The sequence below is a fragment of the Bufo bufo genome, chromosome 2 (genome assembly GCF_905171765.1).
Source record: "Bufo bufo chromosome 2, aBufBuf1.1, whole genome shotgun sequence".
NCBI lineage: Eukaryota > Metazoa > Chordata > Amphibia > Anura > Bufonidae > Bufo > Bufo bufo.
In genome coordinates, this window is record NC_053390.1 from 421,100,644 (window position 1) to 421,244,822 (window position 144,179).

The 144,179-nt window shown below is 44.6% G+C and overlaps 1 protein-coding gene across 2 annotated transcripts; it reads right to left on the reverse strand.

The window, feature by feature from the left end:
- Positions 1 to 2,026: 2,026 nt before the first annotated feature.
- MELK (maternal embryonic leucine zipper kinase) lies at positions 2,027 to 81,797 on the reverse strand. 2 transcript variants are annotated; one of them, XM_040420353.1, is made up of 18 exons: positions 81,720 to 81,797; positions 75,601 to 75,693; positions 75,198 to 75,283; positions 59,743 to 59,859; positions 56,182 to 56,325; positions 56,034 to 56,102; positions 55,082 to 55,174; positions 52,977 to 53,075; positions 52,828 to 52,896; positions 52,597 to 52,695; positions 51,865 to 51,951; positions 31,628 to 31,756; positions 31,212 to 31,349; positions 30,445 to 30,658; positions 22,538 to 22,625; positions 21,595 to 21,763; positions 21,359 to 21,462; positions 2,027 to 2,375 (listed from the first exon to the last, which is right to left on the reverse strand). In XM_040420353.1, exons 2-18 carry the CDS (start codon positions 75,662 to 75,664, stop codon positions 2,189 to 2,191), a joined length of 1,956 nt encoding a protein of 651 aa, XP_040276287.1. In that variant the 5' UTR covers positions 75,665 to 75,693; positions 81,720 to 81,797; the 3' UTR covers positions 2,027 to 2,188. The 2 variants fall into 2 exon arrangements, with proteins under 2 accessions (XP_040276287.1, XP_040276288.1); XM_040420354.1 differs by lacking the exons at positions 59,743 to 59,859; positions 75,198 to 75,283; positions 75,601 to 75,693; positions 81,720 to 81,797 and adding an exon at positions 65,103 to 65,107 and having other exon boundaries at positions 56,182 to 56,341.
- Positions 81,798 to 144,179: the final 62,382 nt, after the last annotated feature.

Consider the following 144,179-nt stretch of genomic DNA (forward strand, 5'->3'; position numbering starts at 1 on the left):
GTTATGTACTGCTGACATTACAATCGTAGTTTATGATAGTCAGATTGTGGGGCTATTGTACTGTACTCACATCACCATGTACTACTACTATCATATTGCATTTTTGCTGGATCCATCATGGGTCAGCAAAAACGCATCCGTTATGAACAGATCCGGTTGTATTATCTCTAAAATAGCAATCACGGATCAGTCTCCAAAACCATTGTAAGTCAATGGGGAACAGTTTTCTTTTGTGTCTGAGAAAGCGGATCCGTCACTATTGACTTACATTGTGTTTCATGCCGGAGCTGTCTTGCTCCACATTCCATGACTCACACTAAAACACTGCTTGAGTGTGAGTCATGGGAACGCAAAACATTCAATTCAGTTTTCAGAGAGCTCTTGTAGGAGTCTGGCCACACACCTCAGGCCATATTCTCATGTCCATATTCCAGACATGTGTACCAGCCCAACTGCTCATTTACTGAACAGAACTCACAGAATCATAGGGTTATTGAACCGGTGGTTGGGCTGGGAAACCTGTCCAGAATATGGACCCTGAACACATTAATCCGGGCTAAGTAGCCAAAGCTGAATGTGGTAGATTTATTAAAAACTAGTATAAAAGGAAAACTGGCTTAGTTGTCCATATCAACCAATCCGACTCCATCTTAGGAAAATGACCTGGACAGTTGGTATTGGAAAGGAGCACCAATGACTAGGCAATGTGCTTCATTTCTTCAGCCAGAGCAGATTCCGGGCCATATCTACAATTGCAGTGGGGTGGGACTACCCCTTTAAAAGTTAAAAGTGTAATCCTAGTATTCCTAAGGAATAACGGCAGTGGGGTAGATATACTGCTGCAAATGAGCCAGAATTATGGTGAACATGCCTATATCAAATTTATTAAGGGTATGGCTTCATAGCAATTTCGGGCGCGACACATGTTTGCTGCCACCACTGCTGGAATTTTCCAGGTTTGAGTGTCGCGCTGTGACCCCCATTCATTCCTATGGCAGCCCTACTACACTGCAATACTTTGAGCGCAACATGATCAGAATTACCGTGTAGCCATACCCCGAGTGTTTTAGACACTTTTCATCCATGTCCATCAAGAAGACGCTGTTTAGGAGAAAGCGGCCATGGCTTAAGATGACATAACGTGCGCAAGATTGCCCAAAGAAAGCCATCTAATAGGTGGTTTAAACTCAGACTAGACAAAGTAAAGGACCACCAGATTTACCGTCCAGCATCAGCTGCTGTGATAAGTCTAGAGCATTTCTAGACTGTCTCAGCTAATCTTAGGGTGCGGCTACACAGTCAGGATTTTGAAGCCAAAAGATAAAATAAAAAAATCAGGCGTGGATCATGAAAGAAAATATTGAGGACAGGTATGAATTTGTTTTTTCACTCCTGATTATTGCCTTCAAAAAAAACCTGAACATGTAGCCGAACCCTCAGACAGTATTAGAAAATCTGCTTGCGTGCTCGTCTCCATTTGTATTTTATGAGAGAAAAAAAAATAATAAAAAAAAAAAAATGAAAAAATAATTTAAACCCAAACAATGCATCATTGCTACTACAAGGATCCTAATGTAAAGGCTTTGATGACCTTTCAAAAGGGATTAGCAAGACACATTCACAGTTCTGATCATTACCAGTTGGTCTTATACCAAAGAAATGAATTTACATTTCATTACAAAGCATTCAGCTTCATAGTTGGAAGCCTGGCATTTTGTTGACTAAAGAATACATTTATTGGAGTCAATCCTATTTTACTCCTCATATTGAGCATACAGTTTGACTCTAGTAACCCCAGCTGTGACTTAATTAACAACCTCAATAAATCCTACTTAAAAACCACAGACAGCAAAAGAATTATGCAAATTTTTCCAAACACCCATGTCTTAGTAAACATTCTATGTTCAGAGGAGAGATTTCTGCCGTTACCCTCTAGAATAGTGGATGAAACAATAATACTCAAAAGTATATAGTGTTAAAATTATTTTATTTTAAATGTAACAAAAAACATTTTAAAAAGGTCACAATTAAAAAGACAATTGACTTTACATTTATTCACATACTTACGCATGACTTAACCCAATAGCTAGCTAATATCTCTGACATTTATATTACAAGACTATTATACAGAACAGGAATATTAATGTTGGTATTCTATGTACACTAAAAACACAATTCTCAGAAGTAACTAGACCACTGTGATCTTGCAGCTTGAAAGAATGTCTTCTACTAGTCGCTTGTACACCCAGGCATCACCTTTAAGCCGCTGTCTTCTGATCCCTACTACATCAGGCTTGTTGAGTTGGCACACCTCTAGTTCGAACTGCATTGTCACCTTCCCAAAGTCAGACTGTGTTTTGCATTTTAAAGTATACCTGAAAATCATAAAATTCCAAGAGTTTATAAAAAATACATTAAAAAAAAGCCACTAATCATTCTCCCAAAACCTGCAAGGCTGTAAGGTGCTACCATTTTCAATCATGTAATGGATCCAGCACAGAGTTGTGGCTCGCTCTATCTATCTATATATATATATATCTCTATATCTATAAAAACAGACTCTCACAGCACGAGTGTAGCTAGTACGAGAAATACTTTAGCATCTAGAGAATATACAAGAAATTATACAAGAAAGGTGGGTACAGAAGCAGGCAGGACACAATGGGGGGAGTTGATCATTCCCCTTACTCCACTTTCACCGCCATCCTCGCTACTTTCCTGAATACCAAGTGGGGCAGCAGGCATAGCACATTTATCTCCTTTCATGCCAGTTTTCTGGTGTACAAGCGCTGGCATAGATTTTAGTCTTTGAGATGAGCCCAATTTATGGCCTGGCTGGAATGAAACCCTTAGGCCCCTTTCACATGAGCGAGTATTCCGCATGGGTGCAATGCGCGATGCGAACGCATAGCACCCGAACTGAATCCTGACCCATTCATTTCAGTAAGGTCCATTGCGGGTCTATATTACACAGAAAAAAAAAAAAAAAAAAAAAACACACCGCACCCATCCACAACAATCAAACATTTTAGACCAGAGCTTCACCACATAAAATTCTACTTAGGCTACTTTCACACCTGCGCTAGGTGCGGATCCGTCTGGTATCTGCACAGACTGATCAGCACCTATAAATGCAAACAATGGTATCCGTCTGCATAACACCTGTCACTGCATAAGACCTGTCACTTACCAGTAGGAGGAGCGCCGGCCGGCCACAGACAGCGCATGTAAGTATTATCTAAGTAACCATGGCAGCCAGGACTGCAGTAGCGTCCTGGCTGCCATGCTAACCGATCGGAGCCCCAGCGATTAAACTGGGACTCCGATCGGAAACGCCGCTCCGCTGCCACCAATGATGGGGTTAATTGTGCGGATCACAGCCCCCTGTAAGATCGGGTGCTGCCAGGCAGCAGAGGGCAGTTATGTACACAGTTCTTAGTATATTCTAACTTGAAGCGTCCCCCATCACTATGGGAACGCCTCTGTGTAAGAATATACTGTCGGATCTGAGTTTTCACGATCTAACTCAAATCAGATGGTATATTCTAACAGAGGCGTTCCCATGGTGATGGAGACACTTCAAGTTAAAATATACCATCGGATTGGAGAAAACTCCGATCCGATGGTATATTAATAGGGACTCCTGACTTTACATTGAAAGTCAATGGGGGACGGATCCGTTTACAATTGCACCAATATTGTGTCAATGTAAACGGATCAGTCCCCATTGACTTACATTGTAAGTCAGGACGGATCCGTTCGGCTCCGCACCGCCAGGCGGACACCAAAACGCTGCAAGCAGCGTTTTGGTGTCCACCTCCAGAGCGGAATGGAGGCTGAATGGAGACAAACTGATGCATTCTGAACGGATCCGCATCCATTCAGAATGCATTGGGGCTAAACTGATCTGTTTGGGGCCGCTTGAGAGAGCCTTGAAACGGATCTCACAGGCGGACCCTGAAACGCCAGTGTGAAAGTAGCCTTATAAAGGCAGCGGCACTCACAGGAGTGCCGATGCAGTCTCAAAAATGCTGATTGGCGGGTGTTGGACCCCCACAGATTAGATATTGATGACCTAACCTGAAGATATATAAGAATCTCGTAAAACCGTTTTAAAAATTTCCATCAAAGTAGCCATAGAAGGGTCTTTGTGGGACAAGTTGCATTTTCACTGTCTTTTTATAGAGCAGAATAAATAACAGACCAACAGAATAAAAAGCAAGAAATATGTATAAGCATTCTATGTTATACTACTAATAATGGCACATATATATATATATATATATATATATATATATATATATATATATATATATATATATAAAAAAGTATTTAGTTTGTCACCTCAAACCAAGAGGCATAACTTATTTTCCCCATCATTGTGGCCGTATGTGGCATTGTTCTTTTGTAGGAAGGGTTATATCTTTAAAAAAATAAAGTCTATATAAACCATTAACTTTTTTGGGGAAAAAAAACTAACAAAACTGCTCTACTGCAATCTTGTAAATACTTTAAACATTTTTCTTCTAGTCCCATTAAAGAGGACCTTTCACCGATTCTTACCCTATGAACTAACTATACAGACATGTGGAGCGGCGCCCGGGGATCTCACTGCACTTATTATCCCTGGGCGCCGCTCCGTTCTCCTGCTATGCCCTCCGGTATCTCCGTTCCCTAAGTTATGGTAGGCGGAGTCTGCCCTTGTTCTTCTGTAGCGCTGGCCAATCGCATTGCAGAGCTCACAGCCTGGGAGAAAATAACCTCCCAGGCTGTGAGCTCTGCGCTGCGATTGGCCAGCGCTAGAGCAGAACAAGGGCAGACTCCGCCTACCATAACTTAGGGACTGGAATCTCCGCCTACTATAACTTAGTGAGCGGAGATACCGGAGGACATAGCGGGAGAACGGAGCGGCGCCCGGGGATAATAGTAAGTGCAGTGAGATCCCCGGGTGCCGCTCCACATGTCTGTATAGTTAGTTCATAGGGTAAGAATCGGTGAAAGGTCCTCTTTAAGCAAGTTCACATTCTAACCACTTAGTATACCACAGCATTGTTGCCGATGTATTAGGTTGTCCCTTTAGCACAGTTTAAGGGATTATGCACACAAACTTATTTTAACCCCTTAAGGACTCGGCCCTATTTCACCTTAAGGACTTGGCCATTTTTTGCAAATCTGACCAGTGTCACTTTAAGTGCTTATAAAACTTTAAAACGCTTTGACTTATCCAGGCCATTCTGAGATTGTTTTTTCGTCACATATTGTACTTCATGACACTGGTAAAAGGAAGTAAAAAAAAATTCATTTTTATTTATAAAAAAAATACCAAATTTACCAAAAATATGTAAAAAATTGCAAATTTCCAAGTTTCAATTTCTCTACTTCTATAACACATAGTAATACCTCCAAAAATAGTTATTACTCATCATTCCCAAAATGTTTCAAACATGAAGTACACATATGGGGAATGTAATTTTTATTTTACATAATTTTATTTTTAGGGGATGTTACAAGGCTTAGAAGTTTAGAAGCAAAACTTGAAATTTTTCAGAAATTTTCAAAAACCCAATTTTTAGGGACCAGTTCTGGTCTGAAGTCACCTTGCGAGGCTTACATAATAGAAACCACCCAAAAATGACCCCATTCTATAAACTACACCCCTCAAGGTATTCAAAACTGATTTTACAAACTTTGTTAACCCTTTAGGTGTTCCACAAGAGTTAATTGCAAATGGTGTTAAAATTTCAGAATTTAGATTTTCGGGCAAATTTTTGGGCAAAACTTTAATCCATTTTTTCCAGTAACAAAGCAAGGGTTAACAGCCAAACAAAATGCTATATTTATTGCCCCGATTCTGTAGTTTGCAGAAACACCCCATATGTGGCCGTAAACTACTGTATGGGCACACAGTAGGGCGTAGAGGGAAAAGTGTGGTTTTTAGAAGGCAGATTTTCCTGGACTGTTTTTTTTTACACCATGTCCCATTTGAAGCCCCCTGATGCACCCCTAGAGTAAAAACTCCATAAAGTGACCCCATCTAAGAAACTACACCCCTCAAGGTATTCAAAACTGATTTTACAAACTTTGTTAACCCTTTAGGTGTTGCACAAGAATTAATGGAAAATAGAGATAAAATTTAAAAATTTCACTTTTTTGGCAGATTTTCCATTTTAATATATTTTTTTCCAGTTACAAAGCAAGGGTTAAAAGCCAAACAAAACTCATTTATGGCCCCGATTCTGTAGTTTACAGAAACACCCCCTATGTGGTCGTAAACTGCTGTACGGGCACACGGCAGGGCGCAGAAGGAAAGGAATGCCATACGGTTTTTGGAAGGCAGATTTTGCTGGACAGTTTTTTTGACACCATGTCCCATTTGAAGGCCCCCTGATGCACCCCTAGGAGTAGAAACTCCAAAAAAGTTACCATTTTAGAAACTACGGGATAGGGTGGCAGTTTTGTTGGTACTAGTTTAGAGTACATATGATTTTTGGTTGCTCTATATTACACTTTGTGAGGCAAGATAACAAGAAATAGCTTTTTTGGCACAGGTTTTTTTTTTTTTTTTGTTATTTATAACATTCATCTGACCGGTTAGATCATGTGGTATTCTTATAGAGCAGGTTGTCACGGACGTGGCGATACCTAATATGTATACAATTTTTTTAAATTTATGCAAGGCCTCTTTCACACTTGCGTTGTCCGGATCCGTCATGCACTCCATTTGCCGGAGGTGCACGCCGGATCCGTAACACCGCAAGTGAACTGAAAGCATTTGAAGACGGATCCGTCTTCAAAATGCGTTCAGTGTTACTATGGCACCCAGGAGGCTATTAAAGTCCTGGCTGCCATAGTAGTAGTGGGGAGCGGGGGAGCAGTATACTTACCATCCGTGCGGCTCCCGGGGCGCTCCAGAATGAAGTCAGGGCGCCCCATGCGCATGGATGACGTGATCCATGCGGTCACGTCATCCATGCGCGTGGGGCGCCCTGACGTCACTCTGAAGCGCCCCGGGAGCCGCACGGACGGCAAGTATACTGCTCCCCCGCTCTCCACTACACTTTACCATGGCAAACAGGACTTTAGTGTCCTGGCAGCCATGGTAACCATTCAGAAAAAGCTAAACGTCGGATCCGGTAATGCGCCGAAACAACGTTTAGCTTAAGGCCGGATCCGGATTAATGCCTTTCAATGCGGATCCGGCCTTGCGGCAAGTGTTCAGGATTTTTGACCGGAGCAAAAAGCGCAGCATGTTGCAGTATTTTCTCCGGCCAAAAAACGTTCCGGTCCTGAACTGAAGACATCCTGAAAGGATTTCTCTCAATTCAGAATGCATTGGGATAATCCTGATCAGGATTCTTCCGGCATAGAGCCCCGACGACGGAACTCTATGCCGGAAAAGAACAACGCAAGTGTGAAAGAGCCCTAAGTTTTACACAATGATTTCATTTTTGAAACAAAAAAAAAAATCATGTTTTAGTGTTTCCATAGTCTAAGCCATAGTTTTTTCAGTTTTTGGGCGATTATCTTGGGTAGAGTATGATTTTTGCGGGATGAGATGACGGTTTGATTGGTACTATTTTGGCGTACATTTTTTGATCACTTTTATTACCTTTTTTGGGAAGTAAGGTGGGCAAAATTTCTATTTTCTCATAGTTTTTATTTTTTTTATTTTTATTGCGTTCACCGTGCGGGGAAAAGTAACATGACCGTTTTATAGATCAGGTCGTTGCGGACACGGCGATACCTAATATGTGTTGTGTATTTTTTATTTTTTTTTTGTTCAGTGATAAGTGTTTTTTTTATCTTTACTTTTTTCACTATTTTTTTTACATTTTTTTGACCCAGACCCCCTTGGTTCTTGAAGATCCAGTGGGTCTGATGTCTGTATAATACAGTACACTATATAGTGTATTGTACTGTATTTTACTTACACTTTGTCTGAACAGATCTATGCCTTTAGCACAGATCTGTTCAGCACCATGGACAGCAGGATGCCTGAGAAGGCGTCCTGTTGCCATGGGAACCTTTCCCTTCTGCTCAGTTGTGGCCACAACTTCGCAGACGGGGAAGGGTAAGGAGGGGGGGCTCCCTCTCTCTGTGGCCCCATCCTGTCTGGGGGCTGCAAAGGCACACTGGACGCAAATGAATATTCAAGAGGAGGCGGGCGGGGGATCGCGATCCCGCCTGCCGCACCGCCCGCGGGGATCAGAAACTGCAGAAAGCGCAGCAAACCGCAGGTCTGAGATCGCCGATACCAGGGGGTCACATACCACCCCCCCCCCAGCGTTGTGACAGGATGCCGGCTGAATGATTTCAGCCGGTATTCTGTTCGGATTAACCCCCGCAGCTCTGCAATCTCGATTTAAACTTAGGATGTACCGGTAAGCCCCGAGTCCTTAAGGATTTGGGAAATAGGGCGTACTGGTACGCCCCAAGTCCTTAAGGGGTTAATTTGCATCCAATACACATTTTTTGCGGGTCAGATGCAGACCCATTTACTTCAATGGGGCCGCAAAAGATGCGGACAGTACACTGTATGCTGGCCCCATCCGTAAGTCCATTCCGTGGCATCCGCAAAAATATAGAACATGTCCTATTCTTGTCCACATTATGGACAAGGAGAGGAATGTTCTATTATGGGCTAGACTTTCATTAAACAAAATGTGGAATGCACACTGCCAGTATCCATGTTTTGCGGATCCATGTGGACCGCAAAACAGGCTACGGTCGTATGCATAAGACTTAAGGGCCTTGAGTCCCCCTCTCTCTGTTTTACCTCTTAGATGTTGCAGTTAGAGTTTACCTTTTTTTATTAGTCTAAGCCAGCGGTTCTCAACCTAGGGGTCGCGACCCCTTTGGGTGTGATCGGCCCTTTCCGGGGGGGGTCGCCGGGGGCTTCCTATTGTGGGTCCAGGCCCGTCGCTAACAGACAGGCAAAACAAGCAATTGCTTGGGGCCCCGAGCTGGCCCGGGGCCAAGCAGAGCCGGTGCTTGTTTTGCGGCTGAGTAACTCAGAAGATCCGATGGTATATTCTAACCCCCAGGCGTTCCCATGGTGACGGGGACGCTTGCCTGGGGGTTAGAATATACCATCGGATCTGAGTTTTACGAGCTCAGTGAGATCGTAAAAACTCAAATCCAATGGTATATTCTAACCCCCAGGCGTTTCCATGGTGACAGGGACGCTTGCCTGGGGGTTAGAATATACAGGGCCACGCCGCTCACAGCAGTAGGTTTATAACCTAATCAGTAACTACTTTACTTTAACTTTAATCATTGCTCATTGCTGAGCTCTTTACTTGGATTATAATTTATTTGGATATGGGATATCTTACTTTGTCTTAGCTCCGGTAATAGCAGGCAGTGCGGGGGGGGGGGGGGGCGGCGCTCAATCACTGACGTCACGCGCCTGCTCCTCCCACTAGGCGGCGCAGGCGCGTGACGTCAGTGAGTGAGCGCCGCCCCCCGCACTGCCTGCTATTACCGGAGCCAAGACAAAGTAAGATATCCCATATCCAAATAAATTATAATCCAAGTAAAGAGCTCAGCAATGAGCAATGATTAAAGTTAAAGTAAAGTAGTTACTGATTCGTTCATAAATAAACTGCTGTGAGCGTCAGGGAGGGAGATCTGTAGATGGCACTGTAGGGGGATCTGTAGATGGCACTGTAGGGGGATCTGTAGATGGCAGTGCCATCCACAGATTCCCCCCCCCCCTCCCCTAAACAGTGCCATCCACAGATCCCCCCCCTAAACAGTGCCATCCACAGATCCCCCCTAAACAGTGCCATCCACAGATCCCCCCCCTAAACAGTGCCATCCACAGATCCCCCCCCTAAACAGTGCCATCCACAGATCCCCCCCCCCCTAAACAGTGCCATCCACAGATCCCCCCCCCCTAAACAGTGCCATCCACAGATCCCCCCCCTAAACAGTGCCATCCACAGATCCCCCCCCTAAACAGTGCCATCCACAGATCCCCCCCCTAAACAGTGCCATCCACAGATCCCCCCCCTAAACAGTGCCATCCACAGATCCCCCCCTAAACAGTGCCATCCACAGATCCCCCCCCCCCCTAAACAGTGCCATCCACAGATCCCCCCCTAAACAGTGCCATGGATCTGTGGATGGCACTGTTTAGGGGGGAGATCTGTGGATGGCACTATTTAGGGGGGGGGGGGGGAGATCTGTGGATGGCACTATTTAGGGGAGGGGGGATCTGTGGATGGCACTGTTTAGGGGGGGGGGGGAGATCTGTGGATTTCTTTGTGATTAATTACTCTGATTTAATTCTGTTTAATTTGTAGCAATAAAAATACATCCTGCATATTAGATATTTACATTACAATTCATAACAGTAGCAAAATTAGTTATGACGTAGCAAGGAAAAAAAAATTATGGTTGGGGGTCACCACAACATGAGGAACTGTATTAAGGGGTCACGGCTTTAGAAAGGTTGAGAACCACTGGTCTAAGGAAAGAGGGTCGACGTAATCTTTTATTTTTTCTTTATATTTTTTAACACTTTTTTTAGCCCCCCAGGAGGCTAAAATATTCAGTAGTCAGATTTATTTTAGCCCCTTTTTTTAGTTCCCTAGAACTAGAATAAAACCTGAATTTACTGTTATCGTATGTTGACCTGCCACCTGCAGGACAACATAGGAACTGCAGCTCTAATACACTGGTCTCTTCAGAAAGACTCAGGGTATTAAAAAGGAAGGACTGGCTTCCCTGAACGCCGCACGGGGGAGCCGGGTCTTAACTAAGAAGCGCCAACTTTAGGGTTTTTGCCATTTAGATGCAGTGGTCGCGCTTGACCACAGTATCTAAAGAGTTAAATGCCTGTAATCGATATTGTCAGTCGCATACATGAGCTGTGGGATTCTGCTGTTTGAAACCATAAGCGCCATATTTACCGTATTTTTTCGCTTTCACCTGATAAGACGCACCTAGGTTTTTGAGGAGGAACATAAGAAATTTTTTTTTTTAACTTTTGGTGGGTTTTGTACTAATGGTGGTGTGTGGATGACACACTGTTATGGGGACGATCTGTGGATGACCCACTGTTATGGGGACGATCTGTGGATCACCCATATATAGCATCTTATGCTATATATGTGTCATCCACAGATCTCCCCCCCCACAAGTGTCCCTGTGTAAATAGTGACCCCAATACACCAGGCTTGCGCACAGCAATGTTCATATGTAAAGTGTAGTCGTGTAATCCTAATTGAAGTAGAGCAGGGATGCTCAACCTGCGGCCCTCCAGCTGTTGTAAAACCACAACTCCCATCATGCCCTGCTGTAGGCTGTCTGGAAATGCTGGGAGTTGTAGTTTCACAACAGCTGGAGGGCCGCAGGTTGAGCATCCCTGAAGTAGAGCAATCCTCTGCAGTAGTACTTACTATCAAAACAATTCCAAATGGGGTAGAATTGGGGAGAGAAAAAAATATATATAAGATTCCGCTACAAGTTTTACGTTTTTTTTATTTTTTATTTACAACATGCGATAAAACTGACAAGTTACTTTCATTCTACACGTCACTACAAATCCAGCAATAAATTGTATATATATCGTTTTTATTGCGTTTTGATACTGAAAGCTCTGGCTCCTCTGATCGGCTCCGGATGGGAAGAGCCGGCTTCTACAGGGAGTGCAGAATTATTAGGCAAGTTGTATTTTTGAGGATTAATTTTATTATTGAACAACCACCATGTTCTCAATGAACCCAAAGAACTCATTAATATCAAAGCTGAATATTTTTAGAAGTAGTTTTTAGTTTTAGCTATTTTAGGGGGGATATCTGTGTGTGCAGGTGACTATTACTGTGCATAATTATTAGGCAACTTAACAAAAAACAAATATATACCCATTTCAATTATTTATTTTTACCAGTGAAACCAATATAACATCTCAACATTCACAAATATACATTTCTGACATTCAAAATCAAAACAAAAACAAATCAGTGACCAATATAGCCACCTTTCTTTGCAAATACACTCAAAAGCCTGCCATCCATGGATTCTGTCAGTGTTTTGATCTGTTCACCATCAACATTGCGTGCAGCAGCAACCACAGCCTCCCAGACACTGTTCAGAGAGGTGTACTGTTTTCCCTCCTTGTAAATCTCACATTTGATGATGGACCACAGGTTCTCAATGGGGTTCAGATCAGGTGAACAAGGAGGCCATGTCATTAGATTTTCTTCTTTTATACCCTTTCTTGCCAGCCACGCTGTGGAGTACTTGGACGCGTGTGATGGAGCATTGTTCTGCATGAAAATCATGTTTTTCTTGAAGGATGCAGACTTCTTCCTGTACCACTGCTTGAAGAAGGTGTCTTCCAGAAACTGGCAGTAGGACTGGGAGTTGAGCTTGACTCCATCCTCAACCCGAAAAGGCCCCACAAGCTCATCTTTGATGATACCAGCCCAAACCAGTACTCCACCTCCACCTTGCTGGCGTCTGAGTCGGACTGGAGCTCTCTGCCCTTTACCAATCCAGCCACGGGCCCATCCATCTGGCCCATAAGGGACTCACTCTCATTTCATCAGTCCATAAAACCTTAGAAAAATCAGTCTTGAGATATTTCTTGGCCCAGTCTTGACGTTTCAGCTTGTGTGTCTTGTTCAGTGGTGGTCGTCTTTCAGCCTTTCTTACCTTGGCCATGTCTGTGAGTATTGCACACCTTGTGCTTTTGGGCACTCCAGTGATGTTGCAGCTCTGAAATATGGCCAAACTGGTGGCAAGTGGCATCTTGGCAGCTGCACGCTTGACTTTTCTCAGTTCATGGGTAGTTATTTTGCGCCTTGGTTTTTCCACACGCTTCTTGCGACCCTGTTGACTATTTTGAATGAAACGCTTGATTGTTCAATGATCACGCTTCAGAAGCTTTGCAATTTTAAGAGTGCTGCATCCCTCTGCAAGATATCTCACTATTTTTGACTTTTCTGAGCCTGTCAAGTCCTTCTTTTGACCCATTTTGCCAAAGGAAAGGAAGTTGCCTAATAATTATGCACACCTAATATAGGGTGTTGATGTCATTAGACCACACCCCTTCTCATTACAGAGATGCACATCACCTAATATGCTTAATTGGTAGTAGGCTTTCGAGCCTATACAGCTTGGAGTAAGACAACATGCATAAAGAGGATGATGTGGTCAAAATACTAATTTGCCTAATAATTCTGCACTCCCTGTATGTTTCAACAGGCTAAGATGTCATGGTCAGGATTGACCACGGCATCGGAAGTGTTAAATGAGGACTTGAGCCGCGGGTGTCTGCTGTATGAAACTGCAGGTACCCCGCAGCTATGGCGCCTGCTCTGCTCAGTACCAGGTGCCATCTTTAAAGACCCAGACAATGTTTAAAGCATTGACATCCACAGTACATGTGAGCGATATTGCCAAGGAGTTAAAGCTTGGTTTTTTGGAGGGTAACACTACAATTTTACCTGTGGACACATTTTCAGCATGTGTCATAAGTGGTGCCCCATTTGTACCTGGAGCATAGCGCAAAAGACTAAACATAGTAGACTCAAAAACCAATTGAATTCTGAAATGTACAGTATTTAAAACAAGTTTTGTAACTCTGGATAGGCTTTCAGTATCTGGTCATTGGGGGTCTGACACCCGGGACCTGTGCCGATTAACTGATTGAGAAGGCACTGGTGCTCGCAATAGTCCCGCTGCCTTCTCGCAGCTTTGCCTAGGTCATGTGACGTCACGTTCATTGGTCAAATGGCCTAGGTGCAGCTCAGCCTTACTGAAGTGTATAGGACTGCGATACAAAGCACAGCTGTTATACAAAGTACACTGATGTGACTGGTAAGCTGTAAGGGTCCATTCACACATCTGCAATTTAGTTCCGCATTTGGGGGAACGGAATTGTGGACCCATTCATTTCTATGCCCGGATCCGGAATTGCGGACCCGCACTTCCGGGTCTGCAATTCCGTTCCCGAAAAAAAAAATAGAACATGTCCTATTATTGTCCGTAATTGCGGACAAGATTAGACATTTTCTTTTAAGTGCCGGCGATGTGCGGTCTGCAAAATGCTCATCGCCGATGGCAGCGTTTTGCGGATATGCAAAACACACACGGACCCGAAGAAGGCAGTGGTGCTCACATGACCAGCAGTGCCTTCAACAACAGATCGGGACGGTCCCAGGTGTTGGACTCCCACCGATCAGATACTGATGACCGATCAGCTGGATAGGTCATCAGCATGAAAGTCTCAGAAACGCCATTTAACCGTTTATGCAAATTGAAATCTAAACTAGTTTTAGTGACACAATGAGAAAACCATAATTAGACTTATCAGTAATTCTGTCTCCTTGAATCCAGCATGACTGCTACACATGAGATTAACCCCTTGAGCTGCCTGCACCGGAAAACCGGATCAGTTTTGCCAGAACACTTGGTGCCGGATCCGGCATTAATGCACTTCAATGGAAAATGCCGTATCCAGCATTACGGCAACTGTTCCGGAATTTTAGACAGAAAATACTGCAGCATGCTGGGGTATTTTCTACAGCCAAATACCGTAAGAGTAACTGAACTAAAGACATCCTGATGCATACTGAATGGATTTCTCTCCATTCAGAATGCATTAGGATAAAACTGATCAGTTTTTTTCCAGTATTGAGACCCTAGGATGGAACTCAATACCGGAAAAGAATAACGCTAGTGTGAAAGTACCCTTACTCATACTCCATATTTGAACAATTAAGGGAGGGAATATACAAGCCGTAATAGTGGAATCAAGTCCAATTAAGGTTTTCCTTTTCATCCACCATGACGGCTACACATGAGAACTAACAGATTAAGGGTCCATTCACACATCTGCAATTCAGTTCCGCATTTTGCGGAACGGAATTGTGGACCCATTCATTTCTATGGGGCCGCACAATGTGCTGCCAGGACCCGGAAATGCGGACCCGCACTTCAATTTTTTTCGGGAACGGAACATGTCCTATTCTTGTCCGCAATTGCGGACAAGATTAGGCATATTATGCCTGCAATGTGCGGTCCGCAAAATGCGGAACGTACATTGCCTGTGTCAGTGTTTGGCAGATCCGCAAAACACACACGGATGTGTGAATGGACCCTAAATGGTAGGGCGGGGGAGGGGGGGGGGGGGGGTAACGGCTTACAGAACTTTATGGCCAAAAGGTCAGATCTGTAGAAGCAGAGACATTTAGAAGATAATGCTTTATGAACGTACTTATACTTGACCAAGTAGCGGCCCTACAAATCTTGTTTTTATCCAACGAACTATAGAAGCTTTGGAAACCTCCTTCCCTTTATTGTGACCTGCAAACTGAATCAGAAGATTGTCATCCTTCCTAAATTCCTTAGTCGCTGCTAGGTACTGTAAAATTGTCTCCCTTACATCTAGGAGATGGAACTGTTCTTCTGTTGGGTTTTGTGGGTCTGTACAAAATGAAGTTAAGATGATTTCCTGGTCCTTATGGAAGTCTGAGACCACCTTTGGAAGGAAACCAGGATCTAATCTTAGCACTATCCTGTCAGGAAATCTTGAAAGATAGAGGGCCTGAATTTCCCCCAGGCGTCTAGCTGATGTTATAGCTATTAGGAACGCTGTTTTAAATGAGAGGCGTTTTATTGAAATGTCCGATATAGGGGTAAAAGGAGATATTATTAATCCTCTTAGAACCAAGTTTAAATCCCATTGAGAAACTTTAGGACTTAAGGATGGTCTCAGTCTGGATGTGGCTCTTATGAATCTTTTTATCCATCTATGATCGGCTACATTTATATCATAGAACGCCCCCACAGCGGAGATCTGGACTTTTAGTGTACTTGGTCTAAGACCAAGATCTAACCCCCTCTGAAGGAAATCTAAGATTTTCAGGATACATGGGGATGACCTATCCGGGGAAACTTCCCCCAACCAACTACAGTACCTTCTCCAGTTTTTTTTTTTTAATAGTTTGGACTTTTTGGACGTGGCAATATACGATATAAAATATATCAATAAATAAGTAAAATTGGGAAAGGGGGTGATTTATACTTAAGAAAATAAAAAATATTCAATTTTTATTTAATAACCATTTCCCCCCTTAGGGGCTTGAACCTGGGATCTTTTAATCCCTTGCCCTATTCCCCCTAATAGAGCTCTATTAGGATGAATAGGACTTAACATTCTCCATGCTGCCCTGTGCATGGTACACACAACAGCAGTGAGATTACCATGGCAGTCAGGGCTTCAGTAGCGTCCTGGCTGCCATGGTAACCAATCGGAGCCCCAGGATTACACTACTGGGGCTCCAATCAGAAGCTGCCACTAATAAGGAGGGGAGGGGACCCTATGGCCACTGCCACCAATCATTTTAATACTGGGGGGGGGGGGGCGGGCCCATGGGCGTACTGCACCACCAATGATAATTAACCTCTAATACAGGAGGTGGGTGCCAGCAGCAGAATCACATAGCTGGGAGCTGCGATCAGCGGCAGTTAAACCCTTAGGTGCTGCACCCGAGGGGTTGACTGCCACTGATCACAGCTTCAGTTGCAAGAAAAAGTATATGTGAACCCTTTGGAATGATCTGGATTTCTGCACAAATTGGTCATAAAATGTGATCTGATCTTCATCTAAGTCACAACAATAGACAATCACAGTCTGCTTAAAGAGGACCTTTCACCAGAGGAAAGCCTCTAAACTAACTATACAGAAGTGTAGAGCGGCGCCCAGGGATCCCGCTGCACTTACTGTTATCCCCGGGCGCCGCTCCGTTCGCCCGGTATAGCCTCCGGTATGTAAGTAGTTAGGCTCCACCCAGTTGAGCCTGCCGCGGTCTCCTTCTCCTATGCTGTAGCGCTGGCCAATCGCAGCGCTCAGCTCATAGCCTGGCTATGAGCTGAGCGCTGCCATTGGCCAGCGCTACAGCATAGGAGAAGACGACGCCGGCAGGATCAAGTGGGTGGAGCCTAACTACTTACATACCGGAGGCTATACCGGGCGAACGGAGCGGCGCCCAGGGATAACAGTAAGTGCAGCGGGATCCCTGGGCGCCGCTCTACACTTCTGTATAGTTAGTTTAGAGGCTTTCCTCTGGTAAAAGGTCCTCTTTAAACTAATAACACAAAGAAATAAATGTTACCATGTTTTTATTGAACACACCATGCAAACATTCACAGTGCAGATGGAAAAAGTATGTGAACCCCTAGACTAATGACATCTCCAAGAGCCAATCGGAGTGAGGCGTCAGCCAACTGGAGTCCAATCAATGAGATGAGATTGGAGGTGTTAGTTACAGCTGCCCTGCCCTATAAAAAAAACCACACACCAGTTCTGGGTTTGCTTTTCACAAGAAGCATTGCCTGATGTGAATGATGCCTCGCACAAAAGAGCTCTCAGAAGACCTACGATTAAGAATTGTTGACTTGCATAAAGCTGGAAAGGGTTATAAAAGGATCTCCAAAAGCCTTGCTGTTCATCAGTCCACAGTAAGACAAATTGTCTATAAATGGAGAAAGTTCAGCACTGCTGCTACTCTCCTTAGGAGTGGCCGTCCTGTAAAGATGACTGCAAGAGCACAGCGCAGACTGCTCAATGAGGTGAAGAAGAATCCTAGAGTGTCAGCTAAAGGCTTGCAAAAGTTTCTGGTATATGCCAACATCCCTGTTAGCGAAACTACACTACGTAAAACACTAAACAAGAATCTATTTCATGGGAGGATACCACAGAGGAAGCCACTGCTGTCCAAAAAAAACATTGCTGCACGTTTACAGTTTGCACGAGAGCACCTGGATGTTCCACAGCAGTACTGGCAAAATATTCTCTGGACAAATTAAACCAAAGTTGAGTTGTTTGGAAGAAACACACAACACTATGTGTGGAGAAAAAGAGGCACAGCACACCAACATCAAAACCTTATCCCAACTGTGAAGTATGGTGGTGGGGGAATCATGGTTTGGGGCTGCTTTGCTGCGTCAGGGCCTGGACGGATTGCTATCATCGAAGGAAAAATGAATTCCCAAGTTTATCAAGACATTTTGCAGGAGAACTTAAGGCCATCTGTCCACCAGCTGAAGCTCAACAGAAGATGGGTATTGCAACAGGACAACGACCCAAAGCATAGAAGTAAATCAACAGAATGGCTTAAAACAGAAGAAAATACGCCTTCTGGAGTGGCCCAGTCAGAGTCCTGACCTCAACCCGATTGAGATGCTGTGACATGACCTCAAGAAAGCGATTCACACCAGACATCCCAAGAGTATTGCTGAACTGAAACAGTTCTGTAAAGAGGAATGGTCAAGAATTACTCCTGACCGTTGTGCACGTCTGATCTGCAACTACAGGAAACGTTTGGTTGAAGTTATTGCTGCCAAAGGAGGTTCAACCAGTTATTAAATCCAAGGGTTCACATACTTTTTCCACCTGCACTGTGAATGTTTACATGGTGTGTTCAATAAAAACAGAATTAAAATGTTACCTTGTGTGTTATTAGTTTAAGCAGACTGTCTATTGTTGCGACTTAGATGAAGATCAGATCACATTTTATGCCCAATTTGTGCAGAAATCCATATCATTCCAAAAGGGTTCACATACTTTTTCTTGCAACTGTATGCGATTCTGCTGCCGGCACCTGTATTTGTATTAAACGTTGACTTTCATTGGTGGCGCAGCCCGCCCTTCCTCCGCCCCTCTCTTCTTACACAGGGGAGAGGGAGAGAGTGACTCCTTCTCCACTTACACGGTAAGGGATGCTTCTCTTCTTGTCTAGGGAGGATTGCTTTTTGTTCCATTTCCCTAGAATCCAGGATTGTGTTACGCTGGTGTGAGCGTGACACCATGCTACTGCTGTAATGCATGATGTCTGTCCCAGGATGCTCATGGCTCCTCTGATAGAGCACTGTTTCTGAGATTGGAAGTTCTTTATTTTCTCCCTGAAAGACTCCATCTTTTCCTGTGGGAGGATTAGGATAGTGAATCTAGCATTACCCCTAAGAACTTCTTTTTGATGATGGGATTAGGCAAGATTTATTTACATTTATCAACCAGCCCAATTCTGAGACTTTTTGTAGCACATATTCGGTCTGTCTGGTCGTGTCCAATTTTGAGTTCCCTACTATAAGGAAATAGTCTAAGTAAGGAAAAATTTGTAGCCCTTCTAGTCTGAGGGGAGATATCTCTACTACCAGCTTTGTGAAGACCCTTGGGGCTGATGAAATAACGAATGGGAGAGCGATGAATTGAAAATGATTGATTATGCCAGCTTCGTTTTTTAGTGCAAATCTGAGATATTTTTGCAACTTTGCGTGGATGGGAACGTGGTAGTAGGCATCTTTTAGATCAACAGATGTAATAGTCTCCCTTCTTGATTAGGGGGATGATTGACGAAATTGACTCCATTTTTAATTTTCTGTAAGATATTGATTTGTTTAGACCTTTTAGGATTATAATAGTACAGAAAGAGCCTTTGGGTTTTTGGACTAGGAATAATTTTGAATAGAAGCCCTTTCCTATTTCGGATTCGGGTACTTCTCTTCGATCACTACTCCCGATTTTTTAAAATCCAGAACCCCTTACCAAATTTTTTTCATAAAACGTTCCGAAAGGGATTTGAAATCTTCTTGGAGGGGTTGAGGGAAATTCTATCAAGTAACCATTTTTCACGATGTCTAAAGCACAGGGATTTTAAGTTACTGCTTCCCACTGGGCCAGAAATTTCCTCAACCTTCCTCCTACCCTGGCATCATTGTTTTTCATTTTGTTGGTTTTGGGGATTAAAGGAGAAACCCTCTATCTTTGCCCCCTTTCTGATAGCTCCAACGTCCCATTTTGCCCTTTCCCCTGTAGGATTTAGACTGAACTGAAGGGAAAAAAAAAGTTTATTCTTATTCTCCTCTGGGAATCCTTTCTTCTTGTCAGCCGCCTTCTCTAAAAGATTGCATCTAGTACGGGGCCAAATACATATTCTCCTGAAAAGGCAATTGAGCACAATTTTGCCTTGGAGGTCCTGTCACCTCCCCAGGATTTCATCCATAGTGCTCATCTGGCCGAAGTTGACAGAGCAGTATCTTAAGCAACTTTTGCCACCTGAATATCAATTTAAAATTTCAGACGGGTGGAATAACAGCCCATGTTTAAACTCCTTGGAGACTCCCAACCTTCTTTCTGGATCTGTCCATTCATGAAGTATCATGTCCTTAATGTTTTCGTTAATAGGGAATACTTTAGATTTCTTTTCGCACGTAGTCCCCCAAACATCTCGTCCTGTACTGACTGGGGTTTTTGGATAACTTCAATACGCATGGTAGCCCTTACTAATGCCTCCATTTCCTTAGAGGAAAAGTAGCATTTCTTTTCGTATTTAATCATTTCCCCCTCTGACAATACATCATCTTCAATATGTCTAGAGGTGGAAGCCTCCTAGTCCATGTCCTCTGTGTCAGAGGAGGATGTAACTGATAACCTAGATTTTTTTTTTGTCCGGAGGCGTAGGAGGAACTGGTGTAAGGGAAGCCAGGGAGGATTTAATTTCATTTTGAATCATAGATTTAACCTCCATAAGGATAGATGGTTGCTCTTCCTTTAAAAGCTCACTAATGCAAGATTTGCAAAGTTTCTTTTTATAATTTTCAGGGAGTTTTTTTTGCACAAGTTGCTCATCTCGCATACTTGGATTTAACTTTACATTCTTTCACTCCCTATAAAAAGAAGAGCAACCAGGTATCAGAATTCGCACACCAGCAAAGCATGAAGACCAATGCAGATTTTTTTCCCCACAGAGAAACTCAACAGGAGCGGCCGAAGGTGGGTCTGCACTTTCCATGTGGCTTCAGGAGCTGACATGCTGTAGCTTTTCCAGGAGCAGGAATCCGTGGAGACAGCAATGGACCGAATCGCCTGCTCTTTTACTCCAAGAGCGGTGTCTGACGTCACCAGCGCGCACCCGCGCTCCCCACATGCCAGGAACTGGGCGCAGACTGCGGCTCACACCTCCCAATCGGCGTGCAGCGTCCCGCACTCTCTCGTCTGCTTCCTCACTAAAGGGAAGGAAGACCATGCGGCAAGGAGTGAAAGCAGGTCCCCGCTCTCAGGGACGAGAATCAATTCCTGTATTTTCCTCTGCCCAGCTTTAGCAGCAGCCGCAGGAGGGCAGAGGGGAAAGAAGGAAGTAAGACAACCCCCATTCCTTAAAGGTACCTGAAAAATAAAAAACTCTTCACCTCCCATAGGGACAGGAAACACTGATGGGTGAGAGTGGGTGGGGGCTTTTAAACTGTGTTTCTGCTTCTACAGATGTCAACGGGTCAATCTCATGTGTATCCGTCATGGTGGATGAAATGGAAAACCTAAATCTAGTAATCCAAATGCACTCACCCCTTCTGTACATAGTCGACATTCTTCGCTGGCAGCACTCTGACTATTTCATTTAGTAGCTGGTCAGGAGTCAGTAGATTTATCATGGTTACATTGTAATGAGCCTAAAAAAAAAAAAAAAAAAAAAAAAAAAAAAAATTGCAGTATACACAATTATAGTCCTTTCTTATAAACACAAAATGATATACATCAGGAACACGTGTCCTGATCCACAAATATGCTTCAAGAAGTCTTACCCTGAGCTTTCTGGGTCCATCTCTTGTGCATCCTTTTCGTTTGCTTGGCGTTAACATTGTTATTACTTTATCAAGTCCTCTTTCCAGACTCCCAAATACCTTTGCTCCTTTTTTCTTTTGAGCACTATCCAGGTGTGCTTGATTCAAGTCCAAATCCACAGAGCGACAACTAAAAAAAAAAAGAGAATAGCTTTAACTATGTTTTAAAGCCCTGTGACACCACCTAGTGGACAAACTGTTAATTGCATACCACAAAAGTCCACATTCTCATTTAAATTTGAGATCACATACAGGATTTTAAATCTAAATGTACATATGTAGCTTAAACTGTGAAGCAGGTAACACTTGAAAATCTAGGAATGCACAAGTTATAGCCATTACCTGCAGCAAAACAGCAAGCACTTTGGAAAAAGATGAAACAGTTTCTATTTGTTAATGTTGATAGCTGTATGGTAGGCTCTTACTGAGGGTAATGGGAAAGGTTTTCTTTTTTTCTAAACAGAGCAATCTATTGTTTCATGTGCACCTTCAACTCTATTAAACAGCTTGTATAGAATGTATTAATAGTGGTTATTTGCGCAAGCAGGACGGGTGCACAAAATGGGCTTATGGGGTGAAGTCTCACCTGAGCCATGGTCCCTGTGGGGAAGATGTGTAAGAACATTACGATAAATGGCACTTATACTTGCAGACAATGATGCAGAATGCTCTTATTACGCTTTCAGTGCCAACAGTGAATTGAGAGAGTTAGTGATGCGGAAAGGGGGAGGGGCGGCTAATAAGAGGAATCATATTTCTCTTATAATATATTACAACATTACTTCTATTTGCTTGTATTATTCATTTATTGGAAATATATAAAAAATGAAACAGCATTTACTCACTTTAGTTTTCTAAACCTAAGTGCGTCCTACAGTCAGAAAAACGTTTTGTGATCACTTACCGCCTTTCAGGACTGATTACACCAGTCATCTCACTGTCGGGCTGGGCAGCTTTCTTCATAGGAGTCTCTTTGGTGGTAGAATTTATTTCTGCAATAAAAGAAAATTTACAATAAAAATTTCAGTTTCTCAAAAAGCAGCACTAATGTAGAGAGGACCCATCACTTTTTTATTTTTAACCCAATACCTTTACTTGTTCACCCTAAGCAGATGCCAACACTTTTTCCTTCTCCCTCAATCGGTCCCTCTGTGTCACCACATTGCGACCCAAGGCCTGTTTCCGGCAGAGGATCTCAAAACCAGGCCAAAACGGATCAGTCTTGTCCCCATTCATTATCAATAGGGACAAAACTGATCAGGAGCGATGGGCAAACATGGCGCCCACTCGCACGTGCAGCGGACGTCACGGCCGGTGGGTCTCTGCTGTTTCAAACAGCAGAGACCCGCAGCCATAAAAATTGAAAATATAAGTTTAAATCACCCCTCTTTCCGTATATAAAAAAAAATAAAAAAATAATATGATAAAAAAAAATGATCAAAAAAGCCACACGCCAAAATGGTATCAATAAAAACTACAGATTGTCGTGGGAACAAAACCTGTAAAACTGGAAGAATTTTTTCCCACCCAATTCAGAATTTGTTTCCCGCTTTCTACTACATTGTATGCCATAATAAATGGTGGCATTAGAAAGTACAACTTGTCCCGCAAAAAATAAGCCCTCATATGACTGAATGAAAAAATGAAAAGTTACGGTTAAGCAACATAGGGAAGAAAAATGAAAAACGCAAAAACAAAAATATCTCCGGTATCCTAAGGGTTAATGGAAGACGACTGAGGAGTAAACCACTGTTGAAGACTAAATAAAAAAACTGGATTTTGCCAAAATGCATATTGACAAGCCACAAAGCTTCTGGAAAAATGTCCTTTAACCGCCTCACGTCCGCCCATAGACTATAAACGTCATATGGGTGGACGTCTATTTCTGACAGCACGTTTTAAAACGTCCTGTCAGAAATAGCAGCTGCACGCTAATCGTGCAGCTGCTGATCGGGTTGCCCGCTGTCAGTGACAGCAGGGCAACCCTAAGACAAGGCAGGGACAGTGCCCAGGTGTCCCTGCCTTCACGATCGCTGCAGACACAGCGCTCACCGAGTTGCTTCCTGTTCCGGCCCGGCGGTCATGTGACCGCCGTGACCGGAGTGTGCAGGAGCTGTGTGAGGTCTCTCAGAGACCTCGATCAGCCCTGCACTGAGGCTGTACAGCGCTGGATTGCTGCTGTACAGCCTCTATAGGGGTGCATTTGTCCTGTAACTGGGGCTACTATGTCAGCCCCAGTTACAGGAGAAATCAACTGTGAAAAAAAAAAGAAAAAAAGTGAAGCAAATGTCCCCCAGAGGTCTTGTATGACCTTATGGGGGACGAAAAGTGTAAAAAAATAAAAATAAAGGGTTGAAAAAAAAAAAATAAATAAAATAAAGTTTCACATGTAAAAAAAAAAAAAGTTCCCAAGTTAGGAATAAAAAAAAAAAAAAAAAATTAAAATAGAAAAAATAAAATAGACATATTTGGTATTGCCGCGTCCGTAAAAACCAGCTCTATAAAAATATCACATGACCTAACCCCTCGGGTGAACACCGTAAAAAAAAAAAAAAAAGTCAAAACAAGCAATTTTTGTCACCTTGCATCACAAAAGGTGCAACACCAAGTGATCAAAAATGCGTATGTCCCACAAAATAGTACCAATAAAACCGTCACCTCATCCCGCAAAAAATGAGCCCCTACATAAGAAAATCTCTCAAAAAATAAAAAAACTATAGCTCTCAGAACATGGACACATTAAAACATAATTTTTTTGTTTCAAAAATGCTATTATTGTGTAAAACTTTAATAAATGAGAAAAAGTATACATATTAGGTATCGCCACGTCCGTAACAATCTGCTCTATAAAAATGTCACTTGACTGAACCCCTCAGGTGAACGCTGTAAAAATAAATAAATAGAAACTGTGCTAAAACAACCAATTTTTTGGTCACCTTGCCCCATAAAGTGTTATAATGAATGATCAAAAAATCATATGTACCCAAAAATAGTACTAATAAAACTGGCACCTTATCCCCTAGTTTCCAAAATGGGGTCACTTCTTGGGAGTTTCTACTGTAAGGGTGCATCAGGGGGCTTCAAATGGGACATGGCATCTAAAAACCATGTGGAGTTCCTTTTCTTCTGCGCCCTGCCGTGTGCCCATACAGCAGTTTATGACCACATGTGGGGTGTTTCTGTAAACCGCAGAATCTGGGTAATAAATATTGAGTTTTGTTTGGCTGTTAACCATCGATGTGTTAAAGAAAAAAATTTATTAAAATGGAAAATCTGCCAAAAAAGTGAAATTTAAAAATTTGATCTCCATTTTCCTTTAATTCTTGTGGAACGCCTAAAGGGTTAACAAAGTTTGTAAAATCGGTTTTGAATACCTTGAGGGGTGTAGTTTCTACAATGGGGTCATTTATGGGGGTATCCACTATGTAGGCCCCACAAAGTGACTTCAGACCTGAACTGGTCCTTATAAAGTGGGTTTTGGCAATTTTCTTATAAATTTGAAGAATTGCTTATAAACTTCTAAGCCTTCTAACGTCCTAAAAAAATAAAATGACATTTCCAAAATGATGCCAACATAAAGTCGACATATGGGGGATGTTAAATAATAAATATTTTATGAGGTATCACTTTCTGTTTTAGAAGCAGAGAAATTGAAATTTAGAAAATTGCGAATTTTTCAAATTTTTGTGTAAATTTGGGATTTTTTCATAAATAAAGGTGAAATATTTTGACTCAAATTTATGACCATCATGAAGTACAATGTGTTACGAGAAAACAATCTCTGAATGACTTGGATAAAGGCGTTCCAAAGTTATTACCACATAAAGTGAGATATGTCAGTTTTGCAAAATTTGGCCTGGTCAGGAAGGGGGCAAATGGCCCAGATGGGAAGTGGTTAAACAGATGTGAGAAGACTGGAGCTTTTTGGAAAGTCACATCAGCTCTATGTTCACTCAGAAATGAAGCATACAAGGAAAAGAACACTTCTGTGAAACATGGAGGAGGTTCGGTTATGTTTTGGGGCTGCTATGCTGCATCTGGCACAGGGCGCCTTAAAGGGAACCTGTCATCAACTTTATGCTGCCCATACTAACAGCAGAATAAAGTAGAGACAGGCGAGTTGATTTCAGCGGTCTGTCATTAAAAAGTTAAAGAGGACCTTTCACTAGATTAAAAAATCTAAACTAACTATACAGACATGTAGAGCGGCACCCAGGGATCCCCCTGCACTTACAATTATCCATGGGCGCCGCTCAGTTCTCCCGGTATAGGCTCCGGTATCTTCATATGTTAGGCTCCACCCAGTGGAACCTGCCGACGTCTCCTTCTCCTATGCTGTAGCGCTGGCCAATCGCAGCGCTCAGCTCATAGCCTGAGAGGTTTTTTTTCTCTCTCAGGCTATGACCTGAGCGCAGCGATTGGCCAGCGCTACAGCATGGGAGAAAGAGACGCCGGCAGGTTCCACTGGGTGGAGCCTAACATATGAAGACATTGAAGGCTATACCGGGAGAACGGAGCGGCGCCCAGGGATAATAGTAAGTGCAGGGGGATCCCTGGGCGCCGCTCTCCATGTCTGTATACTTAGTTTAGATTTTTTTTATCTAGTGAAAGGTCCTCTTTAAGAGTTAGTGGTTGCCGAGAACCAACATCACAATCATTGCAGACTGGGCCTGGAAAAGAGTCATGGCCACCTGAGAAGAGTCATTGTTATTCACGAATTTCTGCTCTTCCTGCCCACCTGCTGATGACTGACAGTCTTCTACCTAGTTTTCTCCCTATCTGCCAATCATCAGCAGATGGGGAGCAGGAGATTAGGAATAACCAGGACTCTTCTCAGGTAGATTTAACTCTTCTCAAGGCCTGGGCTGCAATGATTATGATGCTGGTTCTCAGAAACCACTGACTTTTAGCTCATGAGTGACACACCGCTGAAATCAGCATTTCTGTCACCAATTTATACTGCCCTCAGTGAGGTCAGCAGAAAGTTGATGACAGGCTCCCTTTAAAGAGGACCTTTCACCGGATTTTATTAAATGAAATAAGTACCTGTACTTGCGGGGCACTGCCCGCTGATGCTGCCACCCTGCCTGTTTTGTTAAAATAGCGCTTCTATACCGCGCTGTGCCCCCGGTATTTTCCCCGGGGGGCGCCGCACAGCGTAGGTGCGCCATTTTAACAAAACAGGTACCCATTTTAAAATTAAAAAAATCTGGTGAAAGGTCCTCTTTAAATCTGTGCAGGGTACAATGAAATATCAGGACTATTAGGGCATTCTAGAGGGAAATGTGCTGCCCAGTGTCAGAAAGCTTGGTAGGGGTCGCAGGCCATGGGTCCTGCAACTGGATAATGAGCCAAAACACACAACTAAACACAACCAAGGATGGCTAAGAGCAAAGCATTGGACTATTCTGATGTGGCCTTCTATGAGCTCGGATCTAACTCCTAGTGAACATCTGTGGAAGGAGCAGAAACATGCAGTCTGGAGAAGGCACCCTTCAAACCTGAGACAGCTGAAGCAGTTTACTCACAAGGAGAGGGACAAAATACCTGTGGACCGGTGCAGAAGTCTCATTGAGAGTTACAGAAATCGCTGAATTGCCTCAAAAGCATGTGCAACAAATTATTAAGTCAAGGGTACCATCCTTTTTGTCCAGGCCAGTTTCAATTCAAAAGCAATGTCTAATGTTCAGTAAATTTTTTTATTTATTACTTTTGCCAGTTTCAAGTTAATTTGAGTGACCATTGTGGGTTCGCTTTCTTTAATGGAAGAGTACTAACAATTTTGTCCACATGTGTAGATGCTTGCTAAATCAAGACTAAGTGAATATGGCCACTAGAGGGCACACATTCTTCATGTAAGCCAGTTCAATTATCATCTTTACGCTGCAAGAGCATGAAGTCAAGAGGGGCCTAGTGCCAGCACAGCTAGGACTACACTTTGGATTCGCAAAAAATATGGATGATATCCGTGTGCATTCCGTATTTTGCGAACAATAATAGGACATGTTCTATCTTTTTGCGGAACGGAAATACAGAAATGGAATGCACATGGAGTACCTTGTTTTTTTTGCAGACCCTTTGAAATGAATGATTCCGTATACGGTCCACAAAAAAAAAAAACACGGAACGGACACTGGATGGAAATACGTTCGTGTGGAAGTAGGGTTGGGCGATATACCGGTATCACGATATACCGCGGTATTAAAAAAACGGCGATATGGCGATATCGCCCTTTCCTAAATACCGCGGTATGTCGTGACGTCATAGAAGCGGTCATGTGCGCTGACCGCTTCTAAATCTGCGGCCGCCCGCCCCAGCATGAACCGATACGGGACATTTGCAGAGTACTTGTACTCGTGCAAATGTCCCCGTTACCTGCTGGCCGCTTGCGGCGGCGCTCTTAGCAGTTCGGCCGGCGTGGGGGAGGGAAGGAATTCTGTCACTCGCATTTCCTGCACCCGACCTCTGAGAGGACGCTGTGATCAGCGCAATTAACCCCTCAGGTGATCACAGCGTCCTCTCAGAGGTCGGGTGCCGGGAATGTTCTTAAGTCCCTGCATTATAGCATTAGCAATGCGCCGCACAGACAGAAGATGGAGCGCCCGGCGGCCACGACTTACGTGAGTATAATGCTGCTCACTAACATACCATGGCAGCCAGGGCTTCAGTAGCGTCCTGGCTACCATGGTAACCGATCGGAGCCCCAGCATTACACTGCTGGGACTCCGATCGGAACTGCAAACTGCCACCAATGATGGGGGGGAGGGGGACCCTGTGGCCTCCAATGATTAATACTGGGGAGGGAGGGAGGAGGGGGGCCCACTGCCACCAATGATGGGGGGTCGACCCTGTGGCCTCCAATGATTAATACTGGGGAGGGAGGGAGGAGGGGGGCCCACTGCCAACAATGATGGGGGGAGGACCCTGTGGCCTCTAATGATTAATACTGGGGAAGGAGGGGGGGCCCACTGCCACCAATGATGGGGGGAGGACCCTGTGGCCTCTAATGATTAATACTGGGGAAGGAGGGGGGGGCCCACTGCCACCAATGATGGGGGGATGACCCTGTGGCCTCCAATGATTAATACTGGGGAGGGGGGGCCCACTGCCACCAATGATGGGAGGGGGACCCTGTGGCCACTGCCACCAATGATTAATACTAGGGGGTGGGGGTGGAGTTACCAGAGGGGGCTGATAAGAGGGAGAGGCTGGGAGGCACATGAGGGGCTGATCAGAGGCTGGGGGCTGTTTTTTGGACTTTTGGTCAGTGGTCACAAAATGTGTTATTTATTTAATTGTTATAATTGGTATCAGTGAGTACTTAAATAAGAGTATCGGTACTCGGTCTAAAAAAAAAATTGTATCGGGACATCCCTACTATAAACCACTCGTTCTGGTACAGAATTAACCCTGTAATGTTTTGTTACTAGAAGTCAATTGACTAGTTACAGATACCCGAAATGGTGAAAAATGACATATAAAAGTATAACAATTAACGTCTCCTTGTGGCTGCCCCCATACAGTATACGGCAACGTCTCCTTGTGGCTGCCCGACTGCCCCCATACAGTGTAACGTCTCCTTGTGGCTGCCCGGCTGCCCCCATACAGTATAACGGCTCCTTGTGGCTGCCCCATACAGTATAACGGCTCCTTGTGGCCCCAAGTGTTTTTTTCTTCTAAATGGGCATTTATCGCGATATATATCGTTATCGCGATAAATTTCTTAATATCGTTATCGTGGGAATATTTTTGATATCGTCCAACCCTATGTGGAAGAGGCCTAAGTGCTGCATACAGTAGTAAACTGCAGCAATCTCAGTGTCAGATTGAAAGCTGGTTCACATATCAGTGATTTCCAGCAGTGATTGTGAGCCAAAACAGTTCTGGGTCAAAAACACAAAACAGGTGCAAAATTTTTTATATTTATCTCAGTGTTGGCTCTAGTCCTGGTTTGGGCTCACAGGCAGGAGGCTCTGTCTCCTAATACATAGCTTTGAGCAGCCCACAGCTCAGAATGTGGCTGGTCCGTGAAGCTACTTAAAAGCAGAATCTGTTGTGCAATGTATTTAAAAAAACTATTAGGGTAGGGCTAGACATCGACCTTGGTCTAGCTATAGAAAGGAATGGGATCACAGCACTCCTGGAACATTTGCAGTGACCGCAAAAAAAAAAAAAAAAAAAACACACAACTCACTTTTTGTTTTCTGCGATCCTGGGGTTGCGGTTAACACGCAAGTCACGCTGCGACCCATTCATTTCTATGGCTCCCCTGCTACATGTGATATTTGGGGTGTGATGGCTGATGCATAACCCAGATTGTCATGTAGTCCTACCATTCCACAGCACACTCCTACCCAATCGTTTTTTCCACACGATTGATGGCACACTTCAAAGGGGTAGTGCCAAGTTTAAGTCATTTCCTATCCACAGGACAAGGAATGATTGGTGGAGGTCTACATGATAGGATCCTCAAGAATTTGGGTTCTGGCCCAATGCCTTGGTGTAGAGGCAATCTGCACTTGTCCTGCCGCTCTATTCATTCTCTATGGGACCGTCCGAGAGAATGAATGGGGGAGCAGGACCCCCCATTCACAGGATCGGTTATTGGTCCAAACTGGACCCCCACGATCAGTAAGTTAATGTAAGTTATTACCCTACGGTTAAGTGATCACTTGAAAACATGGAACAACAACTTTTAAAAACTACTATTCTACAGTAACTAGATTTAAAAGGTTAAAAAAATAAAATAAAAACACAAAACACACACACAAACTGTGGTCAAAGATATATGCAAAAAAACAAAAAAACTACCTTTCCCAGGCAGCAGAATATTGTTGTTGGGGGTGGTCAGTATGCCTTTCTTCTTAGTAATAGGAGTCCAAGGTGCTGGATGCAAGAACGGACCTTCGTTCTTGGATAGCTTTGAGTCAGAGTTTTCTTTATCTTCTTTTACTCGAGTCTTTTGCTTCATTGGTGTTGAAGGCTCAGAATCAACACTGCCCAATTCAGCACGAAACTTAGTGCGCTACACGAACAACACAAAGAAGTCAGCCCAAATTTAAAGGGATATTTTAGTAATTTTAATAGGATAAGGGACAAATATTAGATTGGTGTAGGTCCTGACACAGGGCCCCACTTCTCCCCACCATGAACCAATGGAGCAGCAGGTTGAGCATGTGCACTGCTGCTCAGAATGGTTGGGGTCCCATCGTTGGGTTAATGCGACATCAGAATACCCCTCTAAGGCTACCTGCACACAGTTGCGGGAATGCTTGCAGAAATTCCACGTCAATTTCTGCACGAAATCTGCATGTTTTGCTTGGACTTGACCTGGATATGATGCGATTTTGCAACTGATCTCATCCTTCTATTGAAAAAGGGTGAAATCCACCCCAAAAATGACAAACAGTTGACATGCTGTGGATTTCTAAAACTAAATCTTTACTGGTAGTGTACTACGCACAGTTTTTACCCACACGAGAATCCATGTGGAAAAACTGCACACAATCTGCAACACGTACAAGTAGTCTAAGATTACTGTTCAACCCACACGTCCAATTCGGACGACTGCTATATACCTCTTTAATGGTAATCGGTTCTATGCCACTACATGTGCAGTCTTCAAAAAACAGCTCATCATCTGAGAACTCCATGGATCCAAACACGTACGGGAGTTCATTATTATCCGCCTCGTCAAAACTCAACTTATTCCGTGCCTGTTAAAAGTACATTTAAAAAAAATTAATCATAAGATGTGCCATGTACAAAACTAAAATAACTGACATTATGAAATATATTGTTGAATAAAAGTATAAGCCAAATTGGAGTTCTTACTTTTATTAGCCAACTGTAGATGCAGGTATTCTATAATACTGTAAAAATTCACTTCTACTGGCCAGATTCAATTAAAATCTACCACCAAAATACCGCTGATATACAGTGCATATAAGGAGGATTAATTAGAGAATTACTTCTATTTAGACAAATCACATACCCTAAGCTCCTTAAATCTTGAACCACAGGGCTCCACAGCAGCTGAAGAGCGTACCAAACGAACAGGCTTCCCACGGTTTTTCTTAGTTTGAAGCAGTAGATAAGTGGCTGTTGTGTGATCATAATTCCACTAGAATTGAATAATACGCAAATCAAAATGGTTCAAGGCCAAAAAATAAATAATTTTTTTCATCACAGCACAATATTAGCGCAAAGGAACTCTCACACATTGCAAAAATTGGATTTTGCTGACTGTGGTAAAATTGGGCAGTTATTGTGGCATTGTACTTAGGGAAAAGTTTTGATATATCAGGTGTATCAAAAGATTTGATCAATAGGGGTCTAAGCGCAGAGAACCCTGGCGATCGCTAGTATGAGGAGAGAGAAGCTCTCATCTAGCGCACTCACTGCAGGAGATCGACTCAACAGAGTCTACGGACCTGTCTCCATTCCATATTCCATCTCCTGCAGAAGGGAGGGTGGGCTAACTTGAAATTATCAGAATACCCCATAACCTAAAAAAAGTTTCCTCAAAGAATAGTGCCACTTTAGGCTACTTTCACACTTGCGGTCGGTGCGGATCCGTCTGGTATCTGCACAGACGGATCCGCACCTATAATGCAAACGCTTGCATCCGTTCAGAACGGATCCGTCTGCATAACAGCTTTTTCAGATCTGAGTTTTCACATCGTGAAAACTCAGATCCGACAGTATATTCTAACAGAGGCGTTCCCATGGTGATGGGGACGCTTCAAGTTAAAATATACCATTGGATTGGAGAAAACTCAGATCCGATGGTATATTAATAGGGACTCCTGACTTTACATTGAAAGTCAATGGGGGACAGATCCGTTTGCAATTGCACCATATTGCGTCAACGTCAAACGGATCCGTCCCCATTGACTTGCATTGTAAGTCAGGACGGATTCGTTTGGCTCCGCACGGCCAGGCGGACACCAAAACGACATTTTTTTCATGTCCGTGGATCCTCCAAAAATCAAGGAAGACCCACGGACGAAAAAACGGCCACGGAACAACGGAAATCCGTTTGGGGACCGCAAAAAAAAACCGTCGTGTGCATGAGGCCTAACTGTCAATAAAATGTTTAAAAACAAAATACACAAAACAAGGACACCACAAGAAGATGCAAAACCCCTACATGCTGGTATGAAACTATACCAAACACACAGATGGCATGTTAAAAGGAGGTGGTCTTCACACATAATAAATGGGATTATTTCTGTATATCATGTACAACACAGAACACACACCAATAAAACATTTAATGGTGTGGTCTGTACTGTACATAATCTTTAGATACAATAAAATTTGATTTTTTTCTATAAGGCCTCCTGCACACGAACATTGTTTGTTCCGTTTACGCTACGACCGCGGTATGGAAAGGGTTAAACAGCTGACAGACCGCGGTATGGAAAGGGTTAAACAGCTGACGGACTGCGGTATGGAAAGGGTTAAACAGCTGACATCGCATCACAGATATCAGCCGTTTATACCAGGGTGTCAGCAATGTGCTGACACCCTGGTATACCACCCCCCCTGCACCTCCCACCAGGATAAAATCATTCAGGGGTGCAGGGGGGGGGTGAAACATATGTATTTTAGAAATACAAAAGTTTCTGATCCCCGCTGGATCAGAAACTGCAGAAAGCGCAACAAACCGCAGGTCTGAATTGACCTGCGGTTTGTTGCGATCGCCGACATGGGGGGGCGGGGTTCACGGGAGACTCCCCCCCCCCCCGCGCATTTAGCAGAGGTGCCTGCTCAATGATTTGAGCAGGCACCTTGTTCTGATCACAGCCGGCCTGGCGGCAGTGATCGGAACAACACATGGCGTAGCGGTACGTCATGTGTCCTTAAGGACTCGGGAAACATGCCGTACCGATAAGTCATGTGTCCTTAAGGGGTTAAAAGGGAACTTGTCACCTGGATTTAGGGTATAGAGCTGAGGACATGGGCTGCTAGATCGCCGCTAGCGCATCCGCAATACCCAGTCCCCATAGCTCTCTGTGCTTTTATGGTGTCAAAAAAACAAAAACAATTTTATAGATATGTAAATGAAGCTTAGATGAGTCCTGTCTCCACCATGCTTGAGAGAGGAGTCCAGCGTTCTCTGACAGAGCACAGCCAAGCCTACTGTGAAGGAGCCCGGCACTGCCCCTCATCCTCCGAATCTCCTCCTTGCTCCCCACGTCACAAAGCTAGAGCGCCGTATGTGAGCTAGCGCATGCACAGTTCGTTCCCTGAGGCTGATGCCAGCACAGGGAAGGAACACTATGCCGACACTGCACATGCGCTAGCTCGAGCATCGCAAAATTACGGCGCTCTAGCTTTGTGACATCGGGGAGCAAGTAGGTGATTCGGAGTATGCGGGGTAGTGCTGGGCTCCTTCACAGTGGGTATGGCTGGGCTCCGGAAAAGTTAGTAGCCTCATTAATATACATCAGAGCTGAACCAGGACATACCCATAATCTCACCCAGGCAGCACCCCTGACTTGAGCATCGGAGCAGTTTATGCTCCGATGCTCCCCCTTTCCGTGTGCAGGATTCTGAAATGGCTCTTTTATTTACTATAACACACTGCCGGGCGGAGGCTTCAGCCCGGCAGCGTGTTCGGTGACGTCACCGGCTCTGATGGGTGGGCTTTAGCGCTGCCCTAGCAGTTTTACATGCTAGGGCGGCGCTAAGGCCCGCCCATCAGTGCCAGTGACATCACTGGGCTCACTGCTGGGCGGAAGCCTCCGCCTGGCAGCCCGAAGGAGAGCTCGGTTCGTCACCGGAACTCCACAAAATGCCTTTGAACTGCTCCGATGCTCTTGTCAGGGGGGCTGCCTGGGTGAAATTCTGGGTATCTGAGTTCATCTGTGAACCCGGACAACCCCTTTAATATAAGGATATACTGGCTAAAGTCTTTATTAAAAGGGAACCCGTTGCCTCTAAAAACCATCCCAAGCCACTAGCAGTACCTGAGAGTAGCCAGCAGAGCGTTTCTGATTATCATTTTCTTCCTGAAGGCAGATGCAGCAAAAGCTCAGAAAATTTTCTTTTATCTCCTGCCCATGCATTTTTATAGTCATGATTGAAGTCAAGGTAACCGCGTCCCCTTACCTGCCCCTTCGCTGTGACTGACAGCTATAATACACCAGAGTTCGGCTGGGTTTGTCGAACTGCCGACTGTCAGTCGCAGGCGAAGGGGCAGGGAGGGGGGGGGGGGGGCGCGGTCACCTTGACTTAAAGCATGACTAGAAAAACACACGGGCAGGGGGATAAAAGAACGGTTTTCAAAGCTTTTGCTGCATCTGCCTTTAGGAAGAAAATGATCGCCAGAAACACACTGCTGACTAGTCTCAGGTACTGCTGGCGGCTTGGGATGGTTTTTGGAAGTGACAGGCTCCCTATAACATCAGTGTGAGGGTTTAGTCAGATGTTACTGTTACTACACACCCCGCTACTATCTTCTAAGAGCCTTTACATTTGTCATATGATATGATTTTGATTATGTCTTCACAAATGTGCATCTAAACACTATTAAATACAATTATTGTTGTAGTTTTCCAGGTTGACCAGCAGGTGGCAGCAATGGCTTGGTAAGGAATTAGTTTTAGTTTAGTATATCTAGGCTGGAATGGATTATTCCAGCTTAGCTTCCCCTCTGTGGAGGTGTGGACTGTTCCCAGTCAGAGGCAGCATAGCCCACCCCCTGCTTGGGGTAGGGTGTGCGCATAGGAGTCCCCCTGCATAGGGAAAAAAGCCAGGATCTTGTCTCGGCTGAGACATTGATCACATACCCAGATTGAGCCCTGCAGCCTCAGCTGGATGACAAGAAAGCAGACAACCTCCAGAGTTTCAGGACCAAAGCATTCCCCGAGAGCCTGTGAGTAAAGTCCAGAGACCAGGAGAAGCCATATTCCTCCTCAGCTAATCAGTCCCCACAAAAGGAGAAGATAAAGAGAAGCACAGAAGATAAATTCCTGCTACAGTTTCAGAGCTACTAAGCAGACGTCTTATCCTGCGAGCTCCAGATTTATAGTGCAGAAGATTTATTCTTGCCAACCATTGCCAAAACCTGCTGGGACCAAAGACCAAAGCTGTATTCTGTTTAGATTCAAGTTATCAGTAAAGAAAAGATTGAACCTCATCTAAAAGGTCTGGACATGATTTTTGCTGCAAAAATCCTCTATTACTCCTACTATCACTACACTCAAATGTATTGCAAGCGAGCCAGGAGTCCAGCCGTACCCAGGTAGGAGACACCGTTGACACAATTACCAACACTGTTCTGCCCATTTTGTGCATAATAAATGTATGTAATGTGCTGTAAAGATTATACTGAAATGTTATGTTTGACGTTGCTGCCATCTAGTGGTCAAAGTTAGTTTCTACTTTGCCAGAACTTTACAGGAAGTGTATTTTTCTCAGAGTCAGAGGCAGTAACCTTTAACTTGGAACTGTATTTCCTCCATTTCATGACTGCTCCTGGATCTAGCAGGCTGCATGCAGAGGAGCTCTTGATCTATTCCTGGAACTGTATTTCCTCCATTTCATGACTGCTCCTGGGTCTAGCAGGCTGCATGCAGAGGAGCTCTTGATCTATTCCTGGACTTATGATAGAATTGTCTGTGAGTACTCTCACTGATGGAGTGAGGCTGCTGTATTATGTTTAATGTATTGACACATGTTTGTATTTTTTTCTGAATAACTTTGTAAAACTACAATATAAACCATACAGATCTGATGTCTCACGTTTCTTGACTTCTGAATTATTGTTAAGCTGTCTGACTAGTGTTATACAACAGTTCAATAACGCGAAGCAGAACAGTAAAAAGACAACCCACGTGGCGGCCTGGAATAAACTGAGACGCCATTACTGCAGCATGAGTCTAAGATCAGGAACAAAGTACCAGGCTGATGCCATGCTACCGCCGACACAGCAAGGCAGGGAGAACATTCCCATTGCCCAGCAAGACTATGCAAAGTCGCATGTGTCCAGAACTTCACGGGCTAGCAAGATGTCCTCAGCAAGTTCCTCAGCAGTTAGAGCTCGTGCCAAGGCAGAAGCTGCCCACGCCCAGCTACAGCACGCAGAAAAAGAAGCCATGATGATGCAGGAGTTAGCAGCAAAGAAAGCTGCCATAGCACAAGAGAAAGCAGCTAGGGAAGCTGCCATAGCACAAGAAGAAGCGGTTTTAGAATCAAAATTGCTCATCCTGCAGCTGCTGAAGCAGAGGCCGCTGCCTACATGGGAACAAGTCGGTCAGGAAGTGAAAAATCATATAAAGACTCAGAGTTCCAGAAAAACCTCTATTTTCTGCAGATCGTACAAGTGAGTACGTCCAGAACCTTACTGATGCGTATACAAAAAGGAACAGTCTCTTAAACCTGAAGCAAAGGAATTTAGGCAGAGATCAACATACCCCCTGAGCAGGCCCAATCAACCACATGAGGTCAGTGGCTGCCAGCAAACCAAGAATGAAGCACCAGAAACCCCTAAGAACAAAAAACTAATTTTCCCATCACCTCAACCTATAGATTACATGCGCGAACAACAATGTGCAGTGGATGTCACCAAATATCTCATCCGCAAAGAAATGGTTAGCTCAGGCTGTCTCCAATTTGATGACTGTCCTGAAAACTATTGGGCATGGAAATCTTCCTTTCTGAATGCCACTGAAGGTCTGAACTTATCACCAGCAGAAATGCTTAATTTAATGATAAAATGGCTTGGCACAAAGTCAGCAGAGCATGCTAAGAGGATGAGAAGAGCAAACCTGTTCAACTCTGCAACAGGACTCAACATGACCTTGAGAAGACTAGAAGAAACGTATGGACCCCCAGAGGTAATAGAAGGAGCACTGTTGAAAAAACTTGAAGTCTTTTCCAAGGTGGGCTACAGAAACAACGTGCGGCTACAAGAACTAAGTGATCTTCAACTAGAGATAGAATATGCCAAAGAGGGTGGCTACTTGCAAGGACTTTCGTATCTAGATACAGCTAGTGGCACTAATCCCATAGTAGAGAAACTACCCTCAAATCTGCAAGACAAGTGGATGTCTGTGGGAGGTAAATTCAAAGAAGATTATGGAGTCGCTTTTCCCCCTGTGTTTTCTAGGTTTGTCCAACAGCAAGCGAAAATCTGAAGTGATCCCAGTTTCGCCTTCACCACCAGCGGCAATCAATCACACAGACCTGAGAGACCTCACAGACCTCTCGGTAGGACCTATGTATCCACACACAAAACAGCTGTACCTTCAGAAGTCACAGACTACCAAAGCACCCACAAAAAGGTACACACCATAGAAAACCCTGATAGACATTGTCCAATACACAAAAAAAACCACATCCACTAAAGAAATGCAAAGGCTTTAGAAGCAAACCCATTGCAGAGCGGATGTCCTTCCTTAAACAAAACGGCATCTGTTTCAAGTGCTGCGGATCTACTTATCACATTGCCAAAGACTGCAAAATACCAGTAGAATGTGCAGAATGTGGCAGTGAGAGACACATTGCAGCTTTACACCCTGGCCCTGCTCCTGCCCCACTAGAGACTGTAGAAGCCAGGAAAGATCAGGGCAGGGCGCAACAAGAGACCCCACTCTCCTCTGTAATGTCTAATTGCACTGAAGTATGTGGACAAGGCAAGAGTGCACGATCATGCTCTAAAATCTGTCTAGTGACTGTGTATCCCACTGGCAAGAGAGAAAGGGCAGTGAAAATGTATGCAGTGCTAGATGAACAGAGCAACAGATCCCTTGCAAAGTCAGATTTCTTTGCTATCTTTAACCTTAAGGCAAGTGCAGTTCCATACACTAAGGACATGTGCAGGGACAATTGAAACCACAGGGAGAAGAGCTACTGACTTTACCATTGAATCCTTCAATAAGAAAGTGCAGTTCCCACTTCCTACCCTAGTAGTGTGTGGCATGATACCTGACAACAAAACTGAGATTCCATCTCCAGAAGTAGCTCATCACCACCCTCACCTCTGCTCAATTGCTCACCTTATCCCCGTTATTGAGCCAGATGTTTCTATCCTACTTCTTGGAAGAGACATCCTTCAGGTACACAAGGTACGCCAGCAAATCAATGGCCCCTATGCACAGAGACTGGACCTGGGGTGGGTCATTGTAGGAGAAGTTTGCCTTGGGACAGTGCACCAGCCTGACAACATTAGCACTTTGAAGATGTCTGTTAACAAATGGACGCACATCCCTTCTCAGTCCCTGTCACAACAACTTCATTGTCAAGGAAAGCTTTGGCAGGTCAACACAACACCGACTCTTCTACACTATATGGTAAAGAAGAAGTCAATTCCAACATTGAGACAGACAATCTAGGGATAACAGTATTTCAGAAAACTAAAGATGATGATAAACAGGCCCTCGCTATAGAGGATCAGATCTTCTTGCAGATTATGGATAAAAAAGGCTTACCAAGATGACAATCACAGTTGGGTGGCTCCGCTCCTCTTTCGCACACCCAGACGTGTTTTGCCTAGTAAGGCTCCATTCACACGTCCGCAAAATGTGTCCGCATCCTTTCCGCAAGTTTGCGGAAAGGGTGCGGACCCATTTATTCTCTATGGGGACGGAATGTGCTGTCCGCATCCATATTTGCGGATCCGCACTTCCGCATCCGTGCTTCCGTTTCCGCAAAAAAATAGAACATGTCCTATTCTTGTCCGCAATTGCGGACAAGAACAGGCATATTCTATTATGTCGGCAATGTGCGGTCCGCAAAATGCGGAACGCACATTGCCGCTTTCCGTGTTTTGCGGATCCGTGACTCCGTGTATCCGCAAAACACATTGCGGACGTGTGAATGGAGCCTAACAGGGATCAAGCCATGAAGCGTTTGCATTCACTCAGCAAAACACTGCAGAGAAAGCCAGAAGTGAAAAGAGATTTCACTGAATTCATTAAGGGGATGCTAGACAATGATCACGCTGAAGTTGCAGGACCACTTGAGACAGACAGGGAACACTGGTATCTATCAATGTTTGGTGTTTACCATCCACACAAACCTAACCAAATCAGAATAGTTTTTGATTCCAGCGCAGAGTATAAAGGAGTGTCTTTAAATGACGTACTGTTGAGTGGCCCTGACCTAAACAATACTTTGCTAGGTGTCCTCATGCGCTTCAGAAAAGAGCCCGTTGCTTTCACAGCAGATGTGCAACAAATGTTTTTTTGCTTTTTTGTCAGAGAAGACCACAGAGACTTTCTACGTTTTCTCTGGTACAAAGACAATGACATAGACAAAGAAATTGTCAAAGAACAGAATGAAAGTGCATGTATTTGGCAATAGCCCCTCTCCTGCTGTCGCTATATACTGCATGTAAAAGGCTGCCCAGAAAAATGCAGAGTGCTATGGACAAGAAGCCAAACACTTTGTATTGAGACATTTCTATGTAGATGATGGACTCGCTTCTGCTGGCACACCCAAAGATGCAATCTCCATCCTCAGTAAAGCAAAACAAATGCTGGCAGAATCCAATCTGCGTCTTCATAAAATCGCTTCCAACAGCCAAAAAGTAATGGAAGCCTTCCCTGTAGCAGACAGAGCTAAGGACCTTAAAAGATCTATGCCTAGGTACAGACACCCTTCCCCTGCAGAAAAGCCTAGGCCTAAGTTGGGATCTAGAAAATGATAGTTTTGCTTTCAGAGTTTCCTCAGAGGAAAAGCCTTTTACACGTAGAGGTATTCTATCCACTGTGAATAGCCTCTATGATATCCTAGGGTTTGTATCACCTGTGACAATAAGAGGTAAGGCCTTAGTTCGTGAACTGTCATCTGGGAAAAGTGAATGGGATGCATTGCTTCCACAAGAGAGACTAAGTGAGTGGGTTCAATGGACACAATCCTTGCAAGCGTTAGAGCACCTAAAGATAGACAGATGCTATGTGCTCATATCTCCATCATCAGCTTGCAGGAAAGAACTGTTCATCTTCTCAGACGCATCCACCACAGCTATAGGTGCAGTAGCTTACTTGAAAGTAATTGATGCAGAAAATGTGTGTCATGTTGGATTTGTCATGGGAAAGTCCAAATTAAGCCCTAAACCAGCCCACACTATTCCTCGTTTAGAGTTGTGTGCTCCGTACTTGCAGTCGAAATGACTGAGCTAATCACAGATCAACTAGACACTGATTTTGATGTTGTGAAATTCTTCACTGATAGAAAGACTGTCCTAGGGTACATTTGCAACACCACTAGGAGGTTCTATCTGTAGGTCTCCAACAGAGTGAATAGAATCAGGCAGTCTACACACACAGATCAGTGGTTCTATGTACTGTATCTACAGATCAAAACCCTGCAGATTATGCCACTAGGCCTACTCAAGCAGCATGCCTTCAGAACTCTATATGGTTCTCAGGCCCATCCTTTCTGTACCAACCACACTGTGAGGATATAGTCACTGCTAATGTTTATCCACTCAGAGCCTGAAGCGGACCCTGAAATTAGATGTGAAATTACAAGCTTCAGCACCAGAGCTTCTGAAGCCACACTTCACTCACATTGCTTTGATAGATTTTCTTGCTGCAAGATATTAGTTAAGACCTTAGCCAGACTCATCCATGTCGCTAAAACCTTTCAGAGGGAAACCAGCAGCAATCAGGTCAGAAGGTGGGAAAGTTTCCATGAACAAGTTCATGCTAAACAATGGAAGCAAGTGCAATGCTTGGCAGACACCTTTTGGAAAAGATGGAAGAGGGAGTATCTGTCAAATCTGCAACGCTGTAGGAAATGGACTGAGGATCGCCCAAATGTAAAAGTGGGTGATGTTGTTCTGTTGAAAGACAGCCAAGAGGGCAGGAACGAGTGGCCTGTAGGACTTATTGTCAAAGCTCTACCAAGCAGGGATGGCAAGGTTAGGAAGGTGGAGGTCAAGATTGCAAAGAATGGGACCTCCAAAATTTATCTTCGACCTATAACTGACATTATAGTTTTAGTTTCAGATTAGCTAGAATTCCATTTCCTGTTTATATGTTTTTTCTGCATAGCAGTAGTTATTTAGGTAGTGACATAAATTATGCCAGACAGGGAGTGTTCTGCCCATTTTGTGCATAATAAATGTATGTAATGTACTGTAAAGATTATACTGAAATGTTATGTTTGACGTTGCTGCCATCTAGTGGTCAAAGTTAGTTTCTACTTCGCCAGAACTTTACAGGAAGTGTATTTTTCAGTCAGAGGCAGTAACCTTTAACCTGGAACTGTATTTCCTCCATTTCATGACTCTGCTCCTGGATCTAGCAGGCTGCATGCAGAGGAGCTCTTGATCTATTCCTGGATTTATGATGGAATTGTCTGTGAGTACTCTCACTGATGGAGTGAGGCTGCTGTATAATGTTTAATGTACTGACACATGTTTGGTTTATGTTTATATTGTAGTTTTACAAAGTTATTCAGAAAAAAAAGAATACATACAGATCTGATGTCTCACGTTTCTTGACTTCTGAATTATTGTTAAGCTGTCTGACTAGTGTTATACAACAGTTCAATAACGCGAAGCAGAACAAACACCCTATAGAGATATTATAGGCCATTACACCACTCTGGCATTCCTAACCTGGGAAGTGCGTTATAACACCTTGGAAGGGCCCCTCTGATAGACTGTTTTGTTTGGGTACCATCATCTACACCTGACCCAGTCATTGCATAATTTGGTGTCAGCATATACCCGTATCCTGCTCATTGCACATCCACCACAGTAGTACACCTATTCTTGTAATTATTTATTCTAGTTTTTCCATAAAAATAAATAAAATAAAAAAGTACAAGTGAAAAGAAACTTTATAATATATCTTAGAGGAAAAATGCCTCTTTCTCCACTTGTTAGATTCCTCTGCTGCCTGAGGCAGTGATCACTCACTCTAAACTCCATTCTGAAATCCATAATCAGTTAAGATGGGCTAACATCTAAATGAAAGATAAAGATTAGTTACAGACTATAGCCCATATAAAATTCTATGAAGAGGGGAGAAGCTGTTGAAGAGAAATCACAGGCGGTATACAGACACTGCTGCAGCATGTAGTAAGTTTCTATTTCACCCCAGTGGTGGATTCAAAGCTAAACTGCTCATTACCGCTGTATAATGTCCTCTTTGCTGCTGCTACAGAGATATGGGAGAGTAGGATCTCTACGTGTGGAAGACATAACAGCTAGTCTGTCCACGAGATAAAAACTAATAAAGCTATAGCGCCTACAAAAAGGGAAAAGCTGGTGATAAATACAAACAAGTCACATAGTGCTATTCTTCCATGCAAAGAGCCTGAATGATTACATTAGTTTTTTTTCTCTACATAAAAAGTTCAAATAATGTACCGTACTTTTATTTGTATGTGGTATGTACATAAAGCTAGAATGTTCAGCTATTAAACACTATTTTGTGTCACATCTGATTTATGACCATATGGCCGCCGTGTCCATGTTGCGGACCGCGGGTATGCAAAATACAGGCACCAGCCGTGAGAACTCTGCATTGCGGTGTTGACCCAATGACTTGAATGGGTCCACGATCCAAAATATATGACAAAAGAAGCAGTTATTAGATAAAAACATAGTATTGAGGATGTGCAATCCAGTTTCACTCTTATATTTTACATGTTTTGTAGAATCTTTGCCTTTTCCCCCTCTGGTATCAGCACTCCTCCCCATTCGGACCAGGTCTTTTTAATTAGCAGAAGTCTGCATAAGGGCTCGTTCACACGACCGTATGTCTTTTTCCGGTTTTTGTTTCAAGTTCAGGAATTACATAGAAAAATTGGGCTGGGCATAAAATTTTTAATAGACGATTCCGCAAAAACGGAAAGAGTACGGAAGAAATAGGGAGTACATTCCATATGTGTTCAGTTTTTTTTTTTTTTTTTTTGCGGACCCATTGACTTGAATGGAGCCACGGAACGTGATTTGCAGGCAATAGGACATGTTCTCTTTGAATGGAACAGAAAGCATACGTACATGCCGTTTTTTTGCGAAACCACTTTAATGAATGGTTCCGTATACGGACTAGGGCTGCAACGATTAAATCAAAGTTAATCAATAATATTCAATAACAGGATTCGTTGTCAACGAATCCAGTTATCGAATAATTGTCCGATTCGTATATATGCGGGCGGGAGCAGGCGGTCAGGCGCTATACCTGCGGGTCCTTAACCGGCAGTAACTTTTACTTAAACTTTAAATCAGCGCATCTTTATTACCTTGCAATGAAGCACCGGTAGCAGGCAGAGCGGGCGTCACGTGACGCGCCTGTTCCGCCTGCTTCATTTATAAAGTGGGCGGAGCAGACGCGTCACGTGAATGAGTGAGTGACGTTACGCCACTGCCGGCTCTGCCCGTTACCGGAGCTTCATTGTATCTGTAAAAGATAATAAAGTTAAAGTAAAATTTATTGCCAGTTAAGGAATACTCTTTAGATATTATACTGCTGTGAGCGGCGGGGCCAGTGTATTGGGAGACACTGTAAATATGGGGGAGATCTGTGGATGACATATATAGCATAAGATGCTATATAGTGTTGTGCACAGATCCCCCTCCCATAGCAGTGCCATCCACAGATTCCCTATAATAGTGTCATCCACAGGTCCCCCATAATAGTGTCATCCACCTTTGAACATAATTTTTCAAGTAAAATCATATAAACCCCTTTGTCATTTTGGTGTTTTTTCCTGATTAATCGATGAAATTGACAACTAATCGATTATTCAAATAATCGTTAGCTGCAGCCCTAATACGGACCGTATACGGAACTCAAAAACGTTTGCGTGAATGAGCCCTGAGGGTGTATACATTCCTACCTCCTCTCAGATGGAGTTCCTGAGACTAGGTGATAAGGAGAGTTCCCACCGGTTCACATGGTGCAGTGCTGCGTGGTTGCAATTGTTGCTTTGGTGCTGTGCTGGTGGGGCCCAGTGCCAGGGTGGCAGGCGCTTGACTGCTGGGTCCCGATGCCTGTTGGTGCGGTGCCGGTGGTCGCCGCACCAAATTTGGAGTACAGTAGGTTTGCATTCAAAGAGGCAACCTTGTCGTGGTGAGTGGGTCTATGATTTTTGATCAAATTGTGTACCAATGCCTCATGTACAGTATGCAACATAGGGATAGGTATACTATAAATTGCACTGAGATGCGATGTTAATTATGCTGAGAAGCAGTTATTAGATAAAACCATAGTATTGAGGATGTGCGATCCTGCTTCACTCATATTTTACACAAAAGATAGGATATGTCCTATCTTTTGCGGAGCGGAAGCACAGACTCAGAAGCCCACAGAAGGGCTTCTGTGAAAAAAAAAAACACTTAGTGTTTAGTGTCACTAAACAGATACGTTTTATTGAATTACACAGGGGCTATTCCAGGTTTATAATTACACAGAATAACAGAAGTATTCAGATCGATATGCGGGTTTGAAAACTGTATAATATTTTTAAGGGACAACCCCTTCAAGTTTTTTGTCACAGAGGACGCAATCAGATGTTCGAACAGCGCGTTCGCGGCGGGCCCCCATTCACTTTAATGGCAGGCAAACCTGAAAAAAACCTTCAGGTCATATATTTGCAGCCACCAAATACTTACTACAAGTGCACAAATAGTCCCACAACATGGACAGTGACATACCAGAGGGGGATCAATGGCAAAAATTCCCACAAAAAAAAAAAAAAAAAAAAAAAAAAAAAAAAAAAAGCATTTTAAAATCATGGGCCATTTTTATGTGTCTTAAAGGGAAACTGTCAAAAATGTGCCCTGCTGGAGCCTAGAAATTATTTTTTTAGGCAACGGGAGTACAGGCCCCAAAAATTAGGCATTCACTTGACAGAAAAGGCCTTTTATGCCGCTGTTTATACATAAGACAAGGACCATTCTTTGTTCTGGGTCGGGGCGGATATGTGTGGGCTGGCATGAGGAAACTCAATTACTCGTGGTCGTCACAGGTGTTGAATTCCTCCGAGATCCATGCCTCATTCATTTTTAGAAAAGGTGAGGTAGTCCACACTGTCCGTGAGCTAGGTGAGTGCACTTATCGGTCACGATCCCTCCTGCTGCGCTGAACGTCCTTTCGGACAGGACACTTGACGAGGGGCAAGCAAAGAGTTCCATGGCAAATTGTGCCAGCTCTGGCCACAGGTCAAGCCTGCACACCTAGTAGTCCAGGGGTTCCTCACTTCTCAGAGCGGCCACATCGGCCGTTAACCCGATAGTCGGACACCTGTCGTTCTAGGCGTTCCCTGATCCGGAGGGCGACTCTCGATAGGTTGGCTGCAAGAATGATCTCATATGCGAAGTGACCAAGACCTCTTCAAACCGCCCTCTTCTTGCATGCACGGTTTGATTGGTAGCCACACCTGTTTCGCTGTGGGTGGAAATTCCTCTGCCAGCGCCTGCAACAGCAGAATGCTGCATCTCTTGCAGCAAGGCCTGGAAATGCTGCATTCTGACAGCCCTCTCTGATGCTGGTAACAAGTCTGCCATTTTGTGTTTGTACCGGGGGTCTAAGTACGTTGCCACCCAGTACTGGTCCTTGACATTTATGCTTTTTACACAGGGGTCACTCTTCAAACACTGGAGCAGGCCCCCCCATTTGCACTAAATTGGAAGCGGTGGAGCGCCCTGGCTCATCGCCCAGGAGAATGTTGTCCTTTGTCTCCTCACACCAGCCACGGACAATGCCAGGGATCCCTGAAAAGTTAAGTCCCCCTCAAAGCTTGCTCTTCCTCCTCCCCCCAGCCACCATCCTCCTCTGACTCCTCTTCAGACTCCTGCTGACTTCTCAGATGGCATAGCGCAGCGCCCCCCCCGGGAATTCATTCAGCATTGCAACTTCCTCATTTTCCAGATTATGCTCCTTGACGGCTTGATCAATGACACGACGCAATGCACGCTCCATAAAGAAGGTGTAAGGTACGATGTCACTGATTGTGACCTGGTTGCGACTGACTAGTTTGGTGATCTCATCAAATGGCCACAGACGTCTGCATGCGTCGCACATGAGCAGCCACTGGCGCGGTGAAAAGAAACCAAGCTCCCCAGAACCTGTCCTGCCGCAGAGTTTGTACAGGTAATCATTAAACGGCACATTTCTGCTGGAGCAGCCTATCAAGCATATACAAGGTGGAGTTACAGCGCATCGGACAGTCACATTTGGAAATGAATCGCTGCACGACTAAGTTCAGGACGTGTGCCATGCACAGCACATGTGTCATTTTGCCCTGTTTCAGCACGCTCAGCAGATTCGCACTGTTGTCGCACCCACCACCACTTTACCAACTTGAGCGGGGTTAGCCACTGATCGGCCTGTGACTGCAGAGCTGAAAGCAGTGCAGGACTGGTGTGGCTCTTGGCTTCCAGGCACAACAGCCGCAGCACAGCATGGCAACGTCTCACCTGGCACATCGAATAGGTTCTGGGGAGATTGGAAGGTGCAGCAGAAGAGGTGTTAGCAGTGGAAAAGGAGGAGTCAGCCAAGGCGGAGGAGGAGGAGAAGAGGCAGGCCTGCATGCAATCTGTGGCAGTAACACCAAATCCACACAGGTTACATGCTTGACAGCTATCAGAAGGTTCAACCAATGGGCAGTAAATGTTTTGTACCTTCCCAGCCCATGTTTGCTAGACCACGCGTCTGTGGTCAGATGTATCTTGGCACCGACACTGTTTGCCAGAGAAATATTCAATTGCTGCTGACCGTGGCCATATAAGCTCTGGAATGCCCTTCTCGGAGAATTATTTCCTTCCGGGACCTTCCATTGCAGTGTGCCAATGGCCACAAATTTTCTAAAGGCCTCCAAGTCCACCAGTTTATTTGGCAGTAGTTGGCGGGCTAGCAGTTCCAACAACAGTGCTCCAGACAAAAAAAAAAATGACCAGGAGCCATTGGCTCCTAAACTAAAAAAATTTAGGAGCCAAATTCAATTTTTTAGTCGCCAAATTAAAAATGCATATCATTTTTAAAAAAGGACTTTGAGAAGATGAGACGCAGGTCACAGTAGTGAGCCAGCACTACATATAGGAGAAAACAGCACCACATACCTCTCACATCCAGGGACATTTTCTGGGGGACAAGGTGACTAAAAATGGCGAATTGCGTGGTTTAGAGTTTTTTTTTCCTGTTACGAACTTCACCGAGCGGAAATATTTTTTTATATTTTAATAGCTCACACTTTTTGGGACGTGGCGATATGTAATATGTTTATTCTTTATTGTTTGTAAATTTTATATGTAAAACTGGGAAGGGGGCCATTTAAACTTTTAGTATTTGTGGTTTTTTTTAACTTTTTATTTAATAACCATTTCCCCCCTTAGGGGTAGAACCTGGGATCTTTTCATCCCTTGTGCTATTCACCCTGATAGAACTCTATTAGGGTGAATAGGACCTCACACATCTCCCTGCTGCCCTGCGCATAGTACACAGCAGCAGGGAGCTGAACATGGCAGCCAGGGCTTCAGTAGCATCCTGGCTGCCATGGTAACGATCTGAGCCCCAGCAGTGTAATCTGCCACTGCCACCAATGAAGGGGATGGGACCCTGTGGCCACCATATAACAATGGGGGGGGGGGGGGGGGGGACACGAGGCTTTGGGAGAGCGCACTGCACCACCAATGAATGTTTAAAGAGGACCTTTCGTGGGTCCAAAGAATATGAACTTAGCAGGCTGCATAGAGCGGCGCCCAGGGATCTAAGTGCACTTACTATTATTCCTGGGCGCCGCTCCGTTCGTCCGCTGTGGCCCCCGGTATTTTCAGCATTCAGAGGAAGGAGGAGGAGACGCCAGTGTGTCTCCTTCTCCCTGACATCAGCACTGTCCAATCAGAGCTCAGAGCCAGGGAGTTTTCTTTTCTCCCTGGCTCTGAGTTCTGTGCTGTGATTGGACAGCGCTGCTGTCAGGGAGAAGGAGACACACTGGCGTCTCCTCCTCCTTCCTCTGAATGCTGAAAATACCGGGGGCCACAGCGGACGAACGGAGCGGCGCCCAGGAATAATAGTAAGTGCACTTAGATCCCTGGGCGCCGCTCTATGCAGCCTGCTGATAAGTTCATATTCTTTGGACCCACGAAAGGTCCTCTTTGACTCCTTCATACAAGTGTCTGCAGCGGTATCAGACCCGGCAACCGGCCTCAATAACAGGGCATGCGATCTGGGGCACCTGAGGGGTTAATTGCCGCGTATCGCATGCCCTGTTATTGAGGCCGGGTCTGTGATACCGCTGCCTATACTTATGTTTTACATTCATTGGTGGCGCAGTGGCCACAGCTCCTCCCCTCCTCCTCCCTGCTATCTCCCCATTGGTGGTAGTGGCGGCCGCGTCACAGTGGAGAGGGAGGGACTCCTTCCTTCTCCACTGTGCCGTGTGCTAGTGAAGAGAACTTAGGCTGCGCAGGATCGCGGCGGTACAGTCGCAAATGGCGACAAGACTAAAAAGTCTTGTCGCCATCTACAAATTTTAAGGTGCATTGGCGACCGTTTTGGTCGCCATCTGGAGCCCTGAACAAGCCAGCAGTCAGCCGTTAGACAAGAGGGTTATCCGGCGTCATCAACTTTTTACGCTTAAACATTTGAGCCATGGAAGCCTGCCTTGTGCCAGATGAACGCGACGACGGCACAGTGGAAGGTGGAGTGGAGGACAAATGGGAGGAGAGAGGCAGGACATTGAGTGCTGCCTTGTCTGTTCAGATGGCGTTGCTCCCACTGGGCTCAGTGATGGGAGGCCAGGTACCTTCTTAAGGTAATCGTCCCTTGGTGACTGTTAGGCTTACCGTGACTTATGCGTTGACAGCACAGGCTGCAGATGGCAAAACTATTGTCAGCAGCTGACACATTAAAAAAGCCCGCACTGCGGAGCCATGTGCCGGCGTCCTGGGAGCACAAGATGTGACCGTGCATGGTGGATCGCTCACTCCAGATACATTTACAGTCTGCTTTTTGCCTCCTATACGCGGCGAGTTCTGCCTGCTTCTCCATCTCTCCCTCTGAACTCCCCTCCTCTTACTCTCTTGTGGGCACCCACGTGACCTCCATCAACACGTCATCATAGTCACCTACACCACCACTGACATTAGAGATCTCGGAGTAGGCAGCAACAGCGGTGACCACCCTCCTTGGGCTGATCTGGGTACTGTCGTTGCTACCTCCTCTTCCTCATCCGATGCCAAGAATGGCTGTGCATCGGTAAGGTCTGGGAATGGATGGGAAAATAATTCCTCTGACTCGAGTGGAGGGGCTATGGTGGTGGTGGTGTCTTTGGTGGTGCACACAGCATAGCGTGAGGAGGGTGCTGATACAGAGGACGAGGACGGTGCAGAAGCGGAAGGCTGAGTGAGCCACTCAACCAATTCTGGTGCGTCCTTTGACATAATCGCACGCATCTTCGCACTTAGGCTCCGGCCTGCTGCACCTGCCCGACCCCTACCGCTTCCTCTGTCTGTCATTTTCAAAATGACGCTGTGCCAAAGTCCCTAGAGAAGAGCAGTATTTGTGGAAGCAGGTATATAGAACACCTGAATCAATATTTTGTAGAAGCAGGTATATCACACCCCTCAATCATTTTTTTGGGGGGGCAACAGGTATCTCTCTCACCTGTTGCAAATAGTTGTTCCAATAGTGCGATAATAGTTGTGGCCCTATTAGCTAGTGTTTGGTGTCCCCAACAGCCTGCCCCTGCTCCACAAAGCAACCTCTCCCTAAACTGGGAAAACACATAATGTAAAATGGCAGCCAGATCGGGTTCTGTTATAGGGTGGGGGTGTATCCATGTGCTGAAACGTCTCAATAGGCTGTCCTGTCCCACCTGATGGATGTGTCATGGGTCAAAGTTAAGCGCAATGCAAAAATAATATGGCGCATGCGAACACCACCATATGTTCGGCGAATCTCGTACAAGCAAAGTTCGCTGCGAAAAGACCGCCGGGCGAACCGCAAGGCCATCTCTAATCTCACGTCTTCAAAGTCTATCCCTTTATTAGCCAAGAACATATATCTTATACGTGTAGCTACTACATATACAAGCCAGGTCTTGTTCTTCCAAGACCAGACTATATATTAATTATATCTATCAAATTATATATTTTTTTTCTCTTCTTCCAGCTGTACAATAATTCCTGGCTCGTCTCTCTAGCCATCTAGCCTAAGACACTACCCTCCCTGCCCTTCAGCCAGCTATATTCTCATTTAGCATGGAGGAGGATAGACTGGGGGAAGGGGAGGGAACGTGCTGGCAGTTGGCAGGGAGGGGGAGAGATACAGTAAATATTCCTCTCCCTGTAAAAGTGCACATGACCCCAGGGGGATAGGCAACATACATATCTGTGATTGTAGTTATTAATCCCCTCTCCATCAGACAGCATACAAATAAGTTGCAAACACTCGCAATACACACACACACAAAAAAAAATAAAAAATTACATTTTAGGCCTCATGCAAAACGGATGTCTTTTTGGCCTGCGTCTGATAAGCATTTTTTGCGGCTCGTACACGGTCAAATTCATTTCTACAAGGCCGCATAAAAACGTGCCGCAAATTACAGTATATATAATGACAGGCTCTCTTAGGCCCAATTTACACATCCGCAATTTCGTTCTGCATTTTGCGGACCCATTCATTTCCATGGGGCCGCACGATGGGGGTCTGCATTTCAGTTCCCAAAAAAACTAGAACATGCTGACAAGAATAGGCATATTCTATTAGTGCCAGCAATGTGCGGTCCGCAAAATGCGGAACGCACATTGCCGTTGTCCGTGTTTTTCAGATCTGCAAAACACTTACGGAAGACTGAATGGAGCCTTAAGTGTCTTCAGTGCCTGTTCTGCTCTCACCACCTTCCTCCTCTTTTCCGACTTAGCTGGATCATAACAGTCAAGAAGCTCTGACCGTTCTAACATTTTGTAGTGTGAAGATAGCACAGGTGAAGTTTTTCCATGAACGAGGAAGGGAGTGGCTTAAATTAGCAATTCAATGAAAAGCAGGAGCAACTTCTGATATGTGGGGCAGCTAGCAGCTCTTAGGTGTGGTGCTGCTGCCCCTGAGCAGGGTTGGGATGTAGTTTTGGGCTTAGCACTTAGTAGCTACTTCGATGAGGTGTGCTCTGCCTCTTGGAGTTTAAGAGGTTACCTGCTGTGAGTACTGCCTCCTCCAGATTCCACAACAGTGTGCTGCATTCCCCCTCCTTTACAACTAGCTGGCACCCCATGCCATTGAACCCCCCCAACAGATGGTAGAAACAGCAGTTTACCTCAGAGATGAGACGAGACATGGTTTCTTTACTGTGCTTGTTATACACTGATAGTTCTGTAATGCAATCTTCATCAATGTATCCAAGCTAAGGGCAGAACAAATAAAACAATTAGTTCAAATGACTTTCTAAGAACCCCCCTACCTCTTCTACTCCCTGTTCAAGCGCCACCATTCCCCGCCGCTGCAGCCATGACAATATTCAACACATGCTAAATGCAAATCAGGAAAACAAAATCAAGTTGGGGGAAAGCGGAGAAGAGACGCTGGAACGGAAGAAGCCATAACAAAATAAAACTTATATAAACCTGTCAACTGGATATGCCATAAATATTTCCCCATAGCGACACGTTAGAAGTTTTGGTCAGCGGGGATCCAGGTGCCCCACCAATTGCCGAAGCGAATGGGCAGAAGCATCCAGCTGAGAGCTGGCTAGGATTGTTATTCCCATTCACCGATTGGAGTCGGGAAGGAATTTTTCCCCTAAAATAATGATAATTGGTTTCCACCAAAATTATTATTTTTTTGCCTTTCTCAGATCAACTTGCAGGATCAGAGGCTGGACTGGATGGACGGATGTCTTGTATACAAACTATGCTAAATATGGCTCTCTTCACTAAACTGAAGACTGGATCACAATAAAATATGTAGCAATTTATATTGTTTAGTAAATCTCCCCTGATGTACGCAGAGCAATATCGGATCAATGAGGTTTTCCTGTGGAAAGACTCACAGGGCATTTACTATACCATTCGACAGGATAGTGGTAACCTGGCATGAGCCATGGGTGTCTCAAAAGATGCTTCACTGAAATTCTTTTTTTGGGATCCACCTAGGAGACCACATAAAATATATTAAGTCCCAACTTTATATTTGCAACAGATATGAATTACATTACCTAGGAAGCAATCATCTGCACTGATTTTGAAGCATTACAAGATCATATGTGAAAAGTTGTCATTACCTGAAGCATTTGACTAAGCAGCAGCACACTGCCAGGTGAAAGCCATTTTGGGATTTCATATTTTCCTCGCTGCAGAAAGAAAAACAGACCTGTAAGTTACTGGAAAATTATGAGGTGGAATTAATAAGATAACAAGCCAATAACCTTACCATTATCTTTTTATACAAAGCCATGACATTGTCATCATCAAATGGAAGATAGCCACACATTAGTGCATACATCAGCACTCCCATGCTCCATATGTCTGCCTGCAAGTATACAAGGTTATTCTTGGCTCACAGCTTATACATTAAACTCTATGGTACAGTCTATTCCAACATCATATCTTTTTACATTGTTAAATGGGATTAAAATAAACTTTACACCATTCCCGGCCTGTGCCCCAGTTTTAGCCAATATCTTTAAAAGGTATTTTCTAGAACTTAAAGGCTATGTTCACCTTTTGGGACTTTTTTTTTTAGGATTGCATTTTACTTATTTGGGGCTAAAAAAAATTTCAATTAGTCTTTATAAAAACTATTGAGCCATTCTGTCACAAAGGGTTAACTGTTTTTCTAGCTGTATGCATCCTACTTCCACTTTGTGCCGTCATCTCACAACCCTTATCTCAAAGATTAAGAGGTCATAATAGGGATGAGCGAACTTGATGTTTGCAAGTTCAGGTTCGGTGGTTATGGATTTTGTTATCACGGAATATAACTGAAATCAATTAACAGAAGCCTATGGGCAGCATAACGGATCCAGACGGTTTCCATTATGTAGGACAGGACTTTCCACCGAACCTGAAAACATCAACTTCACTCTTCCCATGTCATAAACAGTTATTTAAAGAGGACCTTTCATGAGTTTGTTAGAAACTGGTATGCTTACCAGATAGGAGCAGCCCCTACAAATGCCAGCACTTTTTTTTTTTTTTCAGCCAGGGGGAAGGTGAGCTTTTTTTTCTCTCTGGCTGTGACGCTCTCCATTGCGACTGGACCGCACTACAGCCAGGGAGAAGGAGACTCTCATTGAGAAACCCGGCTGTATCCTCCTCCCTCCCGGTGGACACAGCGCCGGAAAGGAGGGGTATTTTAGAGGGGGGGGGGGGGCCCGTCCTATCTGGTAAGCATACCAGTTTCTAACATATAAACCCCATGAAAGGTCCTCTTTAAGCCACATTCTTATCAGTAAGATAAGAACTGAGCTAGAATAAGTGTAATCTATAATGTCTAATAATGTCAGAGAGCAGAGATAAGGAGCCCATTCAGCTGTCTACCTGACCGAGCAGAGAGAAAATTCAGATCCAGCTAGTAGAGCATCTCCGCTCTGTACAGAGAAAAGTACTCCATATTTTTAATAAAGATAAACTGAAAAAAATGTTTTAGCTCATTATGAGTACAATGCACTAATATATAAAAACAAAAAAAATTAACACTGATTACCTCTTCCCAGATCATCAATATTTGATCAGTGCAGATCCAATGCCTAAGCACCCTTCCTGATCACATGTTTAAAAGGTCTGCACTGCTCAGACAAGCATTATGCACTCTTCATAATGTACCAAGCAAAGTGCCGTACACTGTATAGTGCCTGTGCTTTGTATCGCAGCTCAGTCCCATTTACTTGGATAGGACAGAGTTGCACAAAGGCCATTGAACCAGTGGACACATTACAGGCAAAGGAAAAAGGACATTGTGCTGGCACAAACGCCCCAGCCACTTCCAACACATGACTGACAGGGAGTCAGACCCTGTGCAGTCCTGTGGATAGGTCAATTTTTAAAGGGGTTGTTCCACGAAAAATATTCTACTTTTCAAACCAGCACCTGGACCTGAATAATTTTGTAATAGCATCTAATAAAAAAAAAAAAAAAAATTTATTGTATCACTGAGTAAAAAAAAAAAAAAAAAGTATCTTTATAGTGCCACTTAAGTTCTTATTTCTTTGACCTGCTCACTGAAATGGCCGCACATGCTCCGTTTCATCTTTCAACTGCATCCTGAGCTGTGAAAGGGAGACCAGGGACACTCCCCCTGAACTGCACTGGAAAAGACACGTCCCCTTGAGCTGTCAGCTTGATATAAATCTAGCAGAGCATTGACTGGGGAGATCTCTGGATCCATGGGAGGTACAGGGCTGGTTCTAGCTTTGTTACAAAGAGGTTGTCATGTACTGTATGATGTCCAATTTGTATTTTTTACATTATTCATGGCATAACCCCTTTAAGTCCCAGAGAACAACCACAGCTATGATGTTATATCCAGTGACTTACCTCAGAGCCAATATAAGCTTTTCCCTGTATGAGTTCAGGAGCTGCATATGCTGGGCTTCCACAACAGGTCATTAAATGATAATCCATGCCACCCTATAGAAGGAAGGGGAAAGTATACTGCAGCAAGTTTATAAAAAAAATTAAAAAAATTAAAAAAAAAGTACCCACAGTACTGCCATTCCAGAGGTGCTCCCCGACATTACCACTGGACAGATTTTATGCAATGCAGCCACTCAGTCGCCACTTGCTATACTACTGGCATCATGGTTAAGTGATGATGAGAGCAAAAAGTATGGCACATGACTGCTGGACCACCAAATCTTTGCAATCCAAAAGTTCTTGGATAGTGGTAGTGGGAGATGCGCATGTTGTGGGAAAGAGGTTACTACTGTTTTTTTTTTGTTTTTGTTTTTTAACATTTTCTGTTGCTTTAAGTTTTTTCGTTTTTTTGTTTTTTAAACCAGTTACATAACCCCTGTAAAAAGGCCAAAAACCCGTATGATGGCTAAAGTATAACGAACCTTCAGTACAGTATATGTTATATAGTGAAGTAGCTGGTTGGATTAGTGTCTATCTATCCCAGCTAGGAGATCAGGATGTCACTTTTTCATACCAAGACACACTATACACTGCATACAGAATATACAAGCCTGAACAGCTTATATTTCATAAAATTATGAATTAAACATTTACTGACGTACAGACATTCAAAGTAACACCGGTTTCGCCTAATGTTTAACTGAAGAGATTTTATAGGTTTTGATTTGAGATCTTGGCTGTAGTCTCCAGACTTAACAGTAGAGGGCACTAGTGTTCACATAATTTTTTTAAATCGATTAAAATAGGAAAAATAAATAAATTTAAATAAAATTCATCTTCCTGATGTGTTTTTCCCCCAATTACAAAGACCATCACAAAAAAAGAATACCGTTTGCCATCAGCACTTTTATACCTTTGGCCTTGCGCAAAGCCCAAAGTCTATTAATTTCAGGTTCTGATCTTCATCAATAAGAAGATTTTCCTACAAGAAAAGAAAAAATTAAACAAAGCAAAAGCATATCACATGCATAATGGGAAAACGGAGAATATGATCAACGCACCGGTTTTAGATCTCTGTGTGCATATCCTTGGCTGTGAATATAAGCAACAGCAGATACAATCTGCCGGAAAAACACCCTAGCTTCATCTTCAGTTAGGCGGTCTTTTGCAATTATGTAATCAAATAGTTCTCCACCTGGACAGTACTGCAAGAGAAAATAACTAGATTATACCTTGTCTTATCACAGTGTATGGAGATGTAGGCCCTGTATGTGCCGCCATAGAGTTACCTGTACAGCAATGTATTACATTCACTCCCCCTAGAAGCATCTCATAATACAGAATCCATAATTCAATATGAATCAGACTGAAAACCCTAAGGGTCCATTCACAAAACAGTTAGCATTTTGTGATCTGCAAAACATGGTAGCGGCTGTGTGCGTTCCGCATTTTGCAGAACACACATGGCCAGCCCTATGATAGAAATGTCTATTCTTGTATGCGATTGTGGACTCTTTTTTTCAGGGACACGGAACAGAACTACGGGTGCTGTCTGTATCTATTGCTGCCCCACTGAAATGAATGGGTCCACACTAGAAATCACCATTCGTGTGAATGGACCCCAAGAAGTCTGTACAATATGACCTCAGACATTTAGTAAGCAGGTTAATGCATTAACAAAAGGATAAATTTATCAAGATGCAAACGCTAGTACAAATACAGCTGCAGATAGCTGCTGCACACCCAGATGCACCTGTCCACAGGTATTTTGGCCCTCTTCTTGAGTAAACTGCTCCAGGTGTCTCAGGTTTGAAGGGTGCCTTCTCCAGACTGCATGTTTCAGCTCCTTCCACAGATGTTAAATAGGATTTAGATCAGGGCTCAGACAACCACTTCAGAATAGTCCAATGCTTTGCTCTTAGCCATCCTTGGATGTTTTTAGCTGTGCGTTTTGGGCCATTATCCTGTTGGAGGACCCATGACCTGCGACGTAAGGTTCCTGACACCGTACAGCACATTTTGCTCCAGTTTCAAGACACCCTGTGCCAGAAGCAGCCCCAATACATGACTGAAACATATGTCCAAAGGATTTTTTTCCCAGAAGCTTTGTGGCTTGTCAATATGCATTTTGGCAAATTACAGCCTCACTTTGATTTGCCTTCAACAGTGGTTTGCTCCTTAGTCGTCTTCCATCAAGTCCACTTTGGCTAAGACAGTGACGGATGGTGTGATCAGACAGTGATGTGTCTTGACTGTGGAGTTCACCTCTAATGTTTTTGGAAGTTGTTCTGTTTTTTTTTCCGGCTGGTTGGCTACAGAAAAATATACTTTATTATAAATATATTCCCAAATACCTTTCATTAGTTATAGTGGCTCGTTTTGTCAAGGGAGCAAACTAAATTGCCATCATTATAACTAATGAAAGGTATTTGGGAATATATTCATAATAAAAGTAATATTTAAGTATTTTCAGGAGTTTTATTTTCTTAATTTCCAGAGAACCCCTTTAAACTTCTTTCTGAATAATATTTACAACTGTAGTAACAGGAACATCAGGCTGTTTGGAGATGGTCTCAGCCTTTACCTTTAACAGGTTTGTCTATAATTTTCTTTCTAATCTGAGACAACTCTCTCCTTGTCTTTCTTTGGTCCACGTTCAGTGTGGTGCCCACCGTGACACCAAACAGCACAGTGACTACTTTTCACCCTTCAAATAGGCAGACTGACCGATTAGGCTACTTTCACACTAGCGTTCATGGATCTGCAAAAACGCTTCAGTTACCAAAATACAACCACATGCATCCTTCATGAACGAATCCGGTTGTATTATGTCTTCTATAGCCATGATGGATCGGTCATAAACACCATTGAAAGTCAATGGGGGACGGATCAGTTTTCTATTGTGTCAGAGAAAACCGAGCAAGATGGATCCGTCCTGACACACAATGCAAGTCAATGGGGATGGATTAATCTTGCTCCGCACCACATCGCGGACAGAAAAACACTGCTTGCAGCATTATTCTGCCAGTGATGGGAGCGCAACTAAATGGCACGGAATGCATTTTGGTGCAATCAGTTTCGTTCAGTTTTGTCCCCATCAACAATGAATGGGGACAAAACTGAAGTGTTTTTATATTTGACAAACACATAGGGCAACAGCACTCTACAAAACAAAAGTAGATTACATTGTAAATGCTATGATAATAACTTAGAGATGCTTAGCAAATACATTTTGTACAAAATCATTTGAGCCCGTCTGCCGCACGCCAAGGGGATCTCTATAAGACGGGTCCTAACACTAAAGCTCACCTGTTGGGTGCCATAACAGCGACCATGAAATCCAGGAAGTGCAGGTCCCACATGCATGCTGGGTCCCTGTTGATCCATATCTGTGTGGAGCCAAAATGGACAGGGTCGTGCACTCCCTAGCCTCTTCTGCCTCACAGGCTGATTTTAATTAGCATGAGTATATAGTCTGCTCAGCATGCATGCTGGTATTTATAGTCCCTGGATTCCATGAAGGCCATTTTGGCTCCACACAGATATGGATCAACAGGGACCCAGCATGCATGTGGGACCTGCACTTCCTGGATTTCATGGTCGCTGTTATGGCACCCAACAGGTGAGCTTTAGTGTTAGGACCAGTCTTATAGAGATCGCCTTGGGGTGCGGCAGACGGGCTCAAATGATTTTGTACAAAATGTATTTGCTAAGCATCTCTAAGTTATTAGCATAGCATTTACAATGTAATATACTTTTGGTTTGTAGAGTGCTGTTGCCCTATGTGTTTGTCAAATGTATATTTGCAGCCACACTAGCGACGTGCACCTACGCATTGGGATGTGCTGACCCCCCTTTTTGTGTTTGAAGTGTTTTTATATGACGGATCTCAATAGAGAAATTGAAAACGCTAGTGTGAAAGTAGACTTCGTTTAACATATGGTCAAATTATTATAGTACCATCTTTTTTGTCTATAGTCAGTTTTTTTTTTATTATTCTGTGGAAACACAATTCAAAAAGCAGTGTCTGATTTTCATTAGCTGATATTCAGTAATTTATTTTTATTACTTTTGTCAGAGAGTTGTGGGTTTCTCTTTATTTAAAAGAAGGGCACCAATACTTTTGTCCACATGTGTATATAGACTTTACATTTTGGTAGCCCACTTCTCCATGTAGCAAAGATTATCAGTCATCTGCAGATTCATTTAAAAGAAGCTCATGCTGGTGGAGGTACTCCTGTTCCAAACAGTACAAGGCATGTATTTTGCCCCTCCCTCACTGACGGGTGGTACTTCCAGCACACTTTGATTGAATCATGTTCTTAGGACAAATGGTACTCCCATTAAACGTAGCAGTACCAGAGTAACTTCAGGGAGGGTTTGTGCCGCAGATCTTGTTGCTTCCAGCACAAGATCCATGTATGACAGACTGATGCCAGCCAGGATAGAAGAGATGGCCCCACCACAGCCTACCATGCTGATCCCTAACAAACGTTCAATCTGAAATCGAAATGTTCAGTTTATCCAGATTTTTTTGGGGTCATAATTGCTCAGTCCTAGTACAAATAGTGTTTTCTTCAATCTCCACATGAAATAATTCTATTATACAAAAAGAAGCTAACCTCAAGAATCATGAATATCTTCTTTGGGGTTTCAATAACATGATAGAGTCTACAAACATGTTGATGGCTCAAATTCTTCATCGCTTCAATTTCTGTTTTGACACGAGGCAAATCATCCTTAAAGAGATACATAAGGGCAAGGTCAAAACGTGTAACCAACATGTTAAAGGGGGTTTTTCCAACACCATGAATTCTTCATACAAAGAGCAATACCCTACCAATCCTCTGCATTCCTTGCTACTCCACTGGGGGTTACAAGGCTTCAGAAACAATGTGGTGTCTTGTACCACTGAAGACAGGAATTGGCTGCAACGGTCAGCTGTCAAGATGATATTGCTGGAGCAAGGTAAACTGTGACCACTGGGAAAATTGAGAAGCATATGCATTGGAACAGCAGGGGATTACTACTTTTGCTATTTGATACCATTATCACCAGCATGTAAAAAGTTTCATAGGGTTAGGAAATCCTTTAGGGTAGTGTCAGAGTCTTTTGTGGCATTTTGTTTCCTCCAAAGCCATAAGCAAGTTGGAAAGAAATTAGAAATATGAAGGAAAGACTTAGACTTCTCCTTCCTGCCAGATCCACTTCCTCTCTTTGGGTCAAAAAAAACTGCCACGAAACCATGTGTGTGACACCAGCCTTAAATGGGCATTTCAGCATTGAGACGACAAAGATGAAAGGCGGCTGCAGAAAAATTACACAAAGTCTGCTACAGTACAAGACTAAGGCTTCGTTCACATCACCATTCAGCCTTTCCGTTCTCCTGCTCAGTTTAGGACCCCCGCCAATCAGATACGGATGATCTATCCAGAGGATAGATCATCAGTTTAAAAGAACTGCAGAACCCCTTTAAAGCCGTTAGGAATTTTTATACACTAATTAGACCGCATTGCTCCCAATGAGACCTGTCTTTTGTTTTGGATTATTTTCTAAGGTTAAAAGGACCTTCATTTCCAAATGAAATGCAAATTATACTTTAATCTGAAAACAGGACTTTAGACCACTGAGCAACAGCCCAATGTTTACTCTTAGGCCAGGCAAGATGCTTCTGATGTCATCTCTGGCTTGACGCAAAGAATGTGACAGTTGTAGCTGATGTCCTGCATACATCTGTCTCCACTTGTGAATCTCCCCAAATTCTTGAATGACCTTTTCTTGACAATCCTTTCATAGCTACAGTTATCCTATTACTTTTGCACCTTTTTCTACCATACTTTATCCCTTATACTCAACTTTCCATTAAAGTTAGATACAGCACTCTGAACAGACTACTTCTTTAGCAATGACCTTTTGTGGCTAACCCGCTTTGTGGAGAGTGTGAATGACTGTCTTCTGGACAACTGTCAAATTAGCAGTCTTCCCCATAATTGTGTCGTCTACAGGACCAAACTGAGGGACTATTTAAAGGCTTAGGAAACCTGTGCAGGCGTTTTGTGTTGATGAGTTGATTAGAGCGTGACCCTGCGAGTCTACAATGTTGAAATTTGACAATATTCAAATTTTCTGAGATACTGACTTTTTGGGTTTTATTAGCAGAAAGCCATAATTATTAACATTAAGAGAAATAAACACTTGAAATTGATCACTCTGGGTGTAAGGAACCTATATAATTACGAGTTTTACATTTTGAATTGAATTAGTGAAATACATAAAAACTTTGATGATCTTCTAATTTATTGAGATGCCCTTGTATATACTACCCAATTAATAAATTTAGTTTTTACATTAAATGCGCCTCCTTTCCATCTCTGCCGGGTTTTTATAGGGCATAGACCTATTATTCTACTAAGGGTACTTTCACACTTGCAGCAGAGGATTCCGGCAGGCAGTTCCGTCGCTGGAACTGCCTGCCGGATCCGTCAAAACGCATGCAAACTGATGGCATTTGTCATATGGATCAGGATCCTGATCCATATGACAAATGCAATGAAATGTCCGATTTGTCTCTCCGGTGTCATCCAGAAAAGGAGATTTTTGTATAACTTACCAGTAAAATCTCTCGCTCTTCATTGGGGGACACAGGAACCGTGGGTATAGCTATGTCCTCTAGGATGCGTTGACACTAGTAAAAGCTGTTAGCTCCTCCCCTGGCAGCTATAGCCCCTCCAGCCGGGAGAGAGAACTTCAGTTTGTGTACAAGCAGTAGGAGAGGCAAGCCAACCAAAGAAAAAAAAAACGTGGAACACCAACCATGTCAAAGGACCCAACGGGGTTCTAACCAGCAACTGCTCAACTGTGGCCAGACAACAATACTGGGTGGGTGCTGTGTCCCCCAATGAAGAGCGAGAAAGATTTTACTGGCAAGTTATACAAAAATCTCCTTTTCTCGCCCATATTCATTGGGGACACAGGAACCGTGGGACGTCCAAAAGCAGTCCATAGGGAGGAAAAAATAAAATAAAAATGGAAGCAAGCATCCCTGCAGGCATCTAAGAACTGTCGCCTGCAAGACCACGTGGCCCAAAGCAGCGACCGCCGATGCATAAGTATGCACCTGGTAATTTTTTGTGAACATGTGTAAGGAGAACCGGTAGCCGCCTTACACAACTGTGCAGCCGAAGCGTGATTCCTCCGAGCCCAAGAAGCGCCCACCACTCTGGGAGAGTGAGCGGTGACACCTAAGGGCGGAACCCTGGTCCGGACGCGGTATGCTTTAGCACTTGAAGACCAAACCTAACGTGCAGCCGCCAATCCCTAGCGAGGACCCTCCGGAAGACAAAAGGGTTCCGTACGCCAGAAGGGACTGGAGGCTGCCAATAATGATTAGAGCTCTGACAACGTCCAATAATGTAACTCCCTTCCGTAGGGTGTGAAGGAGAGGGACAGTGAAGGAAGGACAATTTCTTCATTGATATGGAAGTCAAAGACCACTTTCGGAAGAAGGAATGGGCTGGAGAACCGTCTTATCCTTGTGAAGAACCAGGAAGGGGGATTTTTGCAAGAGAGCACCCCCAACTTAGACATTCATCTAATGGATGTGATAGCCACAAGAAAAACTACCTTCTAGGACAGGAGCCGGAGTGAGAACTCCCGCAAGGGCTCAAAGGGAGAAGACTGGAACGCTGCGAGAACTATAATCAGATCCCAAGGCGGTAAGGAGGAACCGTAGGTGCCACTCCCTGAAGGTAGGTTACCATGAGCACCAGGGAAACCAGAGGACGCTGGAAAGCTGCCCCAGGACAGAAGCGCCAATACCTGACCCATCAAGGAACTAAGGGCTAAACCAAGGTCCAACCCTGATTGCAGAGTGCTAGTTGCAGAGTGCTATTGCATTTGTGTCTTTTTCTCTGATTGTAGAAAGGATAGGACCGTGGGGAGAGGGAAAAAAAAAAAAAAAAAAGAAGGAGGAGTGAGGGGATGTCCCGGCTTTCACAGAAGCCCAGGAAGGACCTCCAGATCCCATAATAGATCCTGCGCGATGCAGGCTTCCTGGCCTGAATCATAGTGCGGAGGACATCCGCCAAAAACCCTCTCCACATCAGAATGGCGGTTTCAATAGCCACGCCGTCATCTAAATGCTGATGTAAGACCGGACCCTGTTAAGGAAGGTAGACTCAGAGTGGCAGTGACCAAGGAGAACGAGGTCGGTATACCACCTGCGACGGGGTCTATTCGGAGCGACTAGGATTTGTCGGAATGTCCATCTTGATTTTCCGTAGAACCGTGGGAAGGAGGGGAAGAAACACGTAGGGAGGAAGAACTCCCACCAAGAAGAAATCAGGGCGTCCACGTCGCATGCTTCCAGAACTCTGGAGAGAAAGGTGGGAAACTTGTGTAGATACCGTTAGCACACCAGGACCAATGAAAGAGTCCCTGTAGAAGGAGGGATGTGGAGGGCGCCAGAGCCCACCAGTCGGGACCGGAGCATGCCTGGAATGGAAGGCCACCAAACGAATACCCCGTGCAAATGTAGATGAGGGAAGGTAGTAACGTAGGAACTACCAAGGCATGCGGGGTGGCTATGAACCATGAGCCAGAGGAGGAAAAGACAGGAGAAGAATAGGCTAGGTCTAAGCCCACTCCCCGTCCGAGACCAGCGCTATACAGAAGTAGCCAAGTATTAAGTGGCTGTGCAAAAACTCCGCCTGAGGAGGAAGCCAGGCAAGGGGAGACACTGTATTGCTAGCCCCATACCCCAGCAGAGGAGGGGGCCACCCGCAGAGGCCACCAAATTCAGTGCTAAAAAGAGTCCACCGCCTGACGAAAGAGCTGTGCAGTAAGAACCCAAGTATGTAGTGGTAATGCAATACAGCTACCACAGTAGTAGCCAGCGCTTGCCCAGTCAGCGCAAAACTAAGGGGGAGGCCTGAGACTATCCGTAGAAGCCACGTACCATACTGCCCCGGTTAAGTAGAGCTAACCTTAAAAACCTCTACCTAGAAGGCCGTTGAACATGCGCAACTGCCAAGCTAGCGCCAGGGTAGGACCCCTACCTGAGGGGGATGTCCCACTGCAGCGACCACGAACTCGAGCATTAGAAAAAAGCTGCACCTGTGGAGGAGAACAAGCTGTAGCAGCTAAACCAGAGTGCCAGCATAACCACTTTCCCAGAGAAGGAGTGGTGGATAGAGAATACAGAGTCAGTGAACACTCAACTCGCTGGAACGTACTCCCCATATATGTGCAACGGTGTACGCACTACGTATTGATGCGGACCATATCATGACCGACTGTAACAATGGAGGCCCATGGAGATGAGGGGTCTTTAGGACACATAAGTGATTGCTAGGTAACCCCCTGCCAAAAACCAGCACCAAAAAGAAAAAAAGGATACAATGAGGAATAGCCACGTATCCACTGGCAGCACCCATATATCACTAGAGAAAGAGTACCGGGCACCCGCGGGTACCGTGCCACGCCCCCTTGTGAAATAAGCGAAGGCACCTAGAGCCATGTCGCAGTTGAATTGCAGCATTCGAAGAGGTTTAGTTATTCCCCTGCTAGTGGATCACTTGTGGAAGGGGGTAATGCAACAGGAAGCACGGTGATGTGAAACACTCCGCCTATGGAAGGATAGCGCGACAGTCGGACCGTATCCAATGGTGGTGCAATTACCCTACCTATGGAAGGTGGAATGCATATGGCAAGTACTTAACCCCTTAACCACCTCCGGAGCGCCTAACGCAGATTCGCGTTCCGGAGGTGGCAGCCCTGCGCAGAGTCACGCATATACGCGTCATCTCGCGCGAGCCGAGACTTCCTGTGAACGTGCGCGCGCTCACAGGAACGGAAGGTAAGATAGTTGATCTCCAGCCTGCCAGCGGCGATCGTTCGCTGGCAGGCTGGAGATGTGTTTTTTTTAACCCCTAACAGGTATATTAGACACTGTTTTGATAACAGCGTCTAATATACCTGCTACCTGGTCCTCTGGTGGTCCCCTTTGTTTGGATCGACCACCAGAGGACACAGGTAGCTCAGTAAAGTACCACCAAGCACCACTACACTACACTACACTACACCCCCCCCCCGTCACTTATTAACCCCTTATTAGCCGCTGATCACCCCTGATCACCCCATATAGACTCCCTGATCACCCCCCTGTCATTGATCAACCCCCTGTAAAGCTCCATTCAGATGTCCGCATGATTTTTACGGATCCACTGATACATGGATCGGATCCGCAAAACGCATACGGACGTCTGAATGAAGCCTTACAGGGGCGTGATCAATGACTGTGGTTATCACCCCATATAGACTCCCTGATCACCCCCCTGTCATTGATTACACCCCTGTCATTGATCAACCCCCTGTAAAGCTCCATTCAGATGTCCGCATGATTTTTACGGATCCACTGATAGATGGATCGGATCCGCAAAACACATACAGGCGTCTCCCTGGAGCCTTCCAGGGGGGGTGATCACCTCATTCAGACTCCCTGATCACCCCCCTGTCATTGATCACCCCCCCCTGTCATGCTGCATTCAGATGTCCGTATGATTTTTACGGATCCACGGATACATGGATCGGATCCGCAAAACACATACGGACATCTGAATGGAGCCTTACAGGGGGGTGATCAATGACAGGGGGTGATCACCCCATATAGACTCTCTGATCACCCCCCTGTCATTGATCACCCCCCTGTCATTGATCACCCTCTGTAAGGCTCCATTCAGACATTTTTTTGGCCCAAGTTATTGGAATTATTTTTTTTTTTCTTACAAAGTCTCATATTCCACTAACTTGTGTCAAAAAATAAAATCTCACATGAACTCCCCATACCCCTCACGGAATCCAAATGCGTAAAATTTTTTAGACATTTATATTCCAGACTTCTTCTCACGCTTTAGAGCCCCTAGAATGCCAGGGCAGTATAAATACCCCACATGTGACCCCATTTCAGAAAGAAGACACCCCCAGGTATTCCGTGAGGGGCATATTGAGTCCATGAAAGATTGAAATTTTTGTCCCAAGTAAGCGGAACGGGAGACTTTGTGAGAAAAAAAAAAAAAAAAAAAAATTTATATATATATATATATATATATATCAATTTCCGCTAACTTGTGCCAAAAAAAAAAAAAATTTCTATGAACTCGCCATGCCCCTCATTGAATACCTTGGGGTGTCTTCTTTCCAAAATGGGGTCACATGTGGGGTATTTATACTGCCCTGGCATTCTAGGGGCCCCAAAGCGTGAGAAGAAGTCTGGTATCCAAATGTCTAAAAATGCCCTCCTAAATGGAATTTGGGAATTTTTTTTTTTTTTTCTTCATACAAAGTCTCATATTCCACTAACTTGTGCCAAAAAATAAAAACTTCCATGAACTCACTATGCCCATCAGCGAATACCTTGGGGTGTCTTCTTTCCAAAATGGGGTCACTTGTGGGGTAGTTATACTGCCCTGGCATTCTAGGGGCCCAAATGTGTGGTAAGGAGTTTGAAATCAAATTCTGTAAAAAATGACGAGTGAAATCCGAAAGGTGCTCTTTGGAATATGGGCCCCTTTGCCCACCTAGGCTGCAAAAAAGTGTCACACATCTGGTATCGCCGTACTCAGGAGAAGTTGGGGAATGTGTTTTGGGGTGTCATTTTACATATACCCATGCTGGGTGAGAGAAATATCTTGGCAAAAGACAACTTTTCCCATTTTTTTATACAAAGTTGGCATTTGACCAAGATATTTATCTGACCCAGCATGGGTATATGTAAAAAGACACCCCAAAACACATTCCTCAACTTCTCCTGAATACGGAGATACCAGATGTGTGACACTTTTTTTGCAGCCTAGGTGGGCAAAGGGGCCCATATTCCAAAGAGCACCTTTCGGATTTCACTCGTCATTTTTTACAGAATTTGATTTCAAACTCCTTAGCACACATTTGGGCCCCTAGAATGCCAGGGCAGTATAACTACCCCACAAGTGACCCCATTTTGGAAAGAAGAGACCCCAAGGTATTCGCTGATGGGCATAGTGAGTTCATGGAAGTTTTTATTTTTTGTCACAAGTTAGTGGAATATGAGACTTTGTAAGAAAAAAAAAAACAAAAAAACAAAAACATCATTTTCCGCTAACTTGTGACAAAAAATAAAAAGTTCTATGAACTCACTATGCCCATCAGCGAATACCTTAGGGTGTGTACTTTCCGAAATGGGGTCATTTGTGGGGTGTTTGTACTGTCTGGCCATTGTAGAACCTCAGGAAACATGACAGGTGCTCAGAAAGTCAGAGCTGCTTCAAAAAGCGGAAATTCACATTTTTGTACCATAGTTTGTAAACGCTATAACTTTTACCCAAACCATTTTTTTTTTACCCAAACATTTTTTTTTTTATCAAAGACATGTAGAACAATAAATGTAGAGCAAAATTTATATATGGATGTCGTTTTTTTTTGCAAAATTTTACAACTGAAAGTGAAAAATGTCATTTTTTTGAAAAAAAAAAAAAAAAATCGTTAAAATTTCGATTAATAACAAAAAAAGTAAAAATGTCAGCAGCAATGAAATACCACCAAATGAAAGCTCTATTAGTGAGAAGAAAAGGAGGCAAAATTCATTTGGGTGGTAAGTTGCATGACCGAGCAATAAACGGTGAAAGTAGTGTAGGTCAGAAGTGTAAAAAGTGGCCTGGTCTTTCAGGGTGTTGAAGCACTGGGGGCTGAGGTGGTTAAGGACTCAGCCCTATTTCACCTTAAGGACTTGGCCATTTTTTGCAAATCTGACCAGTGTCACTTTAAGTGCTGATAACTTTAAAACGCTTTGACTTATCCAGGCCGTTCTGAGATTGTTTTTTCGTCACATATTATACTTCATGACACTGCTAAAATTGGGTCAAAAAAGTAAATTTTTTTGCATAAATACCATATTTACCAAAAATTTAGAAAAATTTGCAAATTTCAAAGTTTCAGTTTCTCTACTTCTGTAATATATAGTAATACCCTCAGAAATTGTGATGACTTTACATTCCCCATATGTCTACTTTATGTTTGAATTTTTTTGGGAATGATATTTTATTTTTTGGGGATGTTACAAGGTTTAGAAGCAAATCTTGAAATTTTTCAGAAATTTACAAAAACCCAATTTTTAGGGACCACTACAGGTCTGAAGTCACTTTGCGAGGCTTACATAATAGAAACTGCCCAAAAATTAGCCCATTCTATAAACTACACCCCTCAAGGTATTCAAAACTGATTTTACAAACTTCGTTAACCCTTTAGGTGTTGCACAAGAGTTATTGGCAAATGGGGATGAAATTTGAGAATTTCATTTTTTTGCCCAATTTTCCATTTTAACCCATTTTTTCCACTAACAAAGCGAGGGTTAACAGCCAAACAAGACTATCTTTATTGCCCTGACTCTGCCGTTTACAGAAACACCCCATATGTGGCCGTAAACTACTGTACGGGCACACAGTAGGGCGTAGAGGGAAAGGTGCGCCGTATGGTTTTTGGAAGCCAGATTTTGCTGGACTGGTTTTTTGTCACCATGTCCCATTTGAAGCCCCCCTGATGCACCCCTAGAGTAGAAACTCCAAAAAAGTGACCCCATTTTAGAAACTACGGGATAGGGTGGCAGTTTTGTTGGTACTAGTTTAGGGTACATATGATTTTTGGTTGCTCTATATTACACTTTTTTGTGCGGCAAGGTAACAAGAAATAGATTTTTTGGCTTTTTTTTTTTTGTTACCGTATTTATCGGCGTATAACACGCACTTTTTCCCCCTGAAAATAGGGGGCAAATCATGTATGCGTGTTATACGCCGATATTCATTGCGCTGTATGAGCCGGGAGAGAGGAGGGGCTGGAGTCCGTAACTAGGGGCGGGGCCCGGTGCAGTCACTGTACTCTTACACCGGGCCCCGCCGCTCACCAAAGTATTTATAAACGTGAATCCTTATCCTGTTATTAAGCTGCCCTCTCCCATGTTCCCCCTGTATCCCCATAGCACTTACTTAAGCTCCCATAGCAGGCAGAGCGGACGGCAGCAGTAACGTCACTCACTGACGTTGAGCGCCTGCTCCGCCCCCTTTATGAATGAAGCAGGCGGAGCAGACGCGCGACGTCAGTGAGTGACGTTACTGCTGCCATCCGCCCTGCCTGCTATGGAAGCGTGTGAATGAATCGTAAGTGCTGTGGGGATACAGGGGAACATGGGAGAGGGCAGCTTAATAACAGGATAAGGATTCACGTTTATAAATACTTCGGTGAGCAGAGGCCCGGTGTATTGGGGGACACTGTTATGAGGGGGATCTGTGGATGACATATAGCAGTGTCATCCACAGATCCCCCCCATAACAGTTCCATCCACAGATCCCCCCACCTCATAGCAGTACAATTTGAAATGGACACTGTTATGAGGGGGATCTGTGGATGACATAGCAGTGTCATCCACAGATCCCCCCCATAACAGTTCCATCCACAGATCCCCCCACCCCATAGCAGTACAATTTGAAATTTAATTTTTTTTCCTGAAATTTCCCTTAAAATGAAGGGTGCGTGTTATACGCCGATAAATACGGTATTTACAACATTCATCTGACAGGTTAGCTCATGTGTTCATTTTATAGAGCAGGTTGTCACGGACGTGGCGATACCGAATATGTATACAATTTATTTTATTTTATTTATGCAAGTTTTACACAATGATTTCTTTTTAAAACAAAAAAAATGTTTTAGTGTCTCCATAGTCTAAAAGCCATAGTTTTATCAGTTTTTGGGCGATTATCTTAAGTAGGGTCTCATTTTTTGCGGGATGAGATGACGGTTTGATTGGCACTATTTTGGGGTGCATATAACTTTTTGATCGCTTGCTATTCCACTTTTTGGTCATCTGAGGGGTTAGGCCATGTGATGTTTTTATAGAGCCGGTCGATACGGACGCGTCGATACCTAATATGTATACTTTATTTATTTATGTTTTCAAAAATGAAATCATTGTGTAAACAAAAAAAAATAAAAATGTTTTAGTGTTTCCATAGTCTAAGAGCCATAGTTTTTTCAGTTTTTGGGCAATTATCTTGGGTAGGGTATGATTTTTGCGGGATGAGATGACGTTTGATTGGTACTATTTTGGCGTACATGCGGCTTTTTTGATCACTTTTATTACCTTTTTTGGGAAGTAAGGTGGGCAAAATTTCAATTTTCTCATAGTTTTTATTTTTATGGCGTTCACCGTGCGGGGAAAGTAACATGACCATTTTATAGATCAGGTTGTTACGGACGTGGCGATACCCAATATGTGTAGTATATTTTATTTTTATTCTGTGATGTGTTTTTTTTTTAATCTTAACTTTTTTCACTTTTTTTTACCCAGACCCACTTGGTTCTTGAAGATCCAGTGGGTCTGATATCTGTATAATACAGTACAGTACACTATATAGGGTGCTGTACTGTATTTTATAGGGTTGTCCCGATACCACTTTTTTAGGACCGAGTACAAGTACCGATACTTTTTTTCAAGTAGTCACCGATACCGAATACCGATACTTTTTTTAAATGTCATGTGACCGTTTTGGGGGATTGGGGGATCTGTGGATGGCACTGTTATGGGGGATTGGGGGATCTGTGGATGGCACTGTTATGGGGTGGGATATCTGTGGATGGCACTGTTATGGGGGATTGGGGGATCTGTGGATGGCACTGTTATGGGGGATTGGGGGATCTGTGGATGGCACTGTTATGGGGGATTGGGGGATCTGTGGATGGCACTGTTATGGGGGATTGGGGGATCTGTGGATGGCACTGTTATGGGGGATGGGGGATCTGTGGATGGCACTGTTATGGGGGATTGGGGGATCTGTGGATGGCACTGTTATGGGGGATCTGTGGATGGCACTGTTATGGGGGATCTGTGGATGGCACTGTTATGGGGGATCTGTGGATGGCACTGTTATGGGGGATCTGTGGATGGCACTGTTATGGGGGATCTGTGGATGGCACTGTTATGGGGGATCTGTGGATGGCACTGTTATGGGGGATCTGTGGATGGCACTGTTATGGGGGATCTGTGGATGGCACTGTTATGGGGGATCTGTGGATGGCACTGCTATGGGGTGGGATATCTGTGGATGGCATTGTTATGGGGTGGGGGGATCTGAGGATGGCATTGTTATTTGGTGGGGGGATCTGAGGATGGCATTGTTATTTGGTGGGGGATCTGTGGATGGTGCTGTTATAGGGGATCTGTGGATGGAACTGTTATGGGGAGGATCTGTGGATGACACTGCTATATGTCATCCACAGATCCCCCTCATAACAGTGTCCCCCAATACACCGGGCCCCGCCGCTCACCGAAGTATTTATAAACGTGAATCCTTATCCTGTTATTAAGTTGAACTAACGCTGCCCTCTCCCATGTTCCCCTGTATCCCCCTGTATCCCCACAGCACTTACTTAAGCTTCCATAGCAGGCAGAGCGGACGGCACCAGTAACGTCACTCACTGACGTCGCGCGTCTGCTCCGCCTGCTTCATTCATAAAGTGGGCGGAGCAGGCGCTCTACGTCAGTGAGTGACGTTACTGCTGCCGTCTGCTCTGCCTGCTATTGAAGCTTACAGGGGGATACAGGGGAACATGGGAGAGGGCAGCGTTAGTTCAACTTAATAACAGGATAAGGATTCACGTTTATAAATACTTTGGTGAGCGGCGGGGCCCGGTGTAAGAGTACAGTGACTGCACCGGGCCCCGTCCATAGTTACGGACTCCAGCCCCTCCTCTCTCCCGATGCTGCATCTTTGCCGGGCCGCAAAAATATTCATTGCGGGAAAAAAAAAAAGTATTCTATTTATGTATCGGGGCGGGGTATCGGCGGCTGAGTACCGCCGAGAAAACTCGGAATCGGTCCCGATACTAGTATCGGTATCGGGACAACCCTAGTATTTTACTTACACTTTGTCTGAACAGATCTATGCCTTTAGCACCATGGACAGCAGGATGCCCGAGAAGGCGTCCTGTTGCCATGGGAACCTTCCCCGTCTGCTCAGTTGTAGCCACAACTGCGCAGATGGGGAAGGGTAAGGACGGGACTGTCGAGGGGCTCTCTCCCTCTCCCATCGGGGGGCTGCAAAGGCACAGCAGCCCCCTGACGGGAGAGGGAGGGTGCTCCCTGAGCTGTTAACCTTTTCCATACAGCGGTCCGTACGGGTTAAACGGCTGACACCGATGTGCTGACACCCTGGTATAAACGGCTGACATCGATGTGCTGACACCCTGGTATAACCACTGTCCACCAACGATTATTCAAGGGGAGGCGGGCGGGGGATTGCGATCCCGCCTGCCGCACCGCCCGCGACACCCCCCCTGCACCACCCACCCACCCATCATTCAGGGGTGCAGGGGGGGGGGGGGGGGGGGTTAATAAAACTTTATTTCGGGCATTTTAAAGTTTGAGCCCGTGGGGATCAGAATCGTCTAAAAGCGCAGCAAACCGCAGGTCTGAATTGACCTGCGGTTTGCTGCGATCGCCGATACGTTGTGACAGGACGCCGGCTGAATGATTTCAGCCGGCATCCCGTTCGGATTAACCCGCGGGGAGCCGCAATCTTATTTTAAACTCATGACGTACCGGTACGTCATGGGTCCTTAAGGACTCGGGAAACATGCCGTACCGGTACGTCACGCGTCCCTAAGGGGTTAAGCCAGTGGTACGGAAAATACTACACTTATTGTCCTGTACCCCGTTGGAGTGCAATTAATGCACCCAAGTAAGGGGGTAATGCATACAGCACACATTGTAGCCAGTGATAATGTCATCGTGCCACCTAAGGAAGGGGCTAATGCATACGGCAGGTACTGAACCCAGTGGAGATGCAATTCCGCCACCTATAGAAGGGGGAAAATATACGTCCGGCACTGAAACCAGTGTTACTATACTTTGTCCACCTACCATATTTTTCGCCCCATAAGACACACTTTTTCTCCCTCCAAAATGGGGGGGGAAAATGTCCCTGCATCTTATGGGGAGAATGCTGTCAGTTTTACATTGCAAACTGCGATGTACGAGCGATCGGGGAGGGACTGGGAGGAGGAGCTGGGGGCCGGCAATAGCGGCGGGGCGGTGCAGTCAGTGTAGTATAGCCCCGCCGGTATACTAATATAAAATGTCTTATTCAATTAATAGTTATTAAACATGCCCCCCAACTCCTAATAGTACCTTACATCCTAACCGCTTTAGTAGAATGCAGGCAGGCATCGTAACTTCCTGATGTCGCCTGCCTGCGCCGCCTACTTTATGCAGGCAAGTGACGTCACTGAGGGACGCGCCGGCCGCCCGGCCTGCCGGTATTGTACAGAAGCGGTTAGGATGTAAGGTACTATTAGGAGTGAGGGGGCATGTTTAATGACTATTAATTGAATAAGACATTTTATATTAGTATACTGGAGCGGCGGGGGGAGAATCTGTGGATGACATTTTTATGGGGGGGGACATCTGTGGATGGCACATATATAACAGTGCCATCCACAGATCCCCCCCCCCCATAACAGTGTCCGTCATCCACAGACCCCCCCCCCCCATAACAGTGTCCGTCATCCACAGATCCCCCCCCCCATAACAGTGTCCGTCATCCACAGATCCCCCCCCCCCATAACAGTGTCCGTCATCCACAGATCCCCCCCCCCATAACAGTGTCCGTCATCCACAGATCCCCCCCCATAACAGTGTCCGTCATCCACAGATCCCCCCCCCCATAACAGTGTCCGTCATCCACAGATCCCCCCCCCCATAACAGTGTCCGTCATCCACAGATCCTCAGTAATAGTGCCATCCACAGACCACCATTAGTTTCAAACCCACCAAAAGCACACCTTTTGGTTAAAAATATATTTTTTCTTATTTTCCTCCCCAAAAACCTAGGTGCGTCTTATGGGCCGGTGCGTCTTATAGGGCGAAAAATATGGTATGTCAGGGGACAATGTATAAGGCAAGTACTGTATCCCAAAGTAGTACAAGTACTCCGCCTATGGAAGGGGATAAATGCATACGACAAGATCTTGGGAGATTGCTTTGGATTCATGTGAGGGTCTGAATCAGCGATTCTCTCAGTGCTTCGTGCAGACTTTGAGAAACAGACATTTTTAGGTGAGAAAGTTTAACTATTGTGCTATCTCACTGCTGAGCACCGCATATTAGTTCCTGTTACAGCCTCCTCATCTACTAGTGCTGAAACTGAGCATGTTCAAGCAGCAAAATTACAGGTCATAACCCTAGGTAGCAAGCTATGAACAGCATATTTCAGGCCAGTAAGTGGTGAAAAAGGTTGGGAAACTACTGAAACGGTTTAATCACAATATATTGAGGATTTTTACTGTACCAGAATACCCCTTTCATGTAAAAAGCTGAATACAGATAGTTTTGATTTCATATGAATGTGATATGTCCAAAAAAAAACAAAAAACACACACACATTTTTAGGCTACTTCCACACCTGCGTTTTTGCTGAATCTGGCAGGGGAATCAAAAAAATGCATCAGCTCAATAATACAACAGACTGCATCTGTTAAGAACGGATCCGGTTGCATCATCTCCAAAATGAACTAGACTGATTCGGCATTAAAACCATTGTAAGTCAATGGGTGCCAGATCGTTTGGTTTTTTTCGTGTCCAAGAAAACGGATCCGACACCATTGACTTACATTGTGTTGCATGCCGGATCCGTCTTGTTCAGCATCCCATGCTTGCAGCGGTTCTGTGTGCGTCATGAGAACGAAACGGAGTGCATTCTGGTGCACTCCGTTCAAGTTTGTTCAGGGTTGTCCCCATTGAAAGTGAATGGGGAGAAAATTGAAGAGTTTTGCTGCGGTTTTAGGATCCTGTGACGGATCTCAAAACTGTACAGCAAAACAGATGTGAAAGTAACCTAACACCTGTTATTCCACTGCCATGACTCTGGTCCTCCTTACAGCGTTTGTATACAAGGCTGCAGCAGCGATATGCTGTACATGACCACAGCAGCCAATCAGTGACCTCAGCGGTATACAACATAACACACAACCCAAAATTAGAAATAAATAAAAATACCCTAAGGGATTCCTTGTCCATGATCTTGATTGCGACTTTCTCACCAGTGAGAAGATGAGTTCCAAGCTTGACCTTAGCAAATCCTCCTACCACAGGAAGACACAAAACCAGATCAATCATTACTTCTGGGACCATGTACTGTAAATAGAGATATACACACATCTTCAAAAACCTTTACCAGTAGCCATGTCAGTGGAGGGCTGCCTTCAAACACCAGCTGGACGTATCTGGTAAATGTAAGTTATATTGTACTCCTGGTTTGGAGAAGCATTCGCTTCCCTTCAGAACATCCCACCAGCAGTATACTATGTTACTGCAGACAGCATCATTTCCAATACTGCATGTACCAAAACTAGATAGAGGGTGCCCATTATTGTGATCGGTACAGAAAATGGAAAGTTACCTGTTCCGATGGTCTCATGCAGCTGATAATGCTTGAGCAGTTCCTCATAATCATCGACGGTCATGATTTTAAGCCCGTATCCACACACAAGGCCTGAATAAGAAGAAAAATAAAACACGATTGACTGCAGTAAATATTCAACTGGAATATTAATGCAATAAGTAGGAATTATGTTATGCAGAGTACACATACAACTTATTTCTGATGAATACAGAATGTAAATTATCCCTCGCTGTTTCATCTAATTTTTTCAGTGTCCGTTCCGTTTTTTTGCGGACCGCATACGGATTCATTTCAATGGATCTGCAAAAAAAACAGAAGGTACTCCATGCGCATTCCGTATGTCTGTATTTCTATTCCGCAAAAAAAAGAACATGTCCTATTATTGCCCGCATTACAGACAAGGATAGGACTGGTCTATTAGGGGCCAGCTGTTCCATTCCGCAAAATAGGGAATGCACATGGACGTCATCCAGAGGTCACAATAACGCCTGTACAAGCGTCATAGACGCGTCTTCAGGCGATTTTACTCTTTAAAAAAAGTCTAAGGCGTACCAATATTTTTTTGCGGTCCGCAAAAACGGGTTCCGGTTTTCCGTGACCGTTTTTTCATCCGTGGGTCTTCCTTGGATTTTTGGAGGATCCACGGACATGAAAAAAAGTCGTTCAAACGGATCCGTCCTGAATTACAATGCAAGTCAATGGGGACGGATCAGTTTGACGTTGACACAATATGCTGCAATTTCAAACGGATCCGTCCCCCATTGACTTTCAATGTAAAGTCAGGAGTTAATATACCATAGGATCGGAGTTTTCTCCAATCCGATGGTATATTTTAACACAGAGGCGTTCCCATGGTGATGGGGACGCTTCAGGTTAGAATATACTAAAAGAACTGTGTACATGACTGCACCCTGCTGCCTGGCAGGTGCTGCCAGGCAGCAGCCCCCCCCCTCCCTCCCCTGTAGTTAACTCATTGGTGGCCAGTGGGCCCCCCCCTCCCTCCCCTGTAGTTAACTCATTGGTGGCCAGTGGGCCCCCCCCCTCCCTCCCCTGTAGTTAACTCATTGGTGGCCAGTGGGCCCCCCCCCCTCCCTCCCCTGTAGTTAACTCATTGGTGGCCAGTGGGCCCCCCCCTCCCTCCCCTGTAGTTAACTCATTGGTGGCCAGTGGGCCCCCCCCTCCCTCCCCTGTCGTTAACTCATTGGTGGCCAGTGGGCCCCCCCCTCCCTCCCCTGTAGTTAACTCATTGGTGGCCAGTGCCCCCCCCCCTCCCTCCCCTGTAGTCAACTCATTGGTGGCCAGTGGGCCCCCCTCCCTCCCCTGTAGTTAACTTGTTGGTGGCCAGCGGGCCCTCTCCCCTCCCTCCCCCTCCTAATTCAAATCTCCCCCCCTATCATTGGTGGCAGCGGAGAGTACCGATCGGAGTCCCAGTTTAATCGCTGGGGCTCCGATCGGTAACCATGGCAACCAGGACGCTACTGCTGTCCAGGTTGCCATGGTTACTTAGCAATTTGTAGCAGCATTATACTTACATGCGATGTCTGCGTCCGGCCGGGAGCTCCTCCTACTGGTAAGTGACAGGTCTGTGCGGCGCATTGCTTAATGACCTGTCACTTACCAGTAGGAGGAGCTCCCGGCCAGACGCAGTCATCGCAGCTCGCAGGCAAGTATAATGCTGCTACAAATTGCTAAGTAACCATGGCAATCGGGACAGCAGTAGCGTCCTGGTTGCCATGGTTACCGATCGGAGCCCCCATCGATTAAACTGGGACTCCGATCGGTACTCTCCGCTGCCACCAATGATAGGGGGGGGGGGGGGGGGGATTTTAATTAGGAGGGGGAGGAAGGGGAGAGGGCCCACTGGCCACCAACGAGTTAACTACAGGGGAGGGAGGGGGGGGGGGGGGGAAGTCATGTACACAGTTCTTTTAGTATATTCTAACCTGAAGCGTCCCCATCACCATGGGAACGCCTCTGTGTTAGACTATACTGTCGGATCTGAGTTTTCACGAAGTGAAAACTCAGCTCTGAAAAAGCTTTTATGCAGACGGATCTTCGGATCCGTCTGTATTAAAGTAACCTACGGCCACGGACGCCAATCTTGTGTGCATCCGTGTTCCTTCACGGACCCATTGACTTGAATGGGTCCGTGAACCGTTGTCCGTCAAAAAAAATAGGACAGGTCATATTTTTTTGACGGACAGGATACACGGATCAAGGTCTCGGCTGCAAAACGGTGCATTTTCCGATTTTTCCACTGACCCATTGAAACTTGATGGGTCCGCGAAAAACGGCCACGGATGCACACAACGGTCGTGTGCATGAGGCCTTAGACGGCACAATTTGTGATTGGTGCAATGTTATGTGTCCTGCTGGGATCTAAGGGGGCTTACATTTTTAGGGAGACTCCAGAAAAACCAGATATACGGACAGCCATTTTGCCCCCATTAGGTCTCATGTACACGACTGTATCCATTTTAAGGTCTGCAAATCGCAGATCCACAAAATATGGTCATCCGTGTGCTATCCACATCTCCATGCTGCAAAAGATAGAGCATCTCCTGTTCTGGTGGACCCACTTGGGTCCGCAAGAAAATGCGGATTGCACACGGACCGCATCCGTGATTTGCGTACCGCAAAATGGATACAGTCGTGTGCTTCAGACCTTATAGTGAATGCCACAGTGCTCATAGATGTAAAGTACAGAGACGCCAAGTACACTATACTGTGCAATAGTCCAATATACAGTGTATAAGACTGTCCTATAACTGACTCCTGTGCATTCGTCCCAGACCGCCACCCACTGCTCCCTGCCACAACCACCAGAGGTCCCAGACCGCCACCCACTGCTCCCTGCCACAACCACCAGACGTCCCAGACCGCCACCCACTGCTCCCTGCCACAACCACCAGACATCCCTGTTCAATTCTTATTGCATTGTGTTTTGCACAGTCTACCGCTCCGATCCCTATGTGACAGATTTGGTGCTTCAAGAAAGGTCGGGATTCAGTCTTCTGAGAGATAAATTTAAAAAAAAAAAAAGGTCAAAATTTGCTATTTCTGCATGGAAGACATTATAGAGGAGACTGGTAATGGTTTCCTTGCCGAAATAGCAACATCTTAACATTATTGGCTAAAAATACTCCTCAAGAATTGTCAGGAGTATTTTTACCCTTCCGGAAAAAATGTAGCGCGACCTCTGAAGTCATCCATTTTTTTTGCGGACCGCAAAATATATAGTCATGTGCATGAGGACTTTGAAATACTTACTAGGATCCTCTTTGAGCGTAAAGGTGTGTATACAGAAAAAGACTAACATACAAATTGATGGCAAATGTAAAGGTCATATTAGAAGACCATAATATGGCTGCATTTTATAGTCCACTAGCTGAAAGAGCCAGCTTCGCACAGGCATATTTAATCTACTGTATTTTCCGGCGTATAAGACGACCCCCAACTTTTCCATTTACAATATAGGGTTTGGGCTATACTCGCTGTATAAGACTACCCCTGAATACCCAGCCCTCCCTGTCTTCAAGACGATCTACTCCAGTCCAGGGAACTGACTGGGATCTCTGGATGGCACTGTTATGGGGAGATCTATGGATGACACTATATAGCATCTTATGCTATATGTGCCATCCACAGAGCCCCCTCCCCTAAACCGTGCCAACTTGCTTGCGGATGCTATGCAATTTTCCCGCAGACCCATTCATTTCTTTGGGGCCTGCGCTGAGTGAAAAACACAGAATATAGAACATGCTGCGATTTTCACGCAACGCACAAGGGATGCATGAAAGTCACCGCTCATATGCACATTGAAGTGAATGGGTCCGGAGTCAGTGTGGGTGCAATGCCAGGGCTCCAGATGGTGACCAAAATAGTTGCAAATGCGACGTAGAATTGCTAAATGGCTTGTCGCCATTTGCGCCTAGACCCGCTGCCTTCACATTACTGACATGGCACGCGCTGCTCTCAGCGCGTGCCATGTTCTTCTCAACAATACAGGGGAGAAGGAGGCAGTCCCTCCCCCCTGTACCGCTGCTGCCACCAATGGGCTGATAGTAGGGAGGAGGAGGGGAGGGGCTGTGGCCATTGCACCACCAATGAATATAGTTTATGCTTAATACAAACACAAGCTGTGGGTGCCGGACACATCCCATACCCGGCACCCAGCTTTTATGACTGATCGGTTACCATGGCAGTCGGGACGCTACTGAAGCCCTGGCTGCCATGGTAATCTCCCTCCTGTATGCACAGAGCAGCAGGGAGAGTGTGAAGTCCTATTCACCCTAATAGAGATCTATCAGGGGGAATAGGACAAGGGATCAAAAGATCCCAGGTTATAGCCCCTAAGGGGGAAATATATATATAATTTTTTTTTTTTATATATATATATATATATATATATAAATATATAATTATCTCCTATGTGATGAACGCCGTAACTGAAAAAAAAAATTTAAAAAATAAAATAGGATCGGATTGTTCTATTATGGGGTGGACATTCCATAAAAAAAAATTTTGATCGAGTATCGCAATATTTTTTAATGGTATCGAAACCGAATCAAAATTTTGTTATCGAAACAACCCTAAAACACATTGTTTCTGGCCAGCAGATTGTGCAGTGTAAAGTGCGATCTGCTGCCCAGAAACAATGAATCCATAAGGACAGGCAACTGCAGTAACCATTGCTTGTCCTCACACAGTGGAGGTGATCGCTGCTTGTAAATGTAGCCCTCACCTCCACTGAAGAGCAGGACATTATCAGGACAGAACAGTTCCTTCCCAATAATTGCCTACTCCATCAACAGCATTAGCTTGCTTGAAGCTATTGTCAGGCGCCACAAAGAGCATTTTGTGCACCTTCAGGTAGGGTTCCGTTTCGTACTTCCGATCCGCATCTCCAGATTTGCGGACCCATTGAAGTGAATGGGTCCGCATCCGGGATGCAGAATCCATTACGGAACAGTGCCCCGTGTATTGCGGATCCGCAAATGCATAAGGCTGGGGCTGATGGGAGTACATTCAGGGCATCACTTGTGCATCACACAGGGTTGTCACATCCTCCAATTTCAATGATGAGTATTAGGCCTATAGTACACGACCGTATGGCTTTTTCAGTGTTTTGCGGTCCGTTTTTCACGGATCCGTTTTTGTGTATGGCATATACAGTATACAGTAATTACATAGATAAAATTGGGCTGGGCATAACATTTTCAATTGATGGTTCAGCAAAAAACGGAACGGAAACGGAAGACATACGGATGCATTTCCGTATGTGTTCCGTTTTTTTTTGCGGACCCATTGACTTGAATGGAGCCACGGAACATGATTTGCGGGCAATAATAGGACATGTTCTATGTTAAAACGGAACGGAGAAACGGAAATACGGAAACGGAATGCATACGGAGTACATTCCGTTTTTTTTTTTGCGGAACCATTGAAATGAATGGTTCCGTATACGGAACGCAAAAAAACGGCCAGTAAACGGGAAAAAAAAGTCTGTGTGCAGGAGTCCTTAGAGAAACATACTAATCACATATGAACATTTTATTTTTTTTACCCATTTCTGTTCCATTTTTTTTTTTCGCATGCGGAACCATTTACTTGTCCGTATGTCCATTCCGCAAAAAAATAGAATATGTCCTATTCTTGTCTATTCTGCAGGCATTGTTACAACAGAGCCACAAAAAAATAAAATAAAATGGATACAACGCGGACATCACATGGATGTCATCAGTTTTTTTACGGAAGCGTGTTTTGTGGACCACAAAACACATACAGTCGTGTGCATGAGCCCATAGACAGAGCTCCAGCTGTCAGCCACCCAAGCACCCTGACAATACACACCAGCTGTTCAGAAACTACAACTCCCAGCATGCACACTTGCCAAGTCATTCTTGGAACTCCTATAGAAGCTATTGGGGTATGCTGGGAGTTGTAGTGCCCAAGTTTGCTAACCACTACACTGTTCACAGATTTGCTAGTAGCCAAACCTTACAATAATGCAATCCTTGATTACTGAAATCTAGGGTCAGCATACACACCCAGCGGTTCACATATCAAACCGCAGCAGCCATAACATTACACAATCTTCGCTGCAGGAAACTCACCTGTCACTAGCTCCTCACTAACCGACCTGCTGCAGAGCCTGACTATGACGTCTAATAGTACGAACACTTAAATTTGCCGGGGAACAAAGGCAACTTCCGGCCGGAGAGCACTAACCAATCAAATCAAACCCGTAGAGCCAAGCACAGGGCTGCGGCGCTTTGCATGCCGGGAGGGAGGTCAATGCAGTGCTGTGCAATGCAACATGGGACGGCGGCGGCGCGGAAACGCCATGATGGTGCAGGAATAGATATCTTGTACGTAGTGCTGACGCCACATGTATCCATGGCTCTGCACTGCTTACCGAGCCTAATGGATTGCGAGGGACGCGATTAATAGTGCGCTGGCCAATGGCTGTTGTATGGCAGGCACCCTCATTGTGTCACTGTAGGTCGCTGCACACCCACCTTACAACATTGGAATTTTAAAATAGATACAATTCCAAATCCTTCCTCCCCTTTGCCCACCCAAAAGTCATAGTAGATTTATCAAAACTGGTGTAAAGGAAAATTGGCTTAGTTGCCCATAGCAACCAATCAGATTCCACCTTTCATTTTTCAGAACACTTTTGGAAAGGTAAAATCTGATTGGTTGCTATGGGCAACTACACCAGTTTGCTGAATCTCCCCTATAATCCTTTTTAAAAAGGACAATTTTGCATTCAATTGTCTCCTCCACAGTCTGAGGAGCAGTGATGACTATTGCACTTACTCGTCCTCATCCTGAATCATTGCTTACCGGCAGCAGAGGCTGTTTAGACGGCACGCTATGCTGCTGCCAAACGACGAGAAGCCTGCACAAATGATCCATCCCAGGGGTGGTGCGTATGTTAGCCCCACCTATTTTGGGACTGGGATGGCCCAAATTTGCTGGAACTGTCTCTGGAAATCGGGGACAGCCCCTACCAATTCAGGACAGTTGGCAACTGTGCGTTCATCCGTTGGCATTGATGTCAGATCTGATGCTTCAGTTTTTGTTTTTAGGTTCATATACTGGAAGCGAAAAAGGAACAAGCACCGCAGATGTGAACGAAGCCATGGGGGTGGATTTATACGATGTAGTATTTAGGGCTCATGCATGTGACCATGGCCTGTTTTGCGGTCCGCAAATTGCAGATCCGCAAAACACGGATACCGGCTGTGTGCCTTCCGCATTTTGCAGAACGGAATGTCTGGCCCATAATAGAACTGTTCTATCCTTGTCCGTACTGCAGACAAGAATAGGATATGTTCTGTATTTATTCGGATGCCACGGAACAGACATACGGATGCGGACAGCACACGGTGTGCTGTCCGCATCTTTTGTGGCCCTACTGAAGTGAATGGATTCGGACAAAAAACACGATTGTGTGCGTGATCCCTTAGGCCTCATTCTGATGACTGTATGTTCGCTGTGCCCATGTTACGGACTGCAAATAGTGGTCCGCAATGCACGGGCACTGGCCACGTGAATCCCGTATTGCAGTGCAGACCCATTGACTTAGGGCTCTTGCACACCACCGTATGTATTTTGCGGTCCGCAAAAAACGGATCCGCAAAAAATACAGATGACGTCTGTGTGCATCCCATATTTTGCGGAATGGAACAGCTGAACCCTAAGAGAACAGTCCTATCCTTGTCCGTAATGCAGACAATAATAGGACGTTTAATTTTTTGGGGGGAACGGAAATGGAATGCACACGGAGTAACTTCTGTTTTCTTTTTGCGGACCCATTGAAATGAATGGTTCCACATATGGTCCGCAATAAAAACGGAACAGACACGGAAAGAAAATACGTTCATGTGCATGAGCCCTTTAATGGGTCCATAATCTGCAAAATACGTCAAAACATAGGATATGTCCTTTCTTTTGTGGTGTGGAAGTACGGACCTGAAAGACCACAGAAGTGCTTCAGAGTGTTTCCGTGAGCTTCCAATCCATGCCTCCACTCCCCATGTCCTATGTTTCGGTGGATCGCCAAGGAGCACGGAGCCCTTAAAGGGGTATTCCCATCTTAGATCGCTAGGATATGCCTCCATTGTCTGATAGGTGCAGGTCCCACCGCTGGTACCCGCACCTATATCGAGAACAGAGCGGGGAGCGCTGTGGCTGGAGGACCCCAGATTTTCCAGGGTCCGTCCACTACCAAGCGCTAATCCCCGCCTCTCCCATAGAAGTGAATGGCAGCGTGCCGCGCATGCACGGCCCATGCTCCCATTCATTTCTATGGGGCAGACGGCAATAGCCGAGTCAGCACTCGGCTATTTTAGGTGGCCCCATAGAAATGAATGGAGGGCGGCTGCGTAGTGCGCCCTCCTTCACTATCGGGCTCCGTTCTCGATATAGGTGTGGGACCCGCACCTATAAGACAATGGGGGCATATCCTAGCGATATGCCCCCATTGTCTGAGATGAGAAAACCCCTTTAAGGTGACCTGAATGGGCCCTTTGCCAGTTTAATCACACTAGCTATGTAATAGATGTGACGTACCTAGACTCTATTCTTTTACTAACAGCAGATGAAGACTGGTCTAACTTTACAGTATTTTTGTGCCAATGCGCATTCCATTAATAAATCTGCCATATTTTACAAATCCACTTAGCTATGCTCGCTTATGTAGACACTTTACACACATGTCTAGATTGCAGCAACTATCTGTTCTTTTTGGCGCAGATCAATAATAAATTTGTCTAAACTGATTTGCTAAAAAAATACGGTGCAACTTATGCCATAGCCATAGTGAATGTGGGCTCATCACGATGTGCCGTACTAGGGTAGCTCAGTGTGTAGTTCTCTCAGAGAGCTGGAATCAGACATGGTGGGTACTTTATTTGAAGAGTTCCTTCACATGTGGTAGATTTTATTGTAGAAAATTCTGCAACTGAAAATCACTTCCATTCATCTGAATAGCGTTGTTTTGGCGGGAAGCACATGGATTTCAGCTGAAGAACTGATTTTCAGGCGCAGAAATTCCTACTACAGCATATGTAGCATGTGAAGGCATCCTTAGTGTTACTGATGAATACAGTGTGTATGTCCTCTCCTCAGCTCTTCCCTGAGGCCACTGAGAGACCGACGCTTCTAAATGTCTATAGATTGGACTTTTTTGTCAAGCGTTAGTTGAAATAAGTATTCCAGTTGTGACAAGCTATTCCTTATACATGGATAGATTTATGCGGGTCCTGCCATTGGTAAAAGCCAAGCGCTGTACCCATGCCCCATCTGCCACTATGTCCATTTTGGGGGACCACAAGGGTTATACAGATCTCACTGATCTAAATAGTTACTCCCTGATCCTGTAGATAAGGGATAACTTCTCCCAACTGGAGAACTTCTCCCCCTTTAACCCGTACATGTACGGCTCTGGAGCGATGGGCAAACGCGGTGCCCGCTCGCACGTGCAGGGGGCGTCGTGGTCGGCACGTTTCCGCTGTTTCAAACAGCAGAGACCCGCGCTAATGACCGCGATTGGCAATGCCAATCGCGGTCATTAAAGTCTTTAGATGCTCTGATCAAGTGAGATCACGGCATCTAAAGGGCGAAAAACAAGGCATACTCTGCTGGCCAATAAGGATGCCGGTAATTGAATTCAATACGCTGGGTCTCTCTGAAGAGACCCAGGGTATTGAAGCTGAAATTCTTATTTTGGCCAGCAGGTGGCAGGCCAACATAAATTAGCAATTCTGAACAAATAATGGGTTTATTCTGTATAATAAAAAAATAAATACATAAATAACAAAAAATACAAACATCATGGGCATTACCACGTCCGAAAACGCCCGTACTATTAAAATCTAATAATATTTTTCCAATACGGCGAATGATGTGACGGAAAAAAGGGTCAAAATGGCCAATTTGCAATTTTTTCATCGCTTACCCAAAAAAATTTAATAAAATGTGATCAAAAAGTCACACACACAATGGTATCAATAAAAACTACAGATTGTACCGCACAAAAAAGGAGCCCCCACACCGCTCAGTATATATAACTATAAAAAAAAAGTTACGGGGGTTAGATTTTGGTGATGTAAAAAAAATATTTTTTTCAAAGTTTACATTTATTTTTATACTATTTAGACATAAAAAACCTATTCCCTGCCGTGGGAACAAAACGCGTAAAACGATGGAGGATTTGCGGTTTTTTTCCAATTCCACCCCATTTGTAATTTTTTTCACAGTACATTGTATGCCATATTAAATGTGGCATTAGAAAGTACAATTTGTCCCGCAAAAAATAAGCCCTTATACAGCTATGTGAACGGAAAAATAAAAAATGTATGGCTCAAGAAAGATAGGGAAGAAAAATGAAAACGAAAAGACCTCCGGTATCCTAGGGGTTAAAGAGGACCTGTCACTGACTTCCTGGCTGCGACAGTGTTACCGTGTAGCCATACACTATTCTGCAAGAACGCCACAAAAAATGCAGAAAATGCATGTAGCATTTAAAAAATAGTAAAAAATACTGGTGTTTTACAAAATCCCGTATTTTGGACCTCACTTGAATGGGTCCACAATCCGGAATGTCCGATGCAGAACGGAGGCACGGAACCCCACAAAGCACTACAGATTGCTTCCGTGGGGTTTCTGCCTGTGCCTCTGCACCGCCGCACAAAAGTAGTACATGCACTACTTTTTTGCTGTGTGGACGGATCACGGACCCGTTCAAGTTGAGTGGGTCTGGATCCCTCTGCAGAATACACACGGATGTTGCCGGTGCATTGCATTACGGTCCCCAATGCATGGAACGGCCGATCAACGGCTGCATGCAGGAACCCTAAGGCCTCTTTCACACGGGCGTTGCGGAAAAATGTGCGGGTGCGTTGCGGGAACACCCGCGATTTTTCCGCGCGAGTGCAAAACATTGTAATGCGTTTTGCACTCGCGTGAGAAAAATCGTGCGTGTTTGGTACCCAAACCCGAACTTCTTCACAGAAGTTCGGGCTTGGGATCGGTGTTCTGTAAATAGTATTATTTTCCCTTATAACATGGTTATAAGGGAAAATAATAGCATTCTGGTTACCATCCCTCTGTACCCTTACTGCAGACTGCTAGTAATTCATTCATAGCTTCTAGTAGAAATAATAAAGGAATGGCAGAACACAGAGCCATAAGAATGGATGATCCAGAATTGTTATTACATGGGGAATGCATGAAGCTATTAAAACAGGCATGTCAGGAGTGGTGACAGGTCCTCTTTAAAAATCTGGTCATCACAGGGTACGTCACATGATCTTTTACCATGGTGAATCACCATGGTAAAAGATCATGTGACGTACCATGTGATGACCGGAGTGACGTCATCCCAGGTCCTTAAACTATAGTTAATGCTCTCCACAGGTCCTATACAGTAAAAGAGTCAGACGGAGATGCCGGGCATCGCGAGCAAGTGGATTAAGGTGAGTTAAATTTTTTTTAATTTTTTTTTTAACCCCTCCAGCCCTGTTTTACTTTGCATTCTGTATTCAGAATGCTATTATTCTCCCTTATAACCATGTTATAAGGGAAAATAATAATTATCGGGTCTCCATCCCGATCGTCTCCTAGCAACCGTGCGTGAAAATCGCACCGCATCCGCACTTGCTTGCGGATGCTTGCGATTTTCACGCAACCCCATTCACTTCTATGGGGCCTGCGTTGCGTGAAAAACGCAGAATATAGAACATGCTGCGATTTTCACGCAACGCATAAGTGATGCGTGAAAATCACCGCTCATGTGAACAGCCCCATAGAAATGAATGGGTCGGTATTCAGTGCGGGTGCAATGCGTTCACCTCCCGCATCGCATCCGCGCGGAATACTCGCTCGTGTGAAAGGGGCCTAAAGCTTATATTACAATGGCCATTTGTTGGGCAGATCATCGATAACAAGCGTTTATAAGAACTCTTGTTAACGATGATCTGGCAGTGTAATACTGCAACAGATGTATGAGCGTTACAAAAGCCATAACTATTTTTGTAAAATCGGAGTCGCTGTATGAGGTCATGTTTTTTTGCAGGACGATTTTTAAAGAGGACCTGTCAGCACTCCTGACATGCCTGTTTTAATAGCTTCATGCATTCCCCATGTAATAACAATTCTGGATCATCCATTCTTATGGCTCTGTGTTCTGCCATTCCTTTATTATTTCTACTAGAAGCTATGAATGAATTACTAGCAGTCTGCAGTAAGGGTACAGAGGGATGGTAACCAGTTGGGGGGTGTACCTGCACAGTCTGACAATGGCTGCACTGATTGGATAGAGTGGGTCTGTGCAGGTACACTTGCTTGAAAAGACGTCCATATACAGTGGATTGTAGATTGTTATTCTGTATGTGGAAAACATGCAATCCGGACAGAAACAATTTCAATAAATCATCTGGAGACAACCATTGAGGTAAGTTAGAGAATAGCAAGGTTGACCTTGTTACAGTAAGAAGCACTTTACTGAAATATATATGGAAAAATAGATTGAGAGTGGATTTAGATGCACCAATAATCGTCCAGATTATCAGGAATGTTCCTGCGAATGGTCGTTTCAGATCGTTCCCGTCGGTTATGCAGGCACCACCAATCATAACTTCTGGGCAGCAGATCGTTCGGTCTAAACAGTGATCTGCCACCCAGAAACCCTGATTCTGTATGAGGACAAGGGATGGCAATAGCGATCCCTCCTCCTCATACTGTGAAGGAGATCACTGCATGTAAATGCGCGGTTTCCTTCACTAAGTGAGCAGCTGACTGTCGGGAAGGAACTTTTTCTTCCCGATAATCGGCCGCTCAGTCGGCCCATCTAAATCCAGCTTATGACTAGTTTCATACTACAGCAGGCATGCTCAACCTGCGGCCCTCCAGCTGTTGCAAAATTACAACTCCCAGCATTCCTGGACAGCCTACAGCTATCAGCCTACAGCAGGGCATGGTGGGAGTTGTAGTTTTACAACAGCTGGAGGACCATAGGTTGAGCATCTCTGCACTAGAGCAACCAAAAGAAGGGTAGTGATAGCAATCGGTAAATTAAAACTTATTTTTTATTCTATTCATAACTAAGAGGCAGACAAATAAACAAAATGATTAAATAATGGAATGGTCTTACCGGTATGTACATAAAGCAATAGACACTTGAGTCGTGGGCTGTTGGGGCAGATTGGAACACCATATATAACCTTTTTGAGTGTTTCTTCTTTTTGGGACAACTGGATGTTTTATGTCTATTAGTGGGGCTTTGGGCATACAGTATATTTAGTTTTCCCTCTCCCCGCAATAGGGATTTTTAGGGCTTGGTAATAAGGCTAGGTTCCGGGGCGGGGGGCACCCTTGTCAGGGCGATGACTTTATATTTACGAGGGCTATTAGAGTATAACAGACCTGACAGGGTGATCTAGGGAAAATATCAAGTGACTGTATTTTTCCCTGACCGCACCGGCAGTGCCCCAACCAGTGGCGTAACTAGAGTGTTATGGGCCCCAGTGCAAACTTTGGATCGGGGCCCCCCCCCCCCCCCCCCCTTTTTACAAAGAAGCGGCAGATTTTCTTACGAAGGGCTCTTTCCCTTGTGGTTAGTCCGCTGCGTGAATGAGGGCCAAGCTCCATTCCGGACAGCAGAGACACGGAGCAGTAACATGATTGATAATGCTCCGTGCCTCTCTGTGACCTTTTTACTACAAAATCACAGTGAGATAAAGTTGTCACCATGATTTTGTAGTAAAAAGATCACAGAGAGGCACAGAGCATTATCAATTATGTTACTGCTACGTGTCTCTGCTGTCCGGAGCGGGGCTTGGCACTCTTTCACACAGCGGATTAGCCACACGGGATCCGCTTGTGTTAAAGAGCCCTAAGCCCAATGCATGGCTACACTAACCCAGTCCTAATAAAATCTGGTCCTACCTCATCCAGGGTGTCGCTGGCTTCGGCGTGATATCCACTGGATCCAGAACAAGGTCCCTGTGGTGATAGAGAAAAAAATGAATAATCACATAAGGAAGGGATGGTGACTGCCCCTATGAAATCACCAGCAGGGGGCGCTGTGCTGGCCTGGTAGACTGAGCTATGCCAATGTATAGCAGGGTAATTTAGGACATTTCCCCTAAGTGCTACCACACAGTACTAATGCCCACATTGTGGCCCCTCACAGTACTAATGCCCACCTTGTGGCCTTTCACAGTAATTAAGCCCACCTTTGTTCCTGTCACAGTAGTTATGCCCAGATATGTGCCCCCTAACAGTAGATATGCCAAATGTGTGCCCCCTAACAGGAGTTATGCCAAATATGTGCCCCCTCACGGTATTTATGCCAGATATGTGCCCCCTTCACAGTAGTTATGCCCAGATATGTGCCCCCTTCACAGTGGATATGCCCAGATATGTGCCCCTCACAGTGGATATGCCCAGATATGTGCCCCTCACAGTGGATATAGCAAGATATGTGCCCCTCACAGTAGTTATGGCCAGATATGTTCCCCCTCACAGTAGTTATGACCAGATATGTGCCCACTCACAGTAGTTATGCCAGATTATTTGCCCCTCACAGTAATGACCAGATACGTGCCCCCCTACAGTGGTTATGCTAGATTATGTGCCCCTCACATTAGATATGCCCACATATGTACCCCTCACAGTGGTTATGCCAGATTATGTGCCCCCCCTCACAGTAGTTGATATATGTGCCCCCTCATAGTAATGCCTTTATATGTGCCCCCCTCACAGTAGTTATGACAGATTAGGTGCCCCCTCAGTAGAGATGCACACTTTTGTGCCCCCCCTTCCCCTTTGCCCCCAGTCTGCAAAAAAAAAAAAAAACATACTTACCCTCTTCCCTGATGTTTCACTGCCACACTCACATCGCGCTGCTGGCTGTACTGAAGGCAGTTTCCCGGGCCTTCAGAGCTCCTCCCACAGCCAGCAGCGCGATGTGCGGCAAGCAGAGGGAGCGCTAGAGCTCCTGCTTCACTGATGATCTGGAGACAGCCCGGCAGTGACAAGAACTGCCGGGCCGAGTGTATATGAGTGAGTGCGCGCTTCCCCCCTCTTCCTCCTCCCCCTCTCTGCGCAAACCTCCCCCACCTTGCCTCATAATATTAAACGTGTAATGGAGCGCCCTGACGGGGCTGGCATTGTCACTGTACTTCATGCCGGGCCCCGTCACAGCTCTTCATTACATGTTAGTACAGCGGGCCCCCTCCCCCCGCCGGGCCCGGTCGCAGTCGCACCCCCTGCGACCGCGATCGTTACGCCCCTGGCCCCAACAGCCCACGACTCAAGTGTTTATCGCTTTATCTACATACCGGTAAGACCATTCCTTTATTTAATCATTTTATTTATTTGTCTGCTTCTTAGATACGAATAGAATAAAATTAAAGTTTTCATTTACCTATTACTATGACTACCCTTATTTTGGTTGCTCTGTGGAGTTACTTTGGGGAGTGTTTGACCGGTGTATTATCAGTAACTTGACATCCTTACACACTACTTTCAAACAAGACTAGTTTCACACTAGACTTGTGAGATCCAGCCCCATTAAAGGGGTTGTCTCATCATAGACAATGGGGGCATATTGCTAGGATATGCCCCCATTGTCTTATAGGTGCGGGTTCCACCGCTGGGACCTGCACCTACACTGCGTGCAGAATTATTAGGACAATGAGTATTTTGACCACATCATCCTCTTTATGCATGTTGTCTTACTCCAAGCTGTATAGGCTCGAAAGCCTACTACCAATTAAGCATATTAGGTGATGTGCATCTCTGTAATGAGAAGGGGTGTGGTCTAATGACATCAACACCCTATATCAGGTGTGCATAATTATTAGGCAACTTCCTTTCCTTTAGCAAAATGGGTCAAAAGAAGGACTTGACATGCTCAGAAAAGTCAAAAATAGTGAGATATCTTGCAGAGGGATGCAGCACTCTTAAAATTGCAAAGCTTCTGAAGCGTGATCATCGAACAATCAAGCGTTTCATTCAAAATAGTCAACAGGGTCGCAAGAAGCGTGTGGAAAAACCAAGGCGCAAAATAACTGCCCATGAACTGAGAAAAGTCAAGCGTGCAGCTGCCAAGATGCCACTTGCCACCAGTTTGGCCATATTTCAGAGCTGCAACATCACTGGAGTGCCCAAAAGCACAAGGTGTGCAATACTCAGAGACATGGCCAAGGTAAAAAAGGCTGAAAGACGACCACCACTGAACAAGACACACAAGCTGAAACGTCAAGACTGGGCCAAGAAATATCTCAAGACTGATTTTTCTAAGGTTTTATGGACTGATGAAATGAGAGTGAGTCTTGATGGGCCAGATGGATGGGCCCGTGGCTGGATTGGTAAAGGGCAGAGAGCTCCAGTCCGACTCAGACGCCAGCAAGGTGGAGGTGGAGTACTGGTTTGGGCTGGTATCATCAAAGATGAGCTTGTGGGGCATTTTCGGGTTGAGGATGGAGTCAAGCTCAACTCCCAGTCCTACTGCCAGTTTCTGGAAGACACCTTCTTCAAGCAGTGGTACAGGAAGAAGTCTGCATCCTTCAAGAAAAACATGATTTTCATGCAGGACAATGCTCCATCACACGCGTCCAAGTACTCCACAGCGTGGCTGGCAAGAAAGGGTATAAAAGAAGAAAATCTAATGACATGGCCTCCTTGTTCACCTGATCTGAACCCCATTGAGAACCTGTGGTCCATCATCAAATGTGAGATTTACAAGGAGGGAAAACAGTACACCTCTCTGAACAGTGTCTGGGAGGCTGTGGTTGCTGCTGCACGCAATGTTGATGGTGAACAGATCAAAACACTGACAGAATCCATGGATGGCAGGCTTTTGAGTGTCCTTGCAAAGAAAGGTGGCTATATTGGTCACTGATTTGTTTTTGTTTTGTTTTTGAATGTCAGAAATGTATATTTGTGAATGTTGAGATGTTATATTGGTTTCACTGGTAAAAATAAATAATTGAAATGGGTATATATTTGTTTTTTGTTAAGTTGCCTAATAATTATGCACAGTAATAGTCACCTGCACACACAGATATCCCCCTAAAATAGCTAAAACTAAAAACAAACTAAAAACTACTTCCAAAAATATTCAGCTTTGATATTAATGAGTTTTTTGGGTTCATTGAGAACATGGTTGTTGTTCAATAATAAAATTAATCCTCAAAAATACAACTTGCCTAATAATTCTGCACTCCCTGTATATCGAGAACGGAGCCCAGCAAGGTTGTGGCTGGAGAACTCCTGTCCAGCCACCAGCAAGCCGGCTCCCCATAGAAGTGAATGTAAGCGTACTGCGCATGTGCGGCCCCCGCTCCCATTCATTTCTATGGGGTCGACAGAAAAAACCAAGCCAGTGCTCGGCTATTTTCGCCGTCCCCATAGAAAATGAATGGAGGGTGGCTGCACATGCGCAGTTCATCTTCCTTCACTTGCGGGGCTCCGTTCTCAATATAGGTGCGGGTCCCAGTGGTGGGACCCGCACCTATAAGACAATGGGGGCATATCCTAGCCATATGCGCCCATTGTCCATGATGAGACAACCCCTTTAACTATAATGGGGTCCGGCAGAGATCCGCCCGCAACCCGGAAAATATACCAAGAATCAGACGGACTAAAACCGCTGCTGATCTCACAACACTAGTGTGAAACTAGGAGAAATAGAAAAGTGCTGTGGATTTGCAGTGCTGTATACTGTATTTCACTGTGCCCATAGGAGATCATAATGGTCACTCTGCCACAAGAGAGCAGCAGAGATAATTATAAGCAGGATACACAGTCAGAGAATTAAGACTTCTCTTTTAATGCGTGTATTGTTGTGTGGACAATTTTATGTTCCCACTTTGTATACAGTCTGCATTATACTTTTCAGAAGTATAAAATATATTGGCCATAGCAAGCATATTTTCTTCCTTTTATTGGGCTGGTTTTATCAGTAAATAGTGTTCTACCCGTGTTGTGTAAAGGCTCATGAATTACAATTTACTAGGCATTCATGTTTCCCTTTGTCTTTCTTTTTTATTAGGTTTGTTTCTGAGTTATCTTGCATCTAGGGAGCGAAGGTTTTGATCTTTCTATAAGACATTAGCTGAGGCATATTCTGTATTGCTTAGCAAGAGGAAAAATGCCTTTGTTCAAACAGGTCATGTTGAAAAAAATTATGAATGAAAGCATTCCTTAAATACTAAATGTCTGCACAAATTTTCACACTTGCCATTTTAGTTGGTAAATTCGGGGCATATAAGCCCTGCATCTAGGAACAGCATAAACCCACCCAGGGGCGGACTGGGAGCTTAAAGTGGCTCTGGAAAAAATACTAAAAGTGGCCCTTTTCAAATTGATGGAAGGCAGGGCTAGCAATACCATATTGCTGCACATTATGCCACAGTCCATCACAAAATACTGCCAGCAGCACAAAATACTTCCCCAAAAACTTCCACTGGCCGGGTGTGAGGAGGGCCCAAGTGGCCCCCTGGGTATCAGCCCACTAGGAAATTTCTCTGTAATGTCTATGGCCAATCCGCCCCGAACCCACCCAGGAATGTCGACTTATAGCCAGGGCTTACATTAGCCCCGCCTATATTATAGCCAGGGCTTACATTAGCCCCGCCCCTGCAAATTCAAAACAATTGGCAACTATGCATTTTCTTCCTTCATCTGCTCTGTTCATTAGCTGCAAGTACTACCTTCAAGTACTACATTAAGTACATTGAAGAGATATTGCAAGAGATTGAAGAGATACTGCAAGAGATTGGTTTGGAGTCTGCAACTGGCTCATCTGTGGTTTTTTTTTCTCACCATTGCTTGAGAAGAGGTAAGGAATTTGGTCAGGTGTTTGCTATTGTGCGTTTGCTAATGAGCCTAGCTCACTAAGGTGTTACATTTGTTGCTGGGGAGGAGCTTGGGAAAGAGTGTGTGTATATATAGAGACAGACTCATTAGCTGGCCTAATTCATTAGCTGCAAGTACTACCTTCAAGTACTACATTAAGTACATTGAAGAGATATTGCAGGAGACTGAAGAGATTGAAGAGATACTGCAAGAGATTGGTTTGGAGTCTGCAACTGGCTCATCTGTGGTTTTTTTTCTCACCATTGCTTGAGAAGAAGTAAGGAATTTGGTCAGTTGTTTGCTATTGTGCGTTTGCTAATGAACCTAGCTCACTAAGGTGTTACATTTGTTGCTGGGGGAGGAGCTTGGGAAGGAGTGTGTGTATATATAGAGACAGACTCATTAGCTGGCCTAATTCATTAGCTGCAAGTACTACCTTCAAGTACTACATTAAGTACATTGAAGAGATATTGCAAGAGATTGAAGAGATACTGCAACAGATTGGTTTGGAGTCTGCAACTGGCTCATTTGTGTTTTTTTTTCTCACCATTGCTTGAGAAGAGGTAAGGAATTTGGTCAGGTGTTTGCTATTGTGCGTTTGCTAATGAGCCTAGCTCACTAAGGTGTTACATTTGTTGCTGGGGGAGGAGCTTGGGAAGGAGTGTGTGTATATATAGAGACAGACTCATTAGCTGGCCTAATTCATTAGCTGCAAGTACTACCTTCAAGTACTACATTAAGTACATTGAAGAGATATTGCAGGAGACTGAAGAGATTGAAGAGATACTGCAAGAGATTGGTTTGGAGTCTGCAACTGGCTCATCTGTGTTTTTTTTTTCTCACCATTGCTTGAGAAGAGGTAAGGAATTTGGTCAGGTGTTTGCTATTGTGCGTTTGCTAATGAGCCTAGCTCACTAAGGTGTTACATTTGTTGCTGGGGGAGGAGCTTGGGAAGGAGTGTGTGTATATATAGAGACAGACTCATTAGCTGGCCTAATTCATTAGCTGCAAGTACTACCTTCAAGTACTACATTAAGTACATTGAAGAGATATTGCAGGAGACTGAAGAGATTGAAGAGATACTGCAAGAGATTGGTTTGGAGTCTGCAACTGGCTCATCTGTGTTTTTTTTTCTCACCATTGCTTGAGAAGAGGTAAGGAATTTGGTCAGGTGTTTGCTATTGTGCGTTTGCTAATGAGCCTAGCTCACTAAGGTGTTACATTTGTTGCTGGGGGAGGAGCTTGGGAAGGAGTGTGTGTATATATAGAGACAGACTCATTAGCTGGCCTAATTCATTAGCTGCAAGTACTACCTTCAAGTACTACATTAAGTACATTGAAGAGATATTGCAGGAGACTGAAGAGATACTGCAAGAGATTGGTTTGGAGTCTGCAACTGGCTCATCTGTGTTTTTTTTTTTCTCACCATTGCTTGAGAAGAGGTAAGAAATTTGGTCAGGTGTTTGCTATTGTGCGTTTGCTAATGAACCTAGCTCACTAAGGTGTTACATTTGTTGCTGGGGGAGGAGCTTGGGAAGGAGTGTGTGTATATATAGAGACAGACTCATTTGCTGGCCTAATTCATTAGCTGCAAGTACTACCTTCAAGTACTACATTAAGTACATTGAAGAGATATTGCAGGAGATAGTCAGGAGGTAGGCTGGAAGGTGGAAACAATACAAAAAAAAAGGTAAGATTTGTTTGATTTAAATTTACAAATTTTTATTTTATTTTTATTTTTCTCCTCTTTAAAATGGCAGACTTGGTTCAGTGCAGGAATTGTTGTGCATTTATTTCATGTTCCACTCTTTGGAGATTCGGATGCTGTCAGATCTGTAGACAGTTCTCCTTACTGCAGCAGGAAATTGCATTTTTGAAATCTGAAATATTTAAATTATCTGTTAAACAAACTCCAGCTAGGACTGCTGCAATGCCACTGCCACAGAGGACCCCCAGAAATGGCAGATGGGGTACTGTAGGTTCTGGAAGACTAGTGGTGGATAAAAGACATGTCCCACAGTCGGTGGTTCTCCATAATTCTTTTGCAGCACTCTCAGAATGTAAGGGCAACATGGATATGGACTCAAGCACAGAGGGTGAGAAACCATCGACTCCTATGTCTAATGTATGCAAGACTGCAGCCAAGGACAAAAAAGATAAAGTAAAGTCTCAAAGGAAGCAGCTGTTGCTGGGTGATTCAATCATAAGAAGTGTGGAGCTTAAAGAAAATGGTTTTGTGAGATGTCTCCCTGGGGCTACTGCTAGAAGAGATAGAAGACGTATTATTAATATTGTTAAGCAAGCAAAGCAGGAAGGGGACGTGGATGTTCTTGTCCATCTAGGGACAAATGACCTGGCTTGCAATGAAGTGTCAGAGGTGAAAAAATCTTTTATCACACTTGGTAATGACGTACAGGATTTTGCATCCACTATTTCATTTTCTGAAGTTCTGCCTGTGCATAATGTTCAGAATGATAGGCAGAGGCGCATAAAGGAGTTCAACATATGGCTTGGTAAATGGTGTCAAGAGCAAGGATTTGGCTTTGTTTCTCATGATAGCTCTACTTGGAATAGAAAGGAACTGTACAAAAAAGATGGTTTGCATCTTTCTCTCAAAGGAACAAATGTACTTAGTGAACAACTCCAAGAATTTGCGAAAGAGTATTTAAACTAGGAAGGGGGGGCAAAAGAGTGAAAATAAAAGAGTCCAATTGCCCCCCGAAACAATGCCAGAACAGGTCAGAAGCACAGAGGTTAAGAAATGATAAGCTCAGAGTCCTGTCTACAAATGCTCGCAGTTTAGGTAAAAAAATCAATGAACTTGGGTCAATAATGGCATCTGAGAATGTAGATTTAGTGGCTGTTACGGAGACATGGTTTAATGAAAGAAATGACTGGGACATAACCATACCAGGGTACTCTTTATACAGAAGAGACAGAGAAGGCAAGAAAGGAGGAGGAGTGGCCCTGTATGTGAAAGATAGCATTAAATCTAACCTAATACAAGTTGGTGAGGCCAACATAGAGTCAGTTTGGGTTACGTTGCAGTTTGCTAACCATGCAGTAACTCGTGTAGGTGTGATATATAGACCACCTGGTCAAGTTAAAGAACTAGATGATCTACTAGTTGAAGAAATAGCTAAAATGACAATGAAAGGAGAAGTTATCATTATGGGAGATTTCAATCTTCCAGATATAAACTGGAAAACCAAAATAGCAAGTTCTACCAGGAGTACAGATATTCTAAATTCCCTACTGGGGTTATCTCTACAACAAGTGGTTGAGGAGCCAACCCGGAGGGAGGCCATTTGGGATTTGGTATTCACAAATGGGGATTCGGTATTTGATGTCATTGTAGGCGAAACCTTGGGATCTAGTGATCACCAGTCAGTGTGGTTTAATATAAGAACTGTGAAAGAGTCCCACCACACAAAAACAAAAGTTTTAGACTTTAGAAAAACAGACTTTTCAAAAATGAAATTAGTCATAAATGAGTCCTTATCAGACTGGAACGGATTACATGGAGTCCAGGAGAAATGGGACTACTTAAAAGGTGCATTATTGAAGGCAACAGAAAATTGCATTAGACTTGTCAGTAAAAGCAAAAAAAGAAGAGACCACTGTGGTACTCAGCAGAAGTGGCCCAAATCATTAAAAATAAAAAGCTAGCATTTTGTAATTATAAAAAAACCCAGAGCAATGAAGATAAGGAAATCTACAAGATTAGGCAGAGAGAGGCCAAGCAAGTTATAAGAACTTCTAAAGCGCAGGCAGAAGAAAAACTAGCTCAGTCTATGAAAAAAGGGGATAAGACATTCTCCAGATATATAAATGAAAAAAGGAAATTAAAACAAGGAATAACTAAATTAAAAACAAAGGACGGAAGGTATGTAGAAGAGAATAAAGGGCTAGCCGACTGCCTTAATGAATACTTCTGTTCAGTTTTTACAAAAGAAAAAGGAGAAGGACCTCCACTAGAAAGGATGACTAATAAATCGTTTGATGCATGTATCTTTACAGAGGAAGATGTTCTAAGTTTGCTGTCTAAGGTGAAGACAAATAAGTCACAGGGGCCTGATGAGATACACCCAAAATTATTAAAAGAGCTTAGTGGTGAGCTGGCAAAACCGTTAACAGATTTATTTAGCCAATCATTAGTAACAGGAGTCGTCCCGGAAGATTGGAAATTGGCAAATGTCGTGCCCATTCACAAGAAAGGTAGTAGGGAGGAATCGAGCAACTATAGACCAGTGAGTCTGACATCAATAGTAGGCAAATTAATGGAAACCCTATTAAAGGATAGGATTGTGGAACATCTAAAATCCCATGGATTGCAAGATGAAAAACAACATGGGTTTAACTTCAGGGAGATCATGTCAAACAAATCTTATAGATTTTTTTGACTGGGTGACTAAAATAATAGACGGTGGAGGTGCAGTAGACATCGCATATCTAGATTTTAGCAAGGCTTTTGACACTCCCACATAGAAGACTTATCAATAAACTGCAGTCATTGAGCATGGACTCCCATATTGTTGAGTGGATTAGGCAGTGGCTGAGTGACAGACAACAGAGGGTTGTAGTCAATGGAGAACATTCAAAACAAGGTCATGTTACCAGTGGGGTTCCACAGGGATCTGTACTGGGACCAATTTTGTTTAATATCTTCATAAGTGATATTGCAAAAGGCCTCGATGGTAAGGTTTGTCTTTTTGCTGATGACACAAAGATATGTAACAGGGTTGATGTTCCTGGAGGGAAACGACAAATGGAAAAGGATTTAGGAAAACTAGAAGAATGGTCAGAACTCTGGCAACTGAAATTTAATGTGGATAAGTGCAGGATAATGCACCTGGGGCGTAAAAACCCAAGGGCAGAATATAGAATATTTGACACAGTCCTGACCTCAGTATCTGAGGAAAGGGATTTAGGAGTAATTATTTCAGAAGACTTAAAGGTGGGAAGGCAATGTAATAGAGCAGCACGAAATGCCAGCAGAATGCTTGGATGTATAGGGAGAGGTATAAGCAGTAGAAAGAGTGAAGTGCTTATGCCCCTGTACAGAACACTGGTGAGACCTCACTTGGAGTATTGTGCGCAGTACTGGAGGCCATATCTCCAGAAGGATATAGATACTCTAGAGAGAGTTCAGAGAAGAGCTACTAAACTAGTACATGGATTGCAGGATAAAACTTACCAGGAAAGGTTAAAGGACCTTAATATGTATAGCTTGGAAGAAAGAAGAGACAGAGGGGATATGATAGAAACCTTTAAATACATAAAGGGAATCAACTCGGTAAAGGAGGAGAGCATATTTAAAAGAAGAAAAACTACCACAAGAGGACACAGTTTTAAATTAGAGGGGCAAAGGTTTAAAAGTAATATAAGGAAGTATTACTTTACTGAGAGAGTAGTGGATGCATGGAATAGCCTTCCTGCAGAAGTGGTAGCTGCAAATACAGTGAAGGGGTTTAAGCATGCATGGGATAGGCATAAGGCTATCCTTCATATAAGATAGGGCCAGGGACTATTCATAGGATTCAGATATATTGGGGAGACTAGATGGGCCAAATGGTTCTTATCTGCCGACACATTCTATGTTTCTATGTATGTTTCTATGTTCGGAATTGCTGGGGATGCATATCAGTGCATATATGGAGAGCAAAGTGAATATATATTGGCTACAGGGCCGATGCTATAATTAGGCAGACCAAGCGGCTGCCTTAGGGTGCAGAGATGGGAAAGGGGGCGGAATCAATGAAACATTTTTTTTTTAAATACCCTGTATTTTCCGCCCCTGGGTCTTATGGGGCGAATACTAATGAAGCGCTTCCATTTAGGAAGCGCTTCATTAGTACCGGAGGACCGGGAAGCGGTGAAGGATCTGTACTCACCGCTTCCTGGTCCTCCGCTTGGCTGTCTGCTGTAAAGGGCTGCGCATCATGTGACCTCACTGTGCGCAGCCTTCACAGCTGACAGCCGAGAACCAGGAAGAAGAGAGAGAGCGCTGGTGGTGAGGAGCGGCGGCGTCCAGGAACAGGAGAGGTAAGTTATTTAATTTTATTTGCGCTGATGGCTGACATGGCATGATGGCTGATATGGGGTCGTGATGGCTGACATGGGGGCATGATGGCTGACATGGGGTTGCATGATTGATGGCGGGCATGATGGCTGACATGGCATGATGGCTGACATGGGGGCGTGATGGCTGACATGGGGGCATGATGGCTGACATGGGGCATAATGGCTGACATGGGGACTGATAGCTGGCATGGGGGCATGATGGCTGAGATGGGGGCATGATGGCTGACATGGGGACATGATGGCTGACATGGGGGACTGATGGCTTACATGGGGAGCTGATGGCTGACATGGGGGGCTGATGGTTGACATGGGCTGATCTGAGGCATTGGGGGTCTGATCTGAGGTCTGAGTAACATTGGGGGTCTGATTGCTGGTCTGACGTGCAATGGAAAATATTTTTTTCTTATTATCCTCCTCTAAAGCCTAGGTGCGTCTTATGGGCCGGTGCGTCTTAGAGGGCGAAAAATACGGTCCTCAAACCAGCGATTGTCTGAAGCAGAGAGAAGATACCAGGACCACACAGAGGAGAAGCCAGCTGCTACAGACGGGACCAGGGCCAGGTGAGCTGCGAGGGTGAGGGGGAAGGGGGAAAAATGTAGCTTGGCTTGTGTTGGCAAAAATCCTTGCACCGGCCCTGATTGGCTATGCTTAGAATTATACAAATATTCTGTAAAGAGTAAACACCTGAAAATACTAAACCACCAGTATTTTTTGTATTATCTAGTAGGGATCGACCGATTATCGGTTTTACCAATATTATCGGCCGATATTCAGTATTTTGACCGTTATCGGTATCGGCATCTATTTTGCCGATATACCGATAACGTATTGGGAACACAGAACGCGCTGCTCTCAGCGCTCTCTGTGTTCCCTCAGCAGCACAGGGGAGAAGGAAGCAGTGTCTCCTCCCCCTGTGATGCTGCTGCAGCCAGTGAGAGGAAGGAGGACAAGAGGAGGGGAGGGGCTGTGGCCACTGCGCCACCAATGAAGAGAAATCTCTCATTCATTCATATACAGGAGGCGGGAGCTGGCTGCAGAATCACATAGCCGGCTCCCGATCTCTATGAGCGGTAGCTGCGATCCGCGGTAGTTAACCCCCTCAGGTGCCGCGGATCGCAGCTACCGCTCATAGAGGTCGGGAGCCGGCTATGTGATTCTGCAGCCAGCTCCCGCCTCCTCTATATGAATGGTTGAGAGACTTATCTTCATTGGTGGCGCAGTGCGCCCCCCCAAGCCCCCAAGTATTAATCATTGGTGGCGCAGTGCGCCCCCCCCCACCCCCATCCCAATATTAAAAACATTGGTGGCGCAGTGCGCCCCCCACCCAGTATTAATCATTGGTGGCAGTGGCCACAGGATCCCCTCTCCCCTGCTCCTCCGATCGGAGCCCCAGCTGTGTAAACCTGAGGCTCCGATCGGTTACCATGGCAGCCAGGACGCTACTGAAGCCCTGGCTGCCATGTTCAGCTCCCTGCTGCTGTGTGCACAAAGCACAGAGCAGCAGGGACAGTGTGAGCTCCTATTCACCCTGATAGAGATCTATCAGGGTGAATAGGACAAGGGTTCTTGTCCCTAAGGGGGCTAAAAGTTAGTAAAAAAAAAAAATATATATAAAGTATAAATGAAAAAGATTTACAAAAAAAATAAAAATACACGTTAACAATAAACATTAATTTTCAGCAGATTTGTGTAGGAAATATTATTTTACTCGAAAATGAAAATTCCCAGAATATCAGCCTGAAAGTTCACAAATTATCGGTATCGGTATTGGCCCTAAAAAATCAATATCGGTCGATCCCTACTATCTAGGTGGTTTTTCTCTGGTTGAGAATCAAACTGCTCCTCTGTGTGTCATTCATAGATGTTATTTAGACCCTTTTCATCCGCTTCCATGGCAATCCACTGTAAAACCTGTGACAAATTCGGCAGGTAAGTCATCCTGATTCTTCAGTAGATTTGTTGTCAGTTGTAAACTCAAAAGTCTCTACAGAAAGAGAAGCGGAAAAATCTACTGTAAATGTACATTACAAATAAATGAGTTAAAATAATTTCTAAAGGGACTCATAAAGAGTTGTATGCTTCATTTATAGCTCATTTCCATATCTGTAATAGAACTGAATATAGAGTTATGGTACAGTCAGGTCCATAAATATTGGGACATCATCACAATTCTAAATTTTTTGGCTCTATACACCACCACAATCGATTTGAAATGAAACTAACAAGATGTGCTTTAACTGCAGACTGTCAGCTTTAATTTGAGGGTATTTACATCCTTGAGGGTATTTACATCCTTTTTACAGCCCCCTAGCTTAAACACCCTTAATGACCAGGCCACTTTTTACACTTCTGCACTACACTACTTTCACCGTTTATTGCTCGGTCATGCAACTTACCACCCAAATGAATTTTACCTCCTTTTATTCTCAGTAATAGAGCTTTCATTTGGTGGTATTTCATTGCTGCTGACATTTTTAAATTCTTTGTTATTAATCGAAATTTAACGAAATTCTTGCAAAAAAATGACATTTTTCACTTTCAGTTGTAAAATTTTTTTTTAAAAATGACATCCATATATACATTTTTCTCTAAATTTATTGTTCTACATGTCTTTGATAAAAAAAAAAATGTTTGGGTAAAAAAAAAATGGTTTGGGTAAAAGTTATAGCGTTTACAAACTATGGTACAAAATGCAGCTCTGACTTTCTGAGCACCTGTCATGTTTCCTGAGCTTCTACAATGCCCAGACAGTAGAAAAACCCCACAAATAACCCCATTTCGTAAAGTAGACACCCTAAGGTATTCGCTGATGGGCATAGTGAGTTCACAGAACTTTTTATTTTTTGTCACAAGTTAGCGGAAAATGATTATTCATTTTTTATTTTTCATACAAAGTCTCATATTCCACTAACTTTTGAAATAAAAACTTCCATGAACTCACTATGCCCATCACGAAATACCTTGGGGTTTCTTCTTTCCAAAATGGGGTCACTTGTGGGGTAGTTATACTGCCCTGGCATTTTAGGGGCCCTAATGTGTGGGAAGTAGTTTGAAATCAAAATGTGTAAAAAATGCCCTGTGAAATCCTAAAGGTGCTCTTTGGAATTTGGGCCCCTTTGCCCACCTAGGCTGCAAAAAAGTGTCACACATGTGGTATCGCCGTACTCAGGAGAAGTTGGGCAATGTGTTTTGGGGGGGTCATTTTACATATACCCATGCTGGGTGAGATAAATATCTCGGTCAAATGCCAACTTTGTATAAAAAAAATGGGAAAAGTTGTCTTTTGCCGAGATATTTCTCTCACCCAGCATGGGTATATGTAAAAAGACACCCCCAAACACATTGCCCTACTTCTTCTGAGTACGGTGATACCAGATGTGTGACACTTTTTTGCAGCCTAGGTGGGCAAATGGGCCCACATTCGAAAGAGCACCTTTCGGATTTCACAGGGCATTTTTTACACATTTTGATTTTAAACTACTTCTCACACATTAGTGCCCCTAAAATGCCAGGGCAGTATAACTACCCCACAAGTGACCCCATTTTGGAAAGAAGACATCCCAAAGTACTCCGTGCGCATGGCGAGTTCCTAGAATTTTTTATTTTTTGGCACAAGTTAGCGGAAAATGATGATTTTTTTTTTTTTTTTTTTTTTCTTACAAAGTCTCATATTCCTTTAACTTGTGACAAAAAATAAAAACTTCCATGAACTCACTATGCCCATAACGAAATACCTTGGGGTGTCTTCTTTCCAAAATGGGGTCACTTGTGGGGTAGTTATACTGCCCTGGCATTTTAGGGGCCCTAATGTGTGAGAAGTAGTTTGAAATCAAAATGTGTAAAAAATGCCCTGTGAAATCCGAAAGGTGCTCTTTGGAATGTGGGCCCATTTGCCCACCTAGGCTGCAAAAAAGTGTCACACATCTGGTATCGCCGTACTCAGAAGAAGTAGGGCAATGTGTTTTGGGGTGTCTTTTTACATATACCCATGCTGGGTGAGAGAAATATCTCGGCAAAAGACAACTTTTCCCATTTTTTTTATACAAAGTTGGCATTTGACCAAGATATTTATCTCACCCAGCATGGGTATATGTAAAATGACACACCAAAACACATTCCCCAACTTCTCCTGAGTACGGCGATACCACATGTGTGACACTTTTTTGCAGCCTAGGTGGGCAAAGGGGCCCACATTCCAAAGAGCACCTTTCGGATTTCACAGGTCATTTTTTACAGAATTTGATTTCAAACTCCTTACCACACATTTGGGCCCCTAGAATGCCAGGGCAGTATAACTACCCCACAAGTGACCCCATTTTGGAAAGAAGACACCCCAAGGTATTCCGTGAGGGGCATGGCGAGTTCCTAGAATTTTTTATTTTTTGTCACAAGTTAGTGGAAAATGATGATTTTTTTATTTTTTTTTTCCATACAAAGTCTCATATTCCACTAACTTGTGAAAAAAAATAAAAACTTCCATGAACTCACTATGCCCATCAGCGAATACCTTGGGGTCTCTTCTTTCCAAAATGGGGTCACTTGTGGGGTAGTTATACTGCCCTGGCATTCTAGGGGCCCAAATGTGTGGTAAGGAGTTTGAAATCAAATTCTGTAAAAAATGACCTGTGAAATCCGAAAGGTGCTCTTTGGAATATGGGCCCCTTTGCCCACCTAGGCTGCAAAAAAGTGTCACACACCTGGTATCTCCGTACTCAGGAGAAGTTGAGGAATGTGTTTTGGGGTGTCTTTTTACATATACCCATGCTGGGTGAGATAAATATATTGGTCAAATGCCAACTTTGTATAAAAAAATGGGAAAAGTTGTCTTTTGCCAAGATATTTCTCTCACCCAGCATGGGTATATGTAAAATGACACCCCAAAACACATTCCCCACCTTCTCCTGAGTACGGAGATACCAGATGTGTGACACTTTTTTGCAGCCTAGGTGGGCAAAGGGGCCCATATTCCAAAGAGCACCTTTCGGATTTCACAGGTCATTTTTTACAGAATTTGATTTCAAACTCCTTACCACACATTTGGGCCCCTAGAATGCCAGGGCAGTATAACTACCCCACAAGTGACCCCATTTTGGAAAGAAGAGACCCCAAGGTATTCGCTGATGGGCATAGTGAGTTCATGGAAGTTTTTATTTTTTTTCACAAGTTAGTGGAATATGAGACTTTGTATGAAAAAGAAAAAAAAAAAAATCATCATTTTCCACTAACTTGTGACAAAAAATAAAAAATTCTAGGAACTTGCCATGCCCCTCACGGAATACCTTGGGGTGTCTTCTTTCCAAAATGGGGTCACTTGTGGGGTAGTTATACTGCCCTGGCATTTTCCAGGGGCCCTAATGTGTGGTAAGTAGGTAAATGACCTGTGAAATCCGAAAGGTGCTCTTTGGAATGTGGGCCCCTTTGCCCACCTAGGCTGCAAAAAAGTGTCACACATCTGGTATCTCCGTACTCAGGAGAAGGTGGGGAATGTGTTTTGTGGTGTCATTTTACATATACCCATGCTGGGTGAGAGAAATATCTTGGCAAAAGACAACTTTTCCCATTTTTTTATACAAAGTTGGCATTTGACCAAGATATTTATCTCACCCAGCATGGGTATATGTAAAAAGACACCCCAAAACACATTCCTCAACTTCTCCTGAGTACGGAGATACCAGATGTGTGACACTTTTTTGCAGCCTAGGTGGGCAAAGGGGCCCAAATTCCTTTTAGGAGGGCATTTTTAGACATTTGGATACCAAACTTCTTCTCACGCTTTGGGGCCCCTAAAATGCCAGGGCAGTATAAATACCCCACATGTGACCCCATTTTGGAAAGAAGACACCCCAAGGTATTCAATGAGGGGCATGGCGAGTTCATTGAAAAAAAAAAATTTTGGCACAAGTTAGCGGAAATTGATTTTTTTGATTTTGTTCTCACAAAGTCTCCCTTTCCGCTAACTTGGGACAAAAATTTCAATCTTTCATGGACTCAATATGCCCCTCAGCGAATACCTTGGGGTGTCTTCTTTCCAAAATGGTGTTATTTGTGGGGTGTTTGTACTGCCCTGGCATTTGAGGGTCTCCGCAATCATTACATGTATGCCCAGCATTAGGAGTTTCTGCTATTCTCCTTATATTGAGCATACGGGTAATGAGATTTTTTTTTTCCGTTCAGCCTCTGGGCTGAAAGAAAAAAATGAACGGCACAGATTTCTTCATTCGCATCGATCAATGTGGATGAAAAAATCTCTGCCAAAAAAAGAAAAAGGAGGGGAAAGGCGTCTGCCAGGACATAGGAGCTCCGCCCAACATCCATACCCACTTCAGCTCGTATGCCCTGGCAAACCAGATTTCTCCATTCACATCAATCGATGTGGATGAATAAATCATTGCCGGAATTTTTTTTTTTATATATACAAAGTGTTTGCCAAAGTATATGAACACCGCCACCTCCTCAGCTCATATGCCTCGGCAAACGTATCTTTTACTGCAGAGGAGAAATCTCGTCTTGCAGCGCCGCATACACCGACTTGCGTGTAATCTGACAGCAGCGCAATGCTTCTGTCCGAATGCACATCAGTGCTGCAGCTAGTCGATCGGTTGGTCCACCTGAAAGGTAAAAAAAAAAAAAAAAAAAAAGAAAAAACCAGGCCGCAAAGCAATAACTTTATTAACTGTTGAACAGAACATAGAAACTTTTTTAAAACTTTTTTAACTGAACATTTAACTTTTTTACTTACCGGTATTTTTTTTTTTTGTTTAGTTTTTTTTACCTTTATAGAACAAACCTCTCCTTCCCCATGGGACAATGTGCAAAGCGCAAATCGCCCAAAGATGTGGCGAAGTACGTTATGCACTTTATCCCAGGTGAAAGGAGAGGTTTGCAGCAGCTGTGAGTGAATGGGCCCTAATAGCCCTGTGTGCCTGTCCTGGTGAGATGTGATCCCTATGCTAGGTGTACCTGTGTGTGGTACTTCCGGAAACACTCTCCATAGCATAGGGCAGGGTGGTCAGCACAGTCAGGACAGAAATAGCGGGTGTCACGCCTTATTCCACTCCTGCTACAGACACGACATCTTTTTCGGGGTGACGGTTGGGTTGAGGTACCAGGAACGACACTGGGGAAATGTCGCTCGTGTAGACGGCTAACTACACTGGTGGATGGGGCCACGGAACCTCCTGGGTAAAGGAGGTTCTCGATGATCTCTTCCTGGAATTTGAGGAAGGATCCTGTTCTCCCAGCCTTACTGTAGAGAACAAAACTATTGTACAGCGCCAATTGAATCAAATATACAGACACCTTCTTATACCAGCGTCTGGTTCTGCGGGAAACTAAATACGGAGACAACATCTGGTCATTGAAGTCCACCCCTCCCATGAGCGCATTATAGTCGTGGACACAGAGGGGCTTTTCAATGACACGGGTTGCTCGCTCAATTTGGATTGTCGTGTCTGCGTGAATGGAGGAGAGCATGTAAACGTCACGCTTGTCTCTCCATTTCACCGCGAGCAGTTCTTCGTTACACAAGGCAGCCCTCTGCCCCCTTGCAAGACGGGTGGTTACAAGCCGTTGGGGGAAGCCCACGCGACTAGTTCGCGCGGTGCCACAGGCGCAAATCCGTTCTAGAAACAAATGCCTAAAGAGGGCCACACTTGTGTAGAAATTGTCCACATAAAGATGGTACCCCTTGCCGAATAAGGGTGACACCAAGTCCCAGACTGTCTTCCCACTGCTCCCCAGGTAGTCAGGGCAACCGACCGGCTCCAGGGTCTGATCTTTTCCCTCATAGATCCGAAATTTGTGGGTATAGCCTGTGGCCCTTTCACAGAGCTTATACAATTTGACCCCATACCGGGCACGCTTGCTTGGGATGTATTGTTTAAAGCCAAGGCGCCCGGTAAAATGTATTAGGGACTCGTCTACGCAGATGTTTTGCTCAGGGGTATACAAATCTGCAAATTTCAGGTTGAAATGGTCTATGAGGGGCCGAATTTTGTGGAGCCGGTCAAAAGCAGGGTGGCCTCTGGGACGGGAGGTGGTGTTGTCGCTAAAATGCAGAAAACGGAGGATGGTCTCAAATCGTGTCCTGGACATAGCAGCAGAGAACATGGGCATGTGATGAATTGGGTGCGTTGACCAATATGACCGCAATTCATGCTTTTTTGTCAGGCCCATGTTGAGGAGAAGGCCCAAAAAAATTTTAAGTTCGGAAACTTGGACTGGTTTCCACCGGAAAGGCTGGGCATAATAGCTTCCCGGGTTTGCGGTTATAAATTGTGTGGCATACTGGTTGGTCTCTGCCACGACTAGGTCCAAGAGCTCCGCAGTCAAGAACAGCTCAAAAAATCCCAGGGCCGAACCGATTTGAGCCGTCTCAACCCGAACTCCAGACTGGGCGGTGAAAGGGGGAACTACTGGTGCGGCTGAAGTTGGTGACTGCCAATCAGGATTTGCCAGCACCTCAGGGACTCTAGGGGCTCTACGGGCCTGTCTGTGCGGTGGCTGCGACGGGGTAACTAGTGCACGTGCCACCGTACCAGCTTCAACTGCCCTTCTGGTGCTCGCTACTTCACCATGTTGTACGGCAGTGCTGGTACTAGGTCCAGGAAGGGCTGCGCTGCTGGTGTATGCCTCACCACGTGATCCGGCAGCGACAGCCCCACTCTGCTGCTCTTGAAGCGGATCCTGCGTAACCTGTGGTCTAGCGACATGGGGCCGGGTACGCCTGGTGCTGCCAGGGACCTCCACCTCCTCGTCCGAACTTTGGGTCAGAGAGCCACTGCTTTCCACAGGTTCATATTCTGACCCGCTAGATTCGTCAGATGAGGGTTCCCACTCCTCATCCGACTGGGTCAGAATCCTGTAGGCCTCTTCAGAAGAATACCCCCTGTTTGACATTTTGGACTACTAAATTTAGGGGTATTCCCTGAGACTCTTCAAGAAAAAAAGCAAACCTGTCTTACAAAGGGGAGGCTAGCGAAGTACCGGAGGCCGCTGCGGTTGATAAAAAATATCAAAACTGATTTTTTTATCGCCGCAGTGCGTGTAAAATGAATGTGCAGTGATCAAAAAATATATATTTTTTGTCACTGCGGTGGGGCGGGTGTGGGTGAACGCACGTGTGGGCGACCGATCAGGCCTGATCGGGCAAACACTGCGTTTTGGGTGGAGGGCGAGCTAAGGTGACACTAATACTATTATAGATCTGACCGTGATCAGTTTTGATCACTTACAGATACTATAAAAGTACAAATGCTGATTAGCGATACGCTAAACAGCGAATAAAAGTGACTGCGGTGCGGTGGGGTGGGCGCTAACTGACACTAACTACCTAACCAAGGGGCCTAAACTATCCCTAAAACCTAACAGCCAATACCAGTGAAAAAAAAAAAGTGACAGTTTACACTGATCACTTTTTTTCCTTTCACTAGTGATTGACAGGGGCGATCAAAGGGGTGATCAAAGGGTTAATTGGGGTGCAGGTGGGTGATCTGGGGCTAAGGTGTAGTGTTGGTGTACTCACAGTTCAGTCTGCTCCTGTGCTGGATCCAACCGACGAAAAGGACCAGCACAGGAGCAGACAAGCCATATAACAGATCATATTTACTAATATGATCTGTTATATGACTTTGGATTGGATTTTTTGAAAATCGCCAGCCTGCCAGCCAATGATCGTTGCTGGCAGGCTGGTGACGAAATACTTCTTTTAATTTTGCCGGCCCGCGATGCGCATGCGCGGGCCGGCTTTGAGCGAAATCTGGCGAGATGACGCGTATATGCGTGACTCTGCGCAGCGCTGCCACCTCCGGAACGCAATCCTGCGTTAGGCGGTCCGGAGGTGGTTAACAGGAAGCGGAACCAGGAGCATGCTTTATAAATTGAGACTGGCACTGGGATTGGTTTGAATAATATGGTTTCTGCTATGCAGGGTTCCAAATATAATTGCTGGTTGTATTTAGTGTGAGTGGTTCGAAATGTTCTTTTAACCTCTTATTGACGACCCCCTGTCTATTAAAGGGGTTATCTCACAAATATAATAAAAGGTAAAAAATATCTGCAGTAATGCACCATGTTGTTATAAATATATCAATGCAAAAAATGCTGCTCTCCAGTGTAATTGTCACCTTTGTCTTTTTACTCACATTAGGCTACTTTCATACCTGCGTTAGGTTCGGATCCATCTGGTCCTGACTTACATTGAAAGTCAATGGGGGACGGATCCGTTTTCAACTGCACCATATTGTAAGTCAGGACGGATCCGTTTGGCTCTGCATCACCAGGCGGACACCAAAACGCTGCAAGCAGCGTTTTGGTGTCCGCATCCAGAGCGAAATGGAGGCTGAACGGAGGCAAACTGATGCATTCTGAACGGATCCTTATCCATTCAGAATGCATTGGGACTGAACTGATTCGTTTTGGGCCGCTTGTGAGAGCCCTGAAACGAATCTCACAAACGGAATTCAAAACGCCAGTGTGAAAGTAGCCTTGTCTGTAGACCTCTGTCTTTCCTTTCTGTGGCAGCAGCAGCTTGTTACATGAAACAGTCAAGCACCTACATGTCCCAGCAGTCCACTGCAATCAGATCTAGTTATCCCCTTCCTCCCCTGCACAAAAAATAGACCCTCGCTTATAGCCTCAGAGATACATCACATGACATATCCATCCATATCATCACTGCTGTCATTTTAATTTTTTTGTTTTTATGCCAGAACATAAAAAAACTAAAATGCCGACGTAGTTGTGAAAAGAACCTATGTCGGAAGCTGAAACATCGAAATGGACAGAAGTGAGTAAACGCACCAATTTCTGCTGTGACCCCTTCTGCAGCTAGCTATGCCTTAGGCTGGGTTCACACGGGCGTTGCGGGAAAATGTGCGGGTGCGTTGCGGGAACACCCGCAATTTTTCTGCGTGAGTGCAAAACATTGAAATGCGTTTTGCACTCGCGTGAGAAAAATCGCGCATGTTTGGTACCCAAACCCGAACTTCTTCACAGAAGTTCGGGCTTGGGATCGGTGTTCTGTAGATTGTATTATTTCCCCTTATACCATAGTTATAAGGGAAAATAATAGCATTCTGAATACAGAATGCATAGTAAACTAGCGCTGGAGGGGTTAAAATAAATAAATAATTTAACTCACCTTAGTAAAAGATCATTTGATAGATCATGTGATGACCGGAGTGACGTCACCAAAGGTCCTTTACCTGTAATTAATGCTCACCACAGGTCCTGTTAAGCAAAGGAGACAGAAGGAGATGCCGGGCTACGCGATCAAGTGGACTAAGGTGAGTTAAATTATTATTATTATTTTTTTAACCCCTCCAACGCTAGTTTACTATGCATTCTGTATTCAGAATGCTATTATTTTCCCTTATAACCATGTTATAAGGGAAAATAATAATGATCGGGTCTCCATCCCGATCGTCTCCTAGCAACCGTGCGTGAAAATCGCACCGCATCCGCACTTGCTTGCGGATGCTTGCGATTTTCACACAACCCCATTCACTTCTCAGAATATAGAGCATGCTGCGATTTTCACGCAGCGCACAAGTGATGCGTGAAAATCACCGCTCATCTGAACAGCCCCATTGAAATGAATGGGTCGGGATTCAGTGCGGGTGCAATACGTTCACCTACCGCATTGCGCCCGCGCGGAAATCTCGCCCGTGTGAACGCAGCCTTAGTAGTGCTAAACTATACCAAATTTGATATTTTACACAGAAGTAAAAGACTTAGCTTCAGAGTATATTGATATAATTAGATTTATGAACAGGGAAAATGTGTTATCTTGCATGTTCTCCACAAGAAATACAGTTTGTACTTTGACACAGTGTGAATGCTAAAAATGTAGGAATATATCAGAGTTCTAGGGACTGTTAGCTAAGAGTCAACAGCAGGTTGACAGCACGTGTGGGACTGCACACACTGAGGATACTGATTATACAGCACTTTAACTGTCAGTCTTAAAAAGATTTCTCAATCATACAAATAATAACCAATTTAGAGAATGCATAATTGGTATCATATTGAGATGCAAACGCAGTGAAACAAGTTATAATTAATAGCGCAAGAGAACTATTCTCAAATATGTTTCCTTTTTTCTTATTTTATCTCAAGAACTTTGCCTTCATCTAGTAATATCTTTCAAGAATTTTGTAGCATTTTAAAATCACACCCAAAAATTGCAGTGATGTCTACTGATGTCAATTGATATACTTCTGTAAGTCAAATCATCACTTCATGTTTCAAAGACCACATAGTCTCATCTACTAACAGACCTAACTGTAGTGGGCAGACAATAATTATAGCAGTCCTGGGAAGTAACAGGATAGCGAGGCTGCACCCATGAAGGTAGAAGCAATTTTAGAAGTTGACTCCTAGTCAGGATGGGAGGATTTGTACTTGAACTAGTTAATGATATATAGTAAATATGCTGCTACTACTGAAGGCACTTTAGGGGCCTTGTTACTACTGGGGGCACTTTAGGAACCTTATTACTGTTGGAGACAGTTTAGAAAGCCTTATTACTACTGGGTGCATTGTGCTTGTCTGTGCAGGTTATTATTATTTATTATTAAAGAGCCATTCATTCCCTGCACTGTACATATGAAAAGGGGTATGCAGACATAATACAGACAATTGCACTAAGCATGAACAAGACGAGTAACAAACTGGTACAGAAGGAGAGAGGGTCCTGCCTGTGAGGGCTTACAATCTACAAGATTTGAGACATGTCCTGGAAGTGACAGGATGGTAAGTGCAGTACAGTACGGGTCTACAAGGGATTTAAAGAGGACCTTTCATTACAATAAAAAATCTAATCTAAGTATGCTGACATGGAGAGCGGCGCCCAGGGATCTCCCTACACTTACTATTATCCCTGGGCGCCGCTCCGTTCTCCCGGTATAGGCTTCGGTATCTTCTGATTTTTGGCTCAACTGGGAGGAGCCTGCTCTTGTTCTCCTGGGCGTGGGAGAAAAAAAACTCTCAGGCTATGAGCTGAGCGCTGCGATTGGCCAGCACTCCAGCCTGGGAGAAGGAAACGCCCAGGAGAACAAGAGCAGGCTCCTCCCAGTTGAGCCAAAAATCTGAAGATACCGGAGCCTATACTTGGAGAACGGAGCGGCGCCCAGGGATAATAGTAAGTGCAGGGAGATCCCTGGGCGCCGCTCTCCATGTCAGCATACTTAGTTTAGATTTTTTTTATGGCAATGAAAGGTCCTCTTTAAATCTTCAATCCATGATTAAATTCCTTACAAAGAAAGAAAAGAAGCCTAACGAAATCCATGAAAGGATGATTGCGGTATATGCTGATGATGCACCTTGCTACTGCCAAGTAAAGTTTTGGGCCAAGCAGTTTAAATGGGGTAGGGAATCAATGAAAGATGACCCCTGTTCAGGGCGACCCGTCAAAGCATCTTCAGAGATAGTGTGCCGTAAAGTGGAGGCCATGATTTTAGAAGATCGTTTGGTCAAAGTCAGTGTTATAACTCATGTATTAGTTGGCACAGTTTCCAGTATCATTCATGATGTTTTGATGATGTCAAAGGTCAGTTCCTGGTGGGTGCCATGAATGTTGATGCTTGAGCAAAAAACTCATCGTCAGCAATTTAGCCAAGAGAATTTAGTAATGCATAGAGAAAATACAGGAGACTTCTATTCTCTAATTATTATTGATAATGAAACATGGGTCTACCACTATTATCCTGAGACCAAACAAGAGTCCATACAATGGAAGCACAAGGGGTCACCAACTCCAAAGAAATTTCTTGTTCAGCAGTGAGCTGAAAAGATCATGGCAACAGTTTTTTGGGGTACAGAAGACGTTTTATTACTAGAATTCATGCCACACAAGACAACAATTACTCGAGACACCTATGCTTCAATAATGAAGGCATTATGTGAGGCAATCAAAGAGAAACACTTTGGGAAATTGAGAGAATGCGGCTTCATGGAGCTTAACCATCCACTCTACAGTCCAGACCTGGCTTCCAGTGATTACTCTCACTTTTGGAACTTGAAGAAATTTCGGTGTGGGCAATGATTTTCTGATGATTATACAAACAGGCAGAAACAGGGTACCTGCAGCAGAAAAAAGTCTTCTATTCTGAGGGCATCTGATCACTGGAGGTGAAGTGTGTTGAAGTCAAGGGTGATTACATTGGAAAGTAGTAAGTTCAATTTCCTCAGAATTTTTTTTGATATTAAGGTAATTTGAACACCCCTTGTAGATCTCTTTGTATGTATTACTTCCCTGTATGTACTATGAAGTAATTAATCCAGTCCCCCTTTCCTAATGTCCCAGCAGCCTAGCATTTTAAACGTCTTATTAGAAAATTAGAGCTGTAGGCAAACTTTGTTATTTCAGATCTGTTAATTCATTACCATAATTCATTGACCGGTGCCGATTTCAAGGAACTTTGTCTGTTCAATGCTAGAGTCAGACCAAATAGTAAGATAAATCAGAGTCTAACAGAGTTTGTGAGGGCACAGAACAGACAAGAAACTTATCAGGATTCAATGGATCATGACAGGAGTGTTAGGACACCAGTGGGAACAGGAAACCCACATGTAGAGGTCAGGTCTCATCTAAAAAATGATCAGCGCAGTTTGCTGTCACATACATGAGCAACTATTAAGTAATATGCTGAGCCATGGTACTTACAACTGGGAGTGACCTGTGGATAGGCCTGAGATGGCAGCGGGATTGTCAGAGTGAGCTGCTGAGTGTATGATGTAGACAGAGGAATGGAGGAGAAAATATCTGTCTTCCTTGTGCTGTATTAGCCCCTTCTCTACTATTGGATCTTTGGCGAATGTGCAGTGGAAACTGGAACTTGAAAGAAAATTACTGTTTTCTTCTGCCACACTGACAGCTGAAAAAAACACCTTGTTTTTGCACACTGTCCATAAATTGAAGGGCAGTTGGCAACCCTGCCATCCATGCTGCTGCCACTGGTAGGTTTTGTAGCCCATGCCTGGCAGGAGCAACAACTCAATTTCCAGAAATAAAACAATTACTTACTAGCGCTCCCCCCCAACTTCCTGGCACCCTAGGCTCGTGCCATTGGGTGCCTTATTGTAAATATGGCAAATATGGCCCTGCTTATGTTGTTGGTGATGACAAACTACTGAACTATCTTTTGAATAATAAGTTGTAGCCATAAACTTGCTATAAAAATTACCGGAACCACGACAGACCCTATTTAAGTTAATAGGGGTCCGTCCAACCATTTGGATGCATTGGGAAGCGAATTTATCAGAGTAAGGGTGCATTCACACCTCCGTAGTGATTTGCGGATCTGCAAAACACCAAGCCGGCACCCCAATAGAAATGTCTATTCTTGTTCACTATTTTTTTGCAGAGCCGCGGACCGGAAGTTCGGGGGCGGCTGACCGGAAATGCGGATGGAGGCAGCACACTATGTGCTGTCCGCATCTTTTCTGTCCCCATTGAAAATGAATGGGTCCACACCTGTTCCGCATAATTGCGAAACGGATCCGGACCCAAAGTGCGGACATGTGAATGGACCCTAACTCTATTATAAATTGCAGTATTTGAACAGAGGCTTAATTTCAGTAAGGGTCTTATAGATGCTGTTGAGGAGGTCATCACTGTCATTCCATGAATCCTAAGGCCACTTTCACATGTGCAGCACCAGTTCTCTGCCGGAACAACCTGCTGGAGTTTTCCGGATCTGGTACCGCTGGATGCAATCGGAATGCCCGCCAGCTCCATTTACAATAATGTGGTCTAGCGGAGATTCGTCCACAACCAGGCAAAAATGCAGAGAATTGGCCAGACACGAACTGCTGCACGCCGCAGCATCCAGATCACCCTGCCGCAGATGTGAAAGTATCTTAAAACTGCTATCTTAAAGGGGTTGTCCAAGTTATATATCAGATCGGCGGGGGTCCGCCACCCGCGCTGATCAGCTGTTTGAAGAGAAGGCGCACGCCGTGCCAGCGATGCCTCCTCTTCATTGTTTACCTGCTCGCCGTTGCATCTGCAGCGGTGAGCAGGTGTAATTACACTGAAGCCGTCCCATTCATTTCAATGGTGCGGATCGCTTCTATAGGAGCGATCCGTACCATTGAAATGAATAGGACGGCTTGGGTGTAATTACACCTGCTCACCGCTGCAGATGCAATGGCGAGCAGGTAAACAATGAAGAGGAGGCAGCGCTGGCACAGCGCGTGCCTCCTCTTCAAACAGCTGATCGGCGGGGGTGCCGGGTGTTGGACCCCAGCCGATCTGATATTGATGACCTATCCTGAGGATAGGTTAGTATTTGTATTGCCTGATATTTCCAATCCTTATATCCCTCATTCAGTGGGGTCGCAGGGGTCGCAGTTGCGACCGGGCTCGGCACTCCAGGGGGCCCGGCCGCCTGTGGACCCCCCTGGCCCCTGCAGTCAGTGTCCCCTCTAACTTAGCTGCGTGGGTAGGCGGCCGCGCAGCAATTATTTGGGGCCCCGCCCAAGCTGCTGGCAAAATGCCAGGGCCCAGCAGTCAGTGTCAGAAAAATCTCTGTCATGCGCCTCCTGCCCCGTCTGCCTGGTCCTCCCACTTTATGAATGAAGCAGGCAGGCGGGGCAGGAGGCGCATGACAGAGGGAGCTCAGGGAGAGATGTCGGCTCGTGGACCCCCCGCAGTGCAGCATGGCCCATGTGCCCGCCCCGCTGCCCTGACAGCCGCTGCCCCGTGCTCTGGATCTCAGCAGCAGCAGAAGAAGCGCGGGGAGGAGCTGGGCCATGACCGTCTGTGGAGCAAAATGTCCTGCAGGCTGCAGCAGAACTTCCAGAACTTCCAGAAGGTAGGAGCTGCCCCCTGTGTGTGCACAGCGCTAGGCACTGCACCGGCCCCGCCGCCAGTGTCCCCACCTCCTCCCTCCCCACTGATAAATTACTAGAAGCCAGGCACTTATAGGGGATCTGTGGAGGGCACTTATGGGGGATCTGTGGAGGGCACTTATGGGGGTATCTGTGGATGACACTGTTATGGGGATATCTGTGGATGACACATATATAGCACAGATCCCCCATAAGTGCCCTCCACAGATCCCCCATAACTTCCCTCCACAGATCCCCCATAAGTGCCCTCCACAGATATCCCATAACAGTGTCCTCCACAGACAGCAGTACAGCAGGATTGCCATCCAAAATCAGCCTGTCCCGCACAAAGCGGTACTGTTGGGAGGCATGTTGGGTGAATAGTAGGGGAGGTAGTGGGGGGGTGGAGGCAGGTTGGGGGGGGGGGGGCGGCTGCGGGTTGGGGGTGTGGAGGCAGGTTGGGGGGGTAGCGGCGGCGGGTTGGGGGGGGTAGCGGCGGCTGGTTGGGGGTGGGGACGGTGAGGGGGTCCCATGGATCAGTTTTGCACCGGCGCCCCATGGATTGTGTGTGTACGCCACTGCCCTAATTGACCTTGCCATATCTGTTTTATGCATTTTCTACAATTTGAGCTAGTATAATTTAGTATCCAAGGTCATTACTTGTGATATTTATATTTTTAATATTATACCCTTTATTGATCTGGTTAGGTTTAGTCTCTGTATGTTGATAATATATAGTCACTAAATGCATTATTATTATTTGGGGGTAAGGCTAATATCTTAGTAAATAGATTCCTGTATTTCCTAATAGAGTAAACTAGCCTTGGGGAACACAGTCCACACCACTGACCACCAGGACCATGCTGTGCATTCTGTCAGCTGTCTGTAACATAGCACACAGTACATAGCAACCTCCCCTCTCTGCCCCGCTGCTCCACCGTGTACTAGTGCTTATTTTGGCACACTAATGCTGGGTTCACATCACATTTTTGCCATCCATTTAATGTATACAAAAAACATATACGTTAACGGATGCCTCAGACTGATACCATACTGTGACATCTGTCACCATAGAGTTCCATATCAAAAAAACCTATACATTAACGTACGGTATACTTTTTTTTTTATGTACTGTGGTGTGCCACGTTTTTGTATCCCTTTTTTCCAACATAGACATCAAATAGATGGCAAAAACATGATGTGAACCCCACTCTTACATATGCACACATGTAATGCCAGGATGGTCATGGGGGGGAAGGGGGTACAAAAATTTGCTGAGGGGCCCAGTCAGTGCTAGCTACACCCCTGCTCAAGTCTACACCAGCTCGTAGCTGGCGTAGTTTTTACTTTCAGGCACACAAAGAGCCAGGGATGTGCTTAATTTATGTTGCCATGCATACCAAGGATTTTAATATTATATTATTTTGTTTGTATTTAATATTACATTCAATATTTTTACTTTTCTATTTCTGCAGTCTAGCCGCTTTATACACCATTAAATTACACTGTGGCTAGTACAGTATGTCTGCTCTGATTACTTTGTGAATGTTTTTTTTCACAGTGAACTACAAATTCTGACTTCTGTGGTGCAGGACTTTGTGCCATAGCTGGAGAAGAAAGTGTTTAAGCTGCAGGGAAGTTTGAAGTGCTGGAGCGTCTGGGTTGCTATGGTTGCTCCAGTGCAGATAAGACACTGATCATAGCCCAATGCCAGATTGCTAAAAGACTGAGAAAATACTGCTGGCAGAATACTACATAAAGATGTCTAAGGAGGATGGCAGTTCGAAATTAACTGCTTGAAGCTAAAATCAGTGAGAGATTGCAAAATATAGAGAGTAAAGAAAAGACAGAGAAAGCAATATGGTATTTGCAAATCTTGCAAGCAAAATTCACCTTTTATTTTGATTCAAAGTACTTGATGACGTCAGCGGCGCAGGCGCATTGAGGATGGAGCGGCCAAGCGAGCGTCTGCCTCTCAGTGCGCCTGCGCCGACTGAATACCGTTACGGCGCAGGCGCGAGATCTTGATAGAAGACAGGACCAGCCAGAGGACGATCCCGTCTGTTGGCCCTGTCAATCAACATGCGGAGGGGGCGTCTTTAGGATAGGAGGATGCGGCTGCTACCAGCAAGTAGCCGCCCTACTTGCTGGTAGCAAGGTAATTTGCATATTTTAAAAGTAAGTTTTTAACATAATCTGCTGAACCGAAATGATTAATTACAGTATGTATGAAAAAAATCGCAGTATAGGGATTATAACTAACCAAAAAAAAATGAAAAATGTTTAGTGGGGTGACAGAAGCCCTTTAATGTCCCCTTCCACAGGTCCCTTAAAAGACCATTGCTATGGCTTGTCTGTCTCCAGCTCAGTGTAAACAGAAGACAGAGGGGTGGTCCTTCACACTGCATGCCTGCATTAGGCTTCAGAGTGAGGAGGCGTGTCTCTCAGTAATCCAATCTGATTGGCTGTCAGGAAGCTGCTGGCTACAGCAAGTGAGTTTTGGCCTTAGAGAAGTGGCAGATGAGCCATCTTGAGAAGATCCTCATATTGTAGGGTTCCAAACAGAGGTAACTAAGGGAAAAGCTCAAGACAAACAGTGGTATGTGAATAAACTAAAGACTGCTTTATGCATAATGCTGCAACAATTATTTTTTTCTATGAAAACATGACAGTAACACTATAAACCTCCAGTTTTATGATTTTTTTTTAAATATACTAAATTAATATTTGTCACATAGGTACCATTCCAGCACATGACTGAGGAAGGTCAGAAGTGGTTGATCTATCTCTGTTAAAAATGTGGTAAAATTCAGCTATCGTCTCCAAATATAGTGTATGTGATATTTGGAGCAAGGAATACCAGGACTCATTCACCAGGATTCAACAAGATTTTTATAAAAAAATTTTAACAATGTGGTGTATTTTCAGTCTTCATAAAGGTTGATTGGTTACAATAATAATTTAGGATTATTTTTTTTAGGAAAAGTCTATTGTCCATGTGTGATTGTGTTAATATGAAGGAAGGGCAGAGCCCCCATCACTGGCTTCATGTGTGTCTTCTCATCTTCCTTCAGCTGCAACCCCCAACAGAGAGTGAGAGCAAGGGAGACTCCCCCTTGTCTATCTCTGTTAGTCATATATACCATAGATATAGTCGTGTCTTACACATGTATGTGCTTTTACATTGTCATATATGGAAACCTTCAAATACAGATCTTGACATATTCATACAGAAATTCCATTCCCCTTGTGTATTAATATAAATGATGTCAGTGTGTAGTGTAAAGAATCCTTTACATTAAATACCAATAAATACTATATTACACAGTATTTAACAATCTTCACTCGCTCAGTCATATATGCATCTTCTACTTCAGGCAGAAAATCTTTTATAAATCATAACCCAAACACAGATCACAGGACCCAAATACACGCTGACACCAACCATTCTTACAGCCAATGAGATACTCTGCTGCCTGAGGCGAAAAATGAAATGGCGCCTTCTCCCCAGTTGAGAAATCCTTCACCTGCCCTCCCTACTGTTGAAGACATATGTGGATAGGCATTATATACAGCACTACAAAACATACAGGGTAATACAGCGCTGCATACATGTTACATCCAGTGAAGCCTTTTCTGATGTAGACGTTCTCTTTCCTTATCTTCTCCATTGGGATCCAACCTTGATGACATCTTTCAGCCATGTCTCTTGTCTGCAGAGTTGAACATGTTAGGTTCCTCACTTTTCCATCATCCTCCCCCCCTGATGCTCCAGCATTGTCATCCTGCTGCTACCCTCAATACTGTGCTTATTGTGCTCCCTAATAACCTCTAATACTAGACTGCAAAATAACAGTGCCATACAGATTGTCCCCCCTGCAGTACCCCAATAGCAATAATGCTCCCCAATAGTGCCCCCATTAGTAGTAAAGCCCTCCATATTGTGCCTAATAATGCCCTTACAATAACCCCAGTAATAAAATCACCATTGTTCCCCCAGTACAAATAAGGTCCCCCTATAGTGCCCCCAGCAGTAACAAGGCCCCTTTGTAAGGCAGCCCTTTAAAGCCCCCAGTAGTAACAAAGCCCCATATAGAGCCCACAGTAGTAATAAAGCCCCCTTTAGAGACTACAGTATTAATAAAGTTCCCTATAGTGTCCTAGGTATTTATAATGCCCCCTGTAAGTAGCCCCAGTATTTATAAAGCCCTGCTGCAGTGCGTCCAGTATTATAGTGCCCCCTTTAATGCCAGTACATATAATGTGCCCTCCAGTAGTAACGTAAAGTATGAATATTTAGTTTCTGATCATATGGACTCCATTTTGACCAGTTAGAACCATCATGACCTGTGAATGAACTGAAGATTTATTTGGAATTACTTATGCAAGGCACTTAGGCTTTGAGTTCTTTTGGGATTCTGATTCATTGTGGATCTGGGAATTGACCGCTGATAGCAAATAAACAACACATTCACAGAGACAATAATAGAGCACTAGGGAATGAAGCTGTTTGCGTAAAAGTTGGAACTTTTCAGGGTGTAGTCAGAAGCTCACCTACGAGGGGACTGCTGTCGTTGAAAGGGCATCCCAGTTGATGTGTTGCTGTCAGATTCCTGCTTTATCAGTGATGTAAGTTATTTATCCTTTCTATATAGATAATTGCAGAAGTAGGACATACATTTGCCTGATTGTAGTGCCGCCTGTAGTGCCGCAACTAGAGATGTCCCGAACTATTCGCCGGCAAACAGTTCCCGGCGAACATCGCTTGTTCGCGTTCGCCGCGGCGGGCAAACATATGCGATGTTCGGTCCGCCCCCTATACGTCATCATTGAGCAAACTTTGACCCTGTACCTCACAGTCAGCAGACACATTCCGGCCAATCAGCATACCCTCCCTCCCAGACCCTCCCACCTCCTAAAAAAAGCAAGGACGGCAGCCCTCTTAGATTCATTCTGAAGCTGCAGTGTTAGTTAGAGCAGGGACAGTGCAGCTGCTGCTGAATTAATAGGGAAATCGTTAGCTAGGCCAGTTTTCTGTGTCCACTCCAGTCCTTAAAGACTCATCTGCTGTAAGGACCTTTTTAGGGCTGGTACATCAATCTGCTTTTATATATTTTTTTTATATATATATTGCAGTTGCCTGCCCGTGTGTGAGAGGCCACAGGTCCACAGACTGTACTGTGTGCACACCACTCATATAGGGTGGCACAGCACCTTGCTGTTAAAAAATTCATAACATTTTTCCTCTGTAATATAATTGCAGTTGCCGGCCAGTGAGTGTCAGGCCCACAGACTGTACTGTGCCCACTGCCCACCCCTCATATAGGGTGGCACAGTACCTTGCAGATAATAAAAAAAGTCATTTAATTTTTCCTCTGTAATATAATTGCAGTTGCCTGCCAGTGAGTGTCAGGCCCACAGACTGTACTGTGCCCACTGCCCACCACTCATATAGGGTGGCACAGTACCTTGCAGATAAAAAAGTCTTTAAATTTTTCCTCTGTAATATAATTGCAGTTTCCTGCCAGTGTGTGTCAGGCCCACAGACTGTACTGCAAACGAGCCGTGATATCCTTCCAGCCCAACGGCTCAGACTTGATAAAGGGGACCCTAGCACCCCGAAACGAGTTGTCTTACGAATAAATGGAATACTGCTGAAACCAAAATATTGCCTTTGACCGGTTGTTTCATGCGCCCTCTGTGGTCCACACGCTCTACCTAAGGTCCAGCGTACTTTTCTTCACACCACTCATATAGGGTGGCACAGTACCTTGCAGATAAAGTCATTTAATTTTTCCTCTGTAATATAATTGCAGTTGCCTGCCAGTGAGTGTCAGGCCCACAGACTGTACTGTGCCCACTGCCCACCACTCATATAGGGTGGCACAGCACCTTGCTGTTAAAAAATTCATTAAATTTTTCCTCTGTAATACAGTCCTGATCAAAAGTTTAAGACCTCTTGAAAAATGTCAAAAAATCATATTTAGCATGGCTGGATCTTAACAAGGTTCCAAGTAGAGCTTCAACATGCAACAAGAAGAAATGGGAGTAAGACAAAACATTTTTTGAGCATTCAATTTAATGAAAACAACGAATAAACTGAAACAGGCTGTTTTTTCAGCTGATCAAAAGTTTAGGACCACACCTCCAAAAAAAAACTAAACCCCTCCAAAACAGAAATCCAACCTCCAAACATGAACTCAGTAATGAGTAGCTCTGCCGTTATTGTTTATCACTTCAAAAATTAGTTTCGGCATGCTTGATGCAAGCGTTTCCATGAGGTGAGTGGGAACATTTCTCCAAGTGGTGAAGACGGCCGCACGAAGGCCATCTACTGTCTGGAACTGTTGTCCATTTTTGTAAACTTCCCTTGCCATCCATCCCCAAAGGTTCTCAATTGGATTTAGATCAGGTGAACACGCAGGATGGGCCAAAAGAGTGATGTTATTCTCCTGGAATTTTTCCTCTGTAATACAGTCCTGATCAAAAGTTTAAGACCTCTTGAAAAATGTCAAAAAATCATATTTAGCATGGCTGGATCTTAACAAGGTTCCAAGTAGAGCTTCAACATGCAACAAGAAGAAATGGGAGTAAGACAAAATTTTTTTGAGCATTCAATTTAATGAAAACAACGAATAAACTGAAACAGGCTGTTTTTCAGCTGATCAAAATTTTAGGACCACATGCCTTTAAAAAGCCAAATCTGTGCAAAGATGTGGATTCATTGTCATTTTCTGTCAGGTAGTCACACGTTGTGATGGCAAAGGCAAAAAAACTCTCCCTTTTTGAACGTGGTCGGGTTGTTGAACTGCATAAGCAGGGTCTCTCACAGCGCGCCATCGCTGCTCAGGTGGGACGCAGTAAGACAGTCATTTGGAATTTCTTAACTGATCCTGAGGGTTATGAAACAAAAAAGTCAAGTGGAAGACCCAAAAAAAATTCATCAGCACTGAGCCGGAGGATCCAATTGGCTGTCTGTCAAGACACTGGACGATCCTCGACCCAAATGAAGACCCTTACTGGTGCTGACTGCAGCCCCATAACCATCAGACGGCATCTGTGACTGAAGGGCTTCAAAAACAAAAAATGTCTTCAAAGACTTCGTCTCCTTGAACGCCACAGAACTGCTCGTTTGGACTTTGCAAGAGAGCACCAAACATGGGACATTCAAAGGTGGAAGAAAGTTTTATTCTCTGATGAGAAAAAATTTAACCTTGATGGTCCTGATGGTTTCCAACATTACTGGCATGACAAGCAGATCCCAACTGAGATGTTTTCTACGCGCCACAGTGGAGGGGGCGCCATAAGGGTCTGGGGTGCTTTTTCCTTCAGTGGAACAATGGAGCTTCAGGAAGTGCAGGGGCGTCAAACGGCCGCTGGCTATGTCCAGATGTTGCAGAGAGCATTCCTCATGACTGAGGGCCCTCGTCTGTGTGGTAACAACTGGGTTTTTCAACAGGACAACGCTACAGTACACAATGCCCGCAGGACAAGGGACTTCTTCCAGGAGAATAACATCACTCTTTTGGCCCATCCTGCGTGTTCACCTGATCTAAATCCAATTGAGAACCTTTGGGGATGGATGGCAAGGGAAGTTTACAAAAATGGACAACAGTTCCAGACAGTAGATGGCCTTCGTGCGGCCGTCTTCACCACTTGGAGAAATGTTCCCAATCACCTCATGGAAACGCTTGCATCAAGCATGCCGAAACTAATTTTTGAAGTGATAAACAATAACGGCAGAGATACTCATTACTGAGTTCATGTTTGGAGGTTGGATTTCTGTTTTGGAGGGGTTTAGTTTTTTTTTGGAGGTGTGGTCCTAAACTTTTGATCAGCTGAAAAAACAGCCTGTTTCAGTTTATTCGTTGTTTTCATTAAATTGAATGCTCAAAAAATGTTTTGTCTCACTCCCATTTCTTCTTGTTGCATGTTGAAGCTCTACTTGGAACCTTGTTAAGATCCAGCCATGCTAAATATAATTTTTTGCCATTTTTCAAGTGGTCTTAAACTTTTGATCAGGACTGTATAATTGCAGTTGCCTGCCAGTGAGTGTCAGGCCCACAGACTGTACTGTGCCCACTGCCCACCACTCACATAGGGTGGCACAGCATCTTGCTGTTAAAAAATTCATTAAATTTTTCCTCTGTAATACAACTGCAGTTGCCTGCCAGTGAGTGTCAGGCCCACAGACTGTACTGTGCCCACTGCCCACCACTCATTTAGGGTGGCACAGCACCTTGCTGTTAAAAAATTCATTAAATTTTTCCTCTGTAATACAACTGCAGTAGCCTGCCAGTGAGTGTCAGGCCCACAGACTGTACTGTGCCCACTGCCCACCACTCATATAGGGTGGCACAGTACCTTGCAGATAAAAAAGTAATTTAATTTTTCCTCTGTAATATAATTGCAGTTGCCTGCCAGTGAGTGTCAGGCCCACAGACTGTACTGTGCCCACTGCCCACCAATCATATAGGGTGGCACAGCATCTTGCTGTTAAAAAATTCATTTAATTTTTCCTCTGTAATACAATTGCAGTTGCCTGCCAGTGAGTGTCAGGCCCACAGACTGTACTGTGCCCACTTCCCACCACTCATATAGGGTGGCACAGTACCTTGCAGATAAAAAAGTCATTTAATTTTTCCTCTGTAATATAATTGCAGTTGCCTGCCAGTGAGTGTCAGGCCCACAGACTGTACTGTGCCCACTGCCCACCACTCATATAGGGTGGCACAGCACCTTGCAGATAAAAAAGTCATTTAATGACCTTCAATGAGATCAGTGAGGACGAGGAACGGGACATGAGTAGCTTGGCATCCAACCTTGTGCAAATGGGGTCTTTCATGCTGCCATGCCTGTTGAGGGACCCTCGTATAAAAAGGCTGAAGGAGAACGACCTGTACTGGGTGGCCACGCTACTAGAACCCCGGTATAAGCAGAAAGTGGCTGAAATGTTACCGAATTACCGGAAGTCCTAAAGGATGCAGCAGTTCCAAAACAAGTTAAAAAGTATGCTTTACACAGCGTATAAGGGTGATGTCACAGCACAACGGGAACCTAACAGGGGAAGAGGTGAAAGTAATCCTCCTCCTACCACGACCACGCCGGCAAAGACAGGACGCTTTACAGATGTGTTGTTGATGGAGGACGTGAAGAGCTTTTTAAAGGGAGTCTGTCACCACATTTGGGCATATTAGACCGATCAAATAGGGTTATATGATCCACCCAGAACTTAAAAACGGTACCTTTGTTTTAGAAAACTGACTTTTCTTTTAGCCGAAAATGAACTTATAAGGTTATGTTAATGAGCCCTCTCAAGTGCCCAGGGCGGTCTCTCAATCCTCGGAGCCCCAGGCAGCACCTCCTCCACGGCTCATAACCCCGCCCTCCGTGCGCCTCTGCCCGCCCGTTTACTCCCCTCCCCTGTCCTTTTCCACTGCGCCTGTGCGGTCCAAATCGTAGCGGGCGCATGCGCAGTAGGTATCGCGATGCCCTGCCAGGAGCGGGCATCGCACTGCGCATGCGTCTGCTACGATTTGGACCGCACAGCCGCAGTGGAAAAGGACAGGGGAGGGGAGTAAACAGGCGGGCAGAGGCGCACGGAGGGCGGGGTTATGAGCCGTGGAGGAGGTGCTGCCTGGGGCTCCGAGGATTGAGAGACCGCCCTGGGCACTTGAGAGGGCTCATTAACATAACCTTATAAGTTCATTTTCGGCTAAAAGAAAATTTCGTTTTCTACAACAAAGGTACCGTTTTTAAGTTCTGGGTGGATCATATAACCCTATTTGATCGGTCTAATATGCCCAAATGTGGTGACAGACTCCCTTTAAGTCCTACGCATCGCCACAGCCCTTCGGGGTCCACCCTCAGAGAACGACAGGTAGCAGACTACCTCGCCTTAACTGCAGATATCGACACTCTGAGGAGCGATGAACCCCTTGACTACTGGGTGTGCAGGCTTGACCTGTGGCCTGAGCTATCCCAATTTGCGATAGAACTTCTGGCCTGCCCCGCTTCAAGTGTCCTGTCAGAAAGGACCTTCTCAGGTATTGTCACTGAGAAGAGAAGTCGCCTAGGTCAAAAAAGTCTAGATTACCTCACCTTTATTAAGATGAATGAGGCATGGATCCCGAAGGGACTGACAGTGGGGGATGCATTTGACTAAAAAAGGCCTTATGAGATGCCTTGGGCTAAAAATGGTCCCCACGCTGCTGTATTTAATCTCTGCATGCCGGATCACTTGCGTGACTTCTCCGCCACCAACTAGGGTTCAAGCTGCAATGTTTTAGTGCACTTTCCGCCTGGAAAACATCAATTTTTCCGGCCGCTGGTGCTGCACTGTGGCTGCAAAAACAAAACAAAAAAAAAGGCACATACATGTGTCAATTCCCCTTCGTGATCGTTACCTTGTTGTGGTGAAGGGACTTGCGTATCACAATGAAGCGATCACCTCTATGAGTGTGTTGGCAATGTTGGCACACCCCAGATGATAAGGTCGTTGCTTCATTGTGAACAGACCAAAAGCGATCGGCTGGATAATTTTTCATAGAAAAAACATTAATTTTCTTTGTGATCATCTAAGGTGATCATTAAAGCCTACTAGGCCAACAATGGGCCCACACTGCAGAATCATTGTTTTCTGGGTCACTTAACTGTCACTGAACTACCTCAGCACGACCATAGGCTTTGAAAAACCGCCATCGCCTGCAATTTCCCGAACGTACGCACGAGCACAGTCATCACTACACCAAGATTGACGCATAGAGGAATAAAATTTAGGTCATGAGTGTGTCAACTATTAACAACTCTTTGCAGTGGTTTGCGGTGCGTTAAACGGGGAGTTTGGTCTGTCAGAGTTTGGTCTGTCACTGTGAAGCGGGCGTAACCATGGGTGTAGGAACCCCCAAAAATCTGGGGGGGGACAGCGTTTTTGCTCGCCGGGTATATTCTTATTCAGTAAACTGCGAGTTGTTTATATAGTTAAATTTTAAGTGTGTGTGTGTGTGAATTCCCCCCCCCCTTTCCCACACTTACAGTTCTGAAGACTCAGGGGTGCTGGCTTGGCCGGGCAGAAGGAGTGTGGGAGACTGTGAGGCCTTTTTCTCCAAGCTGCTCCGGATCAGTGCTCTGGGCAGCTGGGCTCCGGGCTGGAAGTGGGCACAATAAGAAAAAAATATGTTTCATTACACCTCAGGTCAGACCACCAATCAGACCCCCAATGTTAATCAGACCTCAGCTAACAGCCCCAATAAGATCCCCAATGTTAATAAGACCTCAGATCACACCTCAGCTCAGACCCCAATATGAATGACCCCCAATCAGACCTCAGATAAGAGCCCCAGTGCCTCTCATCAGCCAGTAATAACAGCCCCCCCAATCATGTGCCAGTAATAACAGCCCCCCCAATCATGTGCCAGTAATAAGAGCCCCCCAATCATGTGCCAGTAATAACAGCCCCCCCAATCATGTGCCAGTAATAACAGCTTCCCCAATCATGTGCCAGTAATAACAGCCCCCCCAATCATGTGCCAGTAATAACAGCCCCCCCAATCATGTGCCAGTAATAACAGCCCCCCCAATCATGTGACAGTAATAACAGCCCCCCCAATCATGTGCCAGTAATAACAGCCCCCCCAATCATGTGCCAGTAATAGCCCCCCAATCATGTGCCAGTAATAGCCCCCCAATCATGTGCCAGTAATAGCCCCCCCAATCATGTGCCAGTAATAGCCCCCCAATCAAGTGCCAGTAATAGCCCCCCAATCAAGTGACAGTAATAGCACCCCCCAATAAAGTGCCAGTAATAGCCCCCCCAATCAAGTGCCAGTAATAGTCCCCCCCAATCATGTGCCAGTAATAGCCCCCCCAATCAAGTGCCAGTAATAGTCCCCCCAATCAAGTGCCAGTAATAGCCCCCCAATCAAGTGCCATTAATAGCCCCCCAAATCCAGTGCCATTAATATCCCCCCCAATCAAGTGCCATTAATAGCCCCCCAATCAAGTGCCATTAATAGCCCCCCAATCAAGTGTCAGTAATAGCCCCCCCAATCAAGTGCCAGTAATAGCCCCCCCATCAAGTGCCATTAATAGCCCCCCAATCAAGTGCCATTAATAGCCCCCCAATCAAGTGCCAGTAATAGCCCCCCCAATCAAGTGTCAGTAATAGCCCCCCCAATCAAGTGCCAGTAATAGCCCCCCCCATCAAGTGCCATTAATAGCCCCCCAATCATGTGCCAGTAATAGCCCCGCCAATCAAGTGCCAGTAATAGTCCCCCCAATCAAGTGCCAGTAATAGCCCACCAATCAAGTGCCAGTAATAGCCCCCCCAATAAAGTGCCAGTAATAGCCCCCCCAATCAAGTGCCAGTAAAACAAAGTATTGTATATATAAAAAAAAAAAAATTAACACTTATACTTACCTCTTTGGAGCGATGCGATGCAGGCCTCTTCCGGCCTGTCACTGTGTCCCGACTCCAGCGCTGTACGGCTCAGGCGGCGCGATGACGTCATTGCGCCGCCTACGCCGGCCTCTGATAGGCTGCCGGCCTAGTAGTGCCGGCAGCCTATCAGAGGAACAGGAAAGGGACACACCTCCCTGCCCTGCTCCTCCGCACAGCCTTCTGTTTGTATCGCTGTCCTGAGGACGGCGATACAAACAGAAACAGATCACATGGAGATGAGCGCTTTGCTTCCACAATGGAAGCGCTCATCTCAGTCCCTGCCCCGCTGCCGCTGGCAGGGATTTGACCATACCTGTCCCCCCCGCATTATTTCCTGGGGGGGATCCGTCCCCCCCGCTTCCTACGCCCATGGGCGTAACCCTTACACTACCTGATCGATACAACATCATACCTGATCGTATACACACACTGGATGTTTTAAAGCACGTTATTCCAAACAATTTAGGATTGTTAGGTAATTTATGCCCTTTATGGATTAAAACCCGACTCTGCGTCAACTACGTAATTTTCCATGGGAGTTTTGCCATGGATCCCCCTCTGGCATGCCACAGTCCAGGTGTTAGTCCCCTTGAAACAACTTTTCCTTTTCGCAAACGGAAAATTTTATGTTTCCGACATCTGTAGCCGCAACCTGTATTGTAATGTCCCTTGTAGTTCCCCAGCCTGTATTATTAAGCCTCCTTTAGTGCTTCGGCCTGTATTTTAATGGCCCCCTCCAGAGTGCCAGCATGTATAATGTTCCCTCCATAGTATAATGCCCCCCATAGTGGTAGTAGAATATATATAATATATAATGCTTTCCCCCCTGTAGTGCCCCTAATAAGTCCAACATATATATATATAAAAAAAAAAACACTTGTGTCCCTGAAAGTACCGACTCAGTGGTGCTGCAGTAGAGCCTGAGGAGGAGACATATGATGGAGTGGAGTGCACTGATCCAGCACAGGAAGGAAGCCAAGTACTGGTTAGTCAAACACATGTGCCAGCATGGCCTTTTCATGTTTCACCTCATGCCTGCAGCTCGTAGTAGGACAGGACCCAGTGGCTGCCGGCAACAGAGAGACTAGGTGCTGTAGCGCAATATAGCAATGCACGGCACATCTGTAGCCAAACTTCTTCCATAGTGACACAGCAAGCACATACCAGTACTATGCCCACTCGTTATGACACACTGTGGACAGGGGTGATCACTACCTGGCTGTGAGCGGTCAGGAGAATGTGCCCCTCCTCAATAGTGCTCTCTGTGCTGCACATCCTGAGGGTGGGGCTGGTGTTCCAAAATAATAACAGCGCACAGAGTACTGCAATGTCACTGTTAAGTACTGGTTCTGGTGTGCATCGCTGCCTTCCACTTCCCTCTAGATGGAGCTGCCTAAGGCAGGTGCCTCAACTTGCCTCATTATAGGTGTGCCCCTGGTTGTGTCACATTCAACTTTCAGTGATGGTCAGTAGCAACAGGCAATTCAAAAACTGAGGAGATAAATTTTGAATGTGGAGAAACGAAAAACATGAAATTTAAACCATTTGCTGATAATTATTTCACTGTGAAATTTAACATGAGTATTATAGCATTCAATTGGTACTGTTTGGTGGTAAATCTAGGGTAGGGCTGCAACAATGTCAATTGCCAGTACATACAGTTATAACTTAGGACTCCCATGGCAAGCCACACAGCAGGGGGTTTGTGAGCCACCTGTGTCTCCTGAGCGGTTAGTTGGGGAGCACTGATTTAGAGCATACAATAACTGAACATTAAGGGCCAGATTTATCATTAGCTCAGGTCAGAATAATGGAGTGAAAAAGTCCCAAAAAAGTCCCAAACGCTAAAACTGCGCACAAATTTGCGACTTTTTTCTGCTCTGCACTATGCTCGCCAGTTTTCTGAAAGTGGGCGTGTCTTCTTATGTAAATGAATCTCTAGACAGATTTACCATTGGGACTATTTAAAAAAGTCGCAAAAAAGTCGCAATTTCCCTCCAGTGAGGACCATGCTTATCTTATGAGACTTTTTAATAGAACATGCGACTTTTTCATAAAAACGTGCGACTTTTTCGTAAAGATGTGCGACTTTTGTAAAGCTGCTTACTGACGGATAAACTGCTACCGTCAAACCACATTTATTACAGTCTTAAAGGGCCGATCATAAATCTGACTTGGCTAAAACTGACTTTAGCCATATGTTAAAGTGGAGTGAGCTGTCAGAGGAATGATAAATCTGGCCCTAAGTTTTTAAACTTTAATACAAGGAATCTCAAGTTTCTATAATATTCTCGCAGATAAAAAAAATAGATGGTGGACAACTCCTGTATGAGGAAATGGAGTGAGGATCTGCAGACTGACATATCATTAGCCAAGTGGCAGAGTTTATTTTACAACATCTATGGACTATACCGCAGCATCACACACAGGAAAGTTGTATTGAAGACCTATTTACTGTAAGATGGTATTGCACTTCAAGTAAATTGCATATCATGTATCCGACTTGCCCAGATGTATGCTGGAGACAGTGTGGGAAGGTGCGTACTGTATTACATACACTATGGGATTGTGATAATATCAAACCTTTGTGGAATGCAGATACAAATCTCCCCAAAATTGGCACTACTTCTCATAGGTTTGGATGGTTACCCAGTAGAAAATCCTGCGCTGTGTCCGTGCGTGTGTGGCGAACTTTAATGTGCGATGCGCCGAGTTAAATGCGCATGTGCGATGTGACGAGTTAAGTGCGCGGCGCGCTGGCCACTAGGATTGCAGCACACCGCACATCCGCCCGGACCTCCCACAAGCGCCGCCATTACAGTGCTGTCAGATACAGACACAGATACAGCAGCTGCTGCTGCCAGTGGTCTCAGCACCACCAGTCAGTGCCAGCCATCTCAGCCACCAGTCACAATGCCCGCCAGGGGCGTAACTAGAAGTGACTGGGCCCCACAGCAAATATTTGTAAGGGCCCCCCCCAGCGCGCTTCGCACCTCCCTCCACCTGTGTAAACCCCACTCCTTTGGCACAGTGTAGCGGTATACTGTATATTGTGGGGCACGGTGTAGGCTATATGTGTATAACATAAACATATTTCACATGAAAACTTACAATTACTTGGCTTGGCCCTTGGGATCTCGGACGCCACTTCAACACTTTGGCCAGGGGCTCGGCGGAGCTGATGTTGTGCTTTATCCTAATAAGAAATATTTCATAATAAGGATTTGGAGAAGGGGCAGAGGGATAGCAGAGCAGAGAGATGCTGGTGCTGCTACTAGGGGGTCATACCATGGGGGAGTAATAAAGCCCACCATAATGTCCCCTCCAGTAGAAATAATTATCCTTATAATGTGACAGTGCAAAAATACCCCCTTGTAATGCCCCCAGTTGAGCTAATGTCCCCATAGTGCCCCCATAATGTCCCAGTATAAAATACCCCTATATAGTGCCCCCAGTAAATTCCCCCATAGTGCTCCTCTCCCCCCTTCCTGCTAGTGCCCCCCATAATGTACCAGTATAAAATGCCCCATATATAGTGCCCCAGTAGATGGCCCTCAGTGTCCGGCCTCTGATAGGCTGCCGGCCTAGTGTCCCCCATAATGCCCCCCAATAATGTGCCAGTAAGTGTCCCCATAGATGCCCCCCCATCATGTCCCAGTATCAAGTGCCTCTCCCCCCCCCACATGTCCCAGTATCATAGTGCCATCTCCCCCCCATGTGCCAGTATCAAGTGCCTCTCTCTTTCCCACCCCCCATGTGCCAGTATCATAGTGCCAAACCCCCATGTGCCAGTATCAAGTGCCTCTCTCTCCCCCCCATGTCCCAGTATCATAGTACCATCTCCCCCCCAAAAAAGTGGCAGTATCAAGTGCCTCTCCCCCCTCCATGTGCCAGTATCAAGTGCCACCCCCCCCACGTGCCAGTATCAAGTGCCTCTCTCCCCCCCATGTGGCAGTATCAAGTGCCTCTCTCTTCCCCCCCATGTCCCAGTATCATAGTGCCATCTCCCCCCCCAAAAAAGTGCCAGTATCAAGTGCCTCTCTCCCCTCCCCATGTGCCAGTATCATAGTGCTAAACCCACCCATGTGCCAGTATCAAGTGCCAACCCCCCCTCCCACGTGCCAGTATCAAGTGCCTCTCTCCTCCCCCCCATGTCCCAGTATCATAGGGCCATTCCCCCCCCCCCCCAAAAAAAAGTGCCAGTATCAAGTGCCTCTCTCTCCCCCCCATGTGCCAGTATCAGGTGCCAACCCCTCTCCCCCCCATGTGCCAGTATCAGGTGCCAACCCCCCTCCCCCCCATGTGCCAGTATCAGGTGCCAACCCCTCTCCCCCCCCCATGTGCCAGTATCAGATGCCTCTCTCCCCCCCATGTGCCAGTATCAGGTGCCAACCCCCCTCCCCCCATGTGCCAGTATCAAGTGCCTCCCGCTCCCCCCCATGGCAGTAACAGTCGGGTATTAAAAAAATAAATAAACACTTCTACTTACCTCCATGTCAGCGATGCGATGCAGCCTCTTCCTGTATCCCGCCCTGTATGTCCATATATGGAGTCAGTGCTTGTATTTCAGAAAAGCTTCTGCTGGGATTCGAACCCACGACCTTCTGTATCAGAGGCAAAGCACTTAACCACACAGCCATAAGGGATGCCTTGCCACTTACTGAAAAAATATGAGACTTCTACTGTTATAGCTGGCTAAGTGTACATCTATACACATGACAGCTGCCCCAACACACCCAGCACTGCTATATCTCTATATGACAGCTGTCCCAGCACACTCAGCTCTGCTATATCTCTATAAATGATAGCTGCCCCAGCACACCCAGCTCTGCTACATCTAATACACATGACAGCTGCACCAGCACACTCAGCTCTACTATATCTCTATATATGACAGCTGCCCCAGCACACCCAGCTCTGCTGCATCTATATATCTCTAAGTATTGCTATACAGTAGATAGATATATAGAGATATAGGAAAGCTGAGTGTGCTGGGGCAGCTGTCATGTGTATAGATGTAGCAGAGCTGGGTGTGTTTGGGCAGCTGTCATGTGTATAGATGTAGCAGAGCTGGGTTTGCTGGGGCAGCTGTCATATATAGAGATATAGTAGAGCTGAGTGTGCTGGTGCAGCTGTCATGTGTATTAGATGTAGCAGAGCTGGGTGTGCTGGGGCAGCTATCATATATAGAGATATAGCAGAGCTGAGTGTGCTAGGACAGCTGTCATATAGAGATATAGCAGTGCTGGGTGTGTTGGGGCAGCTGTCATGTGTATAGATGTACACTTAGCCAGCTATAACAGTAGAAGTCTCATATATAGTGCCCCAGTAGATGGCCCTCAGTGTCCGGCCTCTGATAGGCTGCCGGCCTAGTGTCCCCCATAATGCCCCCCAATAATGTGCCAGTAAGTGTCCCCATAGATGCCCCCCATCATGTCCCAGTATCAAGTGCCTCTCCCCCCCCCCACATGTCCCAGTATCATAGTGCCATCTCCCCCCCATGTGCCAGTATCAAGTGCCTCTCTCCTTCCCACCCCCCATGTGCCAGTATCATAGTGCCAAACCCCCATGTGCCAGTATCAAGTGCCTCTCTCTCCCCCCCCATGTCCCAGTATCATAGTGCCATCTCCCCCCCAAAAAAGTGGCAGTATCAAGTGCCTCTCCCCCTCCATGTGCCAGTATCAAGTGCCAACCCCCCCCCCACGTGCATGTATCAAGTGCCTCTCTCCCCCCCATGTGGCAGTATCAAGTGCCTCTCTCTTCCCCCCCATGTCCCAGTATCATAGTGCCATCTCCCCCCCCAAAAAAGTGCCAGTATCAAGTGCCTCTCTCCCCTCCCATGTGCCAGTATCATAGTGCCAAACCCACCCATGTGCCAGTATCAAGTGCCAACCCCCCCTCCCACGTGCCAGTATCAAGTGCCTCTCTCCTCCCCCCCATGTCCCAGTATCATAGGGCCATTCCCCCCCCCAAAAAAGTGCCAGTATCAAGTGCCTCTCTCTCCCCCCCATGTGCCAGTATCAGGTGCCAACCCCTCTCCCCCCCATGTGCCAGTATCAGGTGCCTCTCCCCCCCCCCCCATGTGCCAGTATCAGGTGCCAACCCTCCTCCCCCCCATGTGCCAGCAGAGCTGCTTGTGCTGGGGCAGCTGTCATATATAGAGATATAGTAGAGCTGAGTGTTCTGGTGCAGCTGTCATGTGTATTAGATGTAGCAGAGCTGGGTGTGCTGGGGCAGCTATCATATATAGAGATATAGCAGAGCTGAGTGTGCTGGGACAGCTGAAATATAGAGATATAGCAGTGCTGGGTGTGTTGGGGCAGCTGTCATGTGTATAGATGTACACTTAGCCAGCCATAACAGTAGAAGTCTCATATTTTTTCAGTCAGTGGCAATGCAGCCCTTATGGCTGTGTGGATAAATGCTTTGCCTCTGATACATAAAGGTTGTGGGTTCCAATCCCAGACACATCAGGAGACTTCAGGAGACAGTAAGATTAGATCACATTAGCGAGGGGGCCTGGTCTGCCGCCGCTGCTGCTGTGAAGGGGCCCTGAACATTAAGATAATAATCAATCATATTTAACTAACTTGAAAATAAACTGTCACACACGCTGCCATGGCGCCGGGCCCCTTGGCAGCCCGGGCCCCGAAGCAGCCGCTTCCCCTGCTTCCCCGGTAGTTATGCCACTGGTCAGACCTGCTAAAATGTAAAGTTGCACGTAGTGCAAATTTTTTTTCTAATCACTGAAGATTAGCACAATCGCGAATATATTGGAGCACTTGACTCTATCTGCATATAAAGCTATTGTGATGTTCTGCCGTGCCAACCATTTTCTCCAGTCTCAGAAGAAACTCATGAAACTTCTAGCAGCTTGAAAAATTTAGCCAAAGTGACCCACGCCTGTATTTCTCATTACGAATTCGCATTAAGCGATTTTTACATTGACGATTTTTCGCATTCAATAAAATGATGATGAATATTCTAAAAAAATATTTGTGAAATATTGCGAATTTGAATAGAGCCCCTGCCGCTCATCACTATTTACCACATAACTGCACTGCTGAATGGCAATTAGGCCCTAATTTTTTTCCACTTTTATACTACACAAAAGGCTTTTCAACATATAAGGGCAAATATATTTTTCTTTTGACACTAATACATAGCAGACAGGGCTTTAGAATACACTGCGTGCAGAATTATTAGGCAAATGAGTATTTTGACCACATCCTCCTCTTTATGCATGTTGTCTTACTCCAAGCTGTATAGGCTCGAAAGCCTACTACCAATTAAGCATATTAGGTGATGTGCATCTCTGTAATGAGAAGGGGTGTGGTCTAATGACATCAACACCCTATATTAGGTGTGCATAATTATTAGGCAACTTCCTTTCCTTTGGCAAAATGGGTCAAAAGAAGGACTTGACAGGCTCAGAAAAGTCAAAAATAGTGAGATATCTTGCAGAGGGATGCAGCACTCTTAAAATTGCAAAGCTTCTGAAGCGTGATCATCGAACAATCAAGCGTTTCATTCAAAATAGTCAACAGGGTCGCAAGAAGCGTGTGGAAAAACCGAGGCGCAAAATAACTGCCCATGAACTGAGAAAAGTCAAGCGTGCAGCTGCCAAGATGCCACTTGCCACCAGTTTGGCCATATTTCAGAGCTGCAACATCACTGGAGTGCCCAAAAGCACAAGGTGTGCAATACTCAGAGACATGGCCAAGGTAAGAAAGGCTGAAAGACGACCACCACTGAACAAGACACACAAGCTGAAACGTCAAGACTGGGCCAAGAAATATCTCAAGACCGATTTTTCTAAGGTTTTATGGACTGATGAAATGAGAGTGAGTCTTGATGGGCCAGATGGATGGGCCCGTGGCTGGATTGGTAAAGGGCAGAGAGCTCCAGTCCGACTCAGACGCCAGCAAGGTGGAGGTGGAGTACTGGTTTGGGCTGGTATCATCAAAGATGAGCTTGTGGGGCCTTTTCGGATTGAGGCTGGAGTCAAGCTCAACTCCTAGTCCTACTGCCAGTTTCTGGAAGACACCTTCTTCAAGCAGTGGTACAGGAAGAAGTCTGCATCCTTCAAGAAAAACATGATTTTCATGCAGGACAATGCTCCATCACACGCATCCAAGTACTCCACAGCGTGGCTGTCAAGAAAGGGTATAAAAGAAGAAAATCTAATGACATGGCCTCCTTGTTCACCTGATCTGAACCCCATTGAGAACCTGTGGTCCATCATCAAATGTGAGATTTACAAGGAGGGAAAACAGTACACCTCTCTGAACAGTGTCTGGGAGGCTGTGGTTGCTGCTGCACGCAATGTTGATGGTGAACAGATCAAAACACTGACAGAATCCATGGATGGCAGGCTTTTGAGTGTCCTTGCAAAGAAAGGTGGCTATATTGGTCACTGATTTGTTTTTGTTTTGTTTTTGAATGTCAGAAATGTATATTTGTGAATGTTGAGATGTTATATTGGTTTCACTGGTAAAAATAAATAATTGAAATGGGTATATATTTGTTTTTTGTTAAGTTGCCTAATAATTATGCACAGTAATAGTCACCTGCACACACAGATATCCCCCTAAAATAGCTAAAACTAAAAACAAACTAAAAACTACTTCCAAAAATATTCAGCTTTGATATTAATGAGTTTTTTGGGTTCATTGAGAACATGGTTGTTGTTCAATAATAAAATTAATCCTCAAAAATACAACTTGCCTAATAATTCTGCACTCCCTGTATATAACTGCACCGCTGAACGGCAATTAGGCCCTAATTTTTTCCCACTTTTACACTACACAAGGCTTTTCAACATATAAGTGCAACGCTGAACGGCGAATATATTTTTATTTCGCCACTAATACATAGCAAAAAGGGCTTTACAACATATAACTGCACCACACAAGGGCAAATAAGACATACTGTAGAAATCTTTCCTTGTAATAAACCCTGTTAATAGCTGTATCAAACAGCACTTGCACCCCAATAACAAGAACGGTTTGCTGCAATGACAGAGCTCTATAATGGGAATTTGGATCCCCAGTCAGTGCACCAAGGTGCAATAGGATTGTTCCTATTACCCAGTCTGTAACCTCCCCTACTGAACCCTGTCCTAAATAAATGCTGTGGAATGATTCCTCCCTATCCTTTCCCTGCACTTATAAATTGTTTTTTCACCACAATCAAGTCTTTCCTATCACTGTCCCTAGCGCCTGCTAACATCTCTCCCTGCACTAAGTACGCTGGTAAATGGCAAAATCTGAGATGGCTGCTGATTGGCTGCATGCATGGCATTATGGGTGATCCCGCCTTCCCAGAGTTCCTTGCCCCATGTCCTCACACGTGTAGCAGCCATTCTAGGAAAAAATGCAATTCGTTACCACGAAGCATGAGGAAACTCTGCTTCGGTGCGAATCGAATTTTTCAGCTTCAATTCCCTCATCTTTAATTACTACCTTTTAGTATATGCTGTTTCACTATAATAAAAATGCTCTATATGTATAGTAAACTTTGGTATAATAGGTTACATGGCTATGCTGTCTTTCTACATCATTAATGCATTGCAGCTGGAAGCAGACTGAAACATAGATTGAAAACTGCAAATGAGAAACATTTTCAAAACAGGAGAGAGCCTGGGTCTTTTATGTAGAACTGGATTTTCGTCACAAGTGCTTATATCTTTCTTTTCAATTTCGCTCTCATTTTATCTAGTCTTTCTTGTTATTTCTCCCTTCTCTCTCTCTCTTCCATTTGTTCTTGCACAGAACAGTAGCTTTTCATCTTGCTGTGGCAGTGTCAGCAGTTGGTATCTCCTAACCAGCATGATGTTGCCAAGTTTCTTTCATTTACATGCAGATGTGGATGACTAAGAGAATTAAGCCTTGGAACTTGTCTGTCTATGAGGTACTGCCAGCATGGAGCTAGCAAGGCAGAACTGATCAAAGAGCAATTTTAGACTGATGAATTAGAGCCTCGGTTCTTATGCTAGAAATTTGAATATAGAGGATCACATCTTTTATTGTGATTGTTTCGCATCAAGGCAATGGGCGTTATTTGCATAGGCTTGCCTCATCAGCCTTTCTACTACCTGGGGAGCAAATAGATCCTCTTCACAGAATTTTAAGATTTAAAAAAAAAATGCCTTGCTGATTTTTACATGTTCAACAAATTATAATGGAGTATTTTAAGGTTTTATTGTAATCTATTTTTCTCCGTTTAATTTGCTCTGTTCTTGCTATTGATTATATACCTAACATAATGCAGAACAAAAAAAACTTTCAAAATCATTAGTATGGTCTCTGGTGGGTTTTTATTCGGTAAGATAAAATCTGGTCATGCTGAAAATGTGTAGATTTCTTATTCAGACATAATATATTAGAACATTTATCTTATATACAATAGTATGTTTATTATATTATAATATATTTTTTACTTGCTATTGTAATAACTTGCTATGTTGAAAATGACATGTCTCTAAATGAGGCATATACTTAAAAGGGTTGTGCAGTGGTATCATATTGATGGACATCTGACTCCCATCACCCCCTGCCGGTCACGGCACTCGTGTGTTGCATCCTCTTCAATATTTACCTTCACATAAATATTGTAGCAGCAGTGCAGTGTAATTACAACTCAAGTGTATGGGATGGGCAATTGTAATTACACTGTACCACTGCTACAAAGGAGATGTTCTGCAGTTAAATATTGAAGAGGATGCAGCTACAGTATAATTTGATTGACATAGAATTCAGCGTGGCATTTTTTTCAAAAATGTAAAATTCTGTCTAGATCAGGCATGCTCAACCTGCAGCCCTCCAGCTGTTGCAAAACTACAACTCCCAGCATGCCTGAACAGCCTACAGCTGTCAGCCTACAGCAGGGCATGGTGGGAGTTGTAGTTTTACAACAGCTGGAGGGCCGCAGGTTGAGCATCCCTGGTCTAGATGATCTCTTTGCTCCCTAGATAGTAGAAAGGCTGATGAGGCAAGCCTATGCAAATAATGCCAATGTAAAACAATAAAAGATGAGGACCCTGAGGATAGGTCATCAATATTATGACGCTCTTTGAAGATACAGTTTCAGACTAGCCCTGTCCATTTGCCCCTGTTGGTACTCTGTTAGCCAAGCCACAGAGCCATGGTAGGCTATCCATTGGAATGGATGCCATATTTCCCTTGTAGAAGGAACTACAGGTTAAAATGTATGACCTGTCACAACTTTCTATATAAATATCATCATCACTGGGCTTTCTGGAAGCAATAGTGCCGATCAACATAATATTTTTTATTGCCCTATGCCATTATTTTTCCATGCTAATTTTACATATTCTTTCTCACTATAAACTCTTTGAAGACCCTGGGATTTTCAGTTTTTGCGTTTTCATTTTTTACTCCCTGCCTTCTCAGAGCCATAACTTTTTGTATTTTTTAGGTCACATAATGTAGCTGTATGAGGGCTTGTTTTTGAGCAGGAAAAGTTGCACTTTCTAATTGTATATGCTGTAGTGGGAAGCTGGAAAAAAATTCTAGATGGGATGAAATTGCAAAAAACAAATGCAATTCTATCATAGTTTTATAATTTGATCCCCCCCCATAACTTTTTTTATAGGTACATCTACAGAACTGTGTGAAGGGCAATCTGTTGTTTTCAAAGATGCTATATTGGAGTCTGGATGCCTTTTTGATATTTTAATAAAAAAATTTTGAGGAGGTGAAGCAACTAAAAGATTGTGAATTGGCCATTTTTTTCCATTACGGCGTTCACCGTAGGGGATAGATACGTTTATATTTTAATAGGTCCGTCATTTTGGGGCGCAATGATCCATTTAATTTTTAATATAGGGAAAAGGGGTGATTTGAATTTTTATATATTTTTTTATTTTTCATACTCTTTCTTTTTCTTAGGCCTCTTTCACACTTGCGTTGTCCGGATCCGGCGTGTACTCCACTTGCCGGAATTACACTCCGGATCCGGAAAAACGCAAGTGTACTGAAAGCATTTGAAGACGGAACCGTCTTCCAAATGCGTTCAGTGTTACTATGGCACCCAGGACGCTATTAAAGTCCTGGCTGCCATAGTAGGAGCGGGGAGCGGGGGAGCAGTATACTTACCGTCCGTGCGGCTCCCCGGGCACTCCAGAATGACGTCAGAGCGCCCCATGCGCATGGATGACGTGATCCATGTGATCACATGATCCATGAGCTTGGGGCGCCCTGACGTCACTCTGGAGCGCCCGGGGAGCCGCACGGACGGTAAGTATACTACTCCCCCGCTCCCCACTACACTTTACCATGGCTGCCAGGACTTTAGCGTCCCGGCAGCCATGGTAACCACTCTGAAAAAGCTAAATGTCGGATGCGGCAATGCGCCGAAACGACGTTTAGCTTAAGGCCGGATCCGGATCAATGCCTTTCAATGGGCATTAATTCCGGATCCGGCCTTGCGGCAAGTGTTCCGGATTTTTGGCCGGAGCAAAAAGCGCAGCATGCTGCGGTATTTTCTCCGGCCAAAAAACGTTCCGTTCCGGAACTGAAGACATCCTGATGCATCCTGAACGGATTTCTCTCCATTCAGAATGCATTAGGATAATCCTGATCAGGATTCTTCCGGCATAGAGCCCCGACGACGGAACTCTATGCCGGAAGACAATAACGCAGGTGTGAAAGAGCCCTAACACTTATATTAAGGCCCCTTAGGGGATTTGAATCTGCGATTGTTAGATCGCTTGTCCAATAGACTGTAATGTATTACCATTGCAGACTATAGGACATTCAGTATGTTCCTATGCGGCTTCATAGGAACTATTGCTGTGGTAGCCTCGGGTCTTTCAGAGGGCCCGAGGCTACCACAAGAAATGAACCGCTCCTGGAGAAAGACGCCTCTGATGCCATAGTCACAATTACCCATGGCATCTGAGGGGTTAAATGTCTGCAAGTGTCTGCTGTGTGAAACTGGAGCGAGTGCCATTTTTAAAGACCCAGCTTGTATGGCATAGGTCGAGAAGGGGTTGAATTTATACCGCTTGTGAATGTGAGCCACACATGAAAAATAATTATATCTATTGTGCATTTCACAGTCTTAGGCCTCATGCACACGGCCGTGCTGTTTTTTTTCGGTCCACAAACCGCGGATCTGAAAAAAACGGAAGCCGCCAGTGTGCCTTCCGCAATTTGCGGAACGGAACGGGCGGCCCATTGTAGACATGCCTATTCTTGTTCACAAAACGGACAAGAATAGGACATGCTATATTTTTTTTGCGGGGCCTCGGAACGGAGTAACGGATGCGGACAGCACACGGAGTGCTGTCTGCATCTTTTGAGGCCCCATTGAAGAGAATGGGTCCGCATCAGAGCCGCAAAAACTGTAGCTCGGATGCGGATCATAACTATTGTCGTGTGCATGAGGCCTTAGTTACATAAATACACTATACAGTAAGTTAAAAATAACACAGGTCCATCAAATTAAACTATTCTTAGATCAGTAATTCAATATTGTTAGATTAATTATATCCCTCAATGTCATTTTCTATTAGATAAGCATCTAACCCTTTTTTTTAATGCTGACAGTGTCTGCCATTACTATGTCTTGGAGTAGGGCATTCCAAAGTTTGACAACTCCAACTGTAAAGAATTATTTTCCTGTATTGAAATCGTCTTTCTCCTACATGTAAAAATTGTCTCTGTTCTTTGTAAAGTCCTTGGAACAATAAGTCACGTCATTGTATTGACCACACATGTATTTATACATGTAAATAAGATAACCTCTAAGGCTTCTTTTTTCTAAGCTGAAGAAGACCAATTTTTTAAGCCTCTCATTCTAACATACACCCATTATGGTCGTCCATCTCTGAAAAATCTCCTTTATCCTTTATAGTATGTGTAGCCCTAAAGTAAATCTCATATTCAAGATATATCTTCACTAGGTATTTATTTATAAAAGAGGTAGTATTTCAATGGGAGCACAGGTTTTTATCTCTTTATATACACCCTAAAACATATTTGCTTTTGCCACTGCTGCTTGACATTTAGTATTGCTGCTTAGCCTGTTTGTAACAGAATAATTAAAGGGGTTATCCCATGATTAATGTGAAAAAAAAAATGAATACAAAGCAAGAATCAGCCCTGTACCTCATATGGAGCAGGAGATCTTTTTTTTCATTGCTGCAATTGCTTTATGAGATTTTCTTCAGCCTGGCAGCTCACCGAGAGTGTCCTTTCCCAGTGGGGATGTTCTTTCTGCTGCAGCTCTCTCCCTTTACTGTCAAAGCTTCTGACAGAGGATCCAGGTGGTCGCAGATGAAGGATGAAAATATCACAAACAGGAGGTGGCGCTA

Coding starts and splice junctions, on each gene's coding strand:
- MELK (XM_040420353.1), bottom strand. CDS start 75,664: ATGACCGTCGATGATTATGAGGAACTGCTCAAGCATTATCAGCTGCAT. Junction 51,952..52,596: donor AATGGTATAGTAAATGCCCT/GTGAGTCTTTCC, acceptor TTCTGCCCTTAG/CTTGGATACATTGATGAAGA. Junction 22,626..30,444: donor TATTCTGCTGCCTGGGAAAG/GTAGTTTTTTTG, acceptor CTTTTATTGCAG/AAATAAATTCTACCACCAAA.